Here is a 144,179-nt window from a genome sequence, read left to right on the forward strand (position 1 = left end):
CACTGTTCTAAATGTGTAACATGCAGCATTTTGTTTAATCCTCAGAACAGGATTGCATAATAGGTACTATTACTAATCCCATTTTGCAGGTGAGATGACAGAGACACAGAGAAATGAAGCAAGTTTCCCCAAGACACAGTACTGGGGTCAAGCAAAGGCAGGACCCAGGCACCCAGAGTCTCCTACTTTACAAGCATGAAGTTTTAACAAATGTTGGAGAGCTTTATGACTTGTCATCAAATGCTTGAAATTTATCCTGATTTAATATGTCTTTTCCATGCTTGTTGAAACTCCCGAGGATTCTATTTACAGTTAACCAATTGGTGAGATCAGTGTACACTAAAAAGATGAAAAAATAAAATCACACTATTGAATTTTAGTTAGTAATGCTGACAATTAGATATTTTTAAAGTGTACCAAGAATAAACTAAAATTGCAATAGCGTAAGAATGTTTAAGCAGTTTGATGGAATATTATGCCATCACTAAAAATAAATATTGTGAAGACTCTCTGGCAACATGGAAAATGTTTAGAACGTAATTACATGAAAAAAAAAGCCAAATGCAGAATTGTTCAATCACTATAATTGCAAATGTAAAAATATATGTACTATCTATAGGCAAAGCAAGAACATAACAGGCAAAATAGAAACTGTTGCATTTCTTGTTAGGATCATGGATGTCTTAGTTCTCTCTCTTTTTATAGTGTCCTGTTCTTTAATTTTTTAAAAGAATAATTTCTTTTAAAGTTTACAAGACTCTCAAGCAATTAAAATAATATTTCTTTGGTTATGTATGTGTCTTTTAATTGCTTTATGTATAGTACTTTTTTCAATATCATTTAAAATAATCTTTTTGCATTTACCATCCTAATGTTAACATTTGGGAGGTTTCCATCAGTATTTCTTGCACTCTGGGGCCCCAGAAGCATGTAGTAGGTACATTGAAAGTGTTTATTTGATTCACTAATGAGAGTATAAATCACACTCTGAAAGTTTGAGACTATAATAGAACCTCTCTTTCTGATGATCGTGCCAAATGTTTTTGATCAATCCAAAAAGTACTAAATTTCGTTAGAGATGGAAAATGTCTTTTATTCTTCTTCAGAGGGTTTTGAGCTTGAAGTTTGGTAATTGTTCCTGATTAGCTGCCAACCTTGTGTTTTAAAATCAATCTTTCATTCTGGCTGACTTTCAGTGTCTATTTTGCCAAGTAGATTTAACTTTGGGGTTATTATGAGTAGAATTTTAAACAGATTTGTCATCGTATAAATTTGTATGGCCGGGGCTGATTAACAATCTTGGTGTATTGAAATGTAAGTCATATTTATGGACCATGATACTAGAGTACATCTTATGCAATATGGTCTTACAGTTGCTCAATTTATAGTGGAAGAATGTCCATGTGACTGATCTAATCTTTCATTAGGTTATAGAAAATATCAAAGGACAAGAATTTAGAGACATTATACCTTACTTCAAAGGATACAAATGATCTATAAACTTAAATGATCTATTGGATATTAGAAATTATAGGGATTAAGAATCACATAAAGAATTGTCATTTTATTTGCTATCAATTAAGAATTCCCAAAATAGTTGAATGACTTTGAGGAAAGGCTGTCAATAGATGCTTTCATAGAATTTGAGAGTTGAAAGAGACCCAAAGATGTTAGTAATTTGCCCAAAGTCACACTGTAAATTATTATTTTGGAGAAAGTAAACCTCTTAATTAAAGCAAATCAGTGAACTAGCTTCTACTAAGGTATAAGCTGGCAAACTCAATGCCTTCAGAGATTGGTAAGAACAGGAAATGTGTAAAGCCCTATGACTAGGGTATAAAAATAGGGAGTGGTGGGGATTGTGGCAAACTAGGAGTACATGCTTGCTAAGGGTTTTTAAATTTAAATCTAAAAACAAACAAATAAAACCCCCAAGCAAACAAACAATGCTTGCTAAATAAAACTGTAGTCAAATATACCTTACACCTTCAAGAGTCACTGCTTGACCCTTGAAGTTATTCTATCAAGTAGAATATGTATGAAGTAGAATTCTATGAAGTAGGAATAAAATTATTTGTTATCTTCTAACAAAAAAAATTCAATACTTCCAACATCTTAACTTCCATTCATTCATTCATCACTCATTATTGAAGCCCAGCTCCACGTCAGGCATATTCTGGGCATTGAGAATTTGGCAGTTTACAAGTCAGATCCCCCAACACCTGCCCTCATGGAGCTTGACTTATGACTAAGGGAATAAATTTATTTATTAAGGGAATAAATTATTTATTTATTTATTTACACTTAAGTGAGATTTTGGGGGAAAGATTCAAGCTGCAAATATGAATTAGAGACTTAAAACAAATAGCCATATTCTACTGAAGTCTTCCAGGGAAAAAACCCAATGACTTGCCGGGATCTACTTGCGAAGTGTATGTCATATTTCGGGGGTTTGGTTATCAGAATCTATCACATTTCACGTAAACTTACTGAATACGTGATTTATTCAAGTCTTCTAAGAGCGAGTGTTTTGCGTTTTGTGCCTTAACACCTCCCACTGGGGACAGGGAGTGGGTGGGTTGACATTTCATTAGAAAGGTCCCTGATTCCAAATAACCTTCAATGAATTGACACATTTTGAGCCTTACAGACATGGGACTAGGATCCTCTGTCTCTTTCCACCGAGAATGTGGTGAGAGAAATTTAGAAATATTCCATCTCTCCAGAAGCGTCAGGGAGAGAGGTGTTATAAAAATAGATATAGTAACACATTTTGTAACAGGACTGCGGCCGGCATTAATCGCCTGCTTTGTCTTGAAACGCTTTATCTCCTCTGGCTAAGTCCTCATATTGGCTTCAGTCTGTCCCTCCCCGCTACTCCTTCACACATTTCACTGCTTTGGAGCCTCCCAAGTGGTTTTTATTAGCCTGATTCATGACAGGGTTGACGATGTGTGCTTGATCTTGAGAGAGTGGCTGGACAGGGAGTGAGTACAAGGATTCTCCCTCTGGCCTTGGACTCAGGCAAGGTGCCCTCCAAAACTGCTGAGTGCAGAACCACTCCCATGGCCCCCGAGGGAATTCAAGCCACAACCGGCCTATTGTGTTCTTTCAGGCAGCGAATTGCTCTCCTGGAGGGAGTTGCTGACAGCAAGGGGCTCTGGAAGCCCCTCAGAGACCTGTCACAATGGCTCTTGGAAAACCGTAGCAGCTGCGTGTGTGAGAAAAATGAATGTCCGGATGCAGGCTGCAGGCCTGGCTTCTCGGCCACCTGGGCCTGGTTTTATTCAGAGCCACACACCCGCTTGTGGAGAGCATTGTAAACAAACACAGACTGGGGTGAGACATCCCTCCTCACCCTAAACAAATCAAAAACTCCCTCACTTGGGATTTTGAGAAGCCTGTTCTCCAAACTGCACCAGATTTTTAAAGAAGCAGTTACCCCTCCAGACACGGGGTCAAAGAGTAAGGCCTTTCTTTTACCCTCACAGCTACTCTTACTGAACAGTGTGTATGCAAAATAGTAAGCCAATTTCTTTGCTAAATCGGTCTGCCCTGGTTTTATTAACTTCTCTATTTGAAATAAAAATCTCCAAAAGCAATAATCCCTCAGACTAGAAAATCACCAGATGTGATTAAAAAGATTGGCCAGCGTTGAGGGATTTTCCACTAGTGGTTTATTTTTTTCCTGTTATATAATAGTAAACATATATTACTCTTAATTCAATATGTTTAAGCTTATAATGATGTCAACTGATACAGAAAAATTATAGAGCGTTCAAGTACTTATCTGTGAATTCACAAGGCAGCACCTGCTTTTCTCATCATTCCTTTTGTTTTCTGAGAGTGAAGAGCTGTCTTTTCTTTAAAATCCAGGAGAACTTGATGTTGGACACAACTTTGGCAATTTCCAGAGGGGTGTTTTTTATTATAGAAAACTGACTTTGTTTAAATGATGCCACCATAACTTTCAATTCAGATATAGTTAAGCAAGGTTTTAATACAATTCGTTGAATCGTTCAATTGATTATAAGAGACCTCTACGCCTATTTTCCAGAGGGGTGCCTGCCAGCAGGCTGGTTATAACACTAATGTAATTCAGGAGAAGGCTCCTGGAAGCAAGTTTCTCTTACCTTGGTGCCTGGGGCTGCTTCTAAAATATAACAGAGCTATGATACAAGGTCAGTGATATTAATCTGATTTCTTCACTTTAGCTATTTGTGATCATCACCTAGCTTTCTTTTCTCTGAACATCTGGAGTGTTTATTGCTTATATAAAACCATGAGACTTTGATGTTCACTGGTCGTTATGCTACGTCATCTCTCCAACTGGAATAGAAGGATGAAGACAGACTCTTGGGCTTTTTTTTTCCTTTTTCCATTCCCCAGAGGCTAGCATTAGGTCTTACAAATAATAGGCAATAAAAATAGGAATTGCTTGATTATTTTTGACAATAACTATATTTATTCATTTATAGATCTTACCACACTTGGCTACCATCCTCTGTCAAGGTAATAGGTATGCTATGAGTAGCTATTTCTTTTACACAGCAATAGCTTCTGAGAGCAGACACCCTAGCTTTTGGAATTCCCCATCCTTTCATGCTATTGCCCTTGGGATTTCCCTGTCCTTTCTTCTCAGTATTGACCAGGGTAATTGCATCCTGTTCTAGATTCTCAGGGTCTAACCCTGTGTTTCCCCAGGCCTAGTTTGGGGGATGGGGTGGTGGGGAAGACCAGGGGAAAGAGGCAGGAATGAGAGGGCCCACATCTCTCTATCCTGTTCTATGCTGCTACCAGCACCCTCAGCTCCACCTCCTGCTCTAGCTGCCAGCCCTCCCTGTTCTACCAGCTTGAGGTGGTGAGGATTCAAACCAAACATAGTCCTTGTACTTCAGTCCTGCAAATCTCCTTCTTCTTCCTCCACATCTAGGTTCCCATGCCACCCCATCCCACCCCACCCCACCAAGCTTTAAATAGAAAAAGCTCAGAATTCACTGACATAGGTCTTTCTTTGGAAATGGAAGGAACGTTTTTCTCAGTCCAGAGTTCTGGGACTGAGGCTTTTGGTTTGAATTAGTCTTTCCTGGATTCAGAAAATTAAAAAAAAGAAAAAGAAAAAGAAAAAGAAAAAGAGGAAGTAGAAGAGAATTATTTCAGGTAATCTCTCTAAGGGGCAGTATGTACTATTTGCTTTTGGAATTGAAAAATAAGGCTCAGGGAAAATGGCAAGGCTGGGCTGATCCCCGGGAAAGAACCTGGCTGGCCTGTCTGCAGCTGATCCACCCACACACTCTTTGGAACCTTCCTCTTCTGGCTCCTCCAGTAATCCCCTGTTCCAGGATCTTTAACTTCTCTTTCTCTCTTGGCTACTGTCTCCTGGCATATTCACCGCATTGTTCTTGAAATATCTCTAAAAAGCCAGCAAACTAACCACATAACACCCTCTTTTCACCTGCAAACTTCCTGGTTCCAGAAACCCTCTTTCACCACCACCCCAACCCTTTTCCTTCTTAGCTAAGCTTCATGAAAATATGATCTCCATTTCTTCACCTCGCATTCACTCGTCAACCCATTGCAATTTACCCATTAAACAAATATTCTGGATCACCTAATATTTTATGAGACTAAAGGGAAGAACATGGCAAAAAAAAGTCTCACTCCATTGAAATGAGTCTTCGCCGAGAAGCCAATAAACCTCATTCCCAAATCCAATGGGCCCTTCTCAGTACTTAACCTGGGTTGCATACTCTGCAGCATTTAAAGGTTTCAACAAAAGTTCAACAACTCTCTGCCTGGCATTATGCTGGGCGGCAGAGACCCAAAGAAGTAAAATTGCTTGAGTGAATTTTAAGTAAGCTTGCTTGCATTTCAGAGAGACTGCCCCACGAGCTATGGGGTATCACATCCTGGTAACTGTTAACGTAGCAAATAGCTAAAAGCATGAGTTCTAGAATCACACTGCCTGGCTGTAAAACCTAGCATCACTGCTTAGGCAACTGATTGAGCCTTCCCAAAGCTCAGTTTCTACATTTGTAAAATGGAGATAATAATAATACCAACCTCATCAGGGTTTAAGAGGACTAAATGAGACAATACAAGTAAACAGCAGTTGGCATTGGGTGAACACTTGATTAATATATTATATTAACTATTATAGCTATGGTTCCAAGTCATGAGAGAGTTTTATACAAAGCACCATGGCAGAAAAAAATGGGAGGTATTTGGCCCAGTTGGGAAAAATCCGGGAAGGCTTCCTGGAGGAAGTGATGGTTAAACTAAGGCTTAGCACTTGAGTTAAAGGCAGCCAGGTGAATTTGAGATAGGAAGTACACTTTCAACAGAGAGGATGACAGAAGCCAAAATACAGAGGCAAGAATCTGCATAGGATGTAAAGAAGATAAGCCCAAAGAAGAGAGGCAAGAACTGAAGCTGGATAGAAAGGCTGGGTTGGGCTTCCTATGTGGTGCAGTGGTTAAGAATCCACCTGCCAATGCAGGGAACACAGGTTCGATCCCTGCTCCAGGAAGACCCCACATGCGGTAGAGCAACTAAGCCCGCAAGCCATAACTATTGAGCCTGAGCTTTAGAGCCCGTGAGCCACAACTATTGAGCCCGTGTGCTGCAACTACTGAAGCCCACACACCTAGAGCCTGTGCTCTGCAATAAGGGAAGCCACAGCAATGAGGAGCCCACGCACTGCAACGAAGAGTAGCCCCCACTCACCACAACTAAAAGAAAGCCTACGCACAGGAAAAAAAAAAAAAAGAAAGGCTGGGTTGTGGGGTGATGAGTGGTCACTGAAGTGTTTAAAGCAGGATAGTAGGATGGTCAGATGTGTTTTTCAATACAGTAAGAAGGATGGATTTAAGCTGGATGAATCAGGAGTCTTTGATTATAAAAGAAATGATAAGGGCCAAAAAAGAATAGCAGCAGTGGAGGTGGAAAGGAGGCACGAAACAGCAATTCTATCTATCATGCAATTCTCAAGTCTACATCCTTTTCTCCATTTGAGAATCACTATTTTGTTTTTTATCTGAATTCTTAAAGCCAAGCCTTAAATAGCCTTGACCCTTTAATCCATTCTCACTGAAACCACAGCATCTTTCCAAATGCAAAAGCTGATCTTGGGACTTCCCTGGTGGTCCAGTGGGTAAGACTCTGAGCTCTCAACACAGGGGGTCTGGGTTTGATCCCTAGCCAGGGAACTAGATCCCACATGTATACTGCATCTAAGAGTTAGTATGCAACTAAGAAGTCCGAATGATGCAACAAAGAACCCGTAGGCCACAATGAAGACCTGGCGCAGCCTAAATAAATAAACAAATTTTTGTTTAAAAAAAAAAGCTGATCTTGTCCCAGCTTTAAACTCTTCAGTGGTTTCCCATCAATGGCAGCAGTGGCTTTAAAACTTGTTTGGTAAGGATGCATGTGCTTTAAGAATGTCCTGCACAGGGAGTTCCCTGGTTGCCTAATGGTTAGGACTCTGCACTTTCACTGCCATGGCCTGAGTTCAATCCCTGGTTGCGGAACTGAGGTCCCGCAAACTGTGTGCTGCAGCTGGAAAAAAAAAAAAAGGGAGAAAGAAGAAATTCCTGTGCATATTCACACATAATAATGTAGAGAGATATAAATGAAACAATTGGTCTACCTCCAAATTTATTCTTTTTACATGAAATGCACTGACATTTTCTATTCTAATCTATTGCTTTAAAATCCTTATTACAGCCCACTGATTTGATTTTATGACCCACTAACAGCTGACACACAAATTGAAGAATATTCATCTAAATGATAAAGTCTCCTTGGCCTGAGATACCAGTTCCCCTAGGATCTGAGTTCTCCTCTCACATCAAGCCCCCCATGCATCCAGTTCCTCCACCATATCATTTATTTATTTTTTTAATTTTTATTTATTTTTAATTTTTAAATTTATTTTACTTTATTTTTATTTATTTATTTAGGCTGTGTTGGTCTTCATTGCTGTGCTCAGGCTTTCTCTAGTTGCAGCAAGCGGGGGCTGCTCTTCGTTGTGATGCATGGGCTTCTCTTTGCGGTGGCTTCTCTTGCTGCAGAGCACAGGCTCTAGGCATGTGGGCTTCAATAGTTGTGGCACTCAGGCTCAGTAGTTGTGGCGCACAGGCTTAGTTGCTCTGCAGTATGTGGGATCTTCCCGGACTAGGGATTGAAACTGTGTCCCCTGCATTGGCAAGTGGATTCTTAACCATTGCACCACCAGGGAAGTCCCTCCACCATATCATTTAATTTGCAACTGTCTTAAAGACTGGTCTCCTAAGGCTTTGATTGTGTACAAACTCTTCCCTCTGACCCACCTTGTCCATCTGGGAACACTAGCTAAGTGTCACACACTTGGGACAGTCTGCCGTCTTCTGGCTTCTCACCACCCCTTGACCCATTAGGGTATTTATTTGTTCAAATGTTCACATTCACTCTGCTTTACTTGTCTATTTCTCCTATTAGAATGTGAGTTTCACAAGGAAGAAGACATTATTTTCTCTCATTTATTCATTACTGGGACATTTACAAAGTTTCTTTTGTGTGTTTCCCTTTCCTAGCCCATCCTCTCCCCCTTTTCCTCTCTGCCTTGACTTTGAGCTGATGCTCCCCAGGGAAAGGGCTCACTCTTATACCCCCAGAGCACAGCTCCCAGCATATAGTAAGTGATAAAGAAATATTTGTTGATTGGCTTAAAGCCAGATACTATTCAAGGCACAGGGAATAAAAAATAAGAGGTGATTGTCCTTAAGAATTAACAAGGAAATCAACAGTTGTAAAGTAGTGTTAAAGCTAGTTCGAGTTCATCTTTGGCAACAACTAGGACAGGGCCGTGATGGGGGTGGGTTTTGGGATGATGAGCTTGGCTGGCGCAGCCCTTGGGGGTGAGCGTGTATAGGGCAAGACAGAAAGCCAAAGAGGGAAGGGTTTCAAATATCAAAGGGACTGGACCACCTGAATGCAGGGAGGGAAAACGTAAGGATTCTAAACTTTCCAGTGATTAGATTTGCTGTACTCTGAATGAATAGGTCCAGGGGAAAGGCAGCTTAGATTAGAGGAAAGAGCACTGTGTATAGAGGGGAGTCTGGAGAAAGCACATCTTCCACATGCATTTCTAAACCTAGGGAAGCTTTTTAAAAAATGAAGGTAAACCTGTTTCATTTCAAATTTTCAAATTTTACTTTCAAGCTCTATGTGACTGGATGAGGTCAAGGAAGACTGAATGAGGCATGGAAAGAGCGGGGCCTTGGAGGTTTGGGAGTCCGGTAGGATGGGCAGGATGTCACCTGGCAGACCCAGGCGGGAGCACTGGGAGGGGTTACCCTGAGTATAAGGCAGAGTGGAAGTGCCATTATGCAGCCCCCATTGGAGCGCTACCTTATCATCCTTCAGAGATCATCTCCTTCCCGTCTTCCTTCCTCCTCCCCTCCCCTCCAAATGTAATATAGTGTCAGAGGTTTATTATTTTATACAGCTGTTAAATTCCTTAATAACCAAGGTATATTATGAATTTAATAGATTCTTATGGTTAGGGGTAGGGTCAGTAGTGGCACAAGATAGGTTATTAAACAGCAAGTATGATATTGCTTTTATGTTATTCTGGGGTGGAACAGTCAGTTTACAAGTGATCTGGGTTTTCTCACAATTTACTAAACAGAAAAACATTATTTATTTTTAAAATTTATTATTATTTTTTTGGCTGCATTGAGTCTTCGTTGCTGCATGTGGACTTTTCTCCAGTTGCAGAGAGTGGGGGCTACTCTCCATTGCAGTGCATGGGCTTCTCATTGCAGTGGCTTCTCTTGTTGCGGAGCATGGGCTCTAGGCACGAGGGCTTCAGTAGTTGCAGCATAAGGGCTCAGTAGTTGTGGCTTGCGGGCTTAGTTGTTCCAAGGCATGTGGGATCTTCCTGGACCAGGGCTCAAACCTGTGCCGCCTGCCTTGGCAGGTGGATTCTTAACCACTGTGCCACCAGGGAAGTCCCAGAAAAGCATTTAAAATATAAAAAGAATTTTCTACAGAAATGAATGAACTGGCTTAAGAGGACTGGATTCTTATTCTAGCTTTGCAGCCACCTTGAGCAAGTCACTTAACCCGTTTAAACTTCACTGCCCTTATCTGTGAAATGAAGGGCTCGGTGAAGGTAAGCCCCACAGTCCCTTCGAGCCAAGTTACAGACTCAAGGCTGTTTCTTCATTGGGTTCTCCTAAGACTATTTGCAGCCCCTACTTCTACGGTGTGCTCTGCTCAGCACAGGTCTGTTGAATGAACAAATGATCAAGTAACATTTGCTTTACCCACTGTTTTTTATCCTTACTTGCCAGGCTAGTCACATTCTTCCATAACTAAGTATTACCTCCATTAGATAAACTGAAAAAATCCCACAAGGCTCTTAAAATAATCTTATGGTCTTAAGGGCAGTTGTTAGAAAATCAATTTAAATCGCAATGAAGCCGACTGAATGAAAGTCACATTCTTCAAAGTGTATATTCCTTAATTAAATTGAAAACACTAAATGAAAAGGAAGATGATTAACATCCAAAATGGGGGCTTATTACTACTCCCTGATGTTTCTGCTCCTTCCACAAGTCTTCTTGTAAAAGAAGCTGCATAGCAAAGTCAGTTTCAATTTTATGCAAAAACAGTTTTCCTCCAAATGATTCTTGTGCTGTATTTGTAGTGGTTTCTATTTCAGCATTGTATTTTTTCCCCTCACTTTATGTTTTATAAAGAAAATGGTAAGATTTAGTTGTTCCCTGAAAACAAGAAGGGAGTCAAAGCTAATAAATAGATATTTATTGAGTCTCTACTATGTCCAAGAATTTTGAGGTACTGAAAATGTGAGAGATAGCAGAAGAGATTCAGAATGAATTGCAGATGTTTGAAAATCCTATGGAAATGGCTGAAATTGGAAAACTCACTGCGACCTCAGGACAATTGAGACAGAGGAAAATTACCGTTACTATGAATCTGTGTAAGTGGAGAAAGAGAAAAAGATACTTTTCAGGACAGATGCATTTTGGGGATGTGAAAAAATAAAAACCCAAAAAACTACTAATAATATTAAGAGAAAGCCCAGCAAGCAACATTATCCCTGGTGATCCCACACCCTCCAGAAATAGTGTAGTCTGTCAATGGATAGCAATACTGAGCAGCACAAGCTGACCTGTTAAAAGGAAATCTAAGTAAATGAAAATGGAGTATATAACCCAGAAATACATATTTAATGCATCACATTAATATGGTCCTCATTAAACTCCAAAAGGAAATAGCAAACCTTTCAGCTTTATGGGGAGAGCTGCATGTGGAACTGTCAAGCAAAGACAATTGTAAGACCTCATGCCTCCGGCCATGGTGATTGGTCCAAGAGTTGGCATGTGACCCAATCAAAACCAATCAGAATCCTTCTCTGCAATCTTTTCATACTGAAGCTGAGAGGGAGAGTTTTCTTCTTTTTGGATTGCAGACCCTAGGGATGTGTCCTGAGGAAATACCAGCAGCCCTCTTGTCGCGTGGAAAAGCCTGAGAAAATAATCTACCTAGCGAGAGGCAGAACTGAAAGGCTGAGACACATCACACCCAGATTCTGGAAAAAGTAAGTATTTTTTTAATGAGGACCGTATTAGTGTAAGTAGATGCAAGGAATACATTTCCCGGGGAAAAGAAAGTTGCTTTTAGGTAAATATAATTCAAAATATTTCACCAGTTGAACAGCAGGGGCGCAGAGCATAGACATTGTCTGTAGGACACACTCAGAATCGCTTAGGTCTCCTGCTGTCCCAATTTCACCCCTTTGCTTATTAGATTGTGGAGAGTTCTTGACGAGTCCTTTGGGACAGACAGGAACAGCTGGGTTAATTGGAGGGAGGGGACACTCAGAAGGTTCTGGACAGTGGCTATTTACTAACCCTTATAGAAATATTTCAATATTTCAAAATCAGCATGGCTTACTATGCATGTCAACTGAACACCAGCCCTTGTTTGGGGAAAGAGGAGATGGAATTGGGGTCATTCTCTGTGAAAATGAGTAAGACTGCGTGATGAAGATTGCATGTAGCATAAAAACTGTTCAATTGCTTGAACTCAAATTGTTCCTACAGCTTGGATTTTATGGTCTTCTTTTACATCCCAAATCAATAATGACCAAAATTTCATTTCTTTCCACAATCCAGCTGTCCCTGAGCCCTCTACCAAGTGCCAGAAGATAATAAAAAAAATGTGTTAAAAAAAAGTTATTTGTCCATGTCCAGGGTTAAATAAGATGAGTACTTATATCTCATAAAGAAATATAGGGCAAATATTCTGAGCATAAGGGAAACTAATCCTAACTAATCAAAAAAATAGGAAAGAATTTTCCAAAAACGTGAAATAAAATTTAAAAACTGGATTTTGGTGGGTACTTTGGCTAATAAATCCACTAAAACAAAATAGAGCAAAAATTTAGAGTATATGAAAACAAGGCATTTGAATTCCAGGCCTGTCTCTAGTGGGCTGAGTATTAAGGAAGCACTGTTGATTGTAACAAGAACTGTGGTCAGCAGACAACGAGCTCAATAGTGGGTTTTCTCTCCTCAGTCCCAATAAGGGAACGTTCTTGAGGGACCCAGGAGTCACAGGTTAAGTGGTGACTAGACACCATCACAGCAGCCTGCTCGTTTCCCTCTCTCCTTTGCCCTCTTCCAATCCACCCCACACTTCCCTGCTAGAGCCATCTTCCCAAAACATAGTTTTGATTATATTACTTCCTTGCTGAGTACCGTCAATGACTTTTTATTTTCTACTAGATAAGGGCCAAGTCATTTTGTTTAGCATTTACCTGGAATCTCTCCGTGTTCTGGCCGTAGCATTATTTACCATCTGATTCCTCGCGACTGGGCTACCTTTGTGCCGTACACCAGCCAAAACAGATTATTTGTTTTTTTCCTAACAAATCCTTCATATTTTGACTATCGAGCTTCTGGATTCTTATGTGTTCTTATCAATAGGAGTGACTTTCATTCTTCATCTCATCTCAGTTTTGCTGGGTCAAATCTTACCCAATCTTGAAAACCTGGCTCTAAAAGTATCTTCATGAAGGCTCATTACAACTCTGTGAAGTGTCTGCCTTCTTGAACCCCCCATTTCTACTTCCAACTTCTCATGTGAATCCATCACATTGTACAGCGCCATGATTCATGGACTCTTTAAAGATTCCAGCTAGTATTTATTTTCATGGATGATTACCGTGAGATATATTCCCCTCCTGGGGTTATGAGAAATATAGAAGAATTTTCCGCCATAATGTCATGTTAGAAGGGTTAGGAGAAAATAACTCATCACATGTGTATGAAATAGGAGGACTTCATTTATAATCTGAGAATTTCCCTGAGGGTTCAATCTGTAAGACTAATTTCTTTGCCAATACTGTTGCTATTCCTTTTTCTAAGAGGCTGTATGAGAACTTGAGGGCTACTATAAAATTTCTAACATGCCCTTGGACCAGTGATTTCCACAGCATTTATTTGATTTTGACATTTATTTGACTTGGGTAGTGGTCAGTGATTTACTTATAATTTCATCACCAAGTGCTTCTCACCTTTCTATCCATGGGTATTAATTTTGCCGCTCTGATTCTATCAAGCTTTAATATTTTTACTTATAATTTGCTTATAATTTTTCTTAAAAAAATCACTGGTCTCCTTATAGCTATTGCCCACCTAGTCATTTTCACCTGGAAACATACAAGCGCCAGCGTGATAAGGTCTGGGGTAGGAGTGCTTGGCTCGTTTTACAAGGAATCCTCAACTTTGTTCTCCATCATTTTTCTCTCCTGGGTGAAGAATTTCTCCCAGTCTCATTCAATCTTCCGGTGGCCTTTCTCTGTAGAAAGATACCCCTACCCTATAGAGGATACTTTGTATTATTTTATTACCTACATCTTATTCGTGACTGTCTTGAGGGCACTCAGAAATTCCTAAGTATTTGTAGATGAATAGATGGGCAAAGGAATGAACAGATGCCTTATAGTGGCAATTTAACTTCTTAATTTGTGTCCTTTGCTAGGTGGTAAATTTTTTAAGGATAAAGGTTTTACTTTAGACATCTCTGTGTCACTTTTTACCCCAAGCAGTGCCTTGCATGGATCAAGTTCAGCAAATATTTGCTGCATTAGTTGCTAAGGAACTACCTGTCACCCCGTGGGGTCTGAATGAAATAGCAGACCCAGTCCTTGGAAATTTCACAGTCTTATTTTCTGTTCCAGCTTCCTTGAATCTAGGCCATAACCATCATCTTTAAGGTCCTGATCCAATGTTTTCATCCACCTATCCATTCATAGTTTTAGCTTCTGCCTGTTTCGATGTTCATCTCACTATCCTGGTATTGTTAGGTCTGATTTCAAGTGTTGTTTCTTGGACTTATTAGAGGTGTGATTTTGAGCAACTAACTTAAACTCTGAGTATTTTCTCATCCATTAGGAGCTAATAATCATAAGTATTTAAAAAGTGGTGAGAATTAGAAGACAAGGAGGTAGTAGTAACAGGAAGGCATTTGAGCCCTATGTGAATATGTGAAATGAATACACAGGTTTAAGGGTAATTAATATTGTAATTATTCACAGTTAGCTTTCCAAAGATGAGACTGGCTCTCAGAAGACACAGGAAGTTGCTGGAGTTACTTCAGAGAAAGTTGCAGGCACTTGGCAAGTAGGGGCAGAGGGAAGTCAAGATGTTTATGACCTTGTTCAATTCTGCCACACTATAACCTCACGTATAACCTGTAATAAGAAAGTCACTCACATGTTAATAAATAACTATGTACTTGAGCTTTGTTTCACTTGAGCTCAATTCACTAACTATTCAGGTCAATTCACTATTTTCCTTCTAATTGTGGAATAAGAGAGACTGGCTTAAAAGCAGTTCAAGTAGAAAAAGTCCTAGGGATTTTAGTTCACACTAAACCTTATAAGAATCACCGAATCCATCTTCTGGAGTATTAGAACAAGGCTATATCAGTAGAAACATTGAGGCTAGAATGAAGGAGGTGAAACAGTAACCTCTGTCCTGCTAAATTAAACCAGGAGACTGGTTCTAGACCTGGTTTTCTGATTTTAATAGGGGTATTGACAAACTAGAGAACACCCAAGTAAGAGCAGGTAAAATGAGGAAGGAGATTGTGATGGTAGTTATGTGTATCAAATTGGCCAGGCTACAGTACCTGGTTATTAAAGTAAACACTAATCTGTGTGTTGCTGTGAAGGGATTTTTGGGTGTTATCAAGATCCACACTCAGTTGACTATAATCAAAAGAGCTTATCTTTGATAATCTGGGTGGGCCTTATCCAATCAGTTGAAAGGACTTAAGAGCAAAACTGAGATTTCCCTCAGAAAGAAGAAGTTTGCCTCAAGATTGTATCAACCTTTCAGCCTGCACTGTACATTGCAGGCTTGCTATTTCCACAACTGCATGAGCCAATTCATTGGAATAACTTTCTTCATCTATATCTCCTAATGGTCTGTTTCACGGGAGAACCCTGATTCAGAGCTCAAATAAGGATGGAGATGGAACACTTAGGAAGGCCATGGCTACAGTTTCCCAGGATTTGAATAGCTATTGTGTGAAAGATGAACCAATGGATGGAGGTAACAGCAAGGCATATTTGGGCTTCCCATATAACAGAAGTTAAATGGGGGGCTTTGTCTTAAAGAAGGCAACTGCCTGTCAGAGGGCACATCAAAGAAGAAATCTGACCAATCTTTTATTTTATGAAGTGAAGTGCCCAAATAATGTGTTTTTGGTTTGGTTGGTTGGTTCTAAGCATTAAATGAGCCAGTTCCTTACAGCTCTTTTATTTCTCTTTGAAACTTTATTTGCTCTCAGAACTGTTCTTCCCAGAACTTCAATGTGGTTCATTAAACCATATTTCTAACTTGTGAACCGTTGTATTAAGCTCAAAGCTCCTAGCTGCATATTCATCCATTGAGTAAAGCTTCTCACATGGTTCTCATTTTGCGAAAGATAAAGCTGATGCTTTTCTGAAGTTGTCCAACCATTCTGTAACAGATCAGGACTTGGAAAAGGTTAGCAAGCTTATAAACTTACAGCCGGGTTTTTCTTACCAAACTAGACAGCATCTCTCAGCCAAATTGCTTTAGCAATGTACAATTGCCACCAGTTTTTCTGTGAGATTGTAGCCAGAAAAACAAATTCTGTGCTAGATAAGAATAGAGTCAAGAACTGAATTTTTTAAAAGGCTATTTTTGAAATGCAGAAATGACATTATAATGTTCTAATGCTTAGCCTTACTGTCTGCATCTCTCAAAACTACTGAGTGAATGTTACGAAAATAACTTCAAAGCTAGGCGGTGACTTAGAAATCAGCCAACACTGCCTGCAAAATACATATTTAAAGTGTGCCCTGTGTACGCAACCCTGGTGCCACCATGCAAGCCACACTCACGGAGGACTTCTTTCTTGAGTTTTACATTCCCTGATGTACGCTTCATAGAACTACTTGCTATAATTATTTTTTCTACTCTTCAGTGACTTTAGCTGAAATATGGAGCCAATATAAAATCTAATTACAATATAATAATCATCCCTTACCACTGGAGATGAATATAATGGATTTCCTCATTTAAAATGAGACACCTTTTAACTCTAATCATTAGTTCTTAGACGGAAATTATGCCTGTTTTAAGTCCCTGTGTCTAGAAATCTTGAAGGATGTCGTATGTGTTCTGGTAGTGGTTAACATAATCTTATTTATGTTCTCCTTTATTTCATTATATCATATACAATTATATTAATTCAATAGAATGAAATAGTTAAAAAATGAATTTCTAAAAAGGGAAAGGTATTCTTTTATATGGACCTGAAGAGAAATAATAAATCTTAGAATTGAATATGTTTTTCACTACTATTTTTTCAGCTCCTAAAATCTCCATGGTGCTTTTAATTATTTGCTCTCTCTCATTTTCCTGGAAATGAAGACATTTTATCAGACATATTTAAAAATTTCCTGATCTGGCATGTGGTGAAAAAAATAATTTTAGTACTTGACTAGAAGAAAAGTTCATTCATTTGGAATTTGAAGTTATTCTAAAATTCAAGTTCAATCGATATTAATTTTCTAGTTAACCTAGGTTTTCAGACCTTATTTCAGAATTCTACATATAGTAGCCTGGTAAAGAAAGGATCATCTTAGAATATTGATTAAATGACTAATTTAGGTTACCACGTGTAAAAAGACAAGCAGAAAAGTATTAACTGTTGTTTTCTTTCTTTCTGTTTTTCTTTTTGGTTGTGCCACGAGGCTTGTGGGATCTTAGTTCTCCGACCAGGGATGGAACCCGTGTCCCCTGCAATGGAAGCTCAGAGTCTTAACCACTGGACCGCCAGGGAATTCCCTAACTTATTTTCTAAAGTACATCAGAGTCCATTTTTATTGAGTTCCTTGTTTTCCTCTCAGAGACTAGATTGCTGAGAGGAAAAAAAAAAAAGATGGTCTTATTTCTTCTCCTCAGATCAGTACTTTGAACTGGGGTCACCTGGATTATCTCTAAATAAAACTGTGAGTGGGTGATTCATCCTAGACACTCATATAGATGTTAGTGACAGGGCCTGGGGCTGCCCAAGGCTCCAGCCAAACCATCTGATTCCATCCCGCTGCCCAGGGCTCAAGCTTCACCCCCAGCCCTGCCCCTATACAGCATGTGTGCATGGGGTCCCCTTTAGGAGAGTGGGCACTGGAAGAGTGCTTGTGGCCTTTTGCAAAGGAAACCCCAGGTGGGTGCTGGGGAGTGGCCTGGGGGGTGTGGTCTACAGGGGGCAGTGCTCTGGTGGGTGTGGGATTGGACTCCATACGCTTTATTGGGGGGTGGGGGGAGGACAATGACACGAGGCCAGTGGCAGAGGCATTGACATAAATGGGGCCCACCTAAGGGCAGTGCAGATGCCAGGCTTCCTCTCACCTCCTAGGCCAACCCATGTTTTCTCAACTTCCACAAGGCCAGTGGTTCTCAAATTAAAGCCTGCATCAGAATCACATGGAGGGCTAATTAAAACACAGTTCTCTGGATCCCATCTCCAGAGCTTCTGATTCAGTAGGTTGAGGATGGGGACCAGGGTTTGCATTTCTATCAAGTTCCCAGGAAAAGCTGATGCTGTTGTTCCAAGGATCCCACTTTGAAAAGCACAGCTCCAGGACTTCCAGGGTCCCCGCTTTTCCCCTTCAGTATCCTTCCCCTCCCCTCTCAAATCAAGGAGGAATTTTTGAAGCGTAGTTATCCTTTCTTTCCTCACCATGAAAACACATCTTATCTCTTTGCCACAAGGCCAAGTTGCCAGTACTTTCTAAAATAACTGTTTACTAATCTGATTAGCTCATTTGAATGTGTCCCAGCCCTCAGGCGCCTTTGGGTGCAAATGAGGTCGGTTTAAAGGTAATAGCTAAATTATGTCTCTTAGTCTCCCCTAGGAGCATCCCCAGAAATAAATCCAGGTCTTGTGTGTGTGTGTGTGTGTGTGTGTGTGTGTGTATCTATGTGTGTTCTTTAACCTCACCTGGGCCTTCAGCTGTGCTTGTGTTGCCTTGGCTCTGCACAGCCGCCTTTGCTGGTGACCGTCTCTCGTTCCTGTGATGCCTCAGCCCCTCTGTGTCAACGCGATGCCAGCATGAGAGGGCAAGGATGGGGGCAGGTGTTTAGGGTGGTGGAAAACACCCCCCTGCCCAGCTCTGTGTTTCACTTGGCCATCACCAGCGGCCCAAGTGGCATAATTTGTGCTCAGAGTTTCTAAGCCACTGGGGAACACAATCTTTCAGCATCTAATCTTGACGTTCCTTCCCTACCACTCCTCAAACCCATCACTCAGTGTGGGCAGGCTTATACAAATGTATGTTATTTTAAAGACGACACTGTTCTGTCATAAGACTGTCATATTGGCTGTCAAATACACTAAAATCCAAATGATTGACTGAGAGATTGTTTTCATTTGTTTTCTTTGAATTTTTGGTGCCATGTATTATCAGTGACTGTGTAAGATGTAATAATTTATGAGCGATGTACTATCTGAGGTTACAGAACTTGAGTTTGATGTTTCTTCCCCATTCTAGATTCATAAGTGTTTAATACTCAGTAAAATAAGAACTCTATTTCAGTAACAATGATGTCAAATTTCTACCAATGATTCCATCAATAATGTTCTGATACACTAAAAGCAGCTTTCTATTACTGAAGAACTATTATGCCCCAGGCACTGTGCAATTATCACCTCTTATGCACAATACTCCACAATGCCAACATCATTACTATTTCCTAGATAAAAAGTACTGAGGCTCAGAGAAGTCACTTGACTTGCCTAAAGTCACACAGCAAGTAAGATGCAGAATCCATGTCTTTTTTTCAGAGTCCTGTCTACTACCTCCTGCTGCCTCTCCACAGAATGTGCTGGACCTTAACAACGAATACACAAACACATTTTTATCCTAGCACCTGTCACATACAGTATGCTTGGCATAATTAAGTAATTATTTCCAGCAAAAGTTCTTTGAGCTCACTCAAATTTATTGAGAAATAAACAGAAACAACATTCACATAAATGCATATAATACATGGTATATTAGAGATGTGTTTATTAGTTCTGGGTGTCAGCCACACCTGCTGCTCCTTCTGAGGAAAACCTAATAATGTGACTTTGTCATACTGGCCACAATCAATTAAACCAAAATTAGTCTAAGACAAAACATCTTATCCAGGCATAAGACATTATATGCTTGCAATTGGTTTTTCAATTGGCTAAGAGCTGTTCCCAACTATTTTATGATGAAAAATACGTTCGGTTCATCCTCAAAGGTCCTTTAACAAAAAGGAGAATGTGCATGCAGGGTCGCCAGGGGAGGGGGGAAGGAAGCTCCATGAACTGTAAGGAAAATTGCTCTGAACCTAAAACCAACCAAAATAAAAGAATCCATAAAATTTTACAGATGCGGTACTGGGAAGTCCTAAATACTCTTTTTTTCTCATACCAGAAAGGTTTGGTATCTTAATTTTTTTTCTTTCTGTTATGTTTTCTATGCTCTAAATAATTTTCCTTGGTCTATGTCTCATCATTAAAGAACACTAAGTCAACCCTAGAAAATCACAGGCAGGAAACCACATTTTATTCCATTACTCCTAAACCATCACTCACAATACTCAGCATCAGTATAGCTATAGCAACAGATGTTAAAATACGCATGGAAACTACAAAGGCTCTTTTAATGTCAGTTTAGTTTAAACCTTAACCGCAGATTTTTTCCACAGATACAGCGAGAAACCACAAGGATCCTCTTGTCTTCATGCTCCTTCCACACACTGCAATAAAAGTTCTTGTTTTGGAAACAGAAACCTTCTGAATCAGCCATCACGGGCCACTGTGTTTGCCACGGTCACACCACATGTTCTGTATATCAGCCTTCTCAGGGCCAAGGGCAAACCTGTCCCCGTTCCACACCCATTATTTTCACTGTGGAGTTTTGGTGACATGTCTCAGATGGAAAGTAAGTAGTGTACTAAAATTGCAAAGTACTTTTAAAATATACTTTAGAGAATGGCAATAAATTTAAACAATATTTACTGAGCCTTTCTATGGATGAGCTCGTGTGTTCCTCAGTTAGGGGGATAAATGGATGCGTAATTGAATAAACATTCACTATTCAGGAAGCATGTAGTCTAGAAGAGTGCTCTTCACTAAAAATTTAATAATGTGAGCCACATAAGTAACTTAAAATGTTCCACTAGCTACATTAAATAAAGCAAAAAGAAAGAGAAAATTAATTTCAATCATGTAATTATTTAACCCAATATATCCAAATATTATCATTTCAAGATGTAGTCAATATGAAACTATCAGTGAGGTATTTTATGTATATATATGTATATATACATATGTATTTTTTTTTCATAAAGGCCTTTAACCTCTGGTATGTAGGTTGACTTACAACAAATCTCAGTTCATACTAGTCACATTTCAGGTGTTGGATAACCACATGTAGCTAGTAGCTACCATATCAGACCCCATAGGTCTAGTACTTGGAAGAGATAAGGATATAAATGGCTATAATACAAGCTCATTTGGTTTAGGGAGAGGAAGAACTTTTCCATGGAGGAGATGGCTTTTGAAATTGGTGTTCTAGATAACGCTTGTGAGTTGGAGAGATGAAGAGGGTAGTTCACACTTTAGAAATTGTAGAACCACCAACCTGGGGAAGGAAGATTGCAGGGAATGGCAGCTCTGTTCAATCAACGGAGTTTCTCATTGAGCTCAGAATAATGACAGAACTCCTTAAGGAGGTCTATGAAGTTCTATTGCGTTTTTTTACTTTACTCTCTAAACGTATCCTCTGTGTTCAGGCTCTCTGCTGCAGTTGCACAGCCTATATGCCTCCTCTCATAAATTCCCCACTTCTTCCCACCCAGGTCTTTCCCTAAGCAGTGCCCTGCCTGGAACTTACCTGGTTTGGCTCACCATTGCTTCTAGCCTCTAGCAGCGTGCTCAGACAGTGAGTCCTCAGTAAAGACATTTGAATATTTGAATGAAGACAAATAAAAGACTGCAGGGAATAGGAAGAAGAAGGAGAAAAAGGAGGAGGAGGAGGAGGAGGGAGAGGAGGAGGAGAAGAAGAAGAGGAAGAAGAGAAAGGGGAGGGGTGGGGTGGGGAGGAGAAAGAGGAAATGGAAGAAGAAGGTAAAGAAGGGGGAGGGGGAAAAGGGGGAAGAGGAGGGGGAGGGGAGGAGGAGATAGAGGAAGAGGCAGAAGAAGGGGAAGAAGAAGGGGGAGGGAGAAAAGGGGGGGAGAGGCAGGAGGAGGAGGGGAGGACGATGAGAAGAGGTGGGAAAGGTCTGATGGTAACATATTGCTGAGAACCTTGGGTTTGTAATGAATTCTGGAGTAAGCCAGTTTCATACCTGTCCCTTGCATGTTAAATGTTTATCTGCAGCTCAGCATGTGCAGGACAATTTGGAGTGAGGGGAGCTAGGCAATGAAGAGCACTGTTAGGAGCCTTTGGAAGGAGTCTAGATGAGAATTCCTTGGGTCCTGCGCTGTAGGAGAGTGCTGGGTTGTGGGCATTAGTTACAAATTACACCAAGAGAGCAAATCATTTCTCACAGATCATATGCTTAGAGGTGAAAAGAGCTTTCGCTATTTTACAGATGAGGAAAGCAAGACTCAGATAAGTTAAATTACTTTCCTTTAATGAAACCTTAGAGTTCATTACTCTGCACAAATGAATTTCATTATGAAAATAAAACCCAGGAATAGATTATATGTTATAGGAGAAGGGCTCATTTTACAAATATTAAACAGATTACAGATAGTGGAGGTGAGAAGGGGTGAAAAGGATTCAGAATGCATCTGAATTATGAAATGACTTTTAAAAGTTTTGGACACTAGACATTACTGACCTTAAAACCCTGAAGCTGATAACATATTTGGTCAAGGGCTCTGATTTAGCAATCTCTTAAATATTTCCATATTCTAAGAATGTTAGAAAGTGCTACTAATACATCTTCACAATAATCTAAATGTCAAAGGGTTCCCACTGGAAAGAATTAAAAAAGAGCCAAAGAGGGAAATTAATGGCAGCACCATTGTCATGGAAGCTTGTTCTCTAAGTCACATGTCGTCTTCATAATTAGATAACTTGCTCGTTTCTAGGCCGTGTTCTCAGCTAAACTCTATGTTTTTTAATTTTGTTTTTAGCTATTGCAGCGGGTCTTAGTTGCAGCTGGCAGACTACTTAGTTGTGTCAGACATGTGGGATTTCGTTCCCTGACCAGGGATCGAAACTGAGCCCCCTGCATTGGGAGTTCAGAGTCTTAACCACTGTGCCACCAGGGAAGTCCCAACTCTACGTTTTTTGTCTAAGTGTCTCAGAAGACACTCAGAAAGAATATTTTTAATATTTAAGGAAATCAGCTTTGACAACCTATAGTTTAGGATCTAGACAATATAAGATGACATAATTTGCTGGTTTCCAATAAGCTGTAAAAGTCTCACTGTTTCATTGAGAAAGATTTGTAAATTTTAAAAATCTTGAACAGTTACAACTAAGAAAACATTACAAAGGAGTAATAGACTGAATATTTCATGAGGCTTTGCTGGTTGTAGTGTCCCTAAATGGCAGAACCTTTAGGTTAGAGACAAACAAGAGTATTAGATAGTCTGTGTTTATTTATTTGTCAAACTACCTTAAAAAAAAAAAAATCAGCTAGGCTGTATGGTTGATATTGAAAAGCCCAAGCAGCCTTCACTGGATAGAAGTTTCACTTTATATCTGGTTGTTTTGATATTTTGTAGATCAAAGATATCAAACCTTTAAACCTCAAAAATTTGATAATATTTACTTGAATAAAAGCCTATATTTTAATAAAAAAAAGTCAGACCACTTACTGAGAGATTACAATTAGACTTGGATTCCCCATTGATTATCTTTGTGAGTTAAGAAAAGTAAATAGTATAAAACCAAGCTCATGGAAGCATGGATGTTATGGTGATTTATGAGGACATGAGAGACATAAATCAGATATAATCATTTGATTTTCAAAAATGAATCATAGTTCACCTCCTCAAATGGTCTCATAATTCTTTGATGACGCACGGCCGAGAAGTGCTTATGTCAAACTGAAAAGTGGAGGAGGAAAGATAAATGGTAGGTCCAAGCAACAATGTAAGATGCCAGCATTCTTCCTGAGGATTTCACTCATTGACAGTGCACTTTTCCCAGAAGGCGCTAGGGGAATGAAAGGCATCCGGTTCTTGGGAATTTAGCAACATATATTACAAAAGCTCTACTTTTACACCCACTGATGATCTTATGGAAGATCTAGGTCTTTCTGAACCTTCTTCCAAACTGGTGGTTTGTGCCGTAGCTCAGGTCCTGAGCAAAAGCAAGCAAGAAATCCTGTGGCCATAAGGCCTATCCCAGCCTCTTACCTCTCAGCCCTTTCTATTCCCCTCTTCCCATCTTTACTTTTCTCCAGCACATTTCCCATCTAATATAGTGTTTTACTTTTGAAAAATTGTGATGAAATATACATAACATGAAATTTACCATTTTAACCATTTCTAAGTGTGCAGTTCAGTTCATTCACTTTGTGTGATCACCACCACCCATCGCTAGACTAATCTTCCTAAACTGAAATGCTATACCCGTTAAATAGTTACTCTTCATCCCCCTCTGTCCCCCTGCCCCCGATAATCACCATTCTACTCTCTGTCTACAATTTGACTACTCTAGTTACCTTACACCAGGGGAATCACACAGTATTGTTCTTTTGTGACTGGAATGTTTTACTTCCTAAATTTTGTTTATTGACTAGCTCACTTCATGAGCATGTAAGCATCTAGGTCAGGCATTTCTTTCTGTATTACTCTCTGCTTTACTTCCAGTGCCTAGAAAGTCCCTGGGACCCAGGAGATTCACAATAAATGTTTGTATGAATGAATGGTTCAGGATGGCATCCTGCTAAAATGGGGCAAGATTCAGTTGAACAGAGGAAAACTGAACACTTCTATGTGTTGGGCATGGTGGATATAACAGGGATAAAGCCACTGGTCTGGCCTCAAAGAGCCCGCGTGTATGTTAGAGTCAATTGGTTGAAGGATAATCCTACCACAGTGAAATCAGTCCATAATTGAGCAAAGTTCACTGCTAATAAACAGACAGGAAGTTCTCCCAGTCTTGGAGGGTCAGAGAAAGGACTTTCAAGGGCTACCTTTAAATCCTGCCCTGAGGAGTGAGTGAGAGTTGGCCAGGTCAAAAGTGTGGAGTTCAAGGTCAAAAGAACATTCCAAGGAAAGGGAATGACAGCGACAGAGGATATTGATATTTTTGAGCCTTGAACCCTTCTGACAGTCTGGTGAAGCCTAGGGTCTTTTCCTAGAAGAAGTTCTTAATGAATAAAGTGAAACACACAGCATTACAAAGGCAATCAATTGTATTTAACTATAGTTAGAAAAATTTTAAAAATATTTCAGTACTATATAAATACTCAGTACTATATGTGATTCTTTTTTTAAAAAATTTCTTTGGCTGTATTGGGTCTAAGCTGCAGCCACTTGATCTTTGTTGCAGCATGTGGGATTTTTGCTGAGGTGCTCGGGCTTTTCTCTAGTTGCGCCTTGGGTTCCAGAGCTCCTGCATGGGGGCTCAGTAGTTGCAGCACTTGGTCTTAGTTGCCCTGCTGCATGTGAGATCTTAGTTCCCCGACTAGGGATCCAATCCACATCCCTTGCATTAGAAGGCAGATTCTTAACCACTGGGCCACCAGGAAAGTTCCTAAGTGATTCTTGCTTGATGTATTAGGTACCAAAGTTTAGATGAGAGTTAATAACTACTGTAAACTCAGTAATGATAATTATACATGATACACTGTAGTACCTTCAACAACTGTCATGTGAAATGAAAATATCTGTGATTTCTATCAGTGATTAAATTGCAGGTCCTGATAGTACTACTGTCATTTGTTGGTTACATTCATAATTGGAGGAAGTACTAAAGTTCAGTTAGAGTTTGGTGAAAATAAACTTATAAGTTTTGCCATCCAAGTTTCTGGATTCCATCCATAGACATTTCTCTCCCTGCAAGGGATCTGTAAACCCCAGCTGATGAGCCCTGGGATTGATGGCAGGATGGTGTAGATGGAAAAAATTAAGTTGCTCAACTTGCTTGGAGAATGGAATTCAGTGGATGGGGAAAGGGAAGGAGAAAGGGAAAGACATGAGGGGTGAGAGAGGTAAGATAGGGCCCCATGTTAGTAAGCTTTCTATGTGACATGGGAATTAGGAATTTATTCTGAGAGCTATGATGAACCACTGAAATGTGTGGGGTTTTTTTAATTTATTTTATTTATTTATTGGCTGCATTGGATCTTCATTGCTGCACACAGGCTTTCTCTAGTTACAGCGAATGGGGGCTACTCCTCATTGGGGTGTGTGGGCTCCTCATTGCCATGGCTTCTCTCATTGCAGAGCACAGGCTTTAGGCACGTGGGCTTCAGTACTTGTGGCACACAGGCTCAATAGTTGTGGCTCACATTCTCTAGAGCTCAGGCTCAGTAGTTGTGGCCCACGGGCTTAGTTGTTCTGTGGCATGTGGGGTCTTCCTGGAGCAGGGATGGAACCTGTGTCCCCTGCATTGGCTGGCAGATTCTTAACCACTGAGCCACCAGGGAAGAGCCTAACCATTGAGATGTTTTAAGTACAGGTATATCAATCTCCAACTTGTGTGCTAGGAAAGTCTTCTGGACTGAAGTTTGGCGGGTTCTGTGGAGCGGGACTGACGGCAGGAGGCCAGTTTGGCAGTGGTGGCAGTTCTCCAGGGAAGGATGGAGGTGGTCTGAGCTAGGGAAACAGCAGTGCAGACTCTCAGTAAGCAAGGGAAATGGGAGTCAAAAGCTATTTAGAAGATAGAATTTATAAAATTGGATTCCCTTCTACTCCTAGACCAAAGATCTGACAATGCTAGTATGAAAATAAAGAACTCCATTTCCATTTTCTGAAGTTCCTGCAGTAATAGATGATAAGTATAAAGTGCCCAATGTAAAACAACAACAGTTGCTAGAGAAGTGATGTGATATAATGGAAAGAGAATCTCAAATGTCACCAATTGATGCTGGCCTTCTTATCTGTGTGACTATGGGGAAGTCACATAACCTTTCTGGTGTCCAGTATCTTTGTTGGTAAAGAAAGGCTAAGGACACCTGCATTCTTGAGTTGTGAGACACAGGGAAAAGGAAATCATTGAACATTTTCTAGATCAAGTGCTATGAAAATGCGACTTGTATTAGTCATTATAATCAATTAGTAAAGGATAATTATTATGTCAGTATTTACTAAGCGTTGAAGAGGCATTTGAAGAAAGCAACCTGTACAACTCCTAGCAGCTGGTTAAGTGTCCTGGATCACACAGAACTATAACTGACTCTGGAAAAAAGTGTAGAATTCAGCAAAGTGTAGGGTAAAGGTGAGGGGCGGGCAAAAGAAGGACTTTTCAGGTAGAAGGAGGGTAAGAATGACAAGATGGAAGCCCAGTGTGTTCCTGAGATAATAGAGGTGAAGAGTTATGTCAAGGAGTGAAGGGTATCAGGTATATAGGATGCTGAATGTGTCCAGAATACAGAGGATTTTGAAAACTTTCCAAAGTGGTCAGTTGACATTACAGTAAAACTCATAAAAATATGGTCTCTAACATTATTTTATGGTTCTGCTTTGTAAACTACTTGACAAAGATTTCCAATATGGAAAACAGATTTCCAACCCGGAAATACTCAGTGTTTGGATATATCTGTTTATTCTAGTTTCAGAGAAGGAATTAGGCCATTTCCTTCTGACAGGATTTTGGGACCTCTGGTAGATTTTCTAATCTCTGCGACTTTTTTTTGCCCTGAGGTACATGGGGATGGATAATGTAATTTAAGCTAAAGTATTATCAGCATCAGCTGTTCTCAATAGGGTCCAAATACCTCCATTCTTCACAAAATAAAATGCTTCTTTAATTCAAAAAGAGAAAGTAAAACAAGAAAAGGAGAAACTAAACCACAGCAGTAGGTATGAGAGGGTGAAATAATTTGTTGCCACAAAGAAGGAACCCAGCTTCTAATGCCAAGTTTGCAACGCCTCTGTAAGACTCTGGGGATGTTCTGTCCTCTTTCACTGCCTTTTTTTCCTTAAGAAAACCGCACTACCTTAATCTGACTAAAGTGCTGTGATTTCTTCATGGGGTAGTCAAGGAGGTGACAGGCAGGGAAGAGTAGATTTAGACATGAGAGTAAAAAGGTTTATTAAAGAGTCCAGAAGATGGGCTGGTGGGGGTGGCTTGCACCAAGGCCCTGAAGATAAAGAAACAGGGATTAAAAACAAAATCTATTATAGAGATAAACTCAGTAAGATGTGCTGATGAATTTATCGCCTTCATGGTGGAAGAAAAAAAAGAGGAATAACGTTTAGGTTTCTGGCTCTAACAAATTAGTTGATGGCAATTTCAGTCACTGAGCTGGGGAAAATTGGGAAAGGAGTAAAATTAGATAGGAAGGAAAATCAAGAGTTCAATTTTTGGACACGATTAATTCAAGGTGTCTGTGAGACATTTGATCGGGAATATTAAGTAGGCAATTGGAAATAGGAATCAGGCATTTAGAGAACTGATACATTTAAGAAAGACATATGGATTGTATTTAAAGCACAGGAATGAATAAATTTGTGTTTCAAGAGGAGGAGGAAGAGTAGAGGAGGGAGGGTGTATGGGAGAGTAAGAAAGATGGAGAACCAGAGGGAGAAAGAAAAGAGAAAGACTGCGAGACAGGGAGACAGGAGGGTTACCAACCACTCAAGCATGAGCCACTCCCATATACCCATGGGATGGAGAGGAGGAGCCTGAAAGGAAACTAAGATATAGCCCAGAGGTAGGAGGAGAGCCTGGCCAGTGCTGTGCCACAGAGCTTTTCATGGGAGAGTGGTCCACTGGGAGGGATGCTGAGAAAGGGAAAGTTGAGATGATGGGTAAGTGTCCACGTGAGAAGAGCAGTACCGAAGAGCTTGATCTTAGAGGTCAAAGAGAAGGATGATAATTCACTGCAATACAAGTTTTTGAGCCTTTAGTAAGTATTTTCATGAAAGGAAACAAAAAAAAAAAAGAATTTTAAAGGTCATCTGAGTGTTCATGAGTTACAACATGTTCTGATTCAGAATTTCAAATCCATATCAATTCTTGACTTGGCAATACGAGACAGATTAGAAAGGAAAACCTGGCGTTAAAGTAATTGAATGTCATTAATAACTGATTACATGTTGGAGCTACAGGTTTGGGTATCTGTTCTCTCCTCAGTGCTTTGTGCACATATAGCTAAAGAAGTAGAGTAATTTGGTGTCATTTGATTTAACGAGATCTTGGATGAATGAAATATCATTTCAGCAATGAAGCCAGACCACTGCAGTTGCTCTGGGGAGAAGTATCTATAGAAGATAAATTAATTATGTTCCCAGTTCCTAAGCCTCTGGAAGCATCTAAATAACTCAATAAAAGTGTGAGCTTACTGACCATGCCGAGGTCTTTTGAGAAATGACCTTTAAGCAATAAAATCCAGGGACTTCCCTGGTGGTCCAGTGGCTTAGACTCTGAGCTCCCAATGCAGGGGGCTGGGGTTCAATCCCTGGTCAGGGAACTAGATCCCACGCGATGCAACGAAGATCCCACACACGGCAACGAAGATCCCAAGTGCCTCAACTAAGACCCGGTGCAGCCAAATAAATAAATAAATGAATAATACAAAATAAATAAATAAAATCCAAAGGCAAAGAGGTTTGACAGCAGCATGTCTACAAGACGACCCATGAGTAATATCACAGCTTATACCATAACAAAAAATGTAGAATGGTAGGTTAGAAAGATAGGTCATAATTTTGAGATCTGTTTTGATACTATCTAGCATGTTTTGAGTGCTTAGTATGTACCAGGCACTGGGGCTATATGCTTTATACACATTATGTCATTTAATCCTCACAACAGTTCTAAGAGGTAAGTGCTGTCGTTAAATCCATTTTATGGATAAGTCGTCAACCTGAATTCCTAATCTGTAGAATTGTAAGTGGGGGAGAAAAAAGGGGGGGTTGTTTTGATCACTATTTTGGAATATTTTGGGGGGTGCATTTTGTTATGCAACAATAGGCAATGTAAATTTAGTACAGTTTGATGCAATTTGGAAAAATATACTCGATTTTGGTGGGACAGAGAGTAAACATTCCTATAGTTTTACTTTGAGTCCTAGTGGCTTATGGAGTACAGCCAAGATAATAAACACACAGTTAAATGTTAGCTCTGTGGTCCAGTGGTTAATTTCATTAGGTCTGAGGTGAGCAGCATTTTCAAGAAGAAAAGCTAGCAGAGAAGCACTTCACAGTTTAGAACTGCATTTCTTCTGTGTGTGCTGTGTATCATCAGAGTGATGCATTTGGGTTTTTTAAATTAATTAATTAATTGGCTACATTGGGTCTTTGTTACTGTGAGCGGGCTTTCTCTAGTTGCGATGAGTGTGGGCCACTCTTCGTTGCAGTGCATGGGCTTCTCAGTGCTTACTGCAGAGCATGGGCCCTAGGCTCATGGGCTTCAGTAGTTGTGGCTCGTGGGCTCTAGAGTGCAGGCTCACTAGTTGTGGCACATGGGCTTAGTTGTTACACAGGGCATGTGGGATCTTCCAGGACCAGGGATCCATCCCATGTCCCCTGCATTGGCAGGTGGCTTCTTAACCACTGTGCCACCAGGAAGTCCATAGTGATGAATCTGTGTAATCATTAGCCACTTTTAATATTTGGAATTCATCCTTGATAGGTCTCTTTTGCTTTTTAAATTCATATTATATACCATCCATCTTACTTCTAAGACCATCTGAGGCAGATTACAATGAGATACATATAACAAGAGAGTTAAAATAAAAACACAAGCTCAAAACCAAATTCAGCAACTGAGAAGTCATTTCTAAAGATCTGTCTAGTTTGTTCAACTGAAATTTACCTTTAAATTTAGCTTTGAGTTTCCTGGCAACTGAGACAAACCTGTGGGATTATATCATGCTAAGTGTGATTTCTTTCAGAAAGAAAAATCTTTAGCCTACTGCTAAATTATAAGGGCAATTTATTATGTGGATCTCTTCACAGGGAACAGTAAATGACAGAAGAGAAAACAGCTTCCAAAGAGATGTCATTTAGAATACAAATGTGTCTCAGACACGGAGTCTTCACATATGCCTCCGTTTAAAACAAAGCAGAATGAAATGTAAGGGACTTTTCATGTCAATGTGTGTTAAGATTAACTCCTCTCTCCTCTCCCCCATAATCAGAATTTCATAATATTCTATCTTTTTATTTGTTTCAGTAGGACTTATTGAAAACCCTCCAGGTGCCAAGCCCTGAGGGTATAATTGGAAGCAAAAGCGAGAGAAGGAGAGAAGGTCCCTGACCTCATAGAGATCATAATCCAGGGGGATATTAATTAATGTAAAGGGCATTAATTAAATAGCTACACCAATATATGATTAAAGATTTACAGGTGCCATGAAAGATAGCAGAAGGTGTTATAAAGAATGTATTACGGCGAGGTGTGATCCAAGTTCCTGGGGATGGGGTAAGATGGGGAGACTAAAGAAAATATAATTTCCTTTTTTTTTTCTTTTTTTTTAAATTGACGTATAGTTGGTTTACAATGTTGTGTTAGTTTTAGGTGTACAGCAAAGTGATTCAGTTATATATTATATTATATATAATATATAAATATATAATATGTGTGTATGCATACACACACACATACTATTTTTCAGATTCTTTTCCCTTATAGATTACAAGATATTGAGTATAGTTTCCTGTGCTGTACAGCACTCACTCGTTAAAGAAAATTATAATTTCTTATATCTGCATTCCTACCATAATGCCTAACACAGATAGGTACTCAATTCATGGTGGCCGTTGATGATGATAATACAAAAAAAAAAAAAAAAGAAAAGAAGGTTTTTAACCTAATTCTGAACCTGTTGTTTGAAGGATAATGACTTTACAAAGAAAGACATTGTTAGAAATTTTCATTGCTCTGATTTCTGTGGAAAAGAATAAAATATATAACATAAGAGCTAACTGTCAAGATACCAGATAAAAAAAATTCCATCTAATTGAGATTAGGTCTGAAGGGTTACCCTTAAATGCCCAATTTAATGTGTTCCTTTTGTCCTGGGAGACTAATTATTAGCAATGGCCTCACCGTCTTATTAGTGGCAAGGTGAGAAGGCGTGGGTCCTTTTATGTAGACTAATAGACAAATAAATTAGATATGACCGCTTTGCCAAAGCTGATAAGCAGAGCCCTGTATACCGTAAGTGCCAGGTCACGGTTCTTACTATGTAACATTTAATGTCTGAGGTTAAGTGGTTGGAAAAGAAAGCAATTATATTGATGTTCTTTGGAGAAATTCATTTACAGATCATTATTATTTAGTTGCAAGCTCTTTGATGTTGTATTAGACATCTTATGAGCCATCTAGCTCCTAAAGCTTTATTACATATTTTAGGAGCAATTTTTTTCCCAGTTACTACTTACTTCCCACTTCTAACACATCACCATCTTTTTTTTTTTTTTGGCGCGCGGGCTTAGTTGCTCCGCGGCATGTGGGATGTTCCTGGAGCAGGGATCAAACCTGTGTCCTCTGCATTGGCAGGCGGATTCTTAACCACTGCACCACCTAGGAAGCCCCTATCACCATCTTTTTAACAACATATTCTTGTGTGCCAGGCCCCTCTGTCTCACCTAATACTCTCCAGAGTTAAAGATTTTCTGCAACATTTTGTTTCCTAGAATTTACAAATAATTTCAACAAAGTAAAAAATTATACCTTAGAGTCCATCCTATTGGAATGTTCCTCCATTTCAGATATAACTGAAGCTTCAATGATAAGGAAAAATTTCTATTATGGGTTAAACTATGTCCCCCCCTACATGCCCCCAGAACCTCAGAAAGTGAACTTATTTGGAGATAGTCTTTTTTTTTTTTAATTAATTTATTTATTGGTTGTATTGGGTCTTTGTTGCTGTGCACGGGCTTTCTCTAGTTGTGGCAAGCAGGGGCTACTCTTCATTGCGGTGCATGGGCTTCTCATTTCAGTGGCTTCTCTTGTTGTTGAGCATGGGCTTTAGGTGTGCAGGATTCAGTAGCTGTGGCGCTTGGGCTCAGTAGTTGCGGCTCTCAGGCTCTAGAATGCAGGCTCAGTAGTTGTGGCACATGGGCTTAGTTGATCCAGGGCATGTGGGATCTTCCTGGACCAGGGCTTGAACCTGTGTCCCCTGCACTGGCAGGCAGATTCTTAACCATCAGGGAAGTCCCAGGAAATAGTGTCTTTACAGAGGTAACCAAGTTAAAATTTGAACAGATATATTCAGAGGGAAGATATATAGAGAAAACAACCATCCAAAAGCCCAGGAGTGATGCCTGGAACAGACCCTTCCCACATGGCCCTCAAGAGGAGCCAACTCTGCTGACTCCTTCCTCTGAAACTCCTAGCTTCCAGAGCTATGAGGCAATACGCTTCTATTGTTTAAGCCACTCAGTTCATGGTACCTTGTTTTGGCAGCCCTAAGAAACTTATGCAAACTCTTTTTCCCTGTGAAAATCGAAGATAGTTTCTGGAAGCTTTTCTTACTTCTCACCCAGAGATAAATTAGAAATTCTGTAATCTACGTCCATGAATTAAGTGCCATAGATGTCTTTCATATCTCTTAACTCCTTAAGCTTTATAATTCTATTAAACACATTCTTCAGTAAACCACTAATATATTCATTCAGCTTTTCTTGTTAATCACAGTAAAATTGTACAAGATATGGATATTCGTAAATCAAGCCCTCCAACTTGTTACGAGGATATTAGAAAAATTATTTACATCTAGCATCATAAAAATGCCAAACCAGTCATCAGAACAGAAAACAGTTTAGAGACACTGGGTTAGAAGAACACTGGTTCTCTGTTTTCTACGGAACATGAGTCTAGGGGTATTTCACTTCAGGATTTTCTCTCTTTCGCCTTGATGTGCAATTATCCTCCAGAGACAGGAGGGAGGGAGAGGGAGAGGGGTGGAGGGACATAGAGAGAGAGAGAGAGACGGAGGGAGATAGAAAAGAGGAAGAAAAAGAAAAAGAAGAAGAAGAGGAGGTAGAGGAAGAGAAAAGACAAAAAGAAAAGAACCTTATGACCAGTCATTCCCCAAACAAATGGCATTTTGGGTGAATGCCCTGACCTAGGAGGAGAAAAGAGACCAAGGTGACCCCTCTAAAAATAGCTCAGCGGACTCTTCCCAGAAAAATATCACAGCAGGCTCTGGAAAGCAATTAGAGTAATATTTTGGCATCTTGCACCACCAAGGGGAAGATTCTCCTACTGTCCTAGTTACAGCCTAGATTTTCATTTGTCTTTGTTGTAAATACTTAGGAAATCATTTTAGAATGCTGCGAAGAAATAGGTGTGAGAGAAAACAAACTCTAATAGTAATCCTTTCTGCAAACGCCGGAGCCGCTGCAAAAGGAAGCTGAGGCAGCCCCCAGCTCACCCGGCTGTCTGTTCTCTCCATTGTCCTCCTCCCACCTCCTTCTTCTCTTCCTCCCACACATAAGCTTTTAAAATTTGCCAGCTCACTGTGCAGGCTGCCAGAGGAACCCGGCCAATTGCTGGGTCCGCCTGCCCTTAGACCAAGGACCTGGGGAGGTGACTGCAACTGCCCTTCTTGTTCCTGGGTCAGGCGGATGCATTGAGACTAAGGGCCCGGGCAGCCTGCTTTCCTGCTAGGAAGGATGTGGCTCTCCAGAGAGGTAGAGACCACTGCTTCAGTTAAACCCCTTAGGGAAACTGTCTGCCCTGTGAACTCAGTCTCCTTCAACCCCACGCAAGGTGTAAAAGTCATCATTGGTGGGGAGCCAATGATTCTACTCTCCAAGCTAGGAACCAAGGGTCTAGTTAGCAGGCAGGAAATGGCATCCTACTGTAAGTCAGGAGGCTTCTCTTTGCCTGCCAGCATTAAGAATATTGATTTCTATTGCTTAACTTTTTGGATTAACTAATATGCATGACAAATATCACATGTTAAAGAGATGGCTTCACGATATTTCCACTAATGAGCTATCTTTAGCTTCACCTAAATTACTAATTAAGCTTTTTTATCTATTCAATTCCAATCAGTTCTTCCCCTTATCCTTTTATTATCAGAAATCTCCAATTGAGGGCATATGTTTCAGTGGTTCTCCATGCCCCATTTTATTTTATTTATTTATTTTTTAAGGTTACATGTTTTTGTGTTTTTTTTTATTGAATCTTTTTTTTTAATTTATTTGTTTTATTTATTTATTGGCTGCGTTGGGTCTTCCTTGCTGCACATGGGCTTTCTCTAGCTGCTGCGAGCGGGGGCTACTCTTCATTGTGGGGCGCGGGCTCCTCATTGTAGTGGCTTCTCTTGTTGTGGAGCACAGGCCCTAGGCGCGTGGGCTTCAATAGTTGCGGCACATGGCTCAGTAGTTGTGGCTCACGGGCTCTAGAGCACAGGCTCAATAGTTATAGCACACGGGCTTAGTTGCTCCGTGGCATGTGGAATCTTCCCAGGGCAGGGCTCGAACCCGTGTTCCCTGCATTGGCAGGAGGATTCTTTACCACTGCGCCACCTAGGAAGTCCTCCATGCCCCATTTTAGATTTGCTTTTTCTCATTAAGCATTTACAGATCCTAAAATACGGGTGCACTCAGAATGTCTCTTACTGTACCTGTTCTTCAAAAAATGGAACTTTCAAGGAACTCACTTTTCATTCACAATATTTCCTCAGCACTGTAGCAGAGTGAGAGCCAAACAATCACAGGCTTTCTTGAGAGCTGCGGAGGTGACAAATACGTGTGACTCCTTACCTGAGTTCTGCTGTACTGAAGGAAAGTGTCCCAGCACAGCCACACCTAGCCAGTCCCTGCTCCAGTCCAAACCCTCTAAGACTCACTGGTCAAAGCAGAAAAGACCTCTTGAGCTCAAACTTTTCTTCACACTCAGTGGCTCCTAAGATCACATTGAAAAATGAGGAAAAACAATAATTGGGAGAATGTTTTAAGGATTCTAGATGGGAGAATACATAATGCATAATGCATAGTGTTGAAGTCAGTGATTTATGTTAACATAAAATCAAAAGAGATTAGCAAATCATGACCACATCTGTCCTGACAAGAAAAGTATTGCAGAAAAGAAGTTGTGATGTAGGCACGGATCATTAAATGAGCTGAGTTCAAGGTTCGCTGCCAGCTGCTAAGGGTAGTGACAACATGTCTTTGAATCAGATTTAAGTTATTTTTTAAAGTCTTCATTTATATATAATCCATATCCAAACACGGAGAGAGGGACTTCCCTGGTGGCACAGTGGTTAAGAATTTACCTGCCAATGCAGTGGACTTGGGTTCAATCCCTGGGTTGGGAAGATCCCACATGCTGCTGAGCAGCTAAGCCCAAGAGCCACAACTACTGAGCCCACTTGCCGCAACTACTGAAGCCTGAGCACCTAGAACCCGTGCTCCACGAAAAGAGAAGCCACCACAATGAGAGGTCTGTGCACCGCAGCAAAGAATAGCCCCCACTTGCTGCAACTCGAGAAAAGCTGTGTGCAGCAACGACCCAACACAGCCAGTAAATAAATAAATAAATTTATTAAAAACAAACACAGAGAGAACTAAAATGCATTAGATCCCTAAACCATTCATCTATCTCAAGACAGAAGAATGGGGTGAAGGAGGACAAGGCAACGACTTAGGGACCAGCTAATACAAGGATTCATTCATTCATTTTATTCACACGTTCATTTAACAGATATGGTTTGAATGGTAAGGGATATAGTGAACAAAGTAACAGGTTCTCTGTCCTTAAGGACCTGCCTGCCCTGCGGGAGATCCAGGTGGGCCCTAAGAGTACAGCTACAGCACAGTGTGGCTGGGGCTGTGTACTGTGCTGTTGAGTGCACATGGGAGGGACTCAGACGACTCAGATTTTAGCTGCTTCTGAAGACAGCACAGTAGAAGCCATTGGAATCTCCACCATGGTTCCAGGAAGCATGATTAAACATATCTTGGAGAAATCTGAGACAGACTTCTGATTCCTACTGCCCTCAGGAGTCATGTGCGAAATATAATTCTCCACAGCTATGACCACTGCATCCCCCCACTCCCATCCCCACCCCCCACCACGTAATCCTCTCTGGATCGTCTTCACAGGTAGTTTCCAGTGGGAAGAGCGAACCCTGCAGTGGTGTTAACCTCACAGCTGTTCACTCCCTTGGTGCAAATGGAAATACTGGTGGTGCTAAAGCTGACTGCCTGAGTTTGGATTCTGGGTAAACCTCTTCTTAGCATCATGACCTCGGACCAGTTATTTAAATTCTCTGACTCAGTTTCTTTGGCTGTGAAATGGGTATAATGGAGTGATTGTGCTGATTACAACAGTAAAGTACTATACTAGTAAGGCCCGACCCTTAGTAAACATTCAATAAACGTTAGCCCCCTGAGAAGAAAAAAAGGGCTTCACATAAGAAAAAGACCTTTGTTATCATTCCAATTCAGTTGCTTTAAGCAGACATAATAGAACACTAAAGGGAAATAAAATGTAAAGGGTTGAAGTTTATGGAAGAGTGGTAGAGAATAACCACTATAGAGGATGTTAATTTCATCTCTCAGCTCTGCTAGAGGAAATTTCATAACCAGGCTGAAACCTTTTGCTTTGTTCCCCATCATTTTTAGAGAAAGGAGGAAGCTAGGGCCGTCAGACCTCTTCATGTCTCCTCTGACCACGCTGCATTGCAGTGAAGGATATTGACTTGGCAACCAGGTGCTTTGATCCAAACCCTGACTCTGCCGCGAACTGGCTGTATGTTGTAGGACTACTTCTTCCACCTCGGCCCACTTCACCTTCTTCATCTATGATATCAGGATAATAATAGGATCTCCCTTAGACTTTTCATGTTTGAGAAATTAAGTATGGAATACACTTAAGCCTCTTAGAATAGTGGTCGGCAATATTAGTGCTGTATAAGTGATAGTTATTACAAAATGTGTCATCAGTAAAGAACAATGCAAGGGATTGCTCAAATGCACAAAATTATGACATACTGAGTCAACACAAGTTTGACAAGAAGTGTCTTGTCAGAGTTGGTGGTCATGAGGCAGTTAGCTCTAGGAAGACAAGAGCTGGATTTTGTCCCTGCTCTATTTGCTAAAAAAAAAAAGGAATGAACGAGGCATGAAGCACTGAACTAGTTTGAGAGCATAATAAAGAGGAAAGCACACTTGATCTGGAAGTGGAAACTCTACCTGTGAGGGGTGGCTTAGCCTCATTTTAATTGGAGTAAGTGATTTACCTGCCGAGCACTCAGTTTCCATATCTTTAAAATAGGGAGGGCAATGCAAGAATTTCTAAGGTGCATTCCAAGTCCAAAATTCCATACTAGCTAGCTATCCTTTGAAATGTTACAAAAGATAATGTAATTATGTCTATGGAAGTCTTTTTTACATACCTAGGGTATTTCCAAAATGCATTATCAAGTTGAAGATAAGGTCATTTGTTGGTGTTTTCTGAGTCATAATGCAAGAATCTGAACCATGAACAAATCTTTAAATCCATGAAAACGGATTATCTTTAGCACACATGATAACTTTTAAATCTCTTGGATTGTGACAGTAAAACCAATAAGGACATTTTTCCATTTATCTTAAACGAATTTTTCAGAGATTTTAAGAATAAAACATAATCCATAGGCATCTAATATTAACTTATCATTAACACATAGAGAATGAAAGTAGAATGCTTATCGAGTTTAGCTTAGCAATTCTCAACTAAATGAAATTAAGCTGATTTAGTTGAGCTGTTAAGACATGAGGGTGGAAGGCATAAATCGAAAGGATTTGGGGAAACTAGCACCGGGACTGCCTTTCTTCAGATTATGTTCCTTGAAGCTGGGTTCCCCAGAGCTGCCTGCCTCAGTCACGACTGAGGGGTGAAAAGGAGCTTCAAGAGACGACGTCAACTGAGGATTGGCTGCCTTCACAGGCTTTATAAATTGGGTAATGGCATAAAGAGTTCATTTGGGGAAAGAAAAGATTCTGTTATGGAAAAAAAAAAAGGTGGGAGCGTGATTTGAATTAGAAAGTTTGGATTAAGAACATGGGCTTTGGGTCAAAGAAAGTTTGAATGTTGGCTCTGCTGCTTTTTAGCTGAGTGATCATCGGTCAGCTGTTTCATCTCCCTTAAGCCCTACTTTGCACATTTAATAAGTTTTCTTACTTCATAGGGTGACTATGAGGATTTAATGAGCTAATACATGTAAAGCACTTGACCTATAACTTCGAGAACACAGTAAGCACTCAATAAATGGTGTTACACTTACTCTCCTAAATGAATGACAGGGTGGATCATTCTGCCTTCCGTTTTGGTGACCTTCTTCTGCTCCTTTTGAAATGTCTCAGAGGCATAAGAAGCACTATTTAAGCTTTCTGCCATCAAAATTTGGGTCCAAACCTCCATGTTTTTAGTAAGCCCTAAAAAACCTATGGGTTTTTTTCCAAGACCTATTATTCATGGTTTAACGTGGGCACCGGACAATGGTTCACATTGTAAAACCATCTAAGTAGGTTAAAAATAAAATATGCAGAAATGTGTGGAACTTCAACAATAGCATATAAGAAAAATGGATTATTCTTGGCTGAGAACAACGGCATTCTAATATATAAATGTGTATGCAGATGTACAGAAAAGAACTGGAAAGGATAGACATCAACACAGTAACAACAGTTACCTCTAAGGAAGGGAGGAGGAGGAATTTACCTGGGTATTATCTTAATGTTTTGTACATTTTTTTACATATTAACTGTGTAATTAAAGACCCCCCTAAAAACCAAACAAACAAACAAGATAAGCAAAAGCTAATATAAACTGAAATGAACTTTCAGAAAAGAGAACGTATGGACAAGAATCAAGGACTTTATCCTTTCGGGCCATCCATGACTTGACACAAAGTCATATGCTGCTTAATTCTGTCCTTGAAGAGTAAGGGCAGCAGGAGGGGGGATTTCTGATCCTGTCTCCAGCAAGTGATAGACCCAGGTTCAAAGGCAGATGCAGCTGCCAGGCTGGATATCTCAGTGTGAAGTTCTTTCTCTCTGCAAGTACTAGGATTAGACATCAGTACCCTGGCTAGTTCTTTGCAAAAATCCAGGGTCTACAGAGGCATCAGCTGAAGGCTATTGGTAAATGATGCTTTTAAGCAAAAAAGAAACCAGATAGTAAATTGTTATTAGTACATTTTGATAGCAAAGAAAATAAGAGAAAACCTAAAAAATCTACTTGACAGCTACTTGGTTGATTAAAGATAATTTGACTGAGGAGTTTTTAAATAAATAAATAAATAAATACCAAAAAACAAACAAACAAAAAATTATCTTCACTGCCCCCTTCCCCTCAGTACTACCAAATAAATTAAAAGAGAATAAAGAGTTTAAGTACTGAATTATGGCCTATGGTATTTTTAAAATTAGCAAAACATTTGTTTACTGTCAGAAATTGGTTTTTATAAAGTATCCTTTCCTTGGAAAGAAATATCTTGGCTACAAGGAAAGCGAAGAAACATGGCAAACTCTGAGAAGTTGCACTGACTTGCAAAAGCCAAGGTCTACAGAGGCACCAACTAAAGGCTATTGGTAAATTACACTTTTAAGCAAAAAAGAAACCAGAGAGTAAATTAATATTGTTATTAGTAGATTTCGATAACAAAGAAAATAAGAGAATACTTAGAAAACCAACTTGAGTCTCCTTTAGTGGGAGACCTTGCCTGGTACTGTGGCTCCAGGAGCAGTAGCCAGGACAGTGTGGACTTTGCTTTGGTTTTAATGCATATGTTTCGGCCCATGGACTTTAGGAAAGGTTTTGCTTTACTGATAAGAACTTAGTCACAGGCGTGTGGTAACCTGTGGTAACCTTCTGGCCTGGCCTGACATGCTGTTCCCAGGCCTGCCTTGCCAACTTGCCCACTTGGTGCAGGAGGTAGTCTAGCCTAGCGTGTAATTGACTGTGTTCTGCTGGTGGTTTATGTGAAGGGCTATGTTTCAGGAGCTGCACAGTAAAGGACCTGAATGAAGGGACAGAAGAATGAATGAAGAGAGCCATTTTGATGGAATTGCCCTACGGTATTAAATAGGCTGGGGCAGCTGGGGGCTGGAGGAAGCTTTTCTTGCTTAAGAAACTCTCCCTAAGAGTGTCAGTCATCAGTTGCTTAACAATCATTCATTTCTTACCTCCCACTTGTGTATAAATTTGCAGGTTTACAGAGGCCACCAGTGGGACCATTACAATGAACTGAGTTTATTGTGAAACACAAAAAAGACCCCCCCGCTCCTTTTTTGGCTCATTTACAAGCAATGTAACATTAACACTCTGAATAGAACAAGGAATTTAAGAAATAAAAGTACACAGCAGCGTAACCCCATATTATCACTTGAATTCAGACTGCCCACAAAAAGAAAGGCAGTCGTATCAAGTAAAATCAAGGCAACTTGAAATAAAGGATTTAAAATGCTGGATTCCATCATTTTTGTAAAAGGTCATTCTAGCCTTTTGCTATTTTTACCATAGATAGAGACTCAGCAAGTTATTGGCTGGATGGATTTGGGAAGCTAGAAGCTGCTGCTTCTGAGGCAGGAAGATGATAATGCAGCACTTGAGACTGAGTGAATGAAAGGTGTGGGAAAAGTTGAAGCCTTCAAAGATGAGAGAGCAAGAGCGCTCTACTGAATTAGTCCCTGACTAAATTACTAGCCATAACGGTACCCAGGACAGTTTCTCTTTGAAATTGCAGATAATCTTGCGGTTTTGATTGAGAAATTCCCATTCCCAGCTCTAAACCTTCCTTAAGACATCTCAGCCCAACCCCCTCCTCCCACAGCAACTCTTCCTAGGGACCCCCACCCACAAATTTGCATCAAGGCAGGTATATTTCCCAGTTGGACCACTGCTACCAGACGCAGGGCTTCCCTTCAGGGCTCTGCAACTGAACCTTAGGCTTACCTTGGGCAAGCAATCAAAGGCATTTCAGACAAGAACAGAAAACAAAAGAAACAAACAAAACCTGTCCTTACCCGCTTCTTAAAAAATTGGAAGGCTGAGCATTTCTTGACTGGGAATCCATTCATGTCTTTGTTTACCATTTTCCACAGTGGGGAGTTCACAGGTATAGATCCAGGGTGGCACCCGCCTGGTCAATGCATCTGGTTCCCGGTTTGCCTCCTGGAGATAGTTAACGAAGACCGAGCGGGATGGAGAATCTAGCGGGGCTCAGGTTTTCACTCACACATTCTGCAGCACCGGCTACTGCAGCAACCTCTCCCCACTCTCAGTTGCCATCGGCAGGGGCTCTTCTCTTTCCATCCTTGCTCCGAAACGCAGGCATCGCCGCAACAGGACCCCGGGATGCAGCGGATTCTGGGGAGAGGCTCCTACTGCTGTCGAGCCGGTGAAGGGCACCCCCTGCGCGCCCCCAGCTACCTGGCTGCTCTGCGGCGGGTGCACTGGAAGAGTCGCTCTGCTCCAGGTGATACGCTTCTGGAGGCTGCTGGAGATGAGAGCTGTTTTTGATTGTGCAAGTTCCACTGGGAGCTGTAGTTAAGCAGCTGAGAGAAGGAGTAAGAAAGAGCAGAAGCCAGAGGGAGGGAGGGAAAGCCGCACCAGAAAATCAGAGGGAGAGAGAAAGCAGTGCTGGAAGACGCAGCAATTCATGAATATCTAAGCAGCGGATGGAGAGAAGGCACCAGCACAGGACGCACTGAAAAGCAGTTGACTCCCCTTGGGAGGGTTACTTTAATAGTTTTTTCTTCTCTTTTTGTTGTTAGGACCATTTAAATCAGACTTTCATATAAATGCAGAACGTTTTTATTTTATGCTCGTTGAAATTCTGTTGCTATGTATTCCTGGGGGAAAAAAAGGCTCTCAATGGAAATTTAATCAAATTTATTCCTGATCTGTCCAAATGTGGAGAAACATGAAATAAAGTGCAAGTGTAGGTATAACAATGGATGATCTCTCATTATGTGCAACATTTCTAGTGTCCTCTTCCTACTTGTCATAATATAGTGGGCAACTATATTATGTTGTGTATGTGTGTGTGTTTCCACTAAAGGAGCCTGTTTAAAAAAGAACACAGTGGGCATGTATCCAAAGTGCTTTATGCAAAAAAATGCAAAGAGCATTACCAAAAAGTATTACTGAGTGCATTTAATGGAGAGGAAGGGCTCACAGTGTACAACCTACCCCCATCAAGTGAAAATCTATCCCTCCCCTCCTTTTAACTCATAGTATTCTTTGCACATGAAATTCATTGTAAAAAACCATATAATTTGTGTGGCCTATTTTTCCTTTTTTATTTTTCATGTTGATATTTTATGAGGATTTTAAACAGAGTTGATAGCTAGATAGAGAGAGCAAAGAAAATAATCTTGGCATCCGAGTGGGCACTGCTACATCAGTGTGTGGCTTCCCTCCAGTTGCCTGACCTCATGGTGCCTCTCGGACGGGGCCTTACCCATGAAGGAGGCGCTCACTCACTCACTTGTCCACTCACTCATTCGTTTACTTAGTCATTCACTTATTTGCTGCGTCATTCCATGTATGCATTAAATCAAATCCAAAAGTAGCAAGTGTCCCCAGGATGTGGAGCCTTTTCAATGTCACCACAAAGGAATATAATTAATAAATAAGGGAAAGGCATAATGTCTACTGGATAAAACGAATGGCCAGCTCATTACAAACGATGGACCTAACCTTGTTAACATATTTACAAGACAGTCTATGGTGAGAAGAGAAACACACAGGTTAACTGGGGAAGAGATGCATTGATTTCATTGAATTGGAATATAAATCTTTATAGCTGGACCAGGTTTTTGGGGGAATAACAATGAAATCTTGTTAGCCAAATGCTTTGAGATTTCCAAAAGAAAATGCAGCACAACCAAATGATGGCATTATGACTGACAAAAGATAAACTACTCATTTTGGAGAGAGATGTTAATTTGTCCAAAATGCAAGGGGATCTATTATTTAATCTCCATCATTGAAAGCTTTTTGTGGTTCTTCTAAAGAGTTCATTAAAATTCTGGTAGTTTGAAGAGGGTTTTTTTTTGTGGGGGCGGGGGGGGGGGTTGCCCCAGGCAGCTTGTGGGTTCTCAGTTCCCCGACCAGCAATTGAACCCGGACCACGGCAGTGAAAACCTGGAATCCCAACCACTAGGTAACCGGGGAACTCCCCGAAGAGAATTTTTGAGGCAGATAGAAATATGCTCTGTCATGATGATGGTGGTGGTTATATGACTATGCATTTGTCAAAGCTTATCAGACTTTATATATGAAACAGGAAAATTTTGCTATATGTAAATTATAGTTGAGTAAACCTGATTTAAAAAATCATGGTCATTCAAATTCTTTCCTGTTTCTCACCTTGCCCCTCCCTTAAAAGTATTTTAAGAGATATTTATTGAGTTTGAGTGATATATAGCAAGGCCTCTCTAAGCATCCTGTTGGAAGTGGGAGCTAGGGGCCTTGCCTTGATTCCACACTGGCCCGGCATGCATACTGGTTTTAAGTGCATTGCATGTTTATTTGGGGTGAAGAGGGGATGGCTAATAGAAACCATGGACGAGAGGGTGAAGATAAAGTTAAATCCTATCCCTCCTCCTCACTATATGCCACCCCTTGGAGATGGTGCCACTGTCACTGAGTCTATGTTAGATCCTAAGGAAGGTCCTGTGAATACAAATATCAATAGTTTCTGTCCCTAAGGACGTCACAGCCTAGTGGAGAAACACATGCTGTTGGAAGAATGGTGTATTTTATATACTGATATATATACATATAAAGATATCATTATATATGTACGAGGGTTAACTTCACTTTGGTTTGGAGGGGTGACAGAGTGGCTTAGAGTGGAAGGCCTGGCAAGTTTTCCTCAAAGTTAGTGCAAAGCCTTAAAGAATGGGTAGAGGTTGACCAGATGAAGGAGGAGAAGCATAAGGCAGGGGTTCTGACCAGATCAGGTAGCCTATTATTTGGGACTATATTTTGGTCACTGTAATAATAGGGCAATGTGTTAACTGCACTGTGTTGGCTTCTCAGGGAAAAGAAAGCATCTCTCATCTGACTACTATCTCTCTTTTCCTAAATGAAGCTGCCTGCAGGTAGGCCCGGAGTGACTACTCTTTACTAAATGTCTCCTTTGCCACACTCATTAATACCTACAAAAGAACATAGACTGCTGCTTATGGAAAAAGGCAAAATAACTCCTGAACTCTTCCAACATCCTGTTTACATATTAAACTTGTTGCAATGTAATTAATTTATTGACTTACCTTTTTTTTTTTTTTCCTCATTAAGCATGCTTGCTCATTTCTGTAGCCCCAGTATACAGTGGAGGGCCTGGGCCATGCTAGGCACTCGATGAATGATTTTCCAATGAATTAAATGAAAAAATTATGTAAAGCTAACATCAGCGACTCTGGTACCAGACCATTAGTAAGAATTGTGAAATACCTTTGAGATTCTTAAACCATGACGTAAACTCCCATCATAACTCATGTGCTGAGCTCTAGTTAGAGCACAATGACCCTTGATTCTCCCCATTTCTTCTTTAAGCTTCAGTGACATTGGGACTCTGGGATTACACATCTTTTTTGTAAAAAAGACTCTCATGTTAAAAAAAAATCCCTTGACTTTCTATTTGTTTTTTTTTTGTAGTATTTTACTTTTCCTCTTAAGAATAATGTTTAAACTATAACACAAAGAGTAAAACAAAACAACTAGGTAGGTCTGACTGCCAATATATAAAAGACAAGGAGAGATGCTATGCTGATTTGGAAGATCTGGTTACTAACCTCCCTTCTCTAATTATGTCACCTTGAACAAGTCCCTTCAACTCACTAAGCATCAGTTTCCTCATCTGTAAAATAATAAAATGCATTCCATCTACCTTGTAAGGTAATTGTCAGTATCTTTTTTTAAAAAAATTTTTATTGACATATAGTTGATTTACAATGTTGTGTTAGTTTCAGGTGTACAGCAAAGTGATTCATACATACATACATATACATATTCTTTTCGAGATTCTTTTCCCTTATAGGTTATTATAAGATATTGAGTATTGTTCCCTGTGCTATACAGTACGTCCTTGTTGATTATCCATTTTATATATGGTAGTTTGTGTATGTTAATCCCAAACTCCTAATTTATCCCTCCCCCCTTTCTCCTTTGGTAACCATTAGTTCATTTTCTATGTCTGTGAGTCTGTTTCTGTTTTGTAAATAAGTACATTTCTATCATTTTTTTTAGATTTCACTTATAAGTGATATATAATACATGTCTTTCTCTTTCTGACTTATTTCACTCAATATGGCAATCTCTAGGTCCATCCATGTTGTTGCAAAAGTATCAAATTATATATAAAAAGACCTTGTAAAATAATATATAACTCTACATTTTTGGTTTTACTAAAGCAAGAGACATATACTGCTATAGAACTTCTTAGAAAGTTTATCTTTCCATAGATTAAAGTGTTTTTGTGTCATACACTTGGTTGTTAAATGGAATGCAGATTCTTTTTTTCTCTGTAGCAACCTGGAAAACACAAAAGATGATAAACAACAAAAGATCTGTCTAGTGACAAATGTCCCTAAGGAGAAAAGGACACAAATAGACCACATGATGAGAAATGTTTTATATTCCTCTTTGGCCCGGATGACTTGATTGTTTGCTTAAAACTTCAGCCACAGTGGTAGTGATGTACATATGCAATTAGGAATTAGGAGAGCCCACTGGGGATTATGGGTTTGTTTTTGTACATATGAAAGAATTTTTCTTTTAATTAGAATTCTTCAGTGTCACCAAAGTAGATTTCTTTTTATTTAATTCATGCATATATCAAAGGAAGTTACAAAAGAAAAACCAGACCTTGAATATCAGTTCATGATATTTTTCTTTGACAGAAATAATTATGTATGCACAGAGAATCAATACCAGAATGGACTCATGGAATTTTGCAGGACAGATGCCAGCAGCTATGGATCCTTGTTCCTTTTGCAGATAAGAGACCAGTGAGGATAAAGTGCCGCATCCTTACAGTTGGTTTCCATTCTCACTATATCCAGAGAACAGTCACGCAATTTACAGATATACAGCGTCCTTATAGAGACAGTATTTACTCAACTGTGTTCTTCTAATTGGCAAAAAAAGTCAAAAAACATTTTCAGTCTTAACTGACTTGGCACTACTTATTGAATGTCAAGTCATTATTCTTATAGGAAAAAGAACAAACCAATAAAAAGACCTGTACTTGTCTTGGCGAATCCTAATAATATTTAATTCACATTTAAGGCATTTGAATTTTTTCTAGGAATATGGTTTTAGCCAGATCACCCAATAAACTGTGCTTTTATTTATCTCTATTACCTGAAACATTTTTAGATAGAATTACAAAACTTAATTCCTTAGTTTAAGAGAAGCTGTAGCAGCTGATTAAAAATTCAAGCCGCCTCCCTATATTCCTCTTACTTGCTTTTTACCTGGGCCTGCTCACCCACGTAGGCACCCACACGCACCTAGACCTCCCTTTCTTTGTTTTTTCTCTCATTGTTTTGATATAGTAAAATGGTATCAAGCATACTTATGACATAGCCTCTTCTGACACAAAGGTGTAAAGAAATCACCTCTTTCTTGTGACAATGTGACAACACATAGCCCAAGGGGACAAATCAATTTGTTAGTAATTGCTCATTTGAATATTAGTGATAATTCATTCAACATAAGCAGTGAATTTCACAGCTCTGCCAGATTTCACATTTATTTCTATTGGTTCGTTGAAATCATACAAAGCATTTAGAACCTGCAAAGACTGTTTATTTAAAAAAATATATATTCCTTTGAATTCCCTTTAGATTTGACCACCCTTATTACAATGATCTCTTTTCTCCTGAGTCAGGATATTTTGAACATGTAGCAAGACTTCGTCATTGTGTAAATCTCACTGATGGAGACCCGGAAAACATAATAAGTACACACCCCTGTGTGCACGCACGCGTACATACTTAGTGGAAACAAATAGAGCAGGTCAGCAGAGCATTCTGCAAAGGTCATTATCATCTATGAATTAAATTGCCTTCTGAATGACTTTAAGAAATGAAGTAGAAACTCTAGACAGTAATGGATTTTATAGTCTTTTTATAATTTTGGGTGGGGGATATTTTTAGCAATTTCTCTCTTTTTTCTTTCAACATTCAACCTTTGAGATCAGGTTCAATATAATTCCTAAAATTGAGGCTAGCAGTCATATTTTCATTTTGATTTGTCCAAAAGATGTTCATTAGCTACTTCTTTATGTGGAGTACAAATGAAATATGGCAAGGAGTGCTGCTTCTGTCAGTCATCTCACCATGCTGTGTCCATGATGCAATGGGCTATTGGGATTTGGATTGATTGAGAAGATGCTAGAGGGAAATCAGTAGCCTGTACCAGAGTCCTCTTTTCTCCATTTTATATGCATGATCTTTGGCTTTATCTCTATGAGGCCCATGAAATGAAAATCGAGTCAATTTCTCAGATAATTCAAATCAGAAGGGAGAGTGAGCTAGGTAGATAGGTCCAGTGGCAGGAGCGGCCCCAGCAGAGATTTCTAGTATTCTAGAAATTGCTGTGCCTTAGGGTGAATTGATCCCTGGATGTAATTGGCTTCAATTTGAAACTCTCTCAGAGTTTACCTGGGGTTTATCTCTTTTGTAAATTATGTTCATTTAAATTGAACACAATTTCATCTCATCTGGCTTATTTTGTTCCCAAGGGAGATCAGACACATGAATATAGTGTCAACTCAAAATTATTAAAATGACAATAATAAGCATTGAAACAAATGGGGTCTCCACTCCAGTTAACCTGATTTAGTAGAATTAGCATGGCTTTGTGTAGATGGATTGGAATTCTGCCTCTGAAACTTACTAATTATGTGACCCTGGGCAAGCTAAAAATGGACAGAATACTACCTATCAATTGATTGGTTGTGAAAATTAAAGGAAATTTAATACACACTTGTTTATATATAATATATATATATTTATACGTTTATATCCACCTATGACAGTTTTAAAACGTGGTTGCTAATTCTTAAGTTCTGCTCTCATTGGCAAGTGCGGTTGATGACCCCTCACTTTGAATCCAGATGAGCTTGTGTTTACTTCAATCAATATGGTACAGTGGAAGTGCTGTTATGTGACTTCTGAAGTTAGGTCATAAAAGGCCAAGTTGCTTTACTTTGTTCACTGAAACTGTCTCGGCTGGAGCCCTGAGCCGGCATGTAAGAAGTCTGACTGTGGCCCAAAGACCACAGCAGTGTGAAGAAGCCCAAGCTGCATGAAGAGGCCAGGAGTAGATACTCTGGTTGATGGTCTCAACGGAGCCCAGCCTTTAAGTCATCCCAGCTCAGGAACCAGACATGTGAGTGGAAATGCTTCAGATAATTCCAGCCCTGAAGTATTTGAGTCATCTCAGCTGTTTAAGATTTTTCAGCTGAGGTCCCAGGCTTCGTGGAGCAGAGGTAGAATTTGTGAGCATAACAAAACGGTATTCATCTCTGCCTATACACTTCGTAGAGTTTAGGTGCAATTCTTGGTGTTAGAATATTTACAAAGAATAGTGTTTGAGCACAGCCAGTACCTAGAATTGTAGAACACAACACAGAGCTGCAAAGGACCTTAGAGATCTTTCACCTTTATTCTATAGGTGATGATCTTGAGACCCAGAGAGAGACTGACTTGCCCAAAGCTACATCGTGGTTAATGACTTTCCCATTCTGAATCTAGCCAATCACAAGAATGTATGAAACCTATAGAAAAGAAAATAGAAAAATATGGTAAAATATATCCATCAAGCAATAGGACAGAAAGTATTTGTTGACAATTCAATCATTCCTTAGGCACACGGTTCAGGACTAGTATCAGTCACATTTCTTTAGGCTCTGAGTGATTTTTCTCTAGACCCAGCCTTGGGCTACCAATGCTTATCTTTTATAATGCCCTCTTTAATAAAATTTGTGTAAGGAGTTGTAGCTCCTCCTTTTAGTGACTATTCTTTCTCTTTTTTGTTCTTTACTGATTACAAACTCAGTCAAACAACCTCTCCCTGTAAGTAACCTTCTTAATCAAAAGATATAAACTCAGACAAACAGGATTCTAGTAAGTGATTGAGAATTTAATTGAATTTGCGTCATAAGATTTTCATGAAACTTTCCCCAAGTTCCTAAAGTCAAGAGATCTATAAGAAGTTGAACGAGAGGTTTAGATTTTTTCAGATAGGATGGGAAAAATAATGTTTAGTTCACAATAATAGCATGTTCTGAAGAGAAGCTGGCTGTTTTGGGAAGTTACATGCAATCAAAACTCACTTGGACTGTGAAAGGGCACTTATTCTAAATGGTTAAACACATTTTAGTGACTGTGTTTCTCATTTGATCTGGCCTTTTATTCTACACTATCTTGTCACTAAAGTACAGACTTGACATTTGGACAGAAGCTGTTGAACAGAGTGGGGAAAAGACCAGTATGTTCTAAAATTCTCCCATTTATTTATTTATATTTTAAAAATACTTATTCCTTATCTAGCCTATCATTTTATATTTCTATTTTTAATTTTTAATATAGGGTTTTACTAGAGAGTTCTGCCTTGATTCCCTTGTCAGCTGTGGCTGAACAAAATACAAATATTTAACTTTTCTGGAAGGGCTTAAAGTGTACTTTCAGTGGAATACTCTTATTTTTACCCAGTGTGTGCTATTTTTATAATAAAATGGACCTTTGAAAGGCTTTAAAAATGTAATATAAATTTATGTTTTATTGCCAGGCATTCTAGATAGTGCACAAACATGAAATCTTAAGGAAAATAAGACCGCTCTATTTTTAAGGGTCTTTACGCTAAGCTGTATTTATTTAGTCTACTAGATATATATCACCACTGTTTGGATGAGTAGAGGAGATACAGTCTAAATAAAGGACAATGAGTTTCGCCTCTTTATCTCAAGGATTCAATATGTATATTTAAATTAACAACAGAGGAATATTGAAACAGTGGGTTATTGTACTAGGGGCACTGGAGTCTAATGGCTAAGAGTAAGAATGCCTGGGTTTGAATGTCTTCATCATTTCCTTGCTGTGTGATTTGAGACACATGATTTAAGCCTTCCAAGCTTGTTTCTGGTCTTTAAAGATGAGATAATAGTTGTACCTATCTCCTTGAGTTCTTAGAATACTTGAACGATGTATGCGAGTTGTTTAACAGGGTGCTTGGCATACTGTAGGAGATCAGTAAGGGTTGGCTATTGTTGCTTTTGTTACCTGAAAATATTCACAGAGGAAGATCTCATTGAAACCAGAGGCTACAAAAGAGCATTCAGAGCACTGAAGGCAGGAAGTATTTTGAGTGTTCTTTTGGGAGCTGGACAAATGCTTTCATAGGACTGTGGGCCTAGTTTTTAGAGGAGTCTGAGTATATTAACTCAAAGCAGTCACCTGCAAGTAAACATTTTCTTTGTCTTATGTTTTATTTTTTGAAAAATTCATGCCAATTTGGTATTCTAATTCCATAATATATGCTCATAGGTGTTAATATAAGAGTAATATGCCTCCTTCACCTTGCATTACAAGTCCTCAAGTACAATGTCTGCCCCTGGGGGCTGAGACCTACTTTTTCTGTGGCTTCTGGCACTCTTTCCTTTATGCCAGATGGAGAAACACAAGGGGAAGAGGAGAAAGAAGTCACATGCAGGCTGGAGGCAGGAGTTTGAGTTGGACCCGGTTATCCCCTTTATAAAAAGGATGTTAAATGAAATAGTCTCTTAGTATTTACAATAGCAGGTACTATATTGTGAGTGCTTTTCAACTGCCACTTATAAACACCTCATTAAATCCTCTCAGTATCTCTGAGCACAAGCTGTTATTGTGTGCATTTGTGGAGGAGAACATAACAATGGAAAGATGGGAGTCCAGAGGCAATGAGGACATTCAGTAGCATGTGAATGGGTCCAATTTTGACATAATAATAATTGGGTCCAAGAGGGTAGCCATGCAAAGTTTTAAAAGCGTGTATTTTATTTTTTCATCCAATGAACACGTATTGTGTATCTGCTATATACCTACTAATGGTGAATAAGACACTGTCCTCGCTTCAAAGCTAAACAGAAAGTTTGTCTGGCAGTTCCAGGGCTGTGTGATGAGGAGTCTGGTGGTAATATACCCAGGGTGTCCGGGAGCCCATAGGAGGCAAAACCAGCCCAACTCTGAGGATCCAGAGTATCCTCCATAGACGTGGGGAGATGTTTTGAATAATAGACTTTTTAACTGAGTGGAAGTAAGGCGTGGAAGCATATTACAGTGGCTAAAAACAAAGACTCTGACATCAGTCTACTTCGGTTTAGTTCTTCATTCTGCACTGTGTTCTAGCAATGTGACTGTGAGAAAGTTACTTAACTTCCGTCCATTAGTTTCCTCATCTAAAAATAGAGGTAAAAATATACCTACTCCATAGAGTTTTTGTGAAGCTTGAAATCAGTTAACATATGAATTTTGAAATATTTCCTGCCCTACCAGCAGTTCTGTGCAATTATTTGCTCGTTGCTATGGGAAGTTCCTCATAACTACAGGGAAGTTATGAGTGCAAACACGCAAGGAGCGGTGCTACAATCAAGTTGATCAATGAATTGATATTTGTGAGGTTTCTGTCACTGTTATAGACCTCCCACCCTCACCCCCAATGCTTAGACCAGGTCAAAAACTTAAAACTCATTAGAGGCCAGGTGGGCTAAGGAAATGAGTGAGACTGTCAGGAACTGAGGTGAATGGGGCCCCCAGAAAAGGACGACGGCTACTTAGCCCCAGTAAATTATCACCCAGGGAAATTTCAGTCTGGTGATGCCAGATGTTCTGACACTTTAGAGAAGCAGCACAATCATATATTTATGAAAACTGTCCTACTTTTTAAAACTCTCTATGAAACAATAAATTATCTGTAGGCTGAATCCAGCCTTTTGTGGCACCTTCTGGGTTCTCTGTTGCATCAGGGAATATATAAAAGCATTTTCTTTCAAGTTCCCCACCAAAAAGAGGGAGGAAGAAAAAGGTTGCTGGGCTCCAGGAAGACAATTTCAAAAAGACTGTGGTTTTCTCAAGTCTGAGTGCTGAGGAGGTGAAGGCTGGGTAGATATGCCGCATAGTGTAGCCCGGATGGGGTGCCCCCTAGACTTAAAACCCTCCAGGTATATGAGTGTGTGTGTGTATTTGTGTGTGTGTGTGTGTAGGGAGCTGGTTCTTGAATGTCCCACAGTTGGTGACATTTATTGTACTTTAAGTGTCAGGGAACATCTCATATTGGCTACCCATGTAAATGACTATTTTTAGTATCATTCATTCAGACTCCTATTGCTTCATCCTCAGACATACTCTGCAATATGGAAGAACTAAATATAGCTAAAGGGATGACATTTATTGATAACTGCTGCCAAAAGTAACATTTGAGGCTGTAATTTCACCCACCATTCATTCTACAACTATTTCTTGAGCATCAACTGCACGCTACCCTAGTTCCACTCTTCCATCTGGTCCTCTTTGTGAAAAGCAGTGCAACTATGCTGGGTTCAGTGTGAGGCAGTGAAGTCAAAGGGGCTCATATGAGTTTGTGGGCATGAAAATTTGATCTTATGAGTCCAGGGCTTTATCAAATGATCCAGTTAGCAAAACCTCATTCAGAAAACTAAACAGAAAAATTGACCATCATTTTATTACTAGAATTCCTGTAGAAAATAAAAGGTACCACCGTGAGATTATTATATTTACCCTGCATCTAAAAAGAAATCAGCCACCAAACCAGAATGAAAATTTAATACTTTAAATTCCTTTAGCTTTAAAAAAAAATTATTGAAATACAGTTGATTTACAATGTTGTGTTAGTACCACGTGTACAGCAAAGTGATTCGTGTATGTATAGTATACATATATAATACATACATATGTATGTGTGCATATATATTCTTTTTAAGATATTTTTCCATTATAGGTTATTATAAGACATTGAGTATAGCTCCCTGTGCTGCACAGCAGGTCCTTGTTGTTTATCTATTTTAAACCTAGTACTGTGTGTGTGTTAATCCCAGACTCCTAATTTAGCCTCCCCCCTTCCCTGTTTGGTAACCATAAGTTTGTTTTCTATGTCTGTGAGTCTATTTCCATTTTGTAAATAAGTTCATTTGTATCATTTTTGTAGATTTCACATATAAGTGATATTTGTCTCTCTCTGTCTGACTTACTTCACTTTCTTCGGCTTTTTCTTATTCCATGGAGTCCTATAACTCCATAAATTCAAATGTCCTGAAAAATCAGACTAAGTAACAACATTTAATACTCGATAAAATTGGCAGCATTTTTCCTATCCCAATTTAAGTCTTTAGTATGTTTTCTGAGGATCTTTTACCTTTCCTACCACAGAAAATTCAGGGGCTTCTCTCCCCTGGTTTGTCCCAGCTCAGCAATTTAATTTACATTCTAAATAAATACAGTGTCGACAGTAGACAGTGCGAGACTCAAGGACTGAAACCCTCTAGACTCAGCTAGCCACATCCAATTTGAGGATGCATGACTCGCTTCTACTGGAAATGAGTGCTACCATTCAAGGCATCCCAAGTAGGAACAAAGGCAGAGGGATAAATACCTGACTGCTTGCAACAGACACTACTAACATACATCCTAGTACAGCCCTTCTTGTCTTCAATTGGTTTTCCCCTACACATAATCTCTTCAAGTCTTTTACATCTTGGAACTCAACACTCATAATCCTCTGCTTCATAATCTAATTGAGTGGAAATCCTTCTCCTTGGTAATGGAGAGCTTCAGAGCATAACAAGAAAATGCACATGTCTTTAGTATTATGCAATATGCTGTTTCCCTGGAGTGAGTATTATGACTTTTAATGGGAAAATGACACTGACTCAAAAACTTAATCTTTTTCAATTTCTATTTTGCTCTTTCATATTGAGCCCATTCTCTTGTGTCATACACAAATGTTTTCTACATGAATGCAGATCATGTAGACTACTTATTGTAAGGATTAAATTAGTTCATATATGTAAAGGTGCCGAGACCAGCTCGGCGATTCGAGGTGAGTGACGGGTGCCGCAAGCTTGAAGAAGACACAGACACAGACTGAAGAGAAAAGTGGGACCGGGGGGCTGAAGACCTCTCGGATCAAGAGCCCCGCTGACTCATCCCAGGCTGCTTTTATTGAGTTCGTGGGCTAACATTCTCAGGTTACACTCATAAACAATCAAAGGCCTCACATGACTGAGGCAATTATCTTTGTTTACTTCCTGGGTCCGAGTTGAGCAGGTGTGGATTTGAGCTGGGGGTGGAGAGCAAAACAGCCCTGGGGGTAGGAGACCTCTCTCAGATATTGGGGGTCTGTGCCCCACCCGTGTTGGCCCCTCTGCGACTGTGCCTGTCTTAGGTTGTTCCTCCCTTGAGGAATCTTACCCGTCTCTGGCTAACCAGTCATCCTCTAGGGCCAAACAGGGTGATATAAGGAAGGCTCTATGCACCACCCCTGTTGGCACCTTTGCGGCTGTGCCTGTCTTAGGTTGTTCCTCCTCTGAGGAATCTTACCCGTCTTTGGCTAACCAGCCATCCCTCAGGACCAAACAGGGTGATATTAGTCTCCACGCCCTGCACCCTCAGCTCCTCCACTGCTCAAGCAGGACATTCTGAATCCCATCGCTCGGCCCACATACTTCAACATTTTCAATGTTTCAAAAAGGTTCCAGAATGTCTTCCCACATAAAGGACCCAGAACAGCATCTGGAATGTAGTTAAAAGTTAAATCTTTACAAGGAAGTCCCCCTACCTTGCATTTTGTGTCAAGACTTCCTAGTGATATCAGGATAGGAGTGTTTATGTCAAAGGTTCGGAATACCACTTCATGCCCGCTAGCTTCCCTCCTCTCTTAGGCACATGTTCCTCACAGATGCTTCCAGACTGGGGCTCCTCCAATACATCAGCAGATAAGGCACAGTAGTTTGTAAAATTTCAACATCTTTAGAAATTTTCCTTGCTTTGAAGGAGCTAAATACATAGTTAGAAAGAGAAAACAAAAACTGAATTTAAAATATATTAAAAAAAACAAAACACAAACTATAGTAAGACTAGTAAGGCCAAGTGTGATCGCGAGAGATGAGTAGTGTAGATGGGGTGATTCTGCGGAGGGAGTAACCCATACTTATTAGAGTAGTGAGCTGGTCTCAAGAGGTGGGTCTCAGAGCAAGGGACATGGAGGATGTCATTCAGCATGCTGAAGGAAGGGTTGTAACTTGAAATATTAATTTGTGCATTTTCTAGGTGTGTTCTTCCCTCTGGTCATTTCTCCCTCCTCCAGCCACAGTGAAGCCAAAACAAAGCTCACAGAAAACTCTATCCTAAGTGGGAGCTTTCTAGAGTGCAGGGAGCAAGGTTTTACTCACTCTTTAAATAAAACTGGATCTGGAGAAGGGAGAGGACGAATAGACCATGGAAACTGGAGAGGAAGAGATGGACCTTCCACCTTTAAGACAGGGAACGGAGCAGGAGCACATTTGGCTGGTTATTGTCCAATGAGGACCCTGCAGAGCCTTTGAACGATGGCCTACTCTTTCCCCTCCTGCTCCTTGCCTTTAGGTGCTAAACTCCTGTAAGTCCATTTTCTATCTCACCTCCAATAGAGGTGAGGGGGGCATGGACATCTTATGAGGAGGAGGGATGTCATGTAGGACCCTCAGATCAAAGTAGAACCCAACAGAACCAATTGGAAATTCCCCTTGCAGTGAGAACATTGGTGGCCACAAGATTCCAAATAGATAGAAAAAAGAACAGGTACAGGAACTAGTATCTAATGCATTTAGAATAGGTCAGTTTGAATACTTATTAAGTGCAATAAAAATTGGCACTGACAATTGGACTATTAACCTATATACAGAGTCTGACCCATGAGGTAGATACACATGAGGATTTGAGACCCTTTCATAGATACATTTTCAGTAACCACTTTCATTCCTTCTTTAAACCGAATCATAAAATCCTGTTCTTTTGGGAGCGCCTCAAATGATTATTACCACATGGCTCTCCATATAGTGATATGATCAACACAGGGCTTCAGGGTTGAAAGGGTAGAGTTGGCTCATATGATAAATAGTTTAACAACTGCCAACAAGCAGAAAGAGAAGAGCTGAAAAATCATCTTGTCCTTTATTTACTTATGGACCTGTATTCTCTGTGTTGGATACCAGCAAACTGAAAGAATTCATGGGTCCAATGATCATCCACCCATCCACCCAACTTATTCATCTATCCACCCATCCATCCATCTACTCACCCATCCAACTATCCAACTGAATAACTACTATGTACTAGAAATTCATCTAAGAGAAGGGATTTTAGCAGTGGGGAAAAAAGTCCCCAGTGCTTATATTATAGTGGGGGCAAACAGACAAGAAGTAAAATAAATAGGTATAAAATAAAGTAGATCACAGAGAAAAAGAAAATGGGATAGGGCCATGGGAAGTGCCAGGGTTGGTGGAGGGAAGGCTTAAATTTAAAAGGAATAGCAGGGAAGTCCTCTCTGGGAAGGTGACTTGGAGTGAAGGCCTTAAGGAGCCCATGGAGTGAGCCCTGTGGTCAAAAAAGGGAAGTGTGCCAGCAGGGGAACCAACAAGGGCAAGGCCCTGACCAAGTTTATGGTACATGAAGGCTATTGTGGTGCAGCAAACTGAAGATTCCAGAATTCCGATGACTCAAAATTTCAATAGATTTATAACAGCAAATGACACATGATGAGCCTTTGGTCAAGGTAAATTTATATCTACCCTATGTTTAAAATTATCTACTGCCGGAAGACACTTAAGCTAAATATTGACCTAATTTTTAAATATAGTATTATGTTCTTCTTTGGAAATAGAGTACTAAATCATTCCAGCAGGTTTGGCAGTTTCTCTAATACTGGTACCTAGGAAGTTGGTGGCATGGCAGTCAGAGACTACAATTTGTGATTGCCTACTGATAAGTTAAAACAGAAATCAGCATGACTTGACCTCATTCTAATGTAAATCTTTAACTACCAGAGTAACAAGGAAACTATTTTCAGTGTCATGCCCCCTTCCACGACATCCCCTTTTAGATTTACACGGTTTTGCCATCTTTCTTGGAGGTCAGCACTCAGCATGCTTTGTCTTGGCATTATTAATCAATGTGATGTTAATCCAGGAAGAATAACTGTTACACTAGGGCAAGTGGTAGGAACCGACATTGTTGTTTCATGGACCAAGGTGACACTTTCAATTGCAAGGTTTCTTTATCCCTTAATGCACTTCAATCCCCCAGCAGCTCTCATGAGACCAATAGCTAATTTTTACAAGGGCTACCTTTAAACTGTATTCTCACCCACAATCCTGCTACTACAGCCCAATAATAGGCCTTTAGACTAAGGGGATGTTTGTGATCTTCAGATATCTAGAGGCTACATATCACACTTCACAGCAAGAGACAATCAATCTTCATTTGAAGTTGAAATCCTAGTGCTAGCAGGGAATTCAGTTGGAATGCTTTTATTGGTGGAGTTAAATTGCAAACACACTTGTCATTTCATAATTTTAATCTCTACTTTTGAGCAACGTATGATAGAAAACAGGGCAAGAACTCAGTGATCCTTACTGTGAGACAATTTTGGGGTCTACCAGACATCCTAGCTTGTATTATACTTAAGTTATCTGTGAGTGATCCTATAATTTATTTCTCACGGTGCCTGGAATGTTTACGAAGAACCTGTGTTATGTAAATTACACATCTGGCTCCTCCAGCTCTTTTCCCACCTGTCTCCTTTTTCCCAGAAGTGAAGCCTTTCTGTGTGTGTGTGTGTGTGTGTGTGTGTGTGTGTGTACATGTGTATGTGTGTTAGGGGGTGGAGAGAGCTCTGAATCGGAAGACAGGAAGTGAGCTTCTTCCCCACCCCCACTGTATGGTTACCGGTGTATTTCTCCATCCTTTGCCTAATCTCTGTCTCAATGTCCTCATCAGTAAGAGGAGGGTACCTTTTGCTTAGAAGGAATTTTGTGGGGATAAAATGAGCCGATATATGTGAAAAACATAGAAGCTGTAAGTATTATCACAGTTTTAATACATTGATAACCCCTCCTCCCCCCCTCCCCCCCAGGCATTAGGCCAACACTTGCTACTCAACCAGCTTCAGGGGACTTATTTCAAAAATTATTTCAGTTATTCCACCTGTGAGAGAAGGACAGGTCTTATGCAAATATGCAGCACATTATCTGACAGGGGCTCAACAAATAGCAAAATTGTGGTTTGTAGGGGATGTGAGGAGTGTGCCAAAGGTCTGAACAAGCCAAAAACCTACAAACCCAACCTCACGGGACCTCAGGCTGTGCTAAAAGCCTGGGACAGGGCAGTGGGGTGGCGGTCTCCCATCTCCTGGGCCTGTGCATCCGTGCAGGCTGCCCTGCCCTTTCCTGGCCGGGGTGTGGACAGCTGGCCCGGTGCTTAGGGCAGGCGCCAGGGTGGTGCTGGATGGAGCAAGTCTTCTACGATAACCCCTCCCTCGGAAACGATTTCCAATGCCTAACTGCAGATTTCATTCATCTTAACAAAGGACTACTTCTATTCCGCTTTATTAAAAGAGAAAGCAGACTTCTTACGAATTATCAACGGAGAGTCACATCTGCCACACATTGGCACATGTGAGAAACCTGAGGAATAGCGGGTTATTCTTTGCAGCTCAGTGTCCAGAATGCTGTCCCTTCCCCCCAGTGTTTCACACCAGGGCTGTTGTCTTGCCATCACAACACTCAACATGAGAGACTTGTAGACGTTATAGGAACTTGGTTTTTTGTTTTGATTTGTATTGGTTTTAAGCCAAGATGTGTACTTTTGCCAATCTGTGCAAATTATTGAATAGTACTTAAACTGCACATGGCAAAAATATTTTTATTATACTCTGGAAGTAAATCCATTATCTGCAGTTTATTTAAAGTGTGCCTACTGTTGGTCAGACAACGGCTAAATTACAAGCACAAAAAATCACACCGTTCAGTGCATTTGAGCAAACTTTTATTGAATACCTACTCAGTCACAGGCACTGTGATTTTGAGGAGACAGAATTGAACATGACGTGGATCCTGTCCTCAGAAAGCTTATGAAGTGGTTGGGGGTGGAGTTGGCGGGTCACAGCAAACCAACACATAAACCTGCCAGAAGAAAACTCCAGGGGCAGGAGAAGCCAAGAGTGGAACTGCCAATCTGGAAGTTCCGAGAAGGCTGCCCTGGGGCCTGAGTGTCGTCTCAGAGGATGAGTGGGAGTGGCAAGTAGGTGGGGAGGAGAGGGAGGAGTCTGCAGTTGGGGAATAGCAGGGCCAACCACACAGAAATGTGAAAGAGCATTGTGCCCAGAAATAAATCCACAAAGCAAGAGTGAGGCGCGATGCAAAGGAAGATGAGCCTGGAGAGAAGGTAGGCAAAGTTGGGTCCCTGGAGGCCTCTAGGCAGGCTAGGAATTTGGACACTACACAGGACAGATGGCTATTGGAAAAGGTTGGGAGTGGCTCTTTGTACTTGGTCCCATCCCTGCAGGATCTAGGGATTTTTGAGATAAAGCCTAACAGGTCACCAAGCGTCAAGGAATGTCAGAAAGGCCCACACCTAGATAGCTTGCATTGACCTTAACAGCTGATGAAGGTGTTGCCTTCTGCTTCCAGACATTGCTCAGGTACAATGCTTGCTACTAAATTTTCTTTTTCTTTTTTAAAAATTTTTTATTTTATATTGGAGCTTATATTGGAGTTTAGTTGTGTTAGTTTCAGGTGTATAGCAAATGATTTAGTTATACATATTCATGTGTCTATTCTTTTCCAGATCTTTTCCCATATAGGTTATTAAAGAGTATTGAGTATAGTTCCGTGTGCTTACAGTAGGTCCTTGTTGATTATCTATTTTATATATAGTAGTGTGTATGTTAATCTCAACTTCCTCATTTATCCCTCCCCTTCACTACTAAATTTTCTTTTCCAAATTTCAACTCCACGTTTTTATAAGTACTGGACTGGATTATTTTAACACAGTGCTTTCCGGCTTTTAAAATTTTCATGTTAAAAATGATGACAGCCTTCGCTAGGATCAAAAGATAAAGCTGCTGTCATCTGAGTGTAGGAAACTCCACCCATACATCCCCTTCTTCAAGTACAAGGGCTGAGGGAAAAGTTGTATCTTGGGTGCAAACTATTAGAGGCAGCACTGTGACTGTCTGGTTCGGAAACTGCTTTTACTTCTATTTCCAAATCCTCTTACTCATCAACTCTAATGTTTAGTAAACAAGTATGCATTTTATCCAACTATTATTTATTAAGTACCTGCTATGGGCAGTCACTGAACTGGGTATCAGGGATGAAGTGGGGAGCCAGATGGATTGGAATGTAAAGACTAGTGATGATGGTGGTTGCGGAGGAAGATGGACCTTGGGGAAGAAAATAGGAATTAATATAAAGCATGCCAGACATGATGATGGGAACACTATATTTGGTAGCATGTAGAAGCCTGATCCTACATGGGGCGTCAGAAAGGCTTTCCTGCAGGAAGTGACATTTCAGCTGAGAGCTGGAGGATGTGTAGGAGTGAGCCAAGCAAACAGAAGGAAGAAGAGTGTTCCGGGCAGAAGGACAGCATGAGTGAGTCCCAAAGGCAAGTGGGAAATGTGCCACTTGCAAGAATTCAAAGGAACTCTCTGCGGGCTGGAGAAGAACGTGGGGGAGGGGTACACTTAGAGATGAAGGGATGGAAGCAGGGAGATTGGGGCTGGGTCGGGGATGGCTTTGACTTCCAAATGAAGCAGCCCTTAGCCTGCTGCTGTGACCAAGCAGGACTTCAAAATCCTTTCCTTATTCTACATTTGAGACCAGGGTCTCTCAGAGAGTTTAAATGGCCTTCCTAAAATCAAATAACTATGCGTTGACAAGGCCACTGTACCATCTTTGGGTTCCCCCAGAGTCAGACCTTGACACAGGATTTCATTATTTGGGAGGTTAGCAGAGGAAACACCAGCAAGGAACTGGGAAGGGGGCAGGAAGAGAGGGCTACTGATAAGAGGTGCATTAGTGCGCCAGATACCAACTGAGCCTTAATCCCTGGAGGATCTCAGCACACGCCTTGAAGTTCCTGCACCCGAGGGGGATGGGAGCTGGACGCCCCAATTCCTGTGACTTTGGGGTCAAAAGCCATAGTGGGGGTTGGGGGAGATGTTCATTCTCTGGCACTTCCAATCTATTACATGGCTGGTCCGGGGTCCAAGGAACACCCTCAGGCAAAGGAGCACAATGAGGAGATGCAGGCTTTTGAAAACTGGTCAGCATGTGTTAAAGTTTCAAGGGGGAGAATGTGGGCCTGTCACCATTGTGCACGATGCACAGATTCAGCTCCCCCGACATCTGTGCCTCAATTCTGAGCCCTCACACCACAGCATACCAGCTGGATTTCACTTGAGTTGCATCTGAATGGCAGGTGAAAAATGTGTATCTTGCAATTGATAGTGCCAGTAAAGCCACAGAACCCTCTGGAAGTCTGTGCCGAGGCCTCAGCAACTCTCCAGCTCTAAGCCTGCGTCTCTTTAATCACAGCCCAGACGTGTCATAATTCTCTTCACTCTGGAGTTTTGATACCGAAGGAAAACATGCCATTTTGAGGGGTCTATTAATTGGAAAATGTCAAGTTTAACTAAGGAAATAAATGAGACACTGCAAAATGAGGATTTAGGGAGGTGTGGGGTATTTGAACAAGGTCAAGCACTTAGGTTTAAACAGCTGGATTTGCTAAGGTAAGATCATTTGGCTTGGGATTTTAGGGGCAGTTTGACTCAGAGAATTTTTCCAGAAACGAATAAGTCAAAAGTTTGGGGAAACTGATATTTAATGACTTCGTTTAGGGACTAAAAAGTTCATAGTAGTTTCTTTCTTTTCCTTTAAGAGACTTCTTTCTTTCTTTTTTCTTTCTTCCTTTCTCTCTCTCTCTCTCTCTTTCTTTCTTTCTTTCTTTCTTTCTTTCTTTCTTTCTTTCTTTCTCTCTCTCTCTCTCTCTTTCTTTCCTCCTTCCTTTTCTTCTTCTTCTTCTTCTTATTACTTTTAATTACTTGGGGCTGCATTGGATCTTGCATGCGGGCTTTCTCTAGTGCAGTGAGCAGGGGCTACTCTTTGTTGCAGCGTGTGGGCTTTTTATTGCGGTGGCTTCTCTTGTTGCAGAGCACAGGCTCTAGGCTTACGGGCTTCAGTAGCTGTGGCTCGCAGGTTTAGATGTTCTCTGGCATGTGGGATCTTCCTGGACCAGGGCTCGAACCCGTGTCCCCTGCATTGGCAGGTGGATTCTTAACCACTACTCTACCAGGGAAGTCCCCATAGTACTTTATCTTAATAACAATTTTTCTTAGCGAGCGGCTGTGAGACAAAAGGCAGGACAGGTTCTGGTCCTTCCTTTCTTTCCTGGCTCTGCCCTCATCCAGCATTTAGTGTGGGGCACTGCGGATTCAAATGTCAACACCATGGTTCAAGTACTGAAGGATTTCACAGTCTAGAAGGAGACAGCCACACAGATAAAGGCACACTAGCCAACAAGCTATGGGCCTTGGGACAGCCCATCAGCCTCCCTGAATCTCAGTTTCATCTGGAAGGGCCTGGATGGATGCTGTCAATGGTTCTCAACCTTGACTCTCCTTCAGAAGCACTTTGTGGAGCTCTGAAAGAACACACATGCCCTGGCTGGCCCCAGTCTCAGAGATTCTGTCTACCTGGCTCTGGGGAGGGCCCCAGCAATGGTATTTTTACAAAAACATTCAAGGTGATTCTAGCATCTAGGCAAGGATGGGAACCACCAGATGATAATTTTCAAGTTTTGGGTAACTGTAGAACTCCTTCTTCTTCTGAAGTGAGTTTGCTCTCTGTATAATTCAGCAGAAACCAGTAAGTATAGCTGCAAATCACATTCCCTGGTAAAAACATAACGTGAGGGAAGTGGTGCTCTGTGTTAGGTGACCACATATTGGCCAGTGCTTGGCCTCTGAGTGGATAGCTTACCTCAATAGGGTGCATAAAACAGTTATTCCAGAAATAACAGGTGCCCACATTTTTTTTTTTCCTCAGAAGACACATTCATAACGCCAACAACTAATTATCATACCAAGAAAACAAAAACTGTGAGGGAGAGCAGAGGCGGGTTGGCAGCACCTTGACTTGTACAAACCATGACTCACTCTTGTTCTAAGTTGAAGCATCTTTGTAGCATCTCTCCAAGAAGGACTTGGTCATTGCTTTGCAAAGGAGAGAAGGTAACGTACTTTGCTGTGGGCCTGGAAGGAAAGGGAGTTCTTCTCTAATTCCCTGCATCCTCTGGTTGGCTTCACACCGTACATCCAGTGAACTTTCCACAGTGGGAATAGAGAACCGTTGGCTTCCGCATCCTTGTTCTGGCTTGTTTACTACACTTAATAATCTCTTCTATTATGTATAAGGCAATTAAAGGATGAGCTTACAAGCTGGCCTCTTTCCTTTAAAGTAAAGGCAGAAGCTTACTTTTTTGCTTGCTCTTTTGCTAGAGACAGTTTCCTGTAAAAACAGATTTCTTATTAGTGATGACGTAAGAGCTGCTGGAGCAATCTCAGCTCACGGTTAGCTTGGAGCCTGCCCCATGCCCTTTTGAGGTCTTATATCAAGGCTGACAAAACCTCTCCCTAAGAGCGCCAACCAACATCATGACCTCACCTTGGATGAATCTGTAATTCTCTGAAGGGACTGATTCTTTCAGAGCATGTTGAGGGGATGAGTGGGCGGCAAGTATAAGTTGCTTGTACTTTTCCTTGCTGGCAGTGAAGCCAGCATTGCTTCATCTAATGCAATGTCAACAAAAAGCCACAGGAACTCCATTCGTTCATTCATTCATTCATTCATGCATTCATTTACTTGCCAGGTACATTTACTATTTCACCTTCTACAGCAGGTCTGATTTGAAAGAACTTTGAAATGTATACTGATGACTGGGATCATGGGGTTGAATTAGTCAACTGATTGCAAAAAAACCCTCAGCTGAAAAGACAGAGATTCATATCATCCCAGTGAAGATTTGAGTGGATTAAAACTTGGAGTGATATAACCCCCCCAAACTAGCTTTGGAATGTACAGTGTGGGCAGGTAACAAAGGCATTCAAAAAATGGGATTTGAGTTTTTCCAATTAGATATTTTTTCCATTTAAATCATATTATTGTTTTATTTGAAAAGCAATGTATGCTCTTAAGGAAAATATAAAAAAATACAGAAATAAGATTTTAGAAGTCACTGTATTCTTACCCCAAATAATGAACATTAGAGCTTATTATATTTTCTACTAGGCTTTTTTTTCTTCATGTATCAATAGGTTTTTGGTAACATACATATATATATATATGTATATACATATGGTAACATATATATGTGTGTGAATATATAATATTTAGTGGGCAAGTAAACATTTATGGGACTTCAATTTTTTATCTTTACACTGGTAATAATAACAGTACCTGTCTCATGGTGTGGTAAATATTAAACAAGTTAATACAAAAGAGCAGCCAGAACATGCCTTTTGCATACTTAGCATTTTATAAAGACTAGCTATTATTATTTTACTACTATTATGTAATTGTGCATTCTGTTCCTTTTACTCAGCCTATTATGTGCATTTTCCCATGTTAGGATACATTTATCACAAAATGTCTTTTGCAATGTGTGTATAATACTCTGCTGAGTCAAATTATTCTTTATTGAGCAATGTGAGGTCTCTCCATATTTCATTCCATAAGACTGGGTAGAAGATTTTTTTCTGTTTTTTCTTTCTCAGGCTAAGTATACTAACCAAAATATCATAAAATATAACGGGCCTTTTTGAATGGGTTGCAGAATCCCTAGTTAAATTCGAATTTTGGATAAATACCAAGACTTTGTTTTAGTGTAAGTATGTCCCAAACATTGCATGGAATGTATTTATACTGAAACATTATTTGTTTTTTATCTGAAATTCAAATTTAACTGGGCCATCTGTATTTCTTTTTGTTAAATCTGACAACCCTATGAAAGTGATGAGAAAAAGGGAGAAGCTCTGTCTACCCTGCCTAATTGACACCAAGTTTTTTCAAAAAAGAAAGTAGTTTTAATTTCTTACAATCTATTACTTAGTAACAGCTAAGCAGAAAATAGAAGTGATAAAGAAATAAGAAAGAAACGGACTTCCCTGGCAGTCCTGTGGTTAAGGCTCTGCGCTTCCACTTCAGGGTGCGCAGGTTCGATCCCTGGTTGAGGAAGATCCCACATGCCACACAGTGTGGCCAAAAAAAAAAAAAAAGAAAAGAAAAACTGGCACATGATAGTCTCAAAAAAGTAAATTGAGGTAATCATATTGCACCTAACCAAAGTTATTTCAAATATATAGAACAAAGGAAGGTATTTATGAGTAGCTATTAGTTTGATGTTTTGAAAACACTGCAGGAAATTCATCCTGATTTTGCAAATAATCATCAATACCATGTATTTAAATGGCTGTTCTAGGCTTTTGGCTTTTCAGATAGAATATGATTATGTGGCAATTTAGACCTGAAAAGACTCTTGGGAAATTCTGCTGAGGGTTTAACCAATGGCGAAACCGTCTGTTACCAGTTTCAGGAAAAATGGTACCCATGGTTAAGAAATGGAGGCTCTAGGCCCCAGCTGCAGAAGCCTCTCCCAAATATTTGTAGACTAGTGGGGTTCTGAGAGCAATTTCCCATAGGTCTTTATACAAGAAGGCATTATGAGATCTCTAAGGTCTGGAAGAACCAAAGGATCATTTGTGAGTCATCTGCTGATATCCAGTGACTGCTCCAGAATTTGTATCCTGGGGGGCTTCTTAGAGATGCAGATGGTTGGAAATGGGGGCTCAGAGCCTTGTCTTGAAGCTGCCCTTTCAGAGCAAGCCCAGTGTCTTTACTTTGATGACATGTTTATTTGGGGTGGCTGAAGGAGCAGGTGACAAATGGATGGTGGTGGCAGTCTAAATCCTCCCCACCCCCACACACACTCCGTGTCATTGCTGCTGATGTTATTAGCAATTGGCATGGGGTTTGAAGGCTCAGAAGAAAAGGAAGACTAGCATTCTATAAATAAATATTACTTAGAAGATTAACACTGGGGAGAAATATTTCTAACCAGACTACATGCTGTCACCACAATTTCTCTTGTTTTGTTTTCACCCAGAGACATCCATGCATATGCTAGTCTGACCATGTCTCTGCTGAAGACATCTCCCTGGCGTCCCATGGGCTGTTAGTTCAAGGCTGGGCATGAGCGTGGGTGCGAGACAGGTGGCTCTGGCCTGCTGAAGATCTCCAGCAGGACCTGCTCTCATCATGCCTGGTACCTGCTTGCCTCCTATGACCTCACCCATCTAACTCACCAATAATGTCATCTTTGAGTTTTGTAGGATGAGATAGTATCTCATACTTTCATCTGCACCTACTGTTTTCTTTGCTTTCAAGAAAGCCCTGCCCTCCTTCTTCCTCCACGTTCTCTTCTCCTAAAGATTGCTTGGTCTCCTAAAGATTTCTCCTTCAGAAACAGCTCAAATGTCAGTTCCTACAGGATCCTTTCTTTAAAACTCTTGACACCTCCAGGATGAAAAGCTCTTCTCCTTTTGCTATTTCTGCATCCTTCTCACACTTTATGTTGTATTAGACTGTTTGTTCATTTTGCTTATATAGCCTCTTTCATTCAAAAGCTTCATGAGAGCAGGGTCCATCTTTTTACTTGTCTCTATTTCCTCAGTAACTAGACAAAACCTGGTACATCATAAAAAATCATTATTTGTTGGATGAATGAATCCTAGATTTTAGGTTTAGCAATTATTCAATATTCAATAAATGTCAACTTATTCAATTAAAATAAATTATTCAATAAATTTCAAAAAACCTGAACTCTCAGCTGCACTGTAGGATAAACTTTATAAACAGTGGTGCTCTTTCTGGGTCCGTAGCTTTAAGATCCAAAACAGGACTGTGCACGGATCATTTTGGCTCCTGGTTCGGTCTTCAGTTGTATAATTATGATTATATCTTTCAAATTTCTGTGATATTCCTATTGTAAGCTTCTCAGAAAGCTCAATCAGGCAAAGGAAGCAAGCACATTAAAGTTTGATTTAAACTTTTTTGGTCTCTTGGGGCTTCTGATCAAATTAAGAAAGAAGTTACAGTACAGGCAGATTTCGTAGGTTACAAGTTTTCTACAGACAATGGTAAGACAACACAGTCAGTGGTAAAACAGAAACAAGAAAATCCTAGGTCAGAAAACATTGTAGGGAGTGGCTGCCTCTCCATCAACATAAGTCCTGCTTATGCTGGACTTGGGTACCTGCTAATTCTCTGATTCATGTCTTCATTTGATGTGAAGTGTTAGTCATCTTCTCTCCTTCTTGATCTTATGCATAAATCAATCTTTCCTTGGAAACAGGGAAGTGGATTGCTTGTCAGTACCCCCTCAGAGACTTCAGTGAGCTGGGAGTGAATCATTCCATGTGGCGTCAAGCCTCTTTGTTTGATTAATGTCTCATTGAAGTTGTGCAAGTGACTAACAAATGGGAAAGTTTTCTGGAGAAAGTAAGCTGGTTGCTTGTAAGTTTCTTGAGTCTATTTGAAGAATCTCTGAGATCTGCTCTTGAAATGCTATGCTTCTCATTTTGATCAGATATTGTTAATTCCAAATGGTTTAAAAGTGCTCTAAAAGTTTAGACTTGCTCTTCTCTTGCAAATCTTAAACCAGAGGACTTCTGCCTTTAAACAAATTCTGCAGATCAAGAGATTTTATTAAAATTAAGCAGTAGCCTCTCAATGTGTGATTATTTTATGAGGGTCAAATGGAGAAAAAGGAATTTGCAGTACTTAGAACATGGCTCCTCCATTAAGACATCTTGAGAACAGGGGTCCTTCTTACTGTTATCGGTGTTTTCTTACTGCTCCCCCATCTCACTATTCAGTTCTGCCCCAAAGCTCTGCTTTGGGTTAATAACACCTTCATTGGCCTCACTTGGAATAGCATTTCTTAGTGTGAGCCTGGTATTTACTTCCCTTAAAAACATTGATAAAATAAATATATTTTCCTTCTCTCTTTAAGAACCTTATATGAGCCCTCCAAAAAACAGGGGAGGGGGTTTCTGAGTCATCACTGCTAAGAGTAGCCCAGTTGTGTACATACACACACACACATTTAAATCCATGAGTTCATACTGATCCTCTATTTCTGACCCAACACTGTAGGATGTATTCTACTTAACCTTCCCCTTTCTTGATTTGTAACTCCTTTTTCCAACAGGGAGAAACTTTTCTTTCATTATCGACAATAGGTTTACTTTTTGTTCAATCCTAACATACACATAAGATAAGATAATTTCAGCATTTCTAACCCATACCCTTAAGACATGCATTTTACTTGAGTATATTTGTGTATAGTTCTTATTGTCTATATAGCCTGTTAGTATAGAAACAAAATACTATTTCCCAGAGTTGCTTAGTTTAATTCTTTATTTCCCCAGCCCCTTCAGTGTGGTTTTGTTATTTGTTTTGTACTATGCTGAGATCCATTTGTTTGTTTTGGATTCCATTTCGCCCCTCTTCCCCCATCACCAGGTTTACAGGGTCAGTTACAATAGGATTGGGATTAAAGCAGCCATACATCACAGTTGCTTTGCAAACTCTTCTCTTTACCATTTCCCTCACCCCTATTTCCTGGTCTCATTTTCATGAGAGTGTTTAATTAAAAGAAAAACTGATTTTAAGGCTCCTCCCTGATCCTTTTAATTTGGGAGGAGATTGAAATGAGTAGTTAAAAGGCTTTTAGGTAGATAGTGAGTGGGTGGAAGAACAGTGGCCGGGAGAAGGAATAATTTCTATAATAAAATAGTAGAGACTTCAGTCGACTTGAGGGTCAGCAATATGCGTATTGCTTTAGCAATAATACAATGAAGAAGAGTCACGTCCTTAACCTCTGACCTGAGTTGTTTGGTGGGGCTTGATCAGTGCCAGGAAACTCATCCAATTATACTGCCATTAGGATTAGCAGGCTCTTGCCTAAGTGACCCTTTGGGGTTGTCAGGGCATCATTCCCCATAAAGTTGAGCTACATATTCTATTTCTGCTCATTCCTTAGTGTGTTCATTCATTTAATTATCTATTGACAGACACAGACGTGAGCTGTTATTCTGCGTGAAGGACTTTGCAGGAGATGTACAATAGCTGGGTCTCTTCTAGTCATCAAGCATCCTTCTGCCCAGTCCCACTGTCTGTTTTGTGACCATCCTTGATGGTCATAAAATATTTGGGAGCCAAGTAATTAAAAGTCACAGAATTATGCCCAGAGCCAGCTATTCAAAGAAAAACCAACCAAACAAACAGAACAAAAACCCTCAGGCTTTCTGCAAAGGGAGTTGTTTTGAAAATCTCATTTCATACCCTCGCCTACCATCTAGACTTTAGGGAGATGACTAGCTACCTACAAGCCTTGCCTTAGTGCTCTTCCCCAAAGCAGTTCAAACAGCCCTGCCCAGAAATGAATTTGAATCAGTGTAAACTGGGTTCTCCAATTCATGGGGAAAAACAGCCTTGTGGCAGGGCTGGGAAGCCACAGGCTGGTGTACTGAGGGTGATTCAGCAGGCTGGTCACAACAAGGCCAGTGCAAATTCGAAAATGTTTCTCTTGAATGCTATTCCCAGCATAGTAAACAGGACTGTGAAACAGTAACTGCAAACAACAATAACAATTTCAAAAGTGCTCAAGGTGGAAGTTGGAGAGAGATGATCATAACACCCCAGTTTAGGGATTTAAGGCATAGTTGAAGAGGAAGATTCAGTTTCAAAGTCTATAATCCAGATATTGATAGCATCAGTTGGTGAGTGTCACGTTTCACTGAAAGAAAGATGTGTATGTCAACCAAGAAAAAATGCACAGTGTGAGAGTTGTGAGTTAAGTTTTATTTGGGGCAAAATGAGGACTATAGCCTGGGAGACAGCACTTCAGATAGCTCTGAGAAGCTGCTCCAAAGAGGCAGGGGGGAGGTCAGTGTGTATGTGATTTTGGTGAAGGGGGAGTACATGCAATAAGATGCATATTTTCTGCAGAAGGTGCCTGCTAGTCACGAGGAGCAGATGTCACCTTGAAGGATTTTAGTGCTTTTTTTAGATACGAGGAGATGTAAGAATTGGGCTCATAAAATCTTCTCCTGAAAATATCTAACTATCTGAAGACCTGTTCTGCCAGTTTTCCCCAGAGCACAGAGTGCCTCATTCCTGATCGCCACCCTGAACTCCTTTCAGGAGGTGTTGAGGGTCAGCAGCTGCAGTGGCTCATAATTTAATCCTTGTAGAGGGGGATGGCACGTGCCAATTTGCAGGTGACGTAGAATATCATCGGATGTTGTATGTGCTTTGTGTGTTTTATAAATTAGCTTATGGTCTTCGTATGAGGATCAGGTAGTCTGCCTGGATAATCTCTCTCTCCTACTCTCGCTCTGCTTTTCCTTATCTCTTCCTTATAATGCACCAGGAAAAGGAACTCCATTTTTTTTTTTTTTTACCTTGAGGTATGATTGAAGTGAACATATGTGATTGTGCAAGGACTGAACAGTGAATCGAATAATCTTTTTTTTCTCATGGAATAAGACCTCATCTTCTGTGGTTCTGTTGGCAATCTTATTTTTTTTTAATCTATTTGACAGTTACATTAGTATTTGGAACAATATTCCCAGTAGAAATGTTATTTGTTATTTCTCAGGGGCTTGCATTTAAAAAAACTGTTATTAGAGTCTCTTATTTCAGCGTTCCATTGTGAGGGATCCGTACCTACCCAGCGGCCTCCAAGGATTAGAAGGAAAGGTGTTTCCAATTGTCTGGATCTTATCTGAGCAACATCTGAGTTATGCAAGGGCCCCACATTATGCCTTCAGGTTGGCTCTTCACTGGGGAATAGCTCACATAAGGTTATTGGTATTTCCTGCCCTGGTTAGGCCAAAGCTGTGGTAATAACAGGTTTTCTGGCTGGATTTAGGTACACTAGCTTCAAGCCCAGACCAGAGTCAGGAAATGAAGAAGCATGTGTGAAAAGGAAAACTACTGGGGTGGAGGTTTGGGGGTGGGGAAAGGGGAATTTCTCAATGTTTTCATGGCATCAAAATGTTCAGCATGCATAAGTCATTAGGGGGAAAAAAAAGACCTACTTTTAGTGGAGATTACCATTGGTCAGATTCTCTACTGTAACTTCTAAATCTGACACTGTATATATGGGCTGGGTAGATCTGAGAGTCTGTGAAGTCAGGCTAGTTAAAATATTTAATTTCTTTGCAAGTGTTTTGAGGGCTTATGCAACTTGGCAAAGATCTTCTTTAAGAAAAAGAATACAGATTAGAAATACAAAATGAGGTATGAAAGTAAATATCTGTTTATAATGAGAAAAGAAATACTAAGGATAACAAATTTTAAAAAGCTGGCAAGTGCCATATGGATTACAAAATCTATAAAAACAACACAATATTTTTACTAGCCTGACACAGTTTTTTTAATATTCTTTTTTTCACATTTTTTCATTGCATGCTCTTCAATCGCTTGTTAAAAAGATATCAATTTTGTACTGTTTTCTGTAAAGAATGGAATAATCCACTCTCTATATGTGAAAATTTGTTTCATACCCATACCCACATATTTCCAGTGCCAGATGCTATACGTTTTTCTCTATACACTCTTTCTGTGTAGCTTACACTCTTTCTGTAGAAACCAGAGGATTTGGCATGGGGTGTGTGTGTGTGTGTGTGTGTGTATAGGGGGTTGGAGAGGACATGCCTCAAAGTCAGTCCTACACCAGGAAGGTTTGCAATCATGTTACTATACACACGAGTGACTCTGGACCACGCAAATGGATCCTATAAAACTTAAACTCTCTCCCTCTAATTATATGTATATATATGTATATTCCCAACTCAACTTTTCCTTAGCTGGATTCTAAAAGTGCTCTGGGCTGTCCAGCATGAACAAAAATCTGATGGAGGGGACACTGGAGTGGAAAGAAACAGTGATTTGTATAATTGTGATTTAATCACCAATTGTGACTAATATGTCTCGCTCTTACAGATTTTATAGAAACTTATGACAGTGTGAACACACATTGGCAGGCCTTTTTCCCTTCCAGCATCTTAGAAGGACCCCATGCAAGAGGAGGGCCCTGATGTTTAACCTTCATCAACTTTACAGTAGATCACCTATGACTGATGTGACTGTGAGCAAGTGACTTAACTCTCTGACCTCAGTTTCTATATCTGTCTATTTCACTGGATTCTTGTGAGGACCAAATAAGATAAGGGCATATGAGATAGCCTTAAAAGGATGGACTCACTTAGTTTTAAGGTTATTCAGTACAAGCCTCAGTTTATTGTTAAATGGAAGAGTGTTTTGAAGAGTTCAGTATATGGAACAGTAATTCTGTTTTGGAGGTGTATTTTAACTTTTGCCAAGTAATTACCCATTCTTCAGCAATCCAGAAGCACCAGAAAACAAAAAGGTTGGTGGAGCCAGTGAGGAGAGGACTCAAAGGTTTTGGAAATCGTTTCCGGTCTTGTGAGGTAGCATGGCTCTTGGCTTGTGCTGGTCCTTTAAATGTATCTTGGATGGAGTTTTTTATGCACGCAGGAGATTTTCCAGAGTCTGAGGGGATTCCCAAAAAGGAGAGAGAATTTTATTCTAGCAGCACTGAAGGAATTCAGAATGGGGCCTTTATTTTTGGCAGATATGATGATGGTGAATATTGAAGGGAGAGAGAGACATCTTAAAAGTTACCTGGAGAACCAATCCTTCTGCTGAAGGATAACAAGCAAAAGACACATTGAAGGAATTCAAGTCAACCACAAATGAGATTTCTTTTACCTAAGCCAACTTTGAACTGACTAGTGAATACACACACACACACACACGAGTTTTGTTTCCCTATCTGGTCCAACAAAATGAGGTTGATCCAACCTCTTACCCTTCCTTGTTTCTAAACACTCCTACTTGGTGAGTTATAAATCATTGTCTTTCATCCACAAAATATCTTGTACACCTTGTATCTTTGACCTCTTTTCAGGATGTGCGCTTCATCTTCTACATCTAATGGAAACTTTGCTTTCCCCTCAGGACACTGATTCTTGGGCATCCCACCCACATGGGGGTGGTTTCTACCATACCTTGCATACTCCTGGGCCTGAAGATGGAGTAGCTGCTTCTCGACACTTACTGCCAACTCCAAATCATTTTTCTTTCATAATTTTCTTTGAGATTCCAGAACTTTGTCCCACCTGCCTCTCAATGATTCTTTTTTGTCTATATCTGACTGCAGTGTAGGCTGCGTATCAGTAGGTGTTGTCTCCTTTCCTCTGTACCTAGAAAAGTGCCCGGTACCTAACTGGCTTTCAATCAGTATTGAAAAGAAGGAACATAAAGAATGAGAGAAAGAAGAACATATGCTGGGGAGGTACCTTTTCCCTCCATTCAGATCTGCAGCCTCCTTGGATCAGACACATTAATTCCGCCAACACAGATCATGCCCAGTCCCATTTCCATGGCTTTGTTTCTGTGTTCTGTTTTCTGCACAGTCTAACATGTCAGACCCTCCCCCTCAGCCTCTCTTCGTAATTTTTTCTTTTAAAGCAGCTCACATCTGATGTCCTTGAGAGAGCGTGTACTGGCTGTGGAAGTCAAGCCAACTTCTTTCCTTTACCTCATGTTAAGCTTGGGGATAAATATTGAATACTTCTATAAAGTACTTACTATAGATTTTGGCAATAATTGTACTTCAAGTGTGACAGGAGCTTTAGTTCTGTTTATTCAATTAATCTAATTAATTATACTTAAATTAATTAAATTCGATTAATTCAATTAATTAAATTTACCTTTAGGACAGAGATCATTCTTTATTCTTCTTTTAGACACCTCACCATGCCTAGGCCTGTGCTGGATACATGACTTAATAAATATATATTAATCTATTGATAACAATCACATGGCAATCAGAAGCAAAATGTTCAACTTATTTTTAAAGATAGACTACGTGTGAGAATTCCCTGGCAGTCCGGTGGCTAGGACTTGGCGCTTTCACTTCCAGGGACTGGGTTTGATCCCTGGTTGGAGAACTAAGATCCTGCAAGCCACACACGGTGCGGGTAGTTGGGGGATGGTGAAGAACATGTGTATATATACACACGCAAATAATATACTTTTATATCCATTCAAGAAAGGCATAAGTAAAGGTAAATAATTACTGGAATTATCTTTGCTCTTACAGAAAAGTCAACAGGAGCTCAATGAATCCTGACCCAGTTTACATCCATTTAGGGAGGAAGGACTTTCTGTAAGTATGTGATGCAGTCTTGGCTCTGAGGACCAGAGGCTCTGATTGTCCCCAGGACATGTCCTCACTGTGACAGTGGCCAGGACAACATTGGCACCGGCAGTGACCTGCTTCCTGCTGACTGGACCACAATCAAATATCTGGCCATCTTGGGATGTCCCATGAAGTTAGAGCCACTTCCTGTTTCACAAGCTGGATGACTTTGTTGATCTTCCAGTACTCGAGGGCTGGGGCACACGGGAATTAGCAGGAAGGAGGCTGAACAGCAATTAGTTTTGGTGAAAGGAATGAAGGAAGAACCCAAAGTATCTGGGCCACCCTCAAGGGACTGTGATTCCTCTGAAAGGGTTGGCAGTAATTAAAACCCAGAAGGCCTTCCAATTCTGAAGAATTGGCCATTGCAGCTGTTGATTTCTAGGTGTAGAGGGAGGGGAAAACTGGAAATTAAATTATACTCTCCTCTGAACCTTTTGGTGAAGAATTATCTATTAAAAAATATCTATCCTCTTACTTCCTACATGCTCCTAAGCATATGCTATAAGAAGAATGGAATACTGATATTGCTGAGTTGACAAGAAAGAATGCAGAATTTCTTTCCCAGATCTACTCACCTACTACATACTTGTATTTTGGGGGACTTACTCTTTTATCCTCATGAAAAACATTTCACATTCCAATAAGGCAGAAATAAGCCAAAATCAAATGCCAAAGTGGTAACAAAACAATGATCAGACATGGTCTCTAAAACTCACTTTAAAAAATATTTTTAAACATTTTACCTGTTAAAGGAGATCTTCAGAATGCTGGTATATCAGTTGGAAGGAAAGTCGCATAATTAGATTTTCTCTAATCAATTCTTTTCCTCACCACTGCTTTTAGCCTGGTATACGACATCTTCAAAGGCAATGGTCTCCGAGTTCCTGCTACCGTAACAAAGTGCTACAAAAGGGGTGTCTCGAGAGAAATTTATCATCTTACAGTTCTGGAGGTTAGAAGTTCAAGATCAAAGTGTTGGCAGGGTTGGCTCCTTCTGAGAGCTGTGAGGACAATCTGCTCCATACCTCTCTCCTAGCCTCAGGTAGTTTGCTGATGCCTCACTTCCTTCACACGGCATTCTCCCTGTTTGCCTGTCTGTCTTTTATGTCCAAATGTCCCCTTTTTATAAGGACACCATATTGGATTGGGGCTCACTTTAATGACCTCATCTTAACTGTTTACTGCCCCCCCCTTTTTTTTTGGCTGAACCACACAGCATGCAAGATCTTAGTTCCTCGACCAGGGATCAAACCCGTGCCCTCTGCAGTGAAAGTGCAGAGTCTTAACCACTGGATCACCAGGGAATTCCTCATCTTAACTGTTTAAATCTACAAAGACCCTATTTTCAAATAAGGCACATTCTGAGATACTGGAGATTAGGAATTTAACACATCTTTTAGGGGCGACACAGTTCAACCCTTAACAATCCTTATTTATACCCAGCCGATAATCACTTTGAAGGGCAAGCAATGCTCTCACAGCTGTTGTTCATGGTGTGTGTCTTCCTTGCTATATGTCCAGGTATTTCAGTGAGGCTGGTGATGTTGGTTTTCTAAAGATAGAAAGGTTGAGGTGTCTATAAATGTGGCCTCCAAGTTCAAATGGCTGTGCACGGGAGAGTATTGTTGAAACAGAAGGTCAAGTGCATTTGGGATTACTTGACCAATGCCTGTGAGATTAAGTGTCCTTTTTGGTACCGTGTGAGTTCCATCCCATTCCATTACCCTTATTGGTGAAAAGCAAGGGAAAGAGTGATATTAATGGAGAAAGAAAATTCTAAGAAATCTTAGCTTGATGTACAAATGCTATAACCTTGATATCTTTTCAAAATTTTTACCACCAGATGATTGTCAATCACAAGTATGTGTGGAGAATCTACCAGTAATAACATGCACAGCATACAAAGGACTCTGTTTGCTTCTTTGGATTCTGCCCTTGAGTAGTTACTCATCACTTATCCCTGCCTAAGGCATAGTGGGTGATAGCATTCATTCAAATGACTCAACTAATAACCAGTGTCATGCTGGGCATGGTGAGATGACTCAGAGGTGAAGGCTGTCCCTAAGGTATATGCTGGGTAAATCAGCACTGAAATCCAGGTGCCTAGTACACTGTGGGTTCACTGAAAATGTTCAACTTTGTTGTATGTTGAAAAATTTCCATAATAAAATGTTAAGGGAAAAAAAATCACATAAATCAATCTCCATGGATAACTTTAGAGTGAAAGAACAAGGTCTGTTAGCATCCATTTGTTGTAAATGTAGAGAACACTCAGGCATAGAGAGATCGGGGCCAGTTTTAAACTCTCTTGGGGAAGGCAGGGTAAACAAAGCATCATAATTTCTGGTTTTAATATCCTCTCATTTTAAATTATTAGGATGTGGTAAGCAGCCTTCTTATCTTGTTTTACTTTGTTTTATGTAATTATTAGCTGCCAGATCCTACCAATCTACACATTTTAAAAACTAGCCTATCATTATTTCCAAGTCTTCTCTATTTATTTGTGCCTTCGATATGATTATGAATTTGATAGCATGGGTAGTAAGATGCACATAAAATAGGGCCTTCCTATGTTGTGAGCTATCTTTCCTTCATATCTAAAGCAGAGTCGTTAAGCGTGAAGTTTCTAGAGTCAGATTTCCTCGTGTATTAGAATCTCAGCTCAGTAGGACTTTGGGCAAATGTCTTAACTTTTTTGTGCCTTAACTTAAAGTGCAGACAGAATTAGTCCCTGCATCATATGACTGTTAGTACCCATAGGAAGGACTCAATAAATTTAGCTATATCTCTTTAGAAGCCTTATTTTATCTGCCATCCTTCTCTCTCTCTGTTTTTCCCTCTGTCTCTACTCTCTCTCTATTTCTTTATCTATCCAAACCTATTTTCCCCAGACCAGGGATGTGCTGAGAAAAGAGGTCTTCCTGCTGTCCTGACAGTGACCTCGGGTGGCTTTCACAGACCCCATTGTATTCCCTCTCCTTTATGAAAAGCAGCCTTCTTTGTTTACGGAACCCCCTTGGCATGCCATTTGCGTCTATGTCACAGATAACTGCTTTCTTTATAAACATTTGCTTCACCAGCACTATTTTTTTCTTCACCTCTCTGACCTTTTCTCCCATCGGGTCCTGAACTTCATCTGCAGTCTGCTGATCTATATCAAGTTTCTTCAGTTGTCAGGTGAAACATTTAATCAAATCTCTTACTTGACAAGCAATCAATCCACAAATATTTATATTAGTGTCCTTATGTTCAAGCCACCCAAACCTGCACTCCTCTTTTCCTCATAAAGCTGACATTTAAAGTCGAGCATTGTAATAACAACAATAAAAATAGTCATCTTCAGTAAGGTAAACTGGTTTATGTGTAGACACAGATTTTTTAAGTGAAAATTGCAAAATGTCTAACCAATATATTTGGACTCATATGTAGGCTCATGAAACAGTTAAGGATCCAAATGGTAACAGCACCAGATCTTGCTACCCCTCCCTATCATGTAGCCCAGGAGGCTGACATAGAATCCTCATCTGGGGGAAGACGAGGAGTTGGAACAGAGAGAAAGGAATTTACGGTGGTGATGAAAGGGCCTCGTGGGTATCTCTTAGTTGAAGATAATCGTTTTCTTACTGTTTTCTTTAGAAGCTTAAGTTGGGCTGTGTTGCCTCAGAAACGCATGCATATTGTTAGCATGAACAATAAGGTCCTGACTAACAGAATCCTATTCATTTTCAGGAGACCATTGTCAAATGTAACTGATACTGCGGTCATTGTCCTGTGTTCAAAACACACAAACAGGGTCCCTGTACTCGTCTCCCACATCTGGGGTCTGAGGACTGTCTACTACATCAGAGGCATCTGGAATGTGACTTTCAAATGCAGACTCAAATCCAACAGATAATTACAATGTGTCTTCAAATCTGAGAACCACTGTCTTCTAGATCTTGGACAGGAATAGGGCCCATTCCCTATCTGGCAGGACTACACAGTAAAGTTTGAGTTACTCAAGAAAATGCCCTAATAGTGAGATGTTACACGCACATCACTAAATTTAGTTAACTTTCAGATATCCTATCATTTCTCAAAATTGGTTTTTATAGTTTGGCAATAAAGGTGAACTTTAAAAAAGAATTGCCTGGAAATAAAAAATAACAGTAACTGCTCAGCTCAGTCCTTGTGGGTGTGATTCAATCCTTTCCTGGAAGCAGATGAAGCTCTCATTAGGGACCATAACCCAGCTGGACACAGTGGAGCTTCCAAAAGTAGAGTCGTCCTGGGTGAAGGGACGACCTTGGTCATGTCGATAAAGTGTTCTAATTCCCGCTGGTTAGTTGAGCACTGCAAACAATGGGAGATGAATGCTGGATAAAGCAATAGTGTCTTCTTGGCATAGAAGGCCTCACTTAGCTCTTTAAAGAATTTACTCCTTCAGGGCCAAGGGAAGGCCCATTTCTTCCCTGTGAACTAGTGAAGAACTTTCAGGGAACGTGGGCCCAGAAACCCCCACCCTTCATGTGTGTGGATGAGGGAGCAGGGCAGCTCTGCTGCTGGTACCACCTTTAGTCAACAGTCCCCACCTCATTTCCTGCCAGGCATCCTTATCTTTGAGTCTAAGCTATCTTCAGGAAAGTGATCATAAGAAGTCCCTTTGCTCTACAGTGCTACATCAAGTAGTCTGCACAAATAAAATGCTTGGGCTCTCTTTTTGTCCACAAAATGGCAATTTGGGGACTTGGACATCTAGGAGTTTATTTGATGTGCCTAGGAAAGAGGTCAGTTTAGTTAATTAGGAGATTAAAATTATTTTTTCTGTTTTCCACACATAACACCTCTTCAATCTGCATTTTGGGCTATAGCTTGAACTGTATCAGGTTCAACTCTCGCTGCATATCAGAGTCATTTAGGGAGCTTCGAGGAATTCCGACGCCCAGGCCACATCATGGGAGAGAGTTTGATTCCATATAGGGTAGGGCCTGGGCATCATATTGTTCAAAGTTTCCAGGTGATTCTAAGTGTAGCCATTACTACGTTTATGATATGACACAGAAGTCAATTCTATTAAAATCAGCTCCCACCACCAATAAAACTTTTGATTTGACAATATCCTAAAGCTTCAATAGTTTATGTAGGCATTATTCTGATATTTTGCTGGGAATTTGACTACCTTTCACAATTTAAGTGACAGGAGTATAATTCTGGGATTCGGCACTCCAAAAAGACAGACAGGAGATTTTCCATCACACAATGGCGAAACAGTAATAACAAACCCCCTATTCATATTTGAATACTGTTTGGAAGCAGAATTCAGCAAGAAATTCAGTCAGTAAAATTGTTAGCAAAAGCTTGTTTTCTCAATTTGTCCATAAAATTTCTAACCTCAAAGCTTGAGAGAATTTAATCTCTATAAAGCCCAATACATGTAACAAAATCAGCTATGATGTTTTTGCAGTTAGCTTACATTTGATTGATTTTTGGGATTTTAGTCCAGAGCGAATCTGTGTCCACAGAGCCAATTGAAGGTTTGAAACCTTCATCTTGCCAATATGCTTACGTTCATTGATAGCGAGGTTAATAACTTTCATGAGAGTGATAGCGGGCCAGGATAAGTCTGGTTTGGCTTTTGAGGACAGTGACTGCCTTAGATAATGGTTTCACCAGGTTCCATTAGATGGGGGGAGGTCACTGGACACCTGCCCAGCGGCTGAGGGGGGCAGAAGTGTACCCTTTCAACCTAAGGTCGCATTCCTCAATTCGATGGAAGGAATCTTGTGAATTGAATTGTTGGCCTCTGATGTGGATGAAAGATAAATGTAAAAACTTGACGAGAGCTAAGTTGCTAAGCCCTTGGAAAGTCAGAGAAGCACACATATCTAAACCTTTTCTGGGAGTGCGGGGACAGGGTGAACAAGAGGGCATTAAAGAACAAAAGAGACCAGTATTTTAAAGTGCATTCATTTAGGTGGTGTCCTTAGGCAGTGTCTGCTCCTGTGTTGAATGGGAGGCACTTGCATTTGTCAGCTGCAATCACTTAATCCCTGCTCCTTTACCATGAAAGGGGTGGGGGGGGAGGGGAGGAATCCAATGTAATCCTTGCTGATATCCATTTAATGCCAAAGTCACAGAGGGAAGTAATTGGATTGAATGGAAATAGATTTTTAGGATGAAAGGTGTACATGATTTGATTTTTAAACTTATACTTTAGATCATCTCATTTAAGTTGCCTATGTTTCCATTTAAACTTTGGATCCCTGGCCTTTACTCAGAAGGCAAATTTTCCTAATATAAAGTAATAGAGGTCTGTTCACCTCTCCTTCAAGGTCGTGCTATATCATTACTGTCAGCCAGGGCCAACAGACCCAGGTCCTTTCACAGACAATCTCTTTCACTGCCGTGTTGGTGGAGTCTTAGAATGTGAGCTCCTGAAGGGACTTGAAAAGTTCGAGCACTGCCCCGGTGTCTCTCTAGCTGCAGTGTGAAGGCTCCACATCCTGAGCCTCTGGAGGGTTTTGTAGCTATGGGGGCTGGCGCTACCTATGCAGCAGGATACAGCCTCTCAGAGGCACCCATCACTCCCGAGGGCAAAAGCCATGGGAACTTTTACAACACATCAGATGAGAACTAAATGTTCACTTCCAGAATGAAAATCAGTCTTGCAGTCCAACAAGGTACTTTAACCCAACCACAGAAAGCAGATAAATGGAACCAGCTAGTCAGAGTTCATGATTAGCTAGGTTGATGACACGGTGAATTCCTCCTGACCAGCACTGGAACATCCCTGAGCCTTGGTGTTTCCCTTGAAAGAAGGAAGTGTGGCAGAGCAGCCTGAGCTGGTAAGGAAATGCTGTGGGGGCGGGGGGAGTCCCCTCTGTGGCTGGTGGAGACCCCAGGAGAGGGTGAAGTAGGCAGCAGGGCTCCTCGTAATCTCGCACTCATTTGCTCTCAGTAAAGCAGGGATGACTGAAGTCACAAAACAATGCATTTCATAATAGGCTAGATAATACGGACACACTTCCACTGCAGGAGGGAATCAGGCGTTCTTGCCTCTCAGCATGCCAACTCGCAGTGGAAGTCTGAAATTATTGTTTTCAAGCCCTCTGTTCACCTCATTCCCCTTATTTCCTTGAGATTGTCAGGAAATCTGTGCTGTATAGTTAATAATAAATAGATTTATTGTTACCTTTCACTAAGAGCAGTATTATTTGGGGGTATATTTTTGTATCAATTTGAACACACACGTCACCATTTCTGCTCTGTAGTATAATGGTCTGCTTTCTCCACTTTTGTCATTCTTCTCCAATAACTTGTGTACATATAAAAAACTATTAAATTATGATTATTTATTCACTCAGTGTAAGAGGCAAGGCAGCAATACAGACAGCGATCAATTCAATAGGTGTTTATTGGGTAATGGCTCCACTTAAGGCACTGAGCCTAGGTACTGGGGTGAGTACAAAAATGTCTTAAGACTTAAATCCTCTCCAAGGGACTTCTATTCTAGTAAAGGAGATTAAGCCACAGATACAAATAACTAGCTCAAAGTAAAAAGTGGCAAATGTGAAATACAAAGAAAATGTTGTGAGCTTTCTGAGGATAGGAAGTTAACGTCTGACTTGGGTCGGGAGTGAGGGAGGGTCAGGGAGTGTTCTATGGAGGGGATGCTTTTGGCACTGGGCTCTGAAGGAGGTGAGGGTTTGGACAAGTCGTAGGGGGTGGGTGAAGATGGGGTGCCCCAAGTAGTGGGAACAGCAGGGGCAATGCCAGCTCTAGGAAATACTGAGCACTTTCCAGACCCATAAACCAGCTATTCGGTTGTGACACAGAGTATGCTTCTGAAGGTGGTGAGAAGTAAGTTCTTTTAGAGCGAGATCCTAAGAGCACTTTCATGTCAAGCTAAGGAGTTTGAACTTTACCAGTCCAGTTGCCTCGATTCAAAGAGCTCTGGATCCAACTCTTTCCAGAGCAGGGAGTACCCTGGCAGCCTTGGCCCTCCCCAGCTTGCACCTGGTGTGTCTGCGGTGCGCTCCAAACACCTGGTTGTCCTGAGTCACATCTGCACAGATACCAACATAAGCTGTCTGGGTCTGCAATTCTGCCCTCAACCTCAGTCCACTAGAATGTGACCCTAACATCTGTCTACACCTTCCTGGGGGGGACGTGTTCTTGTCCCACTGTCCTTTGCCTGAACACCAGCTGCTGGCTAGGACTCTAGTACAGGAGGCAAGTGGGGCATTCAAAGCCAGTGCTTCTGGTTCTTTCCACTGTACCACAGCTGCCTCCCATGATTTACTTTCCTAATGAGGTCATATAAATGTGTAAGTCTCTGAGACCAGGAAGGGGAACTTTCATCTTGGTAGTGCTTCTCGAAATTTGCTTTTTGCTTTAGAGACATTTAAATAGCCATATCAGAAGAACTATCAGTTGAAAGACACTTTTAAGGCATTCACTCATGAATCCTTGTTTGAATAAATGAACACATTGAATGCTTCCTATATGATAGACACTGTGCTAAATTAAAGAATTAATAATAGCTTTTAGTATCAGTGAAGCAAAAACACGTTTAACATCAAAACACAGCCCGCTTATATTACCATTTATGGTTGCAAGATTAAACGAAATGTATTTAGAAGTCTTAGCACATAGTAGTCACTAGTTATTATTACCATTATCAACTCTATACACTGTCAACTGTCTGGCTCAAAAAGTTTTTAGTAGGAGATGATGTATTTTGCCTCTCAGTTTTAGGTTTTAATGCTTTTAACCATCTAAAGATTGACACACATTTCTTGAAAAGATCAGAGATCTGGTTTCTTCAAAATTATGACAACCATTGCAACATGCCCTCATGTAGGTACAGTGGTTGCTAAAGACTGTATAAATCAGGGTAAGAAGTGAGCTGATGACAACTGTCATTTTATTTTCCTTTAGTTTGGCCACTTAAGGGAAAAAGCAGCTTAGGAGATGTCTGGGTTTGTGTCTGAGACATTGGAGCTACATTTTGAAAAAGAATCCGTCAACACGGTGATACTAACCCTGTATGGCTAACTTCTGGACTGATCAGCCATCCCATAGCTGTACTGCAGTGTTATGCATGAGAACATGGATGCAAATATTTGTGTTAAAGCAATTACCATGTCTTCTGTTCCCTATTTGGAGCACTGGAAATCTCCTTCCTCCCTAGAGATTGCAGCATGGTGCCCTTCCCTTGATCATGAGCAGAAATAAATGGTCTCAACATAAAGGTTGATTTTCTACCACCACAAGATTTTGTGTCAGTTATCCAAAGACAAAATAGCTAGACAATAAAATCTTACTACAAGTTTAGAGAGTTTTGAATCTAGACTTAGAGACATCATTAAAACGAAAGATTACTATGTCGAAGGAGGTAATTTTCACTAAGGAAGTGACGTTTAATCTCAGTGTTTTATTTGTAGCCTTAATGTCATATAAGCATGTTTTACACAAAGTCATAGGAGAGGAAAAGAGGGAAGAAATTAACTTTGAGCCTAAATATACCAATGAATAAACAAGTTGAAAAAAAGTGAGTTAATTTTAACATCAGAAGGCTGACCCAATTTGTCTTGTACAATAACAACAAAAACACAAATACATCATATTGGACTGAGTATGAAAGTTGCAAGAGCTTGTCATTTCCATTTTTTAAAAGAGGAAGCAAATGTGTCTGGCTTACTCGATTTTTTTCCCAACTTCAGGTTTTCATCTTTAAATAAACATTATGGAGATTTGCTGACTCATAGCACTTCCCTTCTTCTAAGAACCAAGAATGGAGTCACCAAAAGAGTGGACAAAAAAACCATGCAAGTTATTTACACACCAAGTCATATAATCATATACATTTATATCTGTTAATTGACAAAGTCTGCATGAGGTCATCTCAAAAGAAGAATTGTTTTTAGAATCCTAAACCAAATGATCAATCTAGCAACAGTTTTTAGATTTGCAGATGAGTCGTCACCTCTGGCAGGTTAGGTACATGTTCTCATGCTTTCACGATACTTCAGATTTACACTAGCATTGCTAGCACCACCACACTTTATATTTATGGGTTTAAGGATCTCTCTCTCCACTCACATGAATTTCTTGAAGCTTGACTCTCTTACCATCTTGGTTTCAGTAAGTAAACCAAAGGCCATATTAGCCAGCAGACAAAGATTCCACTCCAGGGCATAGACATCTGTGATTTCTTTGTTAGAGCTGGGTCTAAGAAGGAAGCATCCAACTTGGTCACCTCAAGCAAGGAATACAGGCGTCAGACTGCGTGAAGACAAACACAGTTATTTACATGATGTAGATGAAAAACTAAGGTGGAGATGGGGAACCACCACAATGGCCTCCTAACTGCTGCTTCCAATCCTTTCTTATGTTGTTGCCCAGTGAGCTTTTTACCACATTTTCCCTTTCTTTTCTTTTTCTTTTTCCGGCCATGCCGCTTGGCTCGGGGTCTTAGTTCTTGCAGGATCTTAGTTCCCCAACCAGGGATTGAATCCGGGCCCTTGGCAGTGAAAGTACAGAGTCCTAACCACTGGTCCACTAGGGAATGCCCTGCAGTGAACTTTTAAAAATACAAGTCTAAATTAATTTCCATCTCTGCTTAAAACCCTTTAGTGCATTCAAGGATGCTTGGAATAAAGACAAAAGCCCTCTCCTGCTGATGAGGGCTTGAGTGACGTAGCTCTTCTCCCAGCACCTGCTGATTGGACCAATTCTCTCCTTCATCCAACAGAGTTGCTGTCTTCAGGTTCATCAAAACAGAAGGCTCCTCCTGCCTTGGGCCATTGCTCCTGCTCTTCCTCCTGCCTGAATCTGAGAGTCCATGCACATGCCAGCCCTTCTGCTGTCTTTGGCTGCAGATCTCTTTTGTTTGGGCAACCCAGAGATTTTTAAAGCTTGAATCTGAATGCCTTAAGGCCAGTAGATGTCCTCTAGTCTGCCTAGGACCTTCATATTTCTTTCAGTCTTACCCCTGCCAGATGCACACACTGGTGTTACCTGCCACCCAAAAGGAATTTGAACTTGCAATCCCTGGACTAATTAATTCCCACTAATCAACCAATGATCTGTATGAATGTTACTTCCTCAAGGAAGGCTTCACAGCACCACACTTTCAAAGCAGCCTGTACTTTTTCTTCCTAGCACTCAACACAATTGTAATTAAATAATTGGTTGTGTAATTAGGTGTTAAAAGCCTATTTTCCAGGCAAGGACTCTTCACACTCTATCCTCAGTGCTTTACGTATGGAAGGCATTCTTATTGAATAGATGGATGGGTAATAAAGCTAGACTATTTGAAAACTTAATATAAACAATTCTCTAAAAGTTTAAAGTGAGAATTATGGGCAAACATCTTTCTGGGATTTACTGAAACCTAATCCTTTCAGTAGACACTGCTATCCCCTAAAACCCTCAGATGATAATATGGTGTGAAGTTTGTAAGGACGTTGGGTTCATACCAATGTACTCTATTCCAAAGGACAGAAGGAATGGGGAAGCAGAGAGGGCTCCAGGCTCCCTACACTAATAAAACTAGAGGATCTCTACTCTTATCTTCATTCATCTTCTATCTTTCACGTAAGTATAATGGACTTCTGCACATGAGTTGTCTGAACAAAGCATTCATCAGGGTGGGGACAATGTCTGCTTTATAGACTGTAGTATCAATAGCCCCCACAGTGGTTCCTGGCACTGAGTGTGTGATTGATAAGTACTTGCTGAAGGATATCTTTTTTATGGTAGCCTGCTTATGGGTGAAGATGTACTTTCAAAGCTAGGATCAGACTCCCATTGTGTTTCAGAATCAGGAAGTGGCAAATCTGTCCCATTTCAGGTTATGCTATACTCGTTACCTGCTCCATATGCTGAGTGTTGCTTTCATCCTTACAATGCAGTTGCAAAACCAAATCAGATAACCACTCCTTCCCCAAGTGATAGTAATACTGGCCCTTCAAATGCATTTCAAAAACTTCCTTCATTCATGGTCCTTCCATTTGCTACTTTATCCTCTCTGCCTATAGTCACATCCAAAATGCAATACATTAATTATCTTCATAAATATTTTCTTGATTTTCAAATGGATCAGAACACGACCCAAAGAATGCTTTACTGAAGTGTTTGTTGAGAAAATTTGATTTATTATTATTATTATTTAGCCTTATTGTGTCTGAAGTAAACTAAAATATAGTGGATAATTTTCTATAGTGATGAGGTATTTTCTTTCTTTTCTTTTTTTTTTTTTTTTAGGTATTTTCTTAATGTGGTAATTAGCAGTAAAAATTGGGATATAAGAAATTATATGGGGGCTTCCTAGGTGGCACAGTGGTTGAGAATCCGCCTGCCAATGCAGGGGACACGGGTTCCATCCCTGCTCCAGGAAGATCCCACATGCCGCAGAGCAACTAAGCCTGTGTGCCACAACTATTGAGCCTGCACTTTAGAGCCTGTGAGCCACAACTATTGAGCCCATGTGCTGCAACTATTGAAGCCCATGTGCCTAGAGCCCATCCTCTGCAACAAGAGAAGCCACGGCAATGAGGAGCCCACACACCACAACGAGGAGTAGCCCCCACTCACCACAACTAAAAAGAAAGCCCACACAACCCAACATAGCCAATTAAATAAATAAATAAATAAATAAATTTATTTAAAAAAAAAAGAAATTATATGTGTGCCATGTTCACTGTGCCAGATACCATCCATTTCCCAGCTTCCAGCTCGCTCTTCACCCCTTTGCACTAAGTTTTCTGCCACAGAGGCAGACCTGTGCAGATTATCTTAACAGGCTCACTTGTCTTCCGGTTTCCAGTTGGGTTTTTCTGATGGGGAGCTCCTGTAGGAGGACAGGAGCACAATGAGGTCAGGTCCTGTATTTCCCCACTTCTTTTCTGCAGAGTTGCCTTGCGCTGGCTGCATAATCTCCACCAAAGGTCAAAGATCACAGCTCCTCTCAAAGTGATCCTTTCCACCTAAAATACAAGACAAATGAACATAACTACCAAACAGAAACAGACTCACAGACATGGAGAAGAGACTTGTGGTTACCAAGGGGGAGGGGTGGTCAGGGAGGGAAGAATTCAGAGTTTGGGACTAGCAGATGCTAACAATTATACATGGGATGGATAAAGAACAAGGTGCTACTGTGTAGTACAGGGAACTATATTCGATAGCCTGTGATAAACTATAATGGAAAAGAATATGAAAAAGAATATATATAACTGAATCACTTTGCTGTACAACATAAATTAACACAACATTATAAATCAACTATACTTCAAATTTTTTTTAAAAAATTAAAAAAAAACAAAAACAAAAAAACGTGATTCTTCCCATACTCGATTCTACTGGGTTCAGCTCCCTCCTCTTGCTTCATTATAACTACCGTTTGTAAAACCTGCTATTCCTAACCCAGGGGTCCCCTCGCTCTTCTTTCTGGTTTTCCCACAGTGGCCTTATCTCGTAAATAATCCCTTCACTAAACCCCCAGTAGGGGTTCCATTTGCGATCTTTCTCATTTTGATCAGGAATTAGTTACAGTAATAGGCCTGGGGTTCACTGGTTTAACTGTTTGAAAGAGAAGTACTTTTTGAAATCATACTCTACCATTAGCCTTATTTTATTAGATGAAGAATCTAAATTAATCATATTTTCCTTATATACTAAAATGCTTTGTTATTGTATCTTCTCAATACTTTTTAAATGTGCTACATATAGTTGTATCATTTGAAAATCATAGTTTTTGGAGTATTACTGTTTTTCCTTTCCTATACTACTTTCTGTTCCCTTCAGGTTAATAAATGTCATTTTTTATTTGCTTAATTTATTATATACTTATTAATTCAACCACAAACTCTCTGATGTTGTTACAATCTCTCAAATGATTCAGGTAATCTATCAATTTTATTTTAATGAAAAAGCCTCTGCTGGAGCATTCTTAACTGTTCCAATATAGATTGGTTACCATTTCCACTTACTATTACAGCTGTCATCCTGAGATCTCCCTGTACCACAATCCTGGGGATTCTTATCACCTCTATCTTTTTATTGGATCCCATTTCTTTTTTTGTTGATTTAGTTCCTTGGTTTGGTGAAATACAACTACCAAAAATTTACAGAAGTAGGTGCATGCAGGATAAATTTTGAAATCTTACATGCCTGAAAATATCTTTGCATTATCCTCACACTTAATTGACAGTTTGGCTGGGTATATAATTCTGGAGTGAAATAATTCTCCTTCACTGTCTTGAAAGTGTTTCTCCAGTTTCTTTTAACTTTCAGTGTTGCTAGTGGAATCCTTTTCCCTGATCCTTTGTATGTGGCTTTATTTCTCTCCTTCTGGAAGCTTGTAGGATCTTTTCTTTGTTCCAAATGTACTATAATCAGTAACAATGAACCTTAGTGTGGGTCTATTTTCAATCTACTGTTATGGGCATTCAGTGGGGCATTTTTATTAAGAAATTCACATTCTTTAATTCTGGAAATTTTTCTTAAGCTTTTTTGTTAAATATTTTATTTTTCTCTCATTCTGAAATCAATTGGATGATGAACTTTTGGGGCTGGTTCTCTAATTTTCATATCTTTTCTCTTTTATTTTCTAACTTTTAGTTTATTTTAAAATTTCTGTAGCATTCCCATAGCTTTATTTTCATTCTCTTGTATTACATTAAAAAAATTCTGATATTATATTTTAATTTCTAAAATCTCTTTCCTGGGTATTCTTTGAATAGTCCTTTTTTTTTTTTTTTTATAATAGCCTGGTCTCATGGTTGTAATATCTTTTTCTCTAGTGTACTACTTAAGATGTATATATCTTTTATTCTGTTTGCTCATTTAACACTTGTGCCAGTTCTTAAGTTACTATTTCTCAGCTTATAGCCTACTTGCAGAGTTCTTGCTTCCTGTCTCTGCATTTCTGAGGTCTGCTGGTTTGGAGGACTTACTTCTTAAGGGAGGAATACTCTACTGGGAATACAGACAATCCTTCTGTTGAATTGGAAGTTGAGACTGCCACCTGGTCAATTTGGAATCCTCATGCCACTGAACCAAGAGAAAAAGAAAGGGATCAGTCTACTGGCTAGGATGATTCATCCTAATTACCAAGAGGAAATTGAATTGCTGCTAAACAATTGGAGGCCTATATGTGGAGCCCGGGGGATTCTCTGGGCTGCCCTTTAGTACTTTCACGTCCAAAAGTAAAGTTGATGGAAAATTACAGCATCCAAACCACTCAGGACCACAGAGGGTTCAGAAGCTTCAGGAATGAAATTTGGATCATTCCACTAGGTAAAGAAACCTGCATGAGGTTTTGGATGGGTGCAAACAAAAACAAAACAAACAAACCAACCAAAAAATAACATGGAATGAAGAGTGGAAAAAGGAAGTCAGGAATATAATTCTTGTTCACTTGTGTTTTATCCATTTTACTTTTTAGCTGGTTATCATTGGAACATTGATAAGCTATTTTAGAGGAATATGTAATCCTTAAAACAATCACTTTATTAAATTCTTTTTATTAATTATAACAGTTTTCAATTAATCCTCTGGGTTTTTCTAGTTAAAATCATCTACAAAGAAAAATAAATTTATCCTTTCTTTCCAATAATTAATTTTTAACTTCATTATGCTTTCTGCAATTGTGGGTTTTCTTTTCTTTTTTTAAAAAAAATATTTATTTATTTGGCTGTGTCTGATCTTAGTTGCAGCACACGGGATATTAGCTGCTGCATAAGAGATTCTTCATTGCAGTGCGCAGGCTTCTCTCTAGTTGTGGCATGTTAGGCTCAAGAGCGTGCAGGCTTAGTTGTCCCATGGCATGTGGGATCTTAGTTCCCCAACCAGGGATCAAACCTGTGTCCCCTGCATTGGAAGGTAGACTCAATCAATGGACCACCAGGGAAGTCCGATTGTGGGTTTTCTAAGTTACAAGAATAATACTTGTTCGTAGTAAAAATTTATATGTAGGAACACATAAAAGTTGTAGTTTTTTTCCTAGGTTCACTCCAATTCCACTACCCAAATGTAAGCATAATTGATAGTTTAGTACGTGTTCTTCCAAGTTTCTCTCCACATATGAACTTCTGTGTTTGCATGTATATTTATTTATTAACAAAAATAGAGCTATATTATACACACTTTTCTGCAATTTATTTATGTACTTTAACATATTTTGATGTCAATAAATATAGTTATACTTATTTTAAATAGTTGCATATTATACCATCTATAAAAGTTCTCTAATGTATATATCCAATACTCTGTTGTTGCTTGCCCCCCCTTTTTTTTGCAGTATGTATCCTTGCACACACATCTTCAGATAGTTGTATGATTTTTTTTCTTCTGGAAAAATTCCTGAAAGTTGAATATTTGGGGAAACATTTTCCTTTTTTTTTTTTTTTTAAGATAGTACCACTGTTGTGACTAAGGATGCACTGCATTGAGGAAATTAATTTTTTAAAGATGTTTTCCAGTGAATTAAGACTTTTTTTTCTTACCTGGACTTAAGTAACATAGCATGCTTAAAGCATTAAAACAAAATCTTTAATTCTAGAGAATTTACAGCTGGAAAACTACTGGCTTAAACAAATACCTTATTCCTTGAAAATTACTTTCAATTGCTAGTTCACTGTAGAAGAAAATCTGACAATATATACTTTCTGGATTATAATTGTATAAACACACCAATATTAAGAGACTTCTCTGGAATTTATGGACCCTTGGAATACATCCATGTAAACTCCAGGGAAGAAGAGAACTATTTTAACTGCTTTACATTCACCCAGAATTTCAATCTGTTCTGCAGAGCTCTGTTTTTGTATTCTCTTCCTTCAGCTGGAGGAAAAATAGACTAAGCTCTACACTTCTAAACCTTCGTGACTTGACCACACAGAGGTTTGAGGACACCATAATTAGGACTGGATGACATGTTTAGTCAAAAGCCCGATTCCTCCTCAGTGTCTGTCTAAAGTGAGGTTTGTGAAAGAAATAGTGGGACAGTGTATTGTCTCAAACCCGAGGGACGCAAAGAATATCAGAATGGCTACCAACTTCTGTAGTATAAAGGGACAGCTTGTGAAACAGGTGGCTAAGAATAGATAAGGGTTTAGTCTCCTGGGAGATTTCTCCAAGGTATCCTTTGTTCCTCAGGACTTTTCTTCATGATTTATTGAGGATTTACTGTGTTCCTAGCATTATGCTCAGGATTAAGAATAAAGCACCAAACAAGATAAGACTGTTTAGAGCAGCAGTCTTTGCATTTTTTTCTAGTATACTCCTGAAGTAATTTTGAAAAACTTCATGTCCCCTTGGACTTTTTTAGGTTGATATATTGTTTTATTTGTGGGAGAAGGTGAGTTCCATATCCTTCTATTTTCCATCTTGATCCAGCCCCCTCAAAGAGTTTGTTGATATATTATTTTAAAATCAAACTAAAAAAGGATGTAACCTCTACCTTTTGTGACTAACAAATCTATCACTCTGATGTTAAAGTGGAACCTGTGATAAGTTTCTTCAAAACTTAGAACTTTTTCCACTAACAACTCCATTATATTAACATTTATTAATAGTCTGAATTCTTACCAAGTTTTGATTGAAGAAAAAAATAATGAGAAGAAAAAAAAAATATTTTACCTAATAAAATAAAACTAAAAAAGGATTGCTGAAGTCTCATCATTCACCATCCTAATTGCATAAAAGCTGTTGTGTCTTTTAAAGGATCTGCTCCTCTGTTTTGATGTTTGAGTTCAGACTTTTATAATTTTAGAAAGAATGCTTAAGGAATATATGGTCCAATCTTCTATTCTCCAGGGGAGGCAACTGAGACCCAGAGAGGCAAGGTGACTTGCCATTGCTGTGCAGCTGGTTGGTGAACCTGGGATCCTTAGTTATCACTTGGTGACTTTTTTATTATCTTGTGATCAGAAATGCTACAGTCTCTTTAGCAGGTGTAAGTAAAAATTAACGAAAGCAATTAACAACAACAGCAACCACAATAACCTTGTCTTATATAAGAAGTCCCAAATATAATCATTTCTTTATAGTGGGAGTAAGTAACAATAGCAACAGCAATAATAATACTGTATTGTGTACCAATGAGACAAAGTCCTAGATATAATCATTTCTTTTCACTTTCCCTTGTATTTTTACCTTTTTATTTCTTCCATGCTATCTATGAAACATTTTATTTAAAGTTTTGAATTAGTTTTACATTTCTATTTGGGACAAATTTACCATCTCTTTCTCTTTTTTGTAATCTTATTTCAATTTCACTGAGAAAAATGAAAATAAATTCAACGTTATTTTGCAAAAGTGAAACCTAGAAGGATTGATTTTTATCATTTAGTGTCATAGATAACACAGAGAGTTTGACAAATACTGTAATCTTTGAAAATAATTTTAGAATGCACCTTTGAGCTAATCAATACCAGTCCAATCAAGTGGTTAGAAGAAGCTTTTAAGATCCTGTTATACTAGTGAAATAGTTTAATTCTAATTCAATTACTACCAATAATATAACAGATTTCTGGTATAGTCAGAACTCAGTTTGGTAAGTAAATAAAGTTCATAAACAGCTATGACAAATCTATAGGAATACTTTACTGAGTTGCTATTTGAATTAATAGGAAAGATTTCAAATATGTTTAATAATTTCCTACTTGTGATACAATTTTCTAATATTAGAAATGAGAAAATTAAGAAAAGGAACTGGATTACAAAACTGGTATTGATATCTAAATTTGCTATTTTTCATGCAGATGTCTTTGTCACGTACAGGCTCTGACATAAAATACAAACTACTGTTTTTAATGCTACATTTGGTATATATTTTTATGTTCTCCCAGGATAACTGAAGTCAATGTATAGGGTGAACGCTGATTGAGAATTAAGTTAGATCATATATAAATTTACATCTGAAATAGAATGTGTACTGGGGATGCCTCACTCAAAGAAAACCTAAAATAAGAAGTAGTCTAATAAAAAATTATACACATATACAGTGATAATTCACAATGTAAGTTTCTACCATGAAATAGAAATGCCCTAAATGTCGAAAAGAGAAAATCCTTTGAGAGTAATGTTTGACTAAAGTGAAGGACACCTGCTCTATTTTATTTTATTTTATTCTACTTTATTTTATATTTTATTCTTTTTTTTTTTATTTTATTCTTTTAAAAAATTAAGTAAACCGTTGTTGGGGCCTTCTCAGTACCCAGTTCTTTAGAGCTCATCTTAACTGTGTTTTCTCCTTATCTGCAGACCTACACACTCCTAATCCCATTACTTAGTTTGTGAATTGGTGCAAATTTTTCACCTTTACCCCAAACAAAATTCCAGGCTTATCTTTGCATTACCAATATCTGATCAAAGTGCTCAGATAAAAACAGGGACAAAAGGACCTCCTACTCTTGCTCACAGAAAAGTGGTGGAAGCTTTGAAGTTAGGGCATTTTCATTAAAATCACCCAATTCTAAAGAGAGTTGGCTACCACACAAATCCCTAAAAATGAAAAGGAAGACATCTAAAAATTTCCTTGCTACAGAGAAATTTTTCCAGGAGCGGGAGTTAAGGGGTGGTGTGGGGTTTGGGAGAGTTCAATTCCACTGAAATGTACTTCAACTGAAAGTGAGTGAAGCCATGTTTATAAGCTGTTTTAAAATCACAACAATATTATGAGCAATAAAGATACACTTTAAAATTTGTACTATCATTGCATTTTCAAAGTCTAACTCTTTGGTGTAGAACTATTATACTTAAATATAGTATAAGAGGTGTGCTAGCCCTGACTTGCAAAAGCCAATGGTTAAGTTTTTAGGAATTTTGCGAGCCAGTTGTCAAACACAGTCATGATTAAAAATCAAATTATATAAACTTAAAATGTAAGTTATTTTCGAAAGAAAGGTAATAAATACTAAAAACTCATTACACTTTCCTATTATTTATGCCCTTGAGATTATGTCTATGGTGTCTATATTAGGACTGCTGGATAAAATCCAGGATGAGCAGTTGAATTAGAGTTTTAGATAAAAGATGAATAATCTCTCAGTATAAGTATGTGCCAAATATCACATGGAAATACTTATATTAAAACAGGTATGTATTGTTTACCTGAAATTCAGATTTAACTGGACATTCTGGCTTTTTACTTGCTAAATTTGGCATACCCTCTATGGAGATAATACTATATAATGAGGCATTACAATACATTTCTTCCTTACTCCCTGTTCAGTGACTTTACATTGAAAGCTTGACATCAGTCATGTTTGGTATATTTACTGCATAGATACCAACACTTACCGTAAATCAGGACTCTTACCACCTAACCAGTTTTTAAATATTGACCAGTACACTACCAAGTATCATATTAAAAATACTTATGGTATTGTCCAGATATTTAGAATGAATTGATCCTTTGGTTATTTGGTCATTAAAATGAACATAAATTAATTTATAAGTATGTTTTTATTATTTTCTCTTGTGCTTATCATTCCACGAAGAAGGCAATACAATTTTCATAAAACTTCTAATGGACAATTTTTGCCCTGAAGTTTTGAGGAAAACTATGTCTTACTCAACATTAGGATTCTCCATTAATCACTACAAAAATAAATGCATTTTAAAAATTCCTTACATATTTTATTTCCTGTACAGAAATCCAATTAGATCTCCATATCTGCCAGTGTATTCTTTCAATTCATTTAGCTATGACTTTGAGGTTAGATAGTCTAGAGAATTGTAGAGAGAGGACTAAACCTGGGATAACAAGTTAATTAATGTGAAGAAGATGTGTAATAAAAGCTACAATTTCTTTGTTCACTCTTATCTCTGTTGGAGCAGTACTGATGCTTCTCATTACCATGAATACATATTTTAGAGGATACAGCAAGCTAAATACAATTGCTTACCGGTCCATTCATTGAAAATATTTTCACTTTTCTTCTTCTTCAAATTAAATGAATGAAATAAGAGAATGGATCAATTAATCATTTTAGTAGCTAGGCTCTGGGGAATTGAGGTCAGTGAACTTGGTGGGCTGATAAATGAATTTGATACCAAGGAGGACTGGCAAGATCAGGTTGCCTTGTTTTAATCATTTATGTGTTCCCTATTATTCACAGAGAGAGGTACCATGCTAGCAGCTCCAAACTCAAGTTCATCAATATTGCACAACAGACACAGGTGTTCCCAGGGCAGCTAAGTCAGAATAGCACTGATCAGCAGAAAAATGTGAAAACCAAGGTAATTGTCTTTTAAATATGCAACGGGCACAGAAGTGCATATTAGGATGACTGCAGATGAAATTTTCATCTGACTTTTATTTGCATCTTTCCATACTTTGTAATAAGAGTCTCCTTCTTCTTCTCTTTTTCCTCCTCCTTATTCTCTACCTTCTCCTCCTCCTTTTCTTTCTCCTCCTTTTTCTTTTTTTTTTTTTCTGTATTTCAAGAATCATAAGGCCAATAATTTAAAAGCATGGGTAGTCATCTTTATGCAGATTTAAGCTAAATTCCTATGCTTCTTTACACACTCTTGTTTACCATGTATTGATTAAACTCATCTGGATTTGAGGAATGTTAATGTTTCAATCGTGCTCATTTTCTTCCACCAAGAGAGATTAGGTTTTATCTCCACATACTAACTATTGTATAAACAGGAACTGAATGAATTTTCAGCATGGAATTCTCCTTGTTATGATGTCTGAAATTTTGGAGTTTTATAGTAGTTTGCCTATGTGCAGCAAAACACCGGTCTCTTTCAAGAATCTCTTCAGTGTTGCATTTTCCTCCTCTTTGCCTTCCTCCAATCCATTTGGCATAGTGTGGCTTCAATGGTCTTCCCATACGAGGTAATCATGTCAACTCTGTCGTCCTCTTCCTTTCCACCTCATGCCTAAGATATTCCACTGGCTTCAGACTGCTTCCAGGATAAAGCCCAAACTCCTTAATGTGGCCCTCAAGACTCTCTGGTTTGGGCCCGCCTACTTCTCTAGCTTCATCTCTCGCCGTGTTTACCATCTCTGACCTCAGTCTCCTCACTTTGATCACATATAGGCCTTCTCTCAGTTGTTCCTACTCATCCTCTTCCTGGCCACAGGGCTTTTGCATATCTTATTCCTTCTGCCTAGAATATAGGTCGATAAAATGTTTTCTGTGAAGGTCCAGATAATTAATATTTTAGACTTTGCAAATCATGATTTCTTTCCCAACTACTTGAATTGCCATCTTAGTCCTAAAGCAACCATAGACACTATGCAAATGAGTGGGTGTGGCTGTCATCCAATCAAATTTATATTTATAAAAATATGTGATGAGCTGGATGGGGTCCATGGGCTATAATTTGCTGACACCTGGCCCAGAATGTTCTTTCTGCCCTTCTTTTCTAATAAACGCCCCTATATATCCTTTATCTCTTTGCCAAGGAAGCCTTCACTGATATCCCTGACTAGATCAAACCCTCCTATGTTCTGATAATACCATGTGTTAATACCTTTATGATAATTATTACACTGGAAATATTACACTGCCCATTAGTGATCAGAAGGAGCGTCTAAGCCTCTTGCTTATTCATTGTTTTTCACTCACTGCTATTCATTTATCGTTATGTGCAATAAATGGGCACCTGTGATTTGTTGCCTTGTACATAAGACAGAGTAAAAAATGGTCCTTGTTTTAGCCTCTGTGATTTAAGATAGTGTATTCATCCATTTGTTCAACTGACAAATTGCAAGGAGAATTCCAAGGTGTGTAAGACATGAAGTCATTATTTGAGATATCAGGGTGATTGTTCTCCCATGTGAAAAATAAAGATAAAAATAGAGAAAAAACACAAAATGAAAAAAATAAAAATAGTGCTTTGGGCACCATGAGTATAATCTTATAGGTGTTTTGCAGGATACTGTTGATTAAAGATGATATAGAATGTAGCGCTGACACACCCAATTTTCTCCTTCCCACATGTTGGTCAGTCTGGGCAAGTTTCATAGCTTTCTTCTCAACTTTCTAAGCCTAAATATCTTGAGACTTTTATGTCACCTTCCAGACTTTTTTTTTTTTTTTTTAAATTGGTTGTGTTGGGTCTCCGTTGCTGCGCACGGGCTTTCTCTAGTTGTGGTGAGCAGGGGCTACTCTTTGTTGTGGTGCACGGGCTTCTCATAGCAGTGGCTTCTCTTGTTGTGGTGCACAGGCTCTAGCACGTGGACTTAAGTAGTTGTAGCAAGCAGGCGCAGTTGTTGTGGCACATGGGCTTAGTTGCTCCATAGCCCATGGGATCTTCCTGGACCAGGGATCAAACCCGGGTCCCCTGCATTGGCAGGCAGATTCTTAACCGCTGTGCCACCAGGGAAGTCCCACCTGCCAGACTTGAGAAGCTGCTGTGCCATCAGAATAGGAATCAGATGCCACACTGCCCACATAAGCTTTGGTCAGAACCAGATGTGCTCACCCAGCCCTCTTGATTCCTTATGTTACATGGCAGCTATTTTCTGAGAAGAAGCCCAGGAAAAAAAAAATACTCTAGCAGTGGATGCAGACATAGGAACCAGATTTTCCAGATGCTTCTGGGTGTTTCTGACCATGTACATAATTTTATATGGATAGTGGCTAAGAATATCTTGAGCAAGACTCGGCATCATTGCTCATATCCCAGTTTAAGAGGGAAGATGTCATCAAGCACAGACTATCAGGCACTTAGCTCTGATTGATTTCAACAGGGTAGAAGTGAAAACTTATTTTCAAAGCAGAGTTACTTTAAATCAAATGCAAAAAAATCACATGTTCCTCCCTGTCTCCCCTCAACCAGCTGTATCTTGTCCATAGATTTGTTTGGTTTGGCTTTCACAGTGTTTAAACAACAACCCCAAATTGGATTTGTTGATATGGGAGATTTCATATAAAAATCTAGATTTCTGGCATCTGGGAAATCTGGCAGCCCTGGGTGACATTCCCAATGTGGGAGCGTGGCTGGATGCTGTTCTGCTAAGATGAGTCATGGACTTGCCAGGACTCTGAACCTAACTGACCACCTTCATTCACTTATGCCAGCTATGCCAGAAGTTTGAGTGTGCCCTTGCCAGACAGAGAAGAGGCTCAGTGGCACAGAAATATTTTTTATGTTTTAAAGAAGACAGCTCTTATTAATCCTATTGTGTTATTTCGATATTCGTATATCACTTCGTATTTTTACAAGTATATTCTCCTCAAAGAACTCAAAAGACTATGCAAATGTTGAAGGGTAAATACCCACTGATCCCTCTTGGCAAAGTGGACTAGAGGTCCTGAAAAATTGCTGAGTTTTAGGAAGATGCCTGATTGGAAGGAACGCGCATAGAAGGGCACCCTGCCCATCCCAAGGGTCTCTCTGTGGCCTTTTGATAGACTCTGAGAAGGTGATTCAAATGAGGATGGACAGAGGAGCTGATAGGATCAGAAATGTCCCCTTCAGTCTATAGTGACTTGTTAGGGACATGGCTACCACCATACAATGGGCAGGTCTTGTCCCAGAACACATAGCTTTGGACATGAACCTTAAGTCACAAATTACCAAATGGGTGAGGACTTTAGAACCAAGCAAGTCAGCAGGAATAGAATGAGCAGAGGCTTAGAAACATTTAAAAATAGTATTGGGTGGAGGAGCCTAAAATCATGAGAAATTTCTATTTTCCTCAATGTTCCCTGTAATATAGGAGCATTTAGGCCAGATAACATTGTTGACTAGAGCCCTTTTAGAGTCTGCTACTCAAAGAGTGGTCCATGGACCAGTAGCATTGGCATCACCCAGGAGGTTGTTAGCAATGGTATCACAGAAACTATTCCAGACCCATTGAGTCAGATGCCCAGAGAATTTATATACACACTAAAATTTGAGAAGCACAGCTTTTGAGAGTAATGAGGTTTGGGACCAGGCAACGATAGAGTGATTTTTTCTTTCTCTCTTCCCTCCTCTCATTTACTTAGAGCTCATTTGACCATGAGGCTAAATGCACATGAAATCTCAAAACAATGGAAATAATGCCTAATATGTCAAGGCGGGTGGCATGGAAGTGCAGAGTAAGTAATAGAATTACTATTATTTCACTAAAAAAAAATTAAATCTTTTTTTTCTAAATAAATTGAGGCTTGATTTGCTCACTATTTTTTTAAATCATGTAGATAGTAGTTATAACCAAGATCAGGTGGAAATAATCTCTTTAAAACAATGCAGCCCAGTCTTGCCCTTTGGACTCAAACACAAATGAAAGGAATACATACAGATTATTGAGTTATTTATTACATTCATGAGCTTACTTAAATTCCAGTTTATGGCAGGAAGCTATATAAAAATATTCTTTTTTTTTCTTTTAATGAGTAATGAAGATGATAAATTCGTTTCTTTGTGAGATAAAGATATTGTTATTGAATGCATACTGTGTGCCTAACTCTTTATATAATTCATCAAGTCTCCACAACAGATATCAACCAGCCTTAATTTGTAAATAGGAAACTGAAGGTCATAGACATTAGGTTGCTTACATAAGGTCACAGGATTATTATTTTGCAGTTAAGATCTAAACACACACATGAATCTGAATCCCACTTTATTTTCCTTTCCCTCCAGATACCCTGGACCTAATTGAAGATTTTTAACTCCTCTGTGACCTAGCTAGTTTTCCTTTGATTTTGACCATCAGAATGAAAGCCTCTTTTCTACTTGATTTCGTCTTTCCTACTTAAGACCATTAAAAAAAACATGGTTGTATTTCTAGTGATTTTTTTTGCCCCTGATTAAAAAATCAGTCAGGTTCATTTGGTAAAAATTGGAAAATACGGAAGAACACAATGAAAAAGTGAGTATCACTCATACTCTTATCACTCAGAGATAACCATTATTCAGATTTTATATTATATACTTCCATTGTCAATATATATAGCTTATAAAAAATACTCATGCTGTCTATACTATTTTATAACAAACGTTTCCTCATATGAATGGTTATTGTTTCTACAACATACCTTTCATGGTTCCTTAATATCCTGCATATAGATATAATAATATAAAGTGCAGGTACCCTTCTAAGTACCTTGGAAGTATTATCTCACACATACACAAAACGGAGTAGGTGGTTTTATTATCTCCATTTTACATATGAGAAACTGGGACCACAGTGTGGTATTATTTGATTCGGATCACATAGTTATTCAATGGCAGAGTTGGGACTGGAGCTCTCAGAGTCTAGATCTAGAGCGATATTCTTAGCCCCTCTGCTGCATAAGTCTCACTGAGCCTTCAGGAGTCCTTTTAAAAATAGCAAACAGATTCCTATTAAATTCTTCAATGTAGCACAGCAATTTTGTTGGGCCAATATCATGGTTCCTTTTTTTCACTTTATCCTTTCACTTCCTTCACAAACATATTTATTTTTAGTAGTAATTATCTTTGCTCTCAATTGAGACTGTGTGTGTAGATGTGTACCCTACCTCATGCTATGACAGGTTCAATAAACAGTAGTGAAGAATAACTCTTAGATTAATTTCTTCTTTTCTCTTCTTTTCTTTTCTCTTTCTTTCCTCCCTCCCTCTCTCTCTCCCTCCCTCCCTCGCTTCCTTCCTTCCATTCTTTCATTCTTTATTTCTTGTTAGATTTTATTTATTTGATTTTACTCGCCAGGACCAAGCTACACTAAAATATATACAATATTTTATGAGAAAAAAAGAAAGCTGGTTTCATAGTTCCAAATGAAGCCTTTGGGCATTTCACAATAATACATGTTACAGCTTTGAAGAATAAAGATATTGAATGGTGAGAATTTAAAAATATCAAAGGGACTTTCAGATGGCTGCTTTACAATCTGACCCTACCTTTAACTTAAAAGGCAAAATTTATAACCTGAGTTGTCTCATTACACATTAATGAAAACCATGGAAACTTTTTTGGAAAATAAATACTTACGCCAAAGAAGAACTTGGAAATTTTAAAACATGTGTTGATATTTTGTTTCCCAGAGCTGATCCTGGAACTGTAAACCACAAGTGAAATTGCTGGATGACACGAACAGTAGTAATAATGTTAGTTTTCTGATGTCAATGGATGGAAAAAGGAAGTACACACTTCTGCAATTGAGTTGACCTAAGACAACTCCACCATCCCAGATGTGGCTGATTAGACGAGTCTGGCTGCTAACAGAGCTTCCCAACAAGCGGGCTATGGCACAAAGGAAATCAACAGACAAGATGCCAAAATCATCTGCAAGACCTGCCATTGGATTCCCTCGAGACTTTGCTGTGAGTGCTGGTATTGATCATTGAATATGTACATGGCAATGCCATGCCCTATGCAATAATTATATAAATTATATATTTATCTCACTTCGCTTCACTGGGATTATTTTACTAATGAGTGATTGAAAAGAAAAATAAGAGAATGGTTAAGAGCAAAAGATTTGGCATGGTTTGAGGTTTGAATACCAGCTCTGCAACATACTGTTGTGGACAACTAATATTTTTGCCAACCCAAGTTTCCCTCCTTCATCTTCTGGAAACAGCACCTTCCCTTTCCCTTAGGGAACTCCTCTTTCCCTATTTGTGCCAGTAATCAAGATCCCTGCCCTCCTCTTGAACAACAGTAAGTCATGTGACCCAAGCTTGACCAGTTAGATTCCACCCCCTAGGAATTAGAATTGTAAGCCATGTTCAAAGGAAGTGAGCACAATGGATCATCTCTATGGTGTTTTCCTAAGGAACTGGTCCATTAGTTCCTGCTACCTAGATGCTGGAAATTTTTGTATTTCTTATTCTTCCAGTGATCCAATTATTTATTCCTCCTTGATTCTATGAGCTACTCCATGCTCTTCCGATATGTTTCAGTTTTACTTGTTTACCAGAATGTTTCTCTTGTTTGTAAACAAAGAATTTGAATAGTCTAAACAAATTAAGTAAATCATCACTAATCTCCATGGACTTTAGCAAATGTAAAATGTCTGGTTCAACCTATAACTAAATCTATTACAATAGATTTATAATAATGACCTCAACATGCTTGACAATACTAAAAATATTATTTTGGTAACTGAAATATTTACATCATCTTCCTAAGAAGTTACCTCATATGTAAAATTTTGAAAATAATGCCTTCATCCCAGACTTGTGAGGATTAAATGAGAACGTGTCTGGAAAATGCTGAGCACAGTGCCCCACTAGAGTAAGAGATCTATACCTATTGGCTGTTATCACTATACAATGTCTGTAAGCATGAACATCTCAGTCCAAGGCAAGTTTGATCGTTAAATAGGTGATGCTAATATTTTGTTGTATAGTAACCTTTCTGAGTTTTTGACAGTGCAGAAATGACTACTATTCAGACTAGAAAACCTAGCCAATAATTTGAACATTTTAGTGGAATACTGATCTGGTATTCAGTGTTAATAAATAGATTTGATCTGAAAAAGGAAAAAAACAAAAAGGAGCCAGTTTCTATAAGAGCATCTAATCAAGATTTTCACTATGCAAGTGAGTAGTTTTGATTTTCCCCAGGAATTTATAGTATTTTGCTCTAAATAATGACGTATTCTAGTGGGGAGGTATTTTCAGATATATGTCAACCAAGGGAATAATTAATTTAGTCATTGCTGTATATGTACTTTAACATGGATGTATACTTAGCACATAATAGAATCAATTGGAATTGTGCTTGAGATTTTGTGGAATACAGATGTGCAGAGAATTAAAACCAAATCTGAGATGTCCTCGGCTATTCATTCCAATTGACTCATGTACCTGAACATTTAGGTTTGTACAACGTTAGTCTTACTCTAGTAGGCATTTGGCATAGAAAATGTTTAGTTAAAGCTTCTTCTGCTGAAGCTGAGGTTTAAGAGTGTCAGGTCATTCGTTTCTATTTCCAAAGTTTTCAAAATGTTACTCAGTATGGAGAAAGCACACCAGTGACCTCTTTTCTCAAGAGCTTTCCCAATGAGCTGACATTACAAAAGTCACTTAGCCTGCTCTGATGAGGCAGTCCAATTTTGCTAGCAGAATGAGAGGAGGAAGGTGTTGTCAAAGGCACTTATCCAACAACCATTTCCTCTTGGCAAGCCAACAGAATTCTGATTTCATTCAGATTCCTAAATCTCAAGGCAGGTGGTGATCTCCAGGGAACAAATCTCATGGGTCTTAGCCAGTCATGGTAATTTGGTTCCTGTTTGCCAATAGTTGGCCTAGTGTTTTGCATATGACCAACTTCTGGCTGAAAAGATGTAAGGGAATCTGTTGGGAGAATGAGCTTCTAGAAAAGAGTTTTTTCCTGGTTAAAAATATAGTGACTTGTGAAAAGCCCTTTGACCTCTAAGCCTTTCTTCTTGTCTTAAAAGTAGCTAAGTGAGGATAACTTCCTTTTAGCTACTCTGTCTTCCAGTAACCATGAAGTGACGAGATGACTGGATAAAAGGCCACTGTACTAAAAATGGCAGAGTGGAAATATAAAAAAAGCCTGAATACTTGATGTCATTTTTAGCTACTGCTCCCAAAATGGAACCCAGAATTGCCTATCTCTGGACAACTTGGTAGCAGGGATCACTGAATGTCTTTCTTACTTTTCTCTTACTTGCAGCTGAAAACATTCCTAAGGACATTAGCACTTATACACCTTCTTTAAACCCCTTAGTTTTAAATGCTTTATATTACCAGACAAAAGGATCACTGTCGGACAATAAAGTGAAGAGACACTGTAAATTCCTGCATTTCAATCTTACAAAAATGAGCTCAAAATTCTGTTCAGTGTTTTACTAGCAGATATCAGGGGGCCATTTATATTTGCTAAAACTGTCAGAGTAAGTACCTACTAGTATAGCAAGCTTGGTTGGCAAGACCAATCTTACAATCAGGACTTGTGAATGGGCCCTGTAAGGAAAATTCTCAGTTGCCCTGTCTTGGAGAGAATTTTAGAATCAGAATAAAAGAAATCAGTTACTGATCATTTGGAACTCAAATCATTCTTCAGTATCTATAGAAATTAGGAGGAGGCATTTGTTTGCAGAGAAAGTGGCAAAACTTTGAAAACACATCGGATATTAAAAAATAAAAATAAGTGAGAAACATTTTATTACTATAGAGAGAACTGTAGCCTCTTGAACCCTGTGACCTATTTTTCACAAATAGAGAATTCTAAAAGCTGTAATCACAAAAACTGCTGTGCTCTTGAAGACACCCTGCAGGGTTCCGATGCTGAGGCCCTTTCCTGAATGCATAATATGCCTGAGAAGAAACTTCTGAGGGAAAAACTTGTTTTGTCAGTTAGCAGAGTGACTTTCCAACTTTTTTTTTTACACCATGACTCACAATAAGAAATACATTTTACATGTCTAGTATAAGTATGTATGTGTATGTGTACATACACATGGCTGAAAAAGGTTTCATGAAAAGATACTTATTCTTTTATTGTATGAAGCACTCTCAGACATTCTGTTTTCTTTTCCCTTCCATTTTTAAAAAGGGCTGGTTTTAACCTACTACACTGATTTCACCACCTGCTAACAGGTTACCACTTGCAGTTTGAAAAAGCACTGAGTCAAGATAGTCTCTGCGGCAGGTTATAGCTCCTGTGAGTTCAACAGGTTTCAACAATATGGAAACTTGTCTTGCAGAGCAGAGAGTCCAGAGACAGGTCAGACTTCAGGGTTGCTTGCCATTAGTCACCCAGGTACTTTGTCTCTGCTCTGACTGCTACAGAGCCATCTTCAATCTTGGGCTGCCTCCCTTGCAGGCTTAATAAAGTGGTGTGTTGTTCATTTCCAGTTATTCCTTCAGACCCATCCTCTGCCCTTCTCCATCTGCTCTGTGCCCTGCGAGGCCCCCCTGTGTGGATTACGTGAGTAGGCTCCCTCATCTGCTGGCGTCTGCCTGGATTCCACCAATAGGAAGACCCTGCAGGAAACTGAGCAGAGAGGAGAGAATGAAGGCTGGGGTATTTATTCATCTGGCTTCCTCCTTCTGAGATCAAGGTGTGCTGATCACATTCCTTAACCCAAGTTCACAGCTCTCAAGGTACCCTCTCTCCATCACTCTCTCCTGGGTTCTGTACCCCCGCCCCTTGTGCCTTTTGGGCACAGGTGTGATGAGAGCTCTCCTGCATCTTGCCCAAAGGTGCTGCTTTATTCCTGGTGCTCTCATTTCACCCTGCCCCTACCTTTGTAAATAGTCCCTTTTATTCAATCCTTATTGAATGATGTTAATTTGAGTGTGGCGACAGTGTCTCAGTGAGGCCCTGGCTAATACCAGCTGCCAAAAGCAACTGTGCATACCAGCATCAGGGGAGGGAGAGATTGGCTACTTTTCCTAGCAGCCCTGAGATCGGCTCTCTGCATTCCCTTTCAGCTCGAATGGGCAATCCCTATCCGTTTCTGAGCAGTCAGTGGAAGGGGAAAGGAATTGCCATGATCAGCTTAAACTAGGCAACTGAGCTGGAATGGATGTTAACCAATCACACAACGACGTTGAACCCTGAAGGGCCGAATAGAAAAGCAACGCTCTTGTGTAACTAGAGGACTATGATGATGCAATATGAGATTTATTAATTTGTTTATAAATTTATTTATTTATTTATTTATTTATTGGCTGCATTGGGTCGTCTTGCTGCACACGGGCTTTCTCTAGTTGAGGCAGGCAGGGGCTACTCTTCGTTGCCGTGTGTGGGCTTCTCAGTGCAGTGGCTTCTCTTGTTGCGGAGCACGGGCTCTAGGCGTGCAGTTGTTGTGGCTCGAGGACTTAGTTGCTCTGCAGCATGTGGGATCTTCCCTGACCAGGGCTCGAACCGTATCACCTGCATTGGCAGGTGGATTCTTAACTACTGCACCACCAGGGAAGTCCCACAATATGAGAGTCAGCCCAGCATCATGGCAACAAGTAAACAAAGGAAGCTATTTTAGTGGCAAATTAAATTACTTATATCATTACTAGCACATTGGATGACTGATCCAAACACCAAAATGATGGATTTTTTTGAAATGAATCTCTCTTTCACAAAATTATATTTTCTTTTGCCAGATGGAGTTGGGATAAAATGGCAAAGCTATATAAAATTTCACATGTTCCATATTAAACAAAGAGAAATTTAATAGGTGCTTCCTGTACTCGTTGGTAGAAATTTATCTGTAAGTCAAATTTCATATGATCACGCCACATATTATTGGTTCCGGAAGCTGATCCCAAATTGGGAGAAAACGGGTTTAGTGGAAGTTTCCTCTCTTTCTCTGTATGTTACCCCAGAAATGTTCTAGTGATCAGGGCAGGGCCATGCCAGAGCTGGGGAAGTCCACATACCCATTGTGGTCTCTTCTCCTTCTTTTCTTCTCCAGGAGACAAGATATAGATGTTAATGTAGAAGAATTGTACTGACACTGAATGGATTCATTAAAAAATGAAAATAAGGACAGAATTTTCTCTCCAGGGTGCTCTGGAAAGTTACAGCAGCAGCTTCATCCCGAAGCTGGTGTCAATCAGAGCCATAAAAGGCTGATATGTTGAATGTTTTCCATTTTTTTTCTCCACACCCTCTCTCCTATCTTTTCTAGCCCCCTTGGTTCTCTGCTCAGACAAATAGCAGGTTAAGCTTCCTCCTTCTTCCTACTTCCACCTCTCCTCACATGGGAGGATCAGACTTATACATAGACCTCATGACCTTTCCTGATTTTTTCTTTGGTCTCTGTCTAATTGGAAGGCCCTAAGTAGACCAGAGAGCAGAAAGAACAATGAATTCTAGGGCCACGCAGTGGGTGCTTTAGGTCATTAAAATATCCTGGATCAAAGAGCAGTGAGACAGATTGCTCTGTACTGCCTCCTGCTTCAGCCTTCAGAAATTCTCTGGATGATGGTATGGGTTGAGCTGCTCCTTCTGGGGCTCTGTATGAAGTCCAGGTGGAATCTCCCAGGGCCTGGCCACTTACTCTGGTTGTTTCACCAGCGTCTCCCCTGGGCTTCTCCAAACTTGGCCATGGCTGTTCTGGCTGTGCTCACCATCCTCTCGGCCACTATTACTCCCCCTTACTCTTCACTTCTCCCAACCCATCCTCTCCTGTTTACTTTTCTCCTTTCTCTTTCCCAAGCTTTTACTTGTGTCAGTTGAGTGACAATAACTTCTGGGACTGTAACTCAGTCCTGCAGGCTTTTTGTCATTTAATGAAGCAGGCGAAGAGCAGTTGTTTGTGTTCCCAGAGCATCTAAGTGCACTTTTCTAACCCCCAAAGTCAGCTAATGCAGGGGACAGTATTTGGGGCACATGGTGCAGTCAGAAGGTCTATCAGAAAATCTGGGGAATTAGGATGTATTTGGGGAAAATACTGAATTCCATATAAGACAAAGACATTTAACATCTGCCCAAGTTCTCTCTCATTCTATTTCTTTCTTTCCTTCCTTCCTTCCTCTCTTTCTTTCTCCCTCCCTCCCTCTCTCTTTCCTTCTTCCTCCCTCCTTCCCTCCCCGCCCCCTCCCCTTTCTTTCTTTATCTAGCCATCCACTTATCAATCCAGCCATCCATCCATCCCCCTACCTACCTACTGACCCATCACTAAGTAACAGTTGCTGGGCAACTGTGGCTCTTTGTTTTCATATAGGGAGCATATTTCAAGGAAGTGATCTTCTTTCTTTTTTAAAAAGCAGTTGTAAAATTACCTTCCAGGTTGTTTAGTTTAGGGGGAGTAAAGAAAGTGATGTCACCTGTGAAACGCTGGGTCTTCAGGGCAAGCACTTGCCCTGGACACGGGTGATACCACCTCCTCCTAGTGTCCCTGAGGCCTCTGCCTGGATCTGGCTCACTGGCGGGCCATGTAACTTCTCTGGAAGATTATTTCATAATACATTTGCACATTGTTTTGGAGTAAAGACTGCCAGAGATTAAGGTATTGGATTCCATTTTACTTACCCTTCTAGGAGGAGACATTGTAGTGCAGATATTTTTCTAAGGAAATTCTTCACATTGAGGATGGATCCAGGTTTTGGTGCACCTTAAGATTATACAAGTTTGTAGATCATTTTTAAGAAAAAATATATTCAAGTGGTTATGAAATTAAATATTTACTTAGAAAAAAATCTCAGCAAATTTTACTTTAAAAATACAGCATATATCAGTACTTCCCTGGTGGCGCAGTGGTTAAGAACTCACCTGCCAATGCAGGGGACATGAGTTCCAGCCCTGGGCTGGGAAGATCCCACATGCTGTGGAGCAATTAAGCTTGTGTGCCACAACTACTGAGCTTGCACTCTAGAGTCCATGAGCCATAACTACTAAGCCCACGTGCCACAAGTACTGAAGCCCGCATGGCTAGAGCCCAGCAAGAGAAGCCACCGCAATGAGAAGCCTGCACACTGCAACAAAGAGTAGCCCCTGCTCGCCGCAACTAGAGAAAGCCTGCGTGCAGCAATGAAGATACAACGCAGCCAAAAATAAATAAATAAAAATTTTTAAAACCTCTAAAAACAAACAAACAAACAAAATACAGCATATATCAAAATCATCACAGAATCCAGAAAAACAATACAATGTGTATTATTGTTTGCACAACTCTATGAAACTTTCTTATATTTTAACTGTGTACTCCTGATTTTTCTCTTCATATGATAATGGCTTTTAAAAATAATTTCTCATGAAGAAAATAAAAAATAATTCAATCTGCTGGTATGTTTGATTGAAATTTATTTCTTACTATGATAATTGGGATGAATCAGACATTCAACTTCTCACAGAAATTCTCTGTTTGCAATATTGCTAAATGTTTGTATTTTACAGAAGAGGGAATTCTGATAAATTCTATTTCACATGATGACTATTAGAAGAGAAAGACAAAGAAATATGTTTCATTTATTATTGTATATTTGCTATTATCAAGCATGGTCTGAACAGGAGAGAATTTCCAATTTGACTAGATGGCATGAGAAGTAAATCTTCCACTTAAGTTTTTTTTTTTTTTTTTCTTTTGGTCGCACCACAAGACATGTGGGATCTTAATTCCCTGACCAGGGATCGAACCCATGCCCCCTGCAGTGGAAGCATGGAGTCCTAACCACTGGACCACCAGGGAAGTCCCCCCACCTGATTTTAAACATCTGATGATTAGAAGAATTTTCCACAGACTAGCTTCTGGTTCCACATGTTTCAAACATCTTTTCTCCTCTGTTGCTGGTAGACTGTGATGCCAAGTGCCATAGGGAACATTCATAGGCTGATATACCCCCTGGGCCCCATCCCTTTTTTTAATTGAGTTATAGTTGATTTACAGTGTTTCCGGTGTACAGTAAAGTGTACATATATATATGTGTCTGTGTGTATATATACAATATATTCAAGAATATATACATACATATATTATTTTTCAGATTCTTTTCCATTATAACTTGTTACAAGATATTGAATATAGTTCCCTGTGCTCTACAGATCCTTGTTGTTTATCATTTTATATACAGTAGTGTGTAACTGTTAATCCCAAACTCCTAATTTAGTCTTCCCTCCGCTTCCCCTTTGGTAACCATAAGTTTGTTTTCTATGTCTGTGAGTCTATTTCTGTTTTGTAAATAAGTTCATTTGTACTGTTGTTTTTCTTAGATTCCACATGTAAATGATATCATATAATATTTGTCTTTCTCTGACTTATTTCATCTAGTATGATAATCTCTAGGTCCATCCATGTTGCTGCAAATGGCCTTATTTCATTCTTTTTTATGGCTGCATAATACTCCATTGCACATCTTCTTTATCCATTCCTCTGCCGATGGACATTTAGGTTGCTTCCATGTCTTAACTACTGCAAATAGTGCTGCTATGAACATTGGACTGCATGTATCTTCTTGAATTAGAGTTTTCATCTTTTCTAGATATATGGCTCCCATACTTCTGTGTCATGATGTTGGCTGGGTTTGCCTGGTAGACAGGAGGTTACTCTTGGAAGACATTCCTTCTCCAGGACAGCTTGTACTAACAACATGGAAGTGCCTGGAAGCCAATAAATATACACCAGCAAAATCAAATAAATGTATTCCCAACTAAACTTCCCTTTAGCTGGATCCTCAAAATCCATATAGCCACTCTAACTCCACCAGGCAGCAGAGGAAGTCTTATGCAAGTAATGTCATAGTGGATAGATACAGCATTCTTAACAAATTACAGCAAATGTACAGTCAATCTTCGTTATTTGTGGATTCTATATTTGTGAATTTGCTGACTTGCTAAATTTTGTGTGTAACCCCAAAGCAATATTTGCAGCACTTTCGTGGTGGTGGTTCATAGCCATGTGCAGAGAAATGACAAACTTGAGTTGCCCAGTGTGCAAGTTCCCAGCTGCGGCTGAACACAGCAACGCCCTACCTTCTGTCTCAGCTCTCATGCTGTAAGCAAATGTCCTTTCTGCAGGCAATTCAGTGCCACATTTTTTTTCATTTTTGTCCTTTTTGTTGATTTTGCTATTTGAAATGACCCTGAAGTGTAGTGCTGAACTGCTGTCTAGTGTTCCTAAGTAGAAGAAGACTATGAGGTGCCTTGTGGAGAAAATACATTTTGAATAAGCTTTCTTTAAGCAAGGGTTATAGTCTGTTGGCTGTGAGTTCAATGTCAATGAGTCAATAGTATATGTTAAATAGTAAGTCTTTAAACAGAAACACATATAAGATAAAGTTATGTATTGATCAGTTGACAAAAATGTTGTGACCAGGAGCTTACAGGAACCTAACCTTGTATTTCTGCTAGGAGCAATGGTTCACTAAGTCGGTTCTCATGGTGACTTTATAAAATTGTATAATTACTACAAATAACAAGAGTCAACTGTATACTACCTTAGCAAATTTCACAAAAACATAAGATCATGTGAACACATCACTAGGGTTTCCCACAAGGCCTTGGAAGACACCTGTGCAAGTCAGGGACCTGGAAAGTTAATCTCTGGTCTTTATGACTATTTTTCTACGCCAGGGCTGCAGGAATGCAGAAATCATTTAAGCACTTGTCCCAGAGGAATAAGCTGTACTTTCTTTGCTTTTAGAAAATGGGAAACTGAGCCTAAAATGCCATTGGTCCACTTGGTGGTGGTTATCTAATTCTGATCTGCCTCCAATTATTGTTATTTACTCCACGATGATTAATTGGGAAAGCAACAGCCTGATAATTCTCATGAAAATTAGTGATTGTTCATTTTTCCTTCTCTTAATAGTTGACTTTGTCTAAGAAGAATTTTTCTTATGTGTCCTTCTGAGAAACAATGACAACGATATCAGAATAATCACCATGCAATAAGGGTTTGTTGTATGAGACAGATTTTATATATTACTGCATTCAATCCTCAACTATTAATGAGGCAGGTGGTATCATAACTTTCTTACCAAATGCGGCAACAACTGGTTGAGCAGCTGAACTACTTGCCCAGGACCACAAACTTGTAAATGAGAAAACTGGTCTTGGAACCTGGTCCATTCATCCCCAACATTCATGGTCTTTCCGTTTAACTGTCTTGCCCTTCAGAGGCAGATCAGCAGAGTGTACATGGATATTCAAGGGGATATAGTCTTGTATTCCTCTCTAAGGAACTGGAGAAGACATAATCAGGGAGCTTGAACCAGTAATTCTGACTCTGTGTGACTCTCTTTTTGTTTGTCCCACATCATTACTGGCCTTTGAAGTCCAGTCTGGGATGGGATGTTGGTCTTTGCTTATCATCCCGTAAGGCTGAAGTTCTCTGCCTTTCTAACTGGAATGCTGGGGCTGTTTTACTTATGTGACCTTTGTCTGTGTTCAATATATCAGCATCATTCTTCCCATGATGACGGGGGTGGGGAGCAGGAGGGCACAATGATATGAGTGCCAAACTTGAAACAGAGTTCTCATCGCCAGGTCCGTGGTTCCAGACCATATACCACAGAACCCTGGGGCACCCCAACAAATTCACAAGGATGCCAAGGAATGATTTCTGAGGAAAGCACAGCGATATTCAACATCTGAAGGATGGACCAATAGCCCAAGGGAATTCAGGGTTTCAAAATGAGATCACATTACATTTCTTTTGATAAAATATCTTTGCAAAGCTGTTTTTTTAGAGATTGCTGTGATAAAAAGGAATTTTACCTGATTCTAAGATTTCAGAAGCTGTATAGGGCCCAAGAGGCACACACATCCTATTGGTAAGTAACTGTAACTATGTAAGAATGAAATGGCTATTGTTTCTTCTTTCAGATTATGCTTTTCCATCCTGGGCCACAAGCTATAGTACTTTAAGTGTTTCCTTTTTAAAATTTTTTATTTAACCAAATAGCAGCTTTATTGTGGATAAATTTAGAAAACATGGTTTTACATCAGTGGCCAACTGGATTTGCTAGTTCATCAGATCCGAGTTAAACAAATATATCCACACGATCACAGCATGCAGGTAGGCTAACCCCAGTCCCCCACCAGGGGCAGACCCCTCCCTATGAGACACAGAGCAGACGAGGACATATGTATTTTGCAGGTAGGATGGCTCAAAAAAAAGGCAAGAGAAAAAAAGTCTGAGGGTGGGAAAATTCAGTTTCATCAGATAAATCACTCATTTCCCTTGTTTAGGGAGGAGACGGAGGAGGTAGGAAGAAAGATCAGTAATATTCCTGGTGGCAGTGTCTCCATATGGAAACCTGAATCAAGGGGAATAGAAATTCCTCCCATATACAAATTGAGTGATAGGGGCTGGACATAGAAAAATAATACATTGTGTTTTAGCAAAAAAATTTTCATTTCTTTCCTAGTGAGTCTGAAGCATTTTTCACATTATCAAATTGTCTTCACTCTTATGTGAACTGTCTTTTCATGATAAGTACATTTTTAAAAGGCCATTAAAAATTTACCCTGTGGGAAAGGAATATTTGTGATAGGGCTGGTAGAGAAAGAGCCATAGCTGAGGACAGGGAAAATACTGAATCAGTTCCTAGCATTTTCACCCATGATGAAAATCGTTTCTCCGTTAAGTTCTCTGAATTCTTGAGAGAGTCTGAATTTCTTCCCTTGCAAGTGCCTTTATGCCCTCACCCTTCTTTCTTCCAGGCAAACCTGAACCACAGATCAACTTCCACACTTGCTTTGCCTTGACTACACTGGGAAGATGGGCCTGCTGAGAAAATGCCACAACCAGCAGAACTGGAATCACTGCACGTTCATAATTACCACCCTCAGCACAGCCCTGCAAACTCGCTCAGCTTCTCTAGAAAGCTTGCTCTCATTCTCTGCAAATTTTTGCCTTTTCCCTTCTCTGAGAAAGAGACACACACTCCCACACACCCACCACCCCCTCTCAGCAATGAATCATGCATTAGACTGCAGAGAGAAAGCTGAAGACATCAGTCAAGAAGCACCTTACCTCCCCACCACAACATCCACACACTGCCTGTGTTTACACCTGCCTGTTTTCTCCTTCTTTCTCCCTAATGAAAATGAGCGACAGCTCGCCTTCTGTCAAAAGTGGATCACAAGTACACTGAATGCCATACCTACTTCCTTACCTGCCTTCTTCTTCCTTCCCTTCCTTATTCCTCTCCTCCCTCCCTCCTTCCTTCCTTCGCAGTAGGAATTTTCAATAGAAGCTTCCTCTCTGTACACGTCTCTACTTGGGCATACAGTCGACCTTGGTTATCTGTGAATATGGAGGGCCAATTGTACTACATCATTTTATATAATGGACTTGAGCCTCCATCTGCAGGGGTCCAGGAACCAATCCCCCTTGATTACTGAGGGACCGCTGTATAGGCACACTGCATTATTCTCCAAACCCTCCGCTGACCTGGCCTGTTTCCCCTGCACCTTGCCTTGCCATTTCCATCAGAAGACACTTCTCAATGGGACATCTCTTCACACCTCCATCACCCTGTTAGGCTGAAGGTATTTATTAGGGGTAGAGAAATCTCCCTAGTGGGTTGAGAGGTCTGGAGAAATGGCTTCTAGGCTGATGTTTCAGGACTGATTGTGTTGGAATCTTTGCGCAGAGGCCCGAGAGTCTCCACATGTAATGAGTGCTCCAGGTCATTCCCAAAACTCCTTCCTCTAATCAGTTGTAAGCAGTTTTAAAGCAATCAAAACTTCGTGGTGGGGCTTACCTGGTGGTGCAGTAGTTAAGAATCCACCTGCCAATGCAGGGGACACAGTTTTGAGCCCTGGTCTGGGAAGATCCCACATGTCGCGGAGCAACTAAGCCCGTGCGCCACAACTATTGAGCCCATGTGCCACAACTAGTGAAGCCCATGCACCATAGCCCGTGCTCTACAACAAGAGAAGCCAGTGCAATGAGAAGCCTGTGCACCACAATGAAGAGCAGCCTGCGCTCGCTGCAACTAGAGAAAGCCCGTGTGCAGCAACAAAGACCCAACGCAGCCAATAAACAAATAAATGTATAAAAAAACAAAAAACAAAAACTTTGTGGTAACCAGGGGCTGGGAATGGGGTGGCAGTTGTGGGGGGATAGAGAATAACTGCTTAATGTGTACAGCAGTTTTCTTTTGGGGTGATGAGAATATTTTGGAATCAGGTAGAGGTGGTAATTGCATAACATTGGTGAATGCGCTAAATACAATTGAATTACATGCTTTACAATGCTAATTTATATTATGTAAATTTCACCTCAATTTAAAACACCTACTGAGAAAAAATAAACCTTATTTAGTCCCCTCAAGCAGAAAATACTTAGAAATATTTTTGATGGGCTGATCATCAGAGAATAAAATTATAAAAATTAATTATAGGGAGAGGTGGGTTTTTATGTAGATGCATAGTCTAGAAGTTTTCTTGATCAACAAAATATTGGATCTTGAGGATTCAGTAATATAAACTTTCTTTGTATTTAACTTGGCCTGGGGTCTATTATTTATTTGCATTGGGACCCTAGGGAGGAAGATAAAATAATATTTTGAGATATTATGAAAAAGTCTATTTTATTATACCCTATTAACCAATTTGGAAACTGTCGTTTGCACAAGACACTAAATATTAAAAATGCTATACAAGTAAATTATATAAAACATGGGGGAAAAGCTATAATTATTCAGCAATTTCCAGACTATTTCAGCTTCAGCTTCATGCCACCTCATTTTAAGATGGAGGAGAGCTGCTCACTGGGGACTAATTTGCATTGATAACATGCTGTGCCTTAATGGGCCCTCTGCAAAAGCCAAGACTATGAGTGGAATCAATAGTGCATATTCTCTACTAAGGCTTTTTAATGCATTTAACCACATTTGGGTATTAGTCTTAATAAGCTTTCCGAGCTTTGACTATTATCGCTCCTTAGAGTATTAGTAAGAAATACAGAATTGCATATTGTATTCTCATTAAATAAGCAAATTCATATTAGAAATCATTATGGAAACTAATTATCTGGGAAAGGGAAAACTGTGCTGCTGGATCCGAAACCCTGACATTATTTTCCGGAGTATGAAAATATCCTTCATTCCTGGAGCATCTGCCCCATAGCAACATCTAAGTGCGTTTCCCTAATCCACATCTCTTCTTTTGCTTTTCTGCATGAGGATGAGAGGAAGCGCCTGCCTGCATAGACTTGATCTTCCCAGGCTGAGAGGGAGATGACGACGTGTGGGGCTGGCCATTGAGTCGGTACAGGGTTGGACTCATCTGCTGGGTGCTCAAGGTTGCAGCTACCATGGATTGTCCCCTGTGCACTGGGCACTTTTCATCTGCTACTTTGTTCATGCATTACAAATGGCAGTCCTTACTTCACAAACAAGAAAACAATCCGCACATCTAGAAAGTGAGGGCTACATTTCAAACCTGGGTGGGCAAAACTGTGAAATCTTTTCTCCTCTCTGAAGCACCAACCCCGCTCTGCTGGGAATTAGCAAAAGGAAATGAGGAGTCGCACTGGCACAGAGGCAAAGGACACTCTTCCTTTCTGAGGGGCTGGGTGGGTCTGTGCTCAATTACCATAGAGGACCCGGGAGGTGGAGGAATTTCCTTACAAGAGTGCATTATTGAACTTGAAAAGAGGATTAGAGCCATTAAATTAGCTCCTTGACACCTTCTGGGAAAAGGTAAATATCATTACAGTTTTTTCATTAGAACCACTAGTGCAGAAATATTGAAGAAGTGTCTCCCACTGTCAGAGAGGTGGGAGAGGTGGATGGATGGAAGCTGGATTTAAACCGACTTCTCAGATTTCTTACTCTAATTGCTACACTATATTTTCAAACATTAAAATATCTCAAGCTTTTGGCAATAAGTTTTAAAACATCAAAATTTAATTCTCTGCCAATTACCATCCATTTAATTTAGAGGCACCTAACTGAGTTCTCTGATTTTAAGGTGCTTACGGACTAGACGCTCACATGCTGTATTTGAGCCCAAAGCTAAATTTTATGGGCAAGTTATGACCTTTCTAATAGACTTTGAACTGCAGTGACTGATCCTTGCAGGTATAACTGTAATGAGCTTTCATTTCTTGTCTGAGTGTGTTCTCCACCTGAACTTGAATCCACAATGAATTGTGAGCTGTAGTCCAAGCTGCCATCTCAAGAGGACAGCTGGGCGAAACGGTCAGGGAAAATTGGTCTTTGTTTAAAGTGGTGCCAACAAAAATATCTCATTTAAAATCTGCTGGAAGTTGGCACTTTTATTTTTTTCTTTATCTCAGTGCCTGCACTAGGATAAGCAGAGCAGGAGAGAAGCAAAATTTTGTTCCTATAATGGGCGTCAGCCTCTAAGAAACTCGAAAAGCAAAGAAAGTCTATTACATTTAAAATATTAGATTTTATGTCAGATACCGTGAGCATGTTTTTGAACTAGTGTGACTTCATATGTAGCCAAGGGACACACATATCAATTAGGATGGTGATGAGTCACATCCAAGTTCAAGGTATATATGTTTCTTTGACTAAGCTTCCTCCAAATGTTTCTACAAGAAAGGAACTGCTTTCTTACTGTACATCTTGGTACAGAGATGTAACCACCCCAAATATTTATTACAAAACAACGTTTCAACCACCTTCCTAGCTTTACTGTGGTGATTGGAGAGATAAAACTACTACATTTAAATAGAGCTCCATGTCTTACATGTAGTCGAGGCTATGTAAATATTTGTTGAATGAATGCGTGAATATATAAATGAATAATAAAGTGTGACAGAATCAATCAAGTTCCTTCTGTCACACTGGCTTTTAAAAATAATTTTTTTCTTCTTTTTAAAAATTGAACTATAGTTGATTTACAACATTTCAGGTGTACACCAAAGTGATTCAGTTATGTGTATATATATGTGTGTGTGTATACATACATATATATTCCTTTTCAGATTCTTTTCCATTATAGGTTATTACAAGATATTGAATACTGTTCCCTGTTTATTGTTATCTATTTTATGTATAGTAGTGTGTATCTGCTAATCTCAAGTTCCCAATTTATCCCCCACCTTTCCCCTTTGGTAACCATAAGTTTGTTTTCTATGTCTGTATAAGGAGGGATTTTTAAGTTGAGTCCAAAAGCACTCTCGGTGAATATGACAGTATTACGGAAACAATCCTTAGGCAAAATAAGTTTTCTCGGAAAGAATTCCTACACAGAGAATTAGTGTTGATGTCTTAAGAATTTGGTTGGCAGAACCCACAAAAGAATTCTGAGAATAAAGAGAAACTGCCTCTTAGCCTCTAGTAGATCATGTGTGGGTGGGTCTTCCCACTTCCAGATATGACTCTATGAGTGGAAAGACCCCCCTGCCTACATGAAGGAGTGTTTTCACCCACAGACGCAGCCAAATACCAGGAAATCTTTTTAAAAGGATGGAAGAAGGTATTGTAGAAGCTCTGGGTTTCCTAGATGATTGAGCCACACTGTAAGGAGATTCACAGCTGCTTTGAAAGGCACTGAATCCCTAAAACTGAACATATAAGGTGTAACAGAAACTACATCATGGGCTTTGAAATCATAGTCTGGGTGTTTGAATAAAAACATAATCACTAGCTATGACTCTTACTTGACCTCGTTGAGACTCAATTTCTTTATGTGTAAAATGAAGGTAATAAAATCTACACTATAGAAGAGTGAAATAACATAGAGAAGAGTAAAATGATTAGCATAATACCACACTCTTAGCGGTTGCTTGATTAAAGGATAACTATCGACATTGAACAGACACACATCCCACCTTGAAATGTTCATTACCCGCCTCTACCTCTTTAGACAGTCACACAATATTTATTGTGCATCTACTATAAGCCAGAAGGATGCTAGGTATCACATATACAGTGTTGACCAAACACATATGACCCCGTGTTTTCATGGAGTTCACAGTCTAGGTGGGAAGATGGACATTAAACCAGTAATCTGTAGGCAGAAAAATCAGAAAATGTGAAATGGCAATGGGTGATCCAACAATCCAAGCTTTACAATTTTGAAAATTTTTAACCCTTTCTTTCCCTTGACCTCATCTCTTCTTATGGGCTATAGTTAATTTCAGAAGAAATGTAGCATTATCCCCACTTCTCTAATCTTAAAAATTTTTAAAGCTACAGGCTTTAAGAAAGTTTAAAGTGGGGAATTCAACATATTAATCTGTATTTTTATTGCTGAGAATTGACTCTTCTCTGGTTAGTGAAGCAGAATGATATTTCCTATGGAATATTGATACTAATTCCCAAACTGTTGGAAAATGCAAAGAAAAAAATCTAGGTCGAGTTACCAGGAATGAGCCCCAAGCCACACTTGGGCCATGAAGGGTGGCTGTCCTCTCTACATTGATCAGGAAGCTATCACATCAAGAAGTTGCCACCTCTGCTTCCAGGGCCAGGTCCATGCCCCCCTGCACCAGTCTGCACCCAGAAAATGAGTGCCCTGTACCCTGCCTTTCCCCTGTGTGGCCCAGGTCTGAATCAAAGTCTTGTGTGAGTGCATCTAATTGGAAGCACTGCAAAGCACACCCGAGATACATGGTTTCAGCTTTTTTAGCCTCAGGACCCTTAAAAGGGCCTGAAGTGAGTGTGGAGTGAGGTAATCCACAGTATCCCTCGCAGACATGTTTGGCAGAGGCCTAACCATCAATTGAACAAGGACATCTCTTTATAAGAACAGATTCTTTTGCATCTCCAACCATTTCATTGGCTCCATGGCAGTAGAGTTACCCTTTTTAACTGTATAGCACACTAATTCAGCTCAACCTATAATAGATGGAATAGATGTTACGTTCTTGCAATTTTTTTTTTTTTTTATGCCTGAGCTGGGATAGGTTACTTATTAGAAAAATGCTATCAGTGTTTGGTGTCAGTTTCTTGATATGCCACAGTTTCACTTTTGCTTTTGTCAGTTTGCCAGTCACTGTGACTTGCATGTGTAACTGATGAAATGGATTGAGAAATGGAATGTGACACGTGTGACCAAACCAAATCTTTCAACATCTTGGCCTGTTTATCAGAAACCGGGTCTGTTTATCAGAAACCAAAGTTGCTAAGAAGAGTGTAAACTAGAAAAAAGAAAAAAACCCAAAGCCAGTCATTCATCATAAGTTTAAAAACAAATAAATTCTGTGTGTGTGTATGTGTATGTGTGTAAATCAAATTAAAAAACAAAAACAAAAACAAATTAGAGCCAGGGAATAAGTGTGGGTTGGTGCCAATAATGCTTTTTATGGACACGGACATTTAATTTATTTTTCTTTTGAATTTTTCCCCAACAATAAAAAAGGAAAAACCATTCTTAGCTCATTGACCGAATAAACACAGGTGGTGGTCCAGATTTGATCCTCTGGGTCTAGTTTGCCAATCCCCGTTACAGATCATTAGTGTTTCCACCCGTTTAGGCTGAAGGTTCATAGATCTTTTTTTTTTTTTTAATAAAATTTATTTATTTATTTATTTTGGCTGTGTTGGGTCTTCGTTGCTGTGGACAGGCTTTCTCCAGTTGTGGTGAGCTGGGGCTACTCTTTGTTGCAGTGCAGGGGCTTCTCATTGCGGTAGCTTCTCTTGTTGCGGAGCACGGGCTCTAGGCATGGGGGTTTCAGTAGTTGTGGCACATGGGCTTAGTTGCTTCTCGGCATGTGGGATCTTCCTGGACCAGGGATCGAACCCATGTCCCCGGCATTGGCAGGTGAATTCTTAATCACTATGCCACCAGGGAAGTCCAGTTTCATGGATCTTGACAAGCTGGAGAAGTTACCTGTGGGGTTACAGTGTGTTATTCTGATCTCTTCTATGCAAACAAATATTATTACATAGAGATGATGCAACCACAAAGCCTGATGGTGGGAATGAGGTGTGGATTCACATCTGGTAAGCAAAGTGGTATGTGCACAACTGACTCACCCAAATACTTTCCCATTTAATAGTTACATATGCAAGAGGACACAATGGAAACTCACTTAAAATTTCTAGCACGGAGAGGGTAGTAGCATTATTCATTAGGATGTTATGTCATTGACTGATGGTTTGTATGAACTGTGACATTGATAGGTCTACTTTAATTTTCACCAGTTATAAATTTTTTCACTATAAAGGGTGGAGGGAGACATTATGGGCTCTGGGACTGACAGAAGAAATATTCTCAGCTTTGCTCTTGGGACATGAGTTGCTGGGCCTTAAAGGTGCAAAGAACTAGGATTACTTATTTTTAGGAAGATGGAGTCTATTATGCTTCTTTGCAAAGAAAAGACCCTCCTGTAGGTATGAGCAGAACACTGCAGCTTTTGCTTTATCTTTTCCAATGTTTCTGAGTAGAGGTCTTCATCAGAAACATCTGGTATAGTGTGGATGCCTGAGCCCCTCCCCGGAGCTCCTACTGAGTCAGAAGGTCTGGGGTTGGTCTCAGGATTCTAACTTTCAACAGGTGATTACCGTGCCCATGAGAAGCTTATGGTTTACTTGAGGCTTATATTGCCCCAGAATAAAATGTCCAGGACTTTGCTTCTTGGCAATATTTTAGGACATGAGACTTTCTCCAGAAGCCGAGACTCTAAGGCCTGAAGGTATAGTGATCACTGAGTGCACCTCACGCCTTCCCCTCGGGGTCCTGCCACCTGCGTGGCACTGCCAGGGACAGGACTGCTGAAGATTTCCTCACTCTGCCACGTGCTCCCCTCCTTTCTTGTCGCCTATGAAACCCCTGCCCACTGCCCCTACTTCCCATCTCCTCCGCCCTCTCTCCCTGCCCTTCAGTAAACATCAGCTTCCCCAGATGTCAGAGATGCTGTCTTCTGCTCTCAGCCCTACGAAAGCCACCAAGTCAAGAACACACCAGAAGCCTGCCTAACTTCTAGGAACAAGGCAAGGAGAAAACACAGAGAACAAAACACAGAGTAGTATCTCAATAAATTATCCAGCCACACACGGAAGCCTGAAAACCACAGGTCTGCACACATAAGTGAGTCTGAAATAATGAGGTGAATCAGAAAGCCAGCTGGCCAGCGAGTGGCCAGTATGCAGGATGGAGGTCAGGCCCCGCCTGAAGATCGGGTCCTTGTACTCACCCCCTCCCCACAGGGGAGGTGACAAGCTTTCGGTTGTCACCAGAAGGAACAGTTATCGTGGCTCTGAAGGCCGGTCCTATTTAGGACACAAGGGACTAAGAAAGCCCTGCTCAGACACTCATGTCCTACAGATTGAGTCACTCAACATGCTTCTACGGTCTTGGTCTTGAGGTCCATCCCGGGAACTGGGCTTCGTCTCCAGTGCTCATAAGGATCCTGCATTTCTTATTTCTGGTGCCAGTGTTCTGGGTCCTAATTCACATAGCCCTCAGCCCCACGATACTGAGGTGCTACCTCTATTGCATCTCAGTTCTTGTCCCTAGAAAGGGACTAGAGTCCTGCTCTGAACTGATTTCCACTGCCTAAGGACAGAATCCCTGAAACAAGGCTCCCTGTTTCTGAAGTCACCTGCTCCTGAAGTCTTTCCTGCTAGGTGAGCTGTTTGCCTGCCTGGACCGCGGAACAGTAGCTTTTGCTTCATTCCAGCAACTACTCAGATTCAGTGTTTCTGAAACCTCTGCCTGCACCAGAGTCCCCTGGGGGCCAGTTAAAAAACGGATTGCTGGTTTCCAACTGTGATTTTCTGGTTCTGCAGGATGGGAGTGGGGCCAGGGGATTGCATTTCTAACTCGTTCCCAGGTGATACTGAGACCCGCACTTGGAGAACCACCACAAGCCTGCTGTTAGAAAAAATTCTTCTCTTCCAGAAGTTCCGCTGCCCTCATCCTCCAGGAAGCAAGGCTGATTTGTGATCCCAGGGCCTCTGACTTTTTCCAAATTCTGTTTCATTTTATAAGGTCATATTTAGCCAGATGAAACCCATTTTTATATAGTATGTATTTAACTGAATTCATTAACACATTTCACTTCCAAACCACTGGGTAGTCATAGATGCAGATTTTCACAGGATATTTTCTTATCTCAGGGTCAGCAAACAGCATAACCACTACTGAGTATCTAGTCTGTAGCCAGGTGTTCACAAAACTATCACTCTGAGTTCTGGTAGGAAAGAGACCCCATACTCCCACTGGGTAATTTGAGGAGTTCAGCAAAGGAACTACTTACGAAGTGTGGGCAGAGTTTCAGGTAACCACAAAGGATGGTGTAGTCCCCTGGGGCTAGGAAGAGTGGGACCCCAGTGCTGGAACCCACAAAGTGTAGCTGTTTGGAGGAGGCTCATGAGAGCCCTGGCTTCTGTGTGGGAAGTGGCCGAACCACAACAACCCAGCAGGGAGGGAGCTGGGGGCATTAATACCTGGCTTTCCCTCTCCTCTCGCCTCTGGTCCTGCACCGGTGCCTCCACGGGTCGCAACCCCCAGGAGGTCAGGTGGCAATAGAGCCTGTCGGTGTGGTGCATGTGGGCCAGCCTCCGGGGCACAGCTCAGGTAGAAAAGGGTAACCCATGAATCTGAAATGGCCTGTATAAGTTCTCAAGAGCCACACAGACCCCCACAGCAGACCCTTTTCCTCTCAGGAAATGCCATTCTTCCCACCTAACAGCTCCGAAGGGCTAGGTACCCTCCACTGAGTTAACATGGTTAATAGACCTCAGAGCTGAGGTTCAAGATCATGGTGATTTTGCCTCCATTAGATGAAAGGGGCAGAGGAGAAGAAGGGCACCTCCCCGGACAACTGGGAAGTCTGCCATATTTCGTGTGTCTGTTCATCCTGGGAGTCTTCAGCTGCTGGGAGAGAGCTTCACATCATATGCTTCTGAGATGCTCGGGCAGAAAGTGGTGGTGGTTGCAGAGGGCACAGACTGGTTTACAGAAAATCCAGTTTTCATACAGAGCACAAGCTCTAATTCACTAGCACAGGCCTGAAGGAAGGACACATATATTCTTTGTGGTCTATAAGAAACAGCAAACAGAACAGGCACGGATTAAAACTTGCTGCCTTCTTCTAGGCGTCACTCCCACCTTTGCCAGTCAATCGTTGTATAACTTTGTCTCAAAATCATCATTGGGCCATTGTTACCTACCAAACGCTCTCATAGGCAGGTCTCATCCTGTGTCCAGTGTAAATAATAATACTTGTGACACTTATGACATCAATACATCTCAAACTAACTTAATTGATGCTTGCTAATTCTTTTGCCACTCTTAGGTAGAAGGTGCTGTGTATCTTTTATTTTCCTCTTCTGAGATAGGCACAGAAACGAAGAGATGTGGAGTTGAAAGGAGAGAGATCTTGCACGTCTTGCGGCTTACAGGATCTTAAGTCCCCCGACAAGGGCTAGAACCCGTGCTCCCTGCAATGGAAGTGCGGAGGCCTAATCACTGGACTGCCAGGGAATTCCCCCATGAGCATCTTTTTATTTTTATTTTTCTTTTTTTATTTATTTTTTTGTGTACACATTTAGTTTTATTGTAACAAAGCAACTTGTACACTTTTTTTTTTACAGAATTTCCAAATTTTTTAATGTAGCGCCTTTAAAAATTATATTTTATATCAAAACCTAGTATGCAAATGCACATGTGCACGCAGGCACACACAGAGAATTTTACAAACAATATTCACCTTTAAAACAAGTGATGTATTCTGATACAATTTGTTTTATTCCGTTTATTTTTTTATTTTTTTATTTTTTGGGGGGTACACCAGGTTCAATCATCTGTTTTTATACACATATCCCCGTATTCCCTCCCTTCCTTGACTCGCCCCCCTCGAGTCCCCCCCACCCTCCCTGCCCCAGTCCTCTAAAAAGCCAGTGTGGGACTTCCCTGGTGTCCCGTGGTTAAGACTCTGTGCCTCCACTGCAGGGGGCATGGGTTGGGGAACTAAGATCCAGCATGCGCTGCGTGGCCAAAAAATTAAAATAAAAAATAAAAAGTCAACGTAATTGTTGTAGAAGTTTAAAGACATGATGTTCAGCAATGTGCCTTCTGTCTGCCTGTGACCTTTGTGCCATGGTTAAGGTCAGCATGGAGAGAAGTGTTGAGAAAAAAGATCTAACCCTACTCTCTTTCTTGAAGGAAGAGGAAAGATTTAAAACACATTTATTTCGCTCTGTATGACAGTAAGCCAGAAAGAGAAAAACAAATACCGTATGCTAACTCATATATACGGAATCTAAAAAAAAATGGTATTGATGAACCCAGTGACAGGGCAAGAATAAAGATGCAGATGTAGAGAATGGACTTGAGGACATGGGTTGGGGGTGGTTGTGCGGAGGGGAAGCTGGGACAAAGTGAGAGAGCAGAAGAAACGTATATACACAACCAACTGTAAAATGGATAGCTAGTGGAAATTTGCTGTATAACAAAGGGATACCAACTCGATGATGGGTGATGCCTTAGAGGGCCAGGACAGGGAGGGTAAGAGGGAGTCACAGGAGGAAAGGGTTATGGGGATATGTGTATAAATACAGCTGATTCACTTTGGTGTACCTCAAAAACTGGTACAAGAGTATAAAGCAATTTTATTCCAATAAAAAGCTTAAAAAATAAAATAAAACACATTTAAATGTCTTCAGAGGCAAGGCAGGGAAAAGTGGCAGGGTGAGTTGGAAGACTTAGGACCACAGCGGTACAGGAGGCCCAGGGTATCCAAAATGCCTGCCCGTCTGTAGAGGCAGCTGCTCTTTTTTTTTTTTTTTTTAAGAATTTTTTGTTTGTTTAATTTTTATTTATTTTTCAGCTGTGTTGGGTCTTCATTGCTGCACATAGGCTTTCTGTAGTTGTGGAGAATGGGGACTACTCTTCATTGCAGTGTGCAGGCTACTTATTGAGGTGGCTTCTCTTGTTGCAGAGCATGGGCTCCAGGCTCGCAGGCTTCAGTAGTCGCAGCAAGTAGGCTCAGTAGTTCTGGCTCATGGACTCTAGAACGCAGGATCAGTAATTGTGGCGCACGGGCTTAGTTGCTCCGAGGCATGTGGGATCTTCCCAGACCAGGGCTCAAACCCGTGTCCCTTGCATTGGTAGGCAGATTCTTAACCACTGCACCACCAGGGAAGTCCAAGGCAGCTACTCTTGACTGTAGTTGATTCTTTGCTGCTTAGGGATGTGGGCCTCGATCTTTCTAGTTTCTCAGGATCTGAAATTTAATTTTTCATTGTTGACCTTTAAGAAATAATGGACTAAATAAAATACATTTGAAATAAAAACAACAGAAAATTTAAAACTTAAAAAACACGAAGTAGGCTTCCGGGCCTGCGCGCGCCGCCCGGCCCGGGCGCGGGCTCGGCCCTCGCGTGGCGGGCGCTGCGGCTTGGGGCTCTCCCCGGCGAGGCCCGCTCCCGCAGGCCGCGGACACCCAGCGGTGCTGCGAGCTCAGTCTCTGGGCGGAGAAAAGGGAAGCCTCAAAACAGTCTAAAGACCGAACGATTTTCCTGGCCATGTTTACTTTGTGGATCTGAAACCATGCACCTCAGATTGGGACTTGAACCCACATGGCCGGGACTCAAACCCAGCCAAAATCCAAGATCTTCCAACTGAGATCACACGCCTGGTTTCAGGACTTAATGAAGCTCAGGTTCTTTATGTCTCGTCACAGAAAGAATTCAGTGAGAGACAAAGTGATAGGACAAGACTGAGTGCATCTATCTGGCAAGTAACCTATTTTCAAGGAGGAGCCAGCAAGGAAATGAGGCCCCCACCCAGGTGGGAGATGGGATGATGATGTGGATCTTTTCTGACCCTGTGCCTTCGATCAACTAAAGCTTGGGCTCTGTCAACCTTTGCTCCATTTCTTGGCTGAATTCTCCTCTGTTCAAGGCTTCATGAATATGCACATACCCTTAGCTTAAAAATTCCCCAGTTTTGCTGTGTGGGAAGATACTGCTTTGGGAAAGGTCCCTGGTGTTTTCCTTACTTGCTGCAAGTAATAAATCCTTCCTTGTCCCCCCCAAAAAAAAAAAAAAACACGAAGTAAAATAAATATGATGTCATCTGTCTTTGTAAGTCCAGGTCAGGGACTCTAAGAATGGAAACCTATTATTCTAAAAATAAAGAGATCCATTGAATGAACCATTTCTAGTCTTAAAATGTAAAATTTATCTTCCAGAATTGAAGTCAATTGGGGCTAAAAGTTATGGGGGATATAGGCTATAGGATCTGTATTAAGAATATCACTTCTCTAAGCTTACTTCATTCAGAGGTGTTTGCTCAGATCCAACCTTTGTTCTTTCCCCCCTATTATGTATGAATAGCACAGACACCACTTACACATTCGCTTTTAATGTATTTTTAAAATTCAGACTGAGAAGTAAAAGCACCATTTGCTTACGTTGGTTAGGCAAAAATAAGTCTCTTTTTCCTCGCCACTTACACAAACTGTTTTATTAATAATTTATCACAATGTTTCCTAGCAGAGTTAATGCTGATGCCAACCTGATGATTATGTGCTCAGGGCTCTGCAGTGCCTTTAATTCCCCTGCACCTGCTGGCACCTGCTCTCCGCTGTCTCTCTGAGGTTTGTATTTTCTATGATGCTGCCCGTATAGCCTTTAGCTTCACATTGCATGCTGCCTGGCTAGGTTGCTGCTGCATAGGGAGAGCAGATGGATACAGCTTGCCATGACCCCATTTTCACACACACACACACACACACACGCTTCTCAGGGCCTTGCACTGTGATGCAGAGCAAAGTCCGTGGGCCATGATGAATCAGGAACCTCCCTGCTGGTCTTGGCTCAGCCAGGACCTGGGCTAGAGAATGAGGCAACCTGGAATGGAGTCTCTTATCTATTTATTAAATGTGGGCATCTGACCCCATTTTAGTTTGCCCTTTCCAGCTCAGAGGGAAAAGCAGATTTCTCACCAGGTGAAAGCTTATGTGTGATGTCCCTAAAGCCTGTCATTCTCTACTCAAAGATCAAACAGCATTGGACACAAACCATGGCAAGCACAGGACTTCCTGTCAGTAGAATTCTCTCCCCTTTCCACCATGTCCAGCTGGGATCACTGTTTTCTCTTGTCCTCTGCAGAGAGGACCCAGCCTCAGCTTCTTGCTTACCCTCTTTGAGCAAATCTTCTCTTTTGAGCAAGTGTTTGGTCCTTTCGAGGTGTTGGCATTTCTAGAAATATCATAAATTAAGTACTGACATGTTGTCTCATCGAATGCAACTTGAGGAGCTAGGAATTGTTTTCATTTTGAAAATATGGACACACAGGCTGAGATAAATTAAGGACGCAGAGTTGGTAAGGGATGGAGCTGAGATGTGAACCCTTCTAAGAAAATTTTCTGCCGCTAGAAGGGACTAGAAAAGAGATTTTAAAAGCTTCTCTCTTACTCACTTCTCTCCTCTTTCTCTCTCTCTTTTACTTAGATTCTGCACAGAAAAAAAAAAAATTCTACATCAGTGGATCTTTGGGCACATGGAAAACTGCACCAAAGCCTGCTCCTCTCTGAGATCCTTGAATTTTGTGTCCACGTGGAGGATGGGAAAAAGAAGGGGCAGGAGGTGGGGGAAGGGAGTGTTAGGAATTCCAAATAGTTGTGGAATCTTCAGTAGAAAGAGGACAAAAGAGAACTCTGCAAAAGTAGAAAGCAAGAAATGAAGAAAATGCTTATTGCCACTGAAGTGTCAACTTACCCCGGGCATTAATTAGATGCAATTTATTATCAGTATACATAGTTGAAGTATATACTTTTTTTTTTTCATGTAATCACTCTTTAGTTCTTATTTGGGTATCAGTTTTATTGCATTTGTTCTTCTGTGGTGTTGAGAAAAAAAAGGAAGAGAAAGAATTACCACACGGATCTGAGGTTATAATGGTGGATTTCTGGCCGTCAGCCCGAGATACATATCGAGGATAATTGGGTCAAGGGTGCTTTCCCAGAATCACTTACCTTGCTGCTGCCTACTTCTTACGAGGCTCCTCACGGAAGATCAATTAGATCAGCTGAAGAAGCAATCTAATTTGGTTAGTGAGAAAGCTGAAATCAGAAGGTCATTTTGTTTTTGTTTTTGTTTTTTTTGCAACAGAGATTTTGTCAAAGAGTTAGTCATTTTCACAACAGCTGCCATCAGTAAAGTGTGATGATTCAGAATGAGTCAGGCTAAAACCCTGGCTCCCTGCTTCCCAGCTGCCCTTGACAACTCACCTCTGCCTCAGTTATCTTATGTGTAAAATGGGGATAAGGACACCACCTATATCCTAGTGTGTGTTGTGAGGTTTAACTAGAGTAACACATTTATAGCAATTAGCACAGCACCTGGCAAATGGTAAATGCTATGTTTTAAACATGTATACATGTATAATGTATACATGTTTGTATACATTATATACTTACATGTATGCATTTTAAAATTGATTCTGTAGTCAAACATCAATTTGGAGCCATCTAGAGAAAGTTTCACAAAGACACTAAATTTCTTTAAAATGCAGGTAAAAAATGGTACAGAGCAAGGCATCTGGGGACACATCTATAGATGCATCTGTGGTTCAGTAGAATTTGGTTGGTTTTTTTGCCTTTTTCTGGCTGTTTGTTGTGATAGAGCAGAAGTACCTCAAGATAGAACACTCCAGAGTCTGGCGTCCTTGTGTAGGCTAGCTAGAAGGGCTGCCTTGAGACTGCACTGCAGAAGAGGGACCTAGGCAAGTACCCAGTACTTGGTCTATCTCCCTCATTCATTCATTCCCTCTGCAAGCTCCCTACTTGTCTGGATGGCTCCACTGCATGGTCCTGAGTTGGATGGGATGGAATTCCTTGACTGGGCCTAATTAGATACAGGGTATTATTCTGACCTAGAAAACACACTGTTCATGATTCTGATACGTGTTACTGAAGGACTCAGAGGAAGAGATTGTGAATCAGTTACTACAAAGCTGAGGACTCATAAATGCGATAATTTATGTGTTTGTGATTCAGTGGTAAAAGGAGGGAAGAGGAATTAAGTTCATTAGCCAAGCAAACACCCTGAGGTCTCTGTGTCCTGGCTGCTACTGAGAGTGGGAGATTTTCTTCCTGGGCTTTCCTGAGTCCATTAAACTTTGTTGGTTTTGCTGAGACACCTCCCACCTCTGCTACATCCTACAATCTGCCATTTATTCTCTTTCCAGCTCTATTGACCAATCCATGATGGATGGATATTAATGTTTACTCCCTGCTGAGTGGTATTGTAAGATTTTGAACCCGTAAAATGATACACTTGAGAAGCATGCAGAGAATATTATGTTTGAGTACTTGAACAGGATTGGAGCGGAAGGGGTGGGAACAGTTTGGACAAATAATGCAGATTAAATGCACCTGTTACCTGAGCCAGTTGTTCTATTACAGGGAACTAGTTTTTAAAGGCTGGAGACCAAATAAAAATGTTTTAAGAGTGGATTGACCCACAGAGGCATACACGGAAGTGGTTGAATGCCCTGGCTTTGGGCTTACCTCTGGTTCTGCTTACTTGCTGTGTGTCCCTGGTAAAATCAGCTAACCCTCTGATTTTAGGGAGGTAGTAATACCTACTTAAAAGGGTTGTAAAGGCTAAATTCGATAATATGCATTAAGAATTTAGCATAGTGCTTGGCACGTAGGCTTCGGCTATACATGTTGGCTGAACAGCTCTCAGAATGGGTGATGGTACCATGCTAATTTCATCATTGGAGGATGATAGAAGTAAATCTAAATAACACAGACTTTAGGGCAAGGTTTCTGATGATCGTTTGATCTCTTCAGAAATAAGGTTGCTTTGTTTGTTCTTCTCAATACTTCATAGGTTATGTTGTTGCTTCTTTCTTTCCCCCAGTGCTTCATGACCCCATATACTACTGGAGAACCTCATACTTCATTTTTACTAACAAGTTGTTTTCCAAAAGTTTGTTTGCCTGTTGGCTGTTTGAAATTTTCTAAATATTTCTCAGTAGAAACAATGTTGTAAATGGTGAAGACATCCCCAGGCCAGGCCAGGCCAGGCCATAACAGCTCATTTAAGACAATGTCATTGAGTTAAGGTAGAGCTAATGAGTTGTTCCTCTCCACGCATCCTTTAGGCAGCAGTCTCCAAGCTCAAAAGTATACTCTGTTGCTTGCTCAGAGATTTATGGCTCTCCTTGACTTTTGGGATGACCCAGACTCTGCCTGGCATAAGAATGTGGTTCCCACCTTACCTCCCATCACTATCTCCACCAAGACCACCATGCTTCCTTCCTTCAGCCATCCCCAGGCCTGGCTTTTTCATCCTTAGCAGGAAAAACCTGTAGAAGTGTTAAGACAGAAGGATTCAATCCTCAAGAAGAGAAAACTGCATTATTTTTCTTCTTCTTGGATCAGGGTCTGTTCTTGGCAGTGATAGTTGCACAGATATCACAGTGACGTCTTTGTTGATCTTTCCTAGAGTCAGTAAATAAATGGACCTGAGAATGAGGTAGGGGAGTCAGCCTTCAGTTTGCGTATGTCAGCTCTTGTGAAAGACTGGATGTGTCATGGGGATGAAGAACATCCACTCTTTCTTCTACGGTTATTTTTTCATGCAGCTCTTCTGCCTCTGACACTAAATTGTAGTCTCAAAAGACAGGGTCTTTCTACCTTCCAGTGTACCTAGTATGGCCCTTGGACAACGAGGTGGGGGAGGTGTTCAATGGGTATGTATTTCTTATGATGCGGCTTCAAATTCTTGTATGTACTTTACGGTATCTCGTTCTAAATAAATAAAACGGTCTGGGAAAGAAGGAAAATACGAGTATGATGCCGATATACATTTTTTCTATCTAATAACAGTCTAAAAGACAACCAAGTACTCAACCCAGAGAAAAACAGCAGTTGATTTATTAAACTAGTGTGATAAAGTGGTTTTGCTCTTCATTAAAAAAAAAAGGAACTGTCACAATAGTGTTTGTCCAGTAGCATAGGGATTAAAAAAACATCTAAGGCTACTTTTTACATAACAGATTTGTCCTGAAATTATATTTATTTATTTATTTTTATAAATTTATGTATTTATTTATTGGCTGTAGTGGGTCTTCATTGTTGCTCTCGGGCTTTCTCCAGTTGCCGCAATTGGGGGCTACTCTTTATTGTGGTGGGCAGGCTTCTCACTGCGGTGGCTTCTCTTGTTGCAGAGCACAGGTGCTAGGCACACGGGCTTCAGTAGTTGTGTAGCATGGGCTCAGTAGTTGTGGCACATGGGCTTGGTTGCTCCGCAGCCTGTGGGATCTTCCTGGACCAGGAATTGAACCCATGTCTTCTGCACTGGCAGGTGAATTCTTAACCACTGCACCACCAGGGAAGTCCTGTCCTGAAACTTTAATGGAATCAGAGAGTTACTTTGTACCAGGGAAAATAAATTTCTCCTCTCTTTCCACTTCTGCCTCTCACCTCCTCATTCCACTGCATGATTGGTCAAAGAAAAGTCAGATCGTTACCTGAGATTTTAAGCTTATTTCCAAATTATGCTCGAAATTCAAAACAGGTAAACTCTGGGGCAATACAATCTCCAAGTGCTGTCAAAACAAAACAGAAGCACAAATAACTATTACTAAACACTTCTTCATCATGACCTGAATTTCTTACCAGATGGAAAATCCCTCAATTGTACAGTGGCATAAGTTCTCAGCAACTGAGATCTCACATTCCATTGCAAAATGAAAGAGATGGAGCATTTGTTTTTGTGGGGAAAAGAAAAAAAAAAAAAAAAACACAACCAAACCACCACCAACAGCAACAACCCACATTAGTCATGTCTCTGGCTCCCCGACCAGATGTACAGAATGTTCCATGGTCTATAAATTAGATTATGATGATGGTCATGAGCCAGTGAGTGACCTGCGATACGTCAAGTGGCAAGGTGATTGTCTAGCTGTCTGCACCAACCCCTCAGGCAGAAATGGGGTTCATAATTTTCTGGTAGAGCTGCCACCTTTAATATTGGGAGGATCCAGGAAAAGGGAAATGAGAAAAAGTGGTTAGACAAGTTTATGGCCACGTCTGGGGAAGAGGAGGGAGGCGTGATGCTGGTGATGTGGTGGGAAAGGGATGGGCTGGGTTGCGCCCTCTTGTTCCTGCATTTACACTCCCCTTCTCTTCTGCCTATAAAATACAGGTGAAAGTGTAGGCAAAGTGTATGAACAAAAGCTACGAAGAATGAATATTTGAGGTTTAATATCCCCAAAGGGAAAGAGAGGTGACATGAAAGACAACATTTGCAGGTAGAAATGACTGTTTTTATTAAACTGCAAAGCAGAATTGGGAAAAAGAATTTGACAGTTGTTATAGGTACCAGTTGTTTATGTGTTTGAAGAACCTGCCGAATGAAAATTTGAGGAATTTTTCTCCTATGGTCAATATATTAATAATATTTCCTAATAGTTTCATCCAAGAAGGAATTTCTAAGAGGCAACCATTTTAGATACTGATAGGTTTGAGGAAAATTGCTCTGTGATGAATGGTTTGTGAGATATTGTTTACTAAATATGAATACAGATAGTTCCCAGCTCACAAAGTGGTGATACTTTAAAAAGCTCTTTTTAAACGGACAGTTTAGAACTTGCGATCTACTTATTTACTTACTCACAGCCATCCTTTCATTCAAAAAGATTATTTAAGGCCTGATATGTATAAGGCATAATTCTGAGCTTTTCAGCGTCCAAGATGAATCAAATCCAGGGTAAGACAGGAGTTATTTCGAAGTCTAGGAAGGAAGATATGATATGTTTAAAAATAATTCTAATATTTCATAAAAATTATATAGCATCCAAAAAAAAAAAAAGATAGGCAAAGAGATAAAAGATGGAAGAAGTTCAGAGTGTGAGGGCTCACTGGTACAGAATTAACATTACCCGAAGTGGTGGGCCCTGGGGTTTGAGCTTGGACTTGGGAGAGAGCCCAATTGAATTCGAATCTGAGACCCACATCTTACTAATCCTGTAACTACTCTGGGCATCAGTTTCCTCATCTATGAAATGGAAGTCATAGAAATGGTGGCACTTCAAGAGTTATTATAAGGACTAAGAAAGATGTTGGTGAAACTCTTAGCCCAGGTCGTGGAATATAGAAGATACTCAATGATATTAGGTGTTGTTAGTCCCAAAGTACTCTTGCCAGTTCACGCTAAATAGGTGAAGAATTTAAATAATGTTCCAGTGAAACCTACTATTTGTTTAAGGTGAAAATTGCAGTTTGAGTATTAGAACATCTACCAAGCTGAAGTTGTAGAAGGAAAATTAGGGGTTCCCTCATACCCTAATCCCTCCTTCTCCTCCCTGTGGCAGCAGAGCCACTTTCAGCTCAAACTCATCGCTCTTGGTGGCTTTCCTGGCCTGGACAGGGACTCAGTATCTGGATTTTGGGAGAAAGAGGGTAATCCTGTGGGGAATAGCTGGAGCCTCCTATTAATATTCCTAGAGGATGTGTTATTGGTGACATTACTTTCCAAGGATCCATCTGCTTCCCTTTCCATTGCTATCAGCTGTTTCTTCTAACTAGAGAGTCATTTCTATTCTGGTGCTCTGGGGAACAGAGGAAAGGTTCCCTTTATCTGTTTTTGAATCCAGGCCTTGTGAAGCTCTTAGAGCTATTAGAACTCTTATAGGCAAAGGGAAATGACTAGGATAGGAAGATCCTAGTTCCCTCTTCCGGTCACCATTATATCTCCATGCTGCCTCCTCATCTTCCTATTTTAAGCCTAGAGAAAGAGAGAGGAAGCTGGGGTGGATCTTTTAGTGCTTGGAATCCTGAGGTATAAGATGTATCTGTATTTCAGAGATTCAATTTAAGCCATGATATTCCCGGGCATTTGATCATCCAAACTGGAAGGGAATCTGAATGTAGAGCAGCATCAGGCTCAGGACAGGGAAAGACTATGAGAGGAGGGGCCTAGGCTCAGGATGCTGCAAATAAAAATAGTGAACAGGGAGGAGAGATGGGAAGTTCAGGCTAGGGGGGAACAGGAGTCCAGGCCACCAGGACCTACTACCGCTCTATTATATGTAAAGTGTTTAGCCCAAGGGTTGGATGCATGCATAGTGCCTGGTGTATAAGGCCCTGAATAAATGTTTAGTGGATGAATGAATGAGTGATTCAAGAATGAAGCAGATATGACTCCTTCCCTAATGGAGTGCAGTCCAGAAGAAGAGGCCAATAGATAAACATGTAGTTCAAATTCCTTGCTTTAAATTGTGCTGTAAATGATACTGAGAGTTAAAGGGAAACTCCGAGTATAGAACTTGGCTTCAGTCAGCTTTGTGGGTACACAATCCATGCTGTTGCACAATGCCCTGCACTGAGAAGGGCCCAGTGCTTTGTTTAATGCTCTTCAGTCACTGTCTTAAAGCTCCTACTCATTTTTGAGCAAGGAACCACACATTCTCATTTTGCTCTGGCCTCTGCAATTCCATAGCTGGACCTGCATCTAACCCATGCAGGGCTAAGATGGAGGGAAGGTGAGAAGAGAAGGTTTAAAAGGACATCATCACTGGAGTTAGCTAAATGAAATGGGGTTGGGGAAGGGGACTGGTGGAACCAATCAAAGCAAAGGGAGCTGCATGAATGAAGGTTCAGAGGTAAGTGTAAGAGCACGGCCAGCTGTTCATCCCAGCTACAATGCAGTGTATAGGAAGAAGCAGCAGTGGAAATAATGTCACGCTAAAGAGTGGATTTCACACTGAGGACCAAGAAAAGGCTTTGTACAGTTTCAGGCAAAAGAGTAACATGGTTAGGTTCCATCTTAGAAAACTCATCCTTGGGTCAGTGATAGAATGTTTCCTCCCACTTTGGTGTGGGCAAGAGGAAGGAGGTATGGAGATAAAAGAATGGAAGAAGGGATGTCAAGGAAGATAGCCCAGGTGTGATGCCACTGCCCATGTGAGCTAAGAACAGCCTATGGAAATAGAAGGAGACCTTAAGGAGGCAGCATGGATGGGATCGGGCAACCCATAAGATGTGAGAGGTAAGAGAAGTTAAGAATGGCTCCCAGATCCTAGTGAGTCAGATTTTTTTTTTTCTGTGTGTGGATTTGTTCTTCATTTACTTTCTTGCCAGTGGAACAAGAACAGACTTCACATATCTAAAGGATTACTTTTTATTCCTGAGTTACGGCTTCATCCAAACATGATCTTTGTATTGCCTCTAGAACTTGAATGTTTATATTAATGGGAATGTTGCCTTGGTCTTTTAGAGAACAGAGTGGATCTTGCATTTTTGGCAGAGTTATTGGCTGTCTGATGGAAAGTCAGTACTGAGCAGGTGCCCTCCCCTTTGCCTCATGCTACTTTTCAGTTAACATCTCACAATGGCATCAGGTCATTCTTTCCATATTTGGAAACAAGAAAACCATGGCTCAGGTTAAGTAAGAGCTAAGTAGAAAGAAAGAGGTTCAAAGCCAAATTTTCTGACTTCATATTCTTTTCTCTTTCCATCAAATAACCCTTACCTCAAGGGATTAAACCAAGAAAAACTGAACAAACAGATTAGCTTTACTGAAATATTTCTGAGCTTCCTTCCTTTACCCATCATTTATGTGGTCTTAGAGGTGGCTGAAAAATAATAGAAGCAGTAAATAATGTAAGAGACAGCAAGAGTAGAAGAGTTATAATATTCATTAAATGAGTACAGAGCCAGCAAAAGCTTGGGCAGGATGAGATTAATGTGGTCGTGATGCAGTCAAGGTGAATTGTGGCCACACAGCACTCAAGGTGGGTGCATCTTCCTGACCCCTCTTATCAGATCACCTTTCCCTATTCTCATTTTCTCACAGCCTTTATGTCTTTTCAGAGCATCATCTGAGATTTTTATGTACTAATTATTTTCTTTTTCCTGCATGAGATTATCAACTCCTTTGGGTCAGTGATTATTGTGTCTCATTCACTGATGTGTCCTCAGAGCCTAGAAAAACACTAGCATGTAGGGATCACTCAATAAATATTTGTTGAATGATAAATTTTATCAAAAAGCCAGGCATTCAGGAGAAAATAACTTTTAAACAATATAGTATAAACAAAACAACTAGCTGAATTTAATTATCAGTGTTGGTTATGGAAGCCCACATTCAGCTAAGATTTTAGAGGATAATCCTGCCATTTCTTTTTCTACTGCTGATGCTAGGAATTGTAAATGATAAAGGATGTGGAAGTAATCTTAGGGAGAGGAATGTTACAAAGATTAGTGCATTATAAGCACTAAGAAGGAATCTTAAAATGCCACATTGTATTTTATTGCCAGAACAATGTTGAATGAATCATTCAGAGAATTCTTAAGATGTGTGAAAACTCTCATTTTATGGAAGGAAATCTTAAGCATTAACACTATATGCTTTGACACAGAATTCAGGAGCCAGGCAGTCAAACTGGAAACAAGATTGTCTTTGTTTATAGACAGTAGAAAACCTTAGTTATTTGATAAAAACAAAAATTAACTTCAAATACCAGTACCGTTTGTTTGTATGTAAAAAAATATCATGTTCATTTTATACTGGGGAAAGGGGACATCTGTATTATTATTGAGAGATCGAGGCCTAAAATTAATAATTTGGTAGAGGTGATAACATACAACATATAACTTGCAGTGGGGAAAACAATGGTGAACACTAAGCAGTATTTAAATTAAATTTTTGTTTATGCACATTAACTGATTTTAATTAATTACATGTAAAATACAAAAAGAACAGAAAATAACACCTTTTAATTTATTATAATAACTATATTCATTCTTCCAAAGAACTGAAAATTTCACTTTTAACTAGTTGCTTAATAGAGACATCAGAAAAAATATAGATGATATTTTTCATCTCATAGTGACTTGATATCCAATAGTAGGTGGGTATGTTTATCTGGGATAAAAACAAATCAATTGCTGTGTACCCTGAATTATAAATCTGCTTTGGATTATAAAGTGAAACAAGGCAGCTCCTTGAAATAAGGTCCTTCCTGATGCAGCCCCTAAATCCTGTCCAGCCTCATCCTGCCCATTCCCCATCCCAACGCAGAATTTTAATGTCAAAAAAGTGCAGGGCCATGCACAACAGAACAGGATGTCTACCCACAAAGCTGACCCCAGTTAAGTTCTCTGCTCAGGGTTTCCCTATAATTCTCAGTATCATCTATAACACAATTTAAAGCAACACATTTGAACTATCTATTCACCTTTCTGCTTCCTCTTCTACATTGCTCTCCCCTAGGGAAGGAACCATATCTGCTTCAGTCTTGAATCATTCATTCATTCATCCACTGTGATAGGTGCTAGGAATATAAAATATAAAGGGAATTCCCTGTTGGTCCAGTGGTTAGGACTCCGTGCTTCCACTGCAGGGGGCACAGGTTTGATCCCTGGTCGGGGAACTAAGATCCCGCATGCCGTGCTGTGTGATAAAAAAAAGAAAAGAAAAAAAAGTGTCTCTGCTCTCAAGATGCTTAATGAAGGAGAGTGAGATACATAAGCAGATGCTTATACAGACATGTAGTGAGTACAGGTTAAAGGTTTAGACAGGAAATTACAGGTGCTTGGAGGAAGGTCACCTAACTAGGTTAAGGGATAGGTATGGCTGGATTTCAGGATAGGCTTCCTGTATGAGTGATTGATGCTTGATACCTAAAGGCTTAACAGGAATTATCCTGATGTAGTTCCAGGAGTTGTAATGAACAAATAAAAGTGTTAACGACATTTGGTACTGCTGATGGTCATGGTTGGCAGGGATAGGGAGGAATTTCTTTAAACAATGTGTAGCAGTTAGAGCCCAAAGGGAGATAGTATTGAGAGAAAAGTCTGCAGAGATTGGGAGATGACAGATCCTGAGCGGTCTTATATCCTCTAGATGGTTGCTGTCCGATAGAAATAAAATGCAAACCATGGGTGGAATTTTAAATTTTCTAGTAACTGCATTAAAAAGAAAAAAGAACCAGGTAAAATTAATTTTAACAATCTATTAGTATATATGTATAATCTTTTTGTAAAACTTGAGATATAATTGACATATTAGTTTCAAGCATGCAACATAATGATTCAATATTTGTATATACTGCAAAGTGATCACCACAGTAAGTCTAGTTAACATCTCTTACCACACAGTTGCAATTTTTTTTCTTGCCTTGAAAACTTTTAAGATCTACTCTCTAAGCAACTTTCAAATATACAATAGAATGTTGTTAATTACAATCACAATGCTGTACATTACATTCCCATGACTTATTTATTTTATAACTGGAAGTTTGTACTTTCTTAACACCTTTACCCATTTTACACCCTACCCCCAGCCCCCACTTCTGGCAACTGCCAACCTATTCCCTGTATCTTTGAGTTTCGTAGTTGTTGTTGTTGAGTGATATATGTTATTAATGTAATATATCGGAAAATATTATCATTTCAGTTCAATATAAAAATTATTATTGAGGTAGTTTACATTCTTTTTCGTACTAAGTCTTTGAAATACAATGTTTTATTCTTAGAATGTGTATTAATCCAGACTTAGCCACATTTCAAGTGCTTGTGTGACCACAGAACCCTTCACGGGCCCCAGCGTTGTCAGCCACACCTAGGACTTGCCCTTGGGCAGCTCTGCTCCACTTGGTGGTAGGTTGCTGAGGGGCTTCTCAATGTACAGCGTCAGGTAGCCCGCTCTAACAGCAGCAGGTAGGACAGGATGAGGGTATGGAGAGTAGGGACAGAGGTCTGTGAAGAGGCTATCTTTGGGAATGATGCAAGGCACTAGGACACATGTCAAGGAGGACCTCAGAGGTTTTCACTGTTTCAGTCAGTAATTAACTCTATTTAGTAAAGAATGCGAATTGCAGGGATTTCATTGGACCTCTTCCCAAGTTGTAGATTCTATTAGAATACTTTTCTTGTTCATTTTCATTGTTTTGATCAATAATTAAATCCTCGTTAAATAAATAATTTGTCATGTGTTATTTAAAATTTTTGTGTGGGACACAGTAAAAACCTGCTCACTTTTATTATGTCCAGTTTTTAAAAATTTGAGCAGAGTGCCTTTTAGAAGATTTTCTATTTCAGTTTTTCTTTTCTTTCTTTTTTTTTTTTCTTAAACAAAAGACATTTATTTCTCACAATTCTGGAAGATGGGCAGTCCAAGTCCAAGATCAATCATTTTTTCTTTTTATATCTTCTCTGCACTCCATTGTTGCATTTTCTATTTCTATTATAACCACAAATTTTTGCTTATTCTAAAGGAATAAAGGAAATGTAGTTATAATCAAAATGTATGAAATTTTTAGAAAATGTACAAAATTTTAATGTATTGTCAAAAGTTATAAATCATAATAATGTAAAAAAAAGTTACCTATAGCTTAAAATGTATTTTTATTTTGAAATACTTAAAATAATTAATTAAAATTTAAGACAAAATACTAATGATAAATTACAGTAAGAATTAAAATTATTTAAACAAGAAAAAATTTTTGTTGAATTTTTTAAAACAATGAAATATCAAATGTCTATAAAAATACAAGTATTCACAATTTTAATTTTAATATCTACCTCATTGCTAATATTAAAATTAATATCATGTGTCACACATGCTCTATCTAGACCGATATGCCTATGTTTAAATTTAAGAGTAATGTGAATTGTTTAATATCGCAAATTGTTCCCCAGGCTCTATGTGCAACAGTGGCAAATATTGCTCTAATTTTTGAGTCCCTCCAGAACCACCAAGCCTAATCCTAATATTTGTGGGGTCTGAAGCAAGATATGAAAACTCATGTGTCATCTGTCTAAATATATAAAGGTCATACATCATATTAACAAATCATAAAATAAAATATGTGCTATTCCCCGATTTTTGATGAATATACCTTCTTAATGACCTGAAAGATCAGATTCAAATTAAGTGCTCCTGGGCTTCTCCGAGAACCAAGGCAGAAGGTCACAGCACAAGCAAAGCTGGCCTGCAGCCTCAGCCCCACACTTCACCCCCTTGAGATGCAACCTTCCTACTCCTTCCCATACCACGTGGATCTTGCGTACTTGCATGTGGACATTCCAGTCTATGTGTCCACCCTCCAACTATATCACCCACAAACAGCTGCTCCGGGTATCTCTCAGGCTTAGGTGTGTGCACAGCCGTGGTTCAGTCCATCTTCCTGAGCAAGGGTTTGGGAGAGGCTGGCATAATCCCTGGCGACTGGCTCAGGGCTATTGGGACAGGGAATTCTGGGATGGGAGGATAAGGCTTCAGGTAGGCACTTCTTGGCCCTCTGTACTCCTAGGCCTGTGAGGAAAGGCACAGTCAAAGGAGCTCTTTAAAGTAGAGGCTCAGGGCTATACTCTGAAATTGCTACTCGGGACCATAAATTGGAACACAAAGAGAAGCAAGAAAATGGCATACTGGGAACAAATACTCAGTTCTGCTGAGAGGAAGTACTTTGGCAAGTGTATTAGTTTGCTAGGGCTGCCATGACAAAGTACCACAGACTGGGTGGCTTAAACAATAGAAATTTATTTCCTTCATTCTGGGTGCTAGAAGTCCAAGATCAAGGTGTTGGCAGGGTTGGTTTCTTCTGAACCCTGTCACCTTGGCTTATAGACAGCCGTCTTCTCCCTGTGTCTTTATGTGGTCTTCCCTCTATGTGTGTGTATGTCCAAATGTCCTCTTCTTATAGTGACACCAGTTGTATTGGATTAGGGCCCACCCTGATAACCTCATTTGGACTTAATTACTTCTTTAAACACTTTACCTTCAAAGGCAGTTATATTCTGAGGTACTGGGGGTTAGGGCTTCAACATATAAATTGGTTAGGACACAATTCATTTCATCACGTCAAGTTTATTAATTTGTCTTTCTTTTCACCTAAGCACCTGCCTACTTAAATTCCTCAGCAACGTGATGGGAGCAGTGTTTTTTCTCTTATCTAGGTAATGACACAACTCTCACCTTTAATAGCATTCACATGGTTGGTCGCATTTTGTTTCAGGAACCTAAGGGAAGAGATGTGGAGAAGAGATTGGAGGAGGGTTTCCTTGGGGCTGGAATAGTGCTAGTCTCCAAAGTGGATGTTTGGGGTTATGTGTTGACTATTTCAGTGCCGAGCACCACATCCTAAGTGGCAGGCACTTCGTGTTCTTCAACAACTTTTTGTGTTTGTGATATGCTGGTCTCTCTATAGCACAGCATTCGGGGAAGGGCCCCTCTGATCTAAGTTTCCAAGAAGTATTGCAAGGAGTAATGAGGGCTTCCATTATAGCTGTGCAAATAGAAATAGAGGAATAGAGAGCAGTGGACAATTTGATAAATATTTACACACAGCAAAATCTGTAGGATTTATAGTAGGGAGTGAGATAGAGGAGGATGTCAAGAGTAATTCCCTGAGGTTCTTATTGCGTGATGAGGTGAATTGTGATATTGCTAACTAAGGGATGAAATCTAGAGAATCTACTTTAGGGAAACGAGGAGCTGCATTTGGGGTGTACAAATTCCACAGGTAAATTCTACTTGTCGCAGTCCCTCAGGTGCATGTTCCTGTCATCCATAGAGCCTGGTTAATTAGGCCAGTCAGCAGAACTTGATTTATAAGCTATGGTGGTAGTTGGTATGTTAATTAATAATCAACATACATCAGTTGAAATGTGAATTGCACAAGTTTATTGAAGATAATATAGCTGTGACAAAAGGAAGAAAAAAGGGGATAATGCAAGAGCATAACATTTAAAAAAGTTGTGCAAAAACAAAACCAAACATAAAAGAACAGACAACAGAAGCAAGTCTTTCTGGAAGAATGCTACCTATTCAGCTAAGACTTTGGCCTGGGGCCTCTAGAGCCACCTCTGATAATGCCAGCGACACAAAATTCACTGATTCATTTCTAGTGTATTTACCTTTTTGGCATCAAATGAAAGGCATTGATGGTAACTACAATTAAGCCAAGTTTTGCGTTCCAGGAAAGTTCAACAAAAAAAATATCTTTAATGACTTACACTTACAAAATCCATTGTGTAGAATAGCCAAAAGATACAATAACACTAATGTCCATCAAGAGATGAATGGGTAAGCAAACGTGGTGTGCACAAACTGTGAATACTGTTCAGCCATGAAAAGGAATGGAGATCTGACGCAATGTGGATGAACCTTGAAACCATAGTCCTAAGTGAAACAAGCCAGACACAAATGGACAGATGTTGTATGACTCCACTTACACTAAGTGTCTAGGACAGGCAAATTTATAGAGACAGAAAGTAGATTAGAGGTTACCAGCAGCTGGCAGGAGGAAGAATGGGAAGTGATTGTTTAATGGGTACAGAGTTACTGTTGTGATGAAAAAATTTTGGAAATAGATAGTGGTGATTGTTGATTAATTATATTGTGAATGTAATTAATATCACTGAATTGCACACTTAAGAGCAGTTAAAATGGAAAATTTTATGTTATACATATTTTACCACCATAAAGGAAAAAAAAAACCCTATTTTACAGGTTTTGAGCACATAATAGGCTTGAGTAACCCACAGTTTTCACCCTCAAAAAACAGTCTAATGTATTCCAAAGTAATAATACCAAAGAAAAATATACATGAACTTACAATGCAATTACCAATTATGGGACTCAGATTGTATTCCAGAATATAACAATTTTCTGTTTAATAGATGCTGATTAGCATTTGAAATAAGGTTTTTGGGTCATCAGTTCATTCTCAAGGTAAGAAACCCAATCTAAATGTATCTTCAGAGATGAGTTCCTCTGGGTTATTCCTACTGACTAGATTCATAGGCAGTGCCCTACTTTTAAATGTTAAAAAAAAAA

Source organism: Hippopotamus amphibius, chromosome 6, assembly GCF_030028045.1.
Source record: "Hippopotamus amphibius kiboko isolate mHipAmp2 chromosome 6, mHipAmp2.hap2, whole genome shotgun sequence".
Classification (NCBI taxonomy): Eukaryota; Metazoa; Chordata; class Mammalia; order Artiodactyla; family Hippopotamidae; genus Hippopotamus; species Hippopotamus amphibius.